A 144179-nucleotide genomic window follows, 5' to 3' on the forward strand; every position below is an offset into this window, starting at 1 on the left:
AACCCAAACCTTTCAATGATATAATATGTAAATGGGTTTAAAGTACTATATTTTATTATTCAATTTGGACATTAAATTTCATGGAGGGTTGGGGTTGTGGCTCAGCAGTAGGGCGGTTGCTTAGCATGTTTGAGGGCCTGGGTTCGATCCTCAGTACAACATAAAAATAAATAAAGGTACTATGTCCAACTACAACTAGAAAAAATAAATACTAAAATTTTTAAAAAATTTCATGGGCATTGTTTTTATTATTTTTTATTTATTTATTTATTTATTTTTTAGTGTGAAGAATGAGCTAACAGTGACTTTCCAGCTTACATAATTCTAGGAAAAGAGTTTGCCTGAACAATAACACTCATTAGATATTGTCACTGTCTTTGGAGGAATTCTAGCAATCACAATGACTTAAGTTTGAGTAGTTCTGGGAGTGCAAACGGAGATCCCTGAAAGATTTCAATTAGAACAAACAGAGCTTAAAGGGCACCTTGGTTGGCTCTACAGCTTAGCTATTGTGAATTGTGCTGCTATAAACATTGATGTGGCTGAATCACTGTAATATGCTGTTTTTAAATGCTTTGGATATATACCAAGGAGTGGGATAACTATGTCAAATGGTGGTTCCATTACTAGATTTTTATGAAATCTCCATACTGCATTACAGAATTGTTACATCAATTTGCAGTCCCACCAACAATTTTATGGGTAAACCTTTTCCCCCACATCCTCACCAACCTTTATTGTTACTTAAATTCTTGATAATTGTCATTCTGGCTGGAGTGAGATGAAATCTCAGTGCAGTTTTAATTTGCATTTATCTAGTTGCTACAGATATTGAACATTTTTTCATATATTTGTTGACTATTTCTTCTTTTGAGAAGTGTCTGTTTAGTTCCTTTGCCAAATTATTGATTGGCAAATATTTGTTTCTTTGGTGTTAAGTTTTTTTGGCTTCTTTGTATATTCTGGAAATTAACACCTATCTGAGGTGCAGGTGGCAAATATCTTCTCCCATTCTGTAGGCTCTTCTTCATGCTCTTGATTGTTTCCTGTGATGTGAAGAAGATTTTCAACAGATGAATGGGTAAAAAAAATGTGGTATATATACACAATGGAGTACTGCTCAGCCATAAAGAATGAGACTATAACATCCACCAGTAAATTGATGTATTAGAGGCTATCATGCTAAGTGAAATCAGCCAATCCCCCAAAACCAAAGATTCAATGCTTTCTCTGATAAGTGGAAGCTAACTCACAATAAGGGGCAAAGGGGAAAAATAGAAGTTCATTGGATTAGACAAAGGACAATGAAGGGAAGGGAGAGGAGACAGGAAAAGGAAAAGCACTGAAATGAATCTGACATAACTTTACTATGTACATATGTGAATACACCACAGTGAATTTCAGCATCGTGTATATCCATAAGACTAGGGTCCTTACTAGAATAAGATATATTCCATTTCTGTATAATTATATCAAAATGGACTCTACTTTCATGTATAAGTAAAGAGAGCCAATAAAAAAGAACAAACAGAGCTTACATATATAAAAACATATGAAAGATTTTGTTATTTAGAGTGTTATCTTTGTATTTGGAAGGGCAAAGTAATCTATTCAATTAAATGTTTTGTATGATAGCAAAAGTAATACATTACTACAAAGCTATGAAAATGTTAAAGAAGACAAATTTAAAAATACCACTATTTATATTGCATTCAACTACTTCTATGTATAGTCTCACATATGGATAAAACCATATTTTATATAAAATTATATTCCTGTTTATTTTTGGTTAATATTAAGTTAGAAACATTTTCCTTTGTCATTAAAATTCCTCATGATCAACATTGGTATATACCTTCAAATTGACTGTGAAGGAAGATTGTACTATAACTTGCTTAACAATTTCTACATTATAGGATATTTAAATAGCTTCTATTTTTGATTTCTATAAGTAATAAGAAAGTATTGTGGATAAATCTTTACTACATTTTATATATTCTTTTCTTGTGGGAGACTTCCCTAAATAAAGTAAAATTATCAACATAAATGTTTTTGGGATCTCTGATCACATATAAGAAAAACCCATATGTAAAAATTTACCCTCATTTTTACAATTTTTGATGTTCTTTATGTCCTTGTATACACTCAAGTTTTTATTTGTCATCATATTTATTCTATCTGTAGAATTTACTTTAATAGTTCTTATAGAGTAAGTCTAGTCAACAAATTCTCTCCACTTTTATTTAACAAAAAAGTTTTATTTAATTTTACTTTGAAGACATTGTTTGGGCATAGAATTCTGGATTGACAGTTTTTTTTAGTATTTTAAAGTCATCACATTGTCTTATTTCATGGTTTCATATGAGAAATAACCTTTAATCCTTTCCTCTGTTACTCTGTATGTAATGTATATTTTCCCCCTGGCTTTTGTCAAGATTTCCTTTTTATCTTTGTTTTTAATTTGTTTAACTAGTTGTACTTTCATTGATATTTATTATACTTGGAGTTCTCTGAGTTTCTTGGATTCTTTTATATATTTCATTATATCTTACAAATTCTCAGGCATTATTTCTTCAACTACATATTTTGTCCTTTCTCTTTTCCTATTCTTTCCTCCCTCTCCTCTCTTCTCCTTCTCTTTTCTCTAGGACTATAGGTTCCACCATTTGATATTGTTCCATAGTTCTTGGAAGCTTCTTTTGTCCCCCCCCCCCAGCACTATTTTTTCTCTACATATTTCAGTTTAGATCACTTATATTAATTTATCTTCTGGTTCACTAAGTCTTTTCTCAAAAGTGTGCAGTCTTCTGGTAAGTACATTATGGGAATACTCATTTCAAACATTTTGGTTTGACTTTTCCTTAGAGTTTCCCTTTCTTGACTGAAATTTACCATGTGATCCTTTTCATTCATATTTTCTAAATTTTTCACTAGATCTTTAACAAGATATGAGAGTTGAATTTTTTAAAATTCAAAATTCATGTCCTTTTCTAATGATTCCATCATTTGTTAATTTCTTTAATTTTTATGTTAGGTTGTTTTTTGTATGTCTGGTAATTTTTAATTGACCACTAGATACAATATTAGCAATAAACACCAAGGCAAATAGTATTTACATTTGCAAACAGACACTTCTTTAAGGTAGTTAGTATGGGAAATTGAACTGACAGCTTAGGAATTGAACTAGTTTTCAGTTTCATTTTTGTTAGCTTTACCTTCAGTAGATCACAGGCTTTAAATTTCTCTGACAAAGAGCTGCTTTTATTTTGTGCTTAGATGGAAGGCCATGGGACTGAAGGGATTTTCTGTGAAAGTATTTTAGTCTTTTCTGCATTTTTGCATCATATAATCTCCAATCTATTGACCCTATCCCAAAAGTAGATTTCTGTTATTTATCACTTGGTTCTTATCCAAGGTAGAGCAGGAGAGTTTCACTCTTGTCCTGGTTTAGCCTTAAGCCTTGCAAGGCCCTGTGAATTCGTGACTTATGGTTAGGACTTAGCATTCATGCCCCTTGTCCCTGTGGAAAGCAAACTCTGCCTTATATCTGTGGTTGATCTTGTATAGAAGTTTCCTAGCCTTTCCTCAGTAACAGCAGACCTCTGATTGGTAATGATATGGTATCTTGGGCACAAGATTGTTTTCTGTCTTCACTCCAGAGGAAGAAAATTTGCTTCTATTTTGTCTGCTGTTGTTAGCCTTTCAAGGCTGGAATTGTGCCTGCTCATTGCATCTCACATTGTGTGAGGTGATCAGTAAATGACTATTGAATGGTGATTATTTTTATTGACAACCTATTTATTGTGTTTCTAGAATGCTAAGAAGAAGAGATAAATTGAGGAAATGAGCCTCTTCTTTAGGAACTTACACTGGTGAGGTGTAGAAAAAAATTAAAAGCATATTAATAATGCACTAATTATATTAATAATAATAATTATCAGAGGGAAATCAGTAGATCATGTAGATTAGGGGAGGGAAGAGGAAAGGGAAAGAAGGTACTGGTAAAGGAACATGAGCAGATTATGTTATGGGCATGTACAAATATGACATAATGAATCCCACTATTATGTATAATTATAATGCACCAATAAAAAATTCAAAAGAATATATTAAATATTAAGATCACATGTATTGTAACTAATTCAGTAGTCAATGTGCATTGCAAAGTATGACATTCTTCAGATGTTAGCTAATTCTTAGTGTAGCATTTTGATACAATACCAGCTGATTGCTTCTACAAAGACTATAATATGCACAGATTTTTAAAATTATGTCAGAGGAAGTTAAAAAATGACAATTTATATATTGCTAAGAATTTTAACTAAAATTTAGGTTTTAATTAATTGGCTGGTTTTAACTGGCAAGAAAAATTGTATATATTTATGGTGCACAACATGATGTTTTGATACATGTAGGTATTATGAATGACTAAATCAAGCTACTTAACATATGCATTGCCCCACACACATATTTTGTGGTAAGAACACTTAAAATACACTCTTAGCTACTTTCAATTATATGTTTTTAATTAACTGTAGTCCCCATAACATAAAAAATATCTCTAAAGCTTATTTCTCCTATCTAAAATGTTAAGTTCTTTGATCAACATGTCCTCAATACCCCCAATCCCCAACTCCCATCCTCTAGTAATCAACATTTTACTGTCTATTTCTGTGAGTTTTACTTTTGAATGCTTCACATCAAAATGAAATCATGAAGTGTCTTTCTTTCTGTGCCTGGATTATTCCACTTAGCATTTTGTCTCCTAGGTTCATCCATGTTATTACAAATGACAGAATTTTCTTTGTTTTTAAGACTGAATATAGGGCTGGGGATGTGGCTCAAGCGGTAGCGCACTCGACTAGCGTGCTTGCGGCCCTGGTTGGATCCTCAGCACCACATACAAACAAAGATGTTGTCTCTGCCAAAAAATAAAAAATAAATATTAAAAATTCTCTCTTTAAAAAAAAACTGAATATAGTATTTTATTGTGTGTATATGCAACATTTTCTTTATTAATTCATTCACTAAAAGACATTTAGGTTGGTTCCAATGTCTTTGATATTGTGAATACTGCTGCAGTGAAAATGAAGGTATAGATATCATTTAACATGCTGATTTCACACCTTTTAAATATATATGTGGTAATGGGATTGCTGGATCACATTTCTTTTTCTTACTCAATTGCTGTAACTAGAATTTCTACTACTATATTGAATAAGAGAGGTGAGAATGGACACACTTGTCTTGTACCTGATCTTAATGGATATGCTTTCAGTTTTTTCCTATTCTGCATAATGTTGGCTATGTATTTGTCATATATAGCCTTTTATTACATTGAGATATGATCCTTCTATACCATATTTTCAGGGATTTTATCATGAAGGAATCTCGAGTTTTATTAGGGTCTTTTATGGCATCTTTTGACATGATCATGTATATTTTTATCCTTGTCTCTCTTTATGAGTTCTGTAACATTTATTGATTTGTACATGTTGAATTGAACTTGCATCACTGGAATGAAACCATCTTGATTTTAATAAATGATCTTGTCAATGGGCTATTGAACTTGGTTTCCAAGTAATATGTAATTGTTGAGGATTTTGCATCTATGTCCATCAGGAATATTGATTTATAGTTTTTGTTTTCTTTCTCTTCTCCTTCTCCTCATTTTCCCTTTGTTCCTCCATTTTTTTGGGGGGCATGTATCCTTGTCAAGTTTTGGTTGCAGGATAATACTGGCTTTGTAGAATGAGTTCGGAAGAGTTATTTCCCTTTCTATTTTATGGAATACTTTAGTATCATTGATGTTAGTTCTTATTTAAAACTTCAGTAAAATTCAATAGGGAATCCAACCAATCCTGAGCTTTTCTTTGTTGGAATTTTGGTAACTGAATCAGTAATAGAAATTTTGGTCAAATTAGGTTTTTTATATCCTCTTGGTTCAATTTTGGTAGGTCATATGTTTAGTAATTTGTCAATTTCTTCTAGTATTCCAATTTATTGGCCTATACTTTTTCAAAATACTCAATAATCCTTCAAATTTCAGTGTTATCTATTATAATGTCTCCTTCTTCATGTCTAACTTTACTTATTTGGATACTACCTTTCTTTTGGTTAGTTTAGCTAAAAGTTTGTCAATTGTGTTTATCTTTCCATAGAACAAACTCTTTGTTTCATTGATCATTTTAATTATTTTTTGCTCTTTTAAGTCTCTATTTCATTTATTTTTGCACTGATTTTTATTATTTCTTCTACTGATCTTTGGGTTGGTCTTGTTTTTCTTAACCTTGAAATAGATCATTAAGTTATTTATCTGAGCTCTACTTTTTTGAGGTAAACACCCATTGCTATAAACATTTCCCTTTGTACTGCTTTTGCTATATCCCATGTGTGTGGTATGCTATGTTTCTATTTTTGATTCAATTATTTTTTTTTCATTTTACTTCTGACTTCTTTAATAAGCCACTATTCATTCAATCACATGTTGTTCAATCTCCATGTGATTGTGTGATTTCTATAGTTTCTTTTGCTGTTGATTCCTGGTTTCATTCCATTGTTATCCAATAAGCTACAATTAAGTTATTTCATTTTAAAAATTGTTAATTTTTGCTTTGTGGCCTTATGTATCCTGCATTATGGAAAAAATCCAATGTGCTGAAGAAAAGAAAGTGTATTATGCAGCTTTTGGATAGAATATTCTGTAGATGTCTGTTAAATTATAACACAGATCAAATGGACTTAACTGATGCCTCCTTGTTGATTTTTGTCTGGATAATCTATCTACTGGTGAGAGTAGGTATTGAAATCACCCACTTTATTTTGTTGATTCCTCCCTCTTCCTTTATATCTGGGAGTATTTTTTATAAAATTGGGCACTCTGATGTTCAAAGCATGCATATTTATAGTGACAAATCTTCATGATGCATCGGTCCTTTAATCAATTTATAATGATTTTTGTTTATTCTACCTGATTTTGTTTTGAAGTCTATTTCGTCAGATACCCCTGCTTGCTTTCATATTCCGTTTATATAATATCATTTTCCAACCTTTCACTTTCAGTCTGTGTATATATTTTCTGGTGAGGTGAGTTTCTTGCAGAAAGAACTTTGTTTGGACTTCTTTTTTAATCTGTTAAGCCAATTTGTGCCTTTTAATTGGAGAGCTAAGTAATTTACATTCAGAGTTATTATTGAAAGGTATATGCTTGTCCCTGATACTTTGTTGATTTGTTGTGGTTGTTTTAAATATTCCACGTATGTTTATTCTTTTCTTATCCATCTTAGAAGTTTAATGGTTTGCTATATTGATAGTGTCTGATTACATTTTACTTTTCATTTACCTGTCTACTCTTCTAGTAGGATTTATTTTCTTATGTGCTCTCATGACTGTATTTATCTTTCTTCCTCTTCTGGTTATAAGATTCCTTAAGCATAATCTGTAATGTTAGTCTGGTGGGCATGAATTATCTATGTTTACACTTTTCTTGGGAAGTCTTCATTTCTACTTTGATTCTGAAAAAGAACCTTGTTGTGTATAGTGATATTGGTTGACAATTGTCTGTTTTGTACTAGAGTTTCTGCTAAGAAATATGCTATTAGTGTAATGGGCTTGCTTTTAATCTGACTTGGTGCTTCTATCTTGCAAGTCTCTTTGCTCTATTCTTTTGGAAATTTACCTAATATGTTATGCAGATGTTCTTTTCTAGTCATGTCTATTTGGGATTCTAAATGCATCCTACACTTGGATGTTATAATATAATGTCTTTCCCAAGATTTGGGATAATTTCTATTTTTATTTCCCTGAATAATTTCTCTATGCCCTCAGCATGTAGGTGTATTGTTGTGGTGTGTCAATTATGCAGATATATGATCTTTCAATTGTATCCCAGATACTATATATGTTCTTTTCACTTTATTGCTATCTGAATTTACTATTTTGTCAGAGTTGTTTTCATGCTCTGATATTATTTCTTCTGATTGATATAGTATTTTGTGAAGTCTTTCAACTCAGTTTTTATCTGACTTGAGTTTTTCATTTCCTATATTTCTCTTTGGTTCTTTTTCAATATCTCTATCTCTATTGAATTTCTGATTCATACCCACATTGTCTTCCTCAATGTATTCAATTGTTGATTTGTATTATTTGGTATTTCATTAAACTTTTAAAAAGTCATTCTTTTGAATTATTTGTCCATCATTTCATACATGTTGATATATTTAGAATTTGTTTGTATGGAGTTATTAACTTCCAGAGGTGACACATTATGTTGTTTTCTTCATATGTATTCTGTCTTTATGTACAGAATCGTGCAACTATTGGGGGGCACATCTTCCATTTTAGGTGATGTCTTTCTTGGTATGTGACTTTCTTCTGCCAGTGTGATTTGGAGTATTAGACATTTATTGTTGAATTTATTTCCAACTGAACTCCATAATGTACTCTCCCTATAGATTCTTTGGTTGTGATTCATGAGTTTGGGCACAGAGCATATTGTATCAGAGTCAGAGAAACCCCCTATTTCTTCAAGATTGGGGACACTGTCATAATTCCGTTAGATGTGGTGAAAGCAGCAGAGTATGTAGGTTGTACCCTCTGTGGTGACTTCTATTTTGGGACTGGTAGCCCCTATCGGGACTTGAGAATTCCACAGACTTTGTTAATAATAGCTTTGCTACTTGAAGCTATCTTACTTTTTCAAAAAAAAAAAAAAAATCAACTCATACTCAAGAGATTTTGAACAACTGGGCATGATAAATTGTGGGAAGACAAGTATGGGGAAAACTAATAGAAGTTGAGAGTTATTTAGTAAGGTTTGTTGTGCAGAATACTCTTCTCTTGATGTTGTTTCTGGGTTGATTAAGAGTTTTTCTCAGTCTGTATAAAAGTTTGTAAATTTTGTTCATATTTTTAAAAAACAGCTCATAGTTTCATTGATAATTTCATTGATAAATTCACTGATAAATTCATTGATAATTTCCATTGTTTTCTAGTCTATTTAATTTATTTCTGCTCTGATATTTATTTCTATCCTTCTGCTAAGTTTGGTATTAGTTTTTATTTTTGTAGTTCCTTGAGAAATATTGTTAGTTGATGGGGTAATAGAAAACTGTCTTCTCTACCATCTTCAATGCATCTTTTTTTTATTATGCTACAACCAGGTACTGTGATCTCTCACCTGCTTCCCTTAGCTCTTGTGAAGGTATGTTCATGAGTGGACAGTTGCTCAAACTCATGTTTCTGTGGTGGGACGAGCACTGAAAAAAAATCTTACTTCATCATCTTTATGACATATGCCTCCTAGAAGGTTTTTAAAATTATTGTCTACAGTATACTTTCTTGACTAAGTATCTCAACCAATATTTCATATACTCCAAATATTTTTAAGTGGCACAAATTAATTTTGCCAAAAGGAATATGTGTACTTTCTAAAAGGAGCATATTTTAGACAAATTAATTCCATAAATAGCAGGGAAATTTGTAATACTTCCTTATGTAGATAGATTTTTTCTGCTACATAAAGAGTTTTACATTTCTACTCTCCTCAGTTACCTAAGGCTATGTAACAAACCACCCTATAACTTTGTGTTTTATAATAATATTATTTATAATTATTGTATTGATTGAGTAGTTAATTTGTTCTTTTTAATGTTGGCTGAATTCAGCCATGGATTGTATGCAGTTGATGCTTAATCTGATACATAAGACCCACAAAGGTTACTTTCTCATAGTTGTCCTTGATGCTGATTGTCACATGGGGTGCCTTAGTTCTACACTCTCCACATGAGTTTATTCTCTAGGGCCTTGCTACATATCCATCTCTAACATGATAGCTGGGACTTTGTTACAGGGTACTAATGAAATAAAAATATAACTACCACTGAAGGCTTAAGCATAGAACTGGCACAATGGGAATTCTGCCTCACAGACTATCCCAGGTTCTAGATAATGGAAGTTAGACTGTACCTTCTTATGAATAGAATAGCATGCAAGTAAGGTAAAGGAAGAATTTTCATGGACATGTTTGGAGACAATCTACCACAACTTATCCTCTATCCACAACAATTTACCTTCCTTTCATATGAAAAATGCACTCAACACCATCCTCAACAATGTCATAGTTTTGTAGCATTACCTCAAAGTCCAGGATATCATCTAAAACTAGGTCAGATGTGGCTAAAAATTCTTAGGAGCATTTTATTGTTATTGTTGTTGTTGTTGTAGCAACTCAGGTGTAATTACCTCAGACAAGAAAACAGTGAATTAAAATGCATGTTAGCTGACCCCCAATATAGAAAAAGTAAGACAGGAAGTGAAAAAAAAAACAATAGATGCATCAAGACAAAGGAAGAGATGAGAGGCGTATAGCAGTCTCTTGCCTATAGCAATTCTGAAATCCACACAGCCACATATTGCCAGGGTCCCATATTCTTGGAAACATTATAGTTTTCTGCTTACCAAATTATTATTGAATCCATTAGATAAACATCTACAAATATTTTAAAATAACTCACACAACCCAATGTAGAGAAGGTCTAAAGTATTATGGAGCAGTGAACTTATGATTTTTAAAAGTCGCTTTGACTAGATGAAAGAGGATTTTCCAGGTATTGCATTAATCTTTCAGCCTCAGTTTTGATTTGATCTTGACCCTGAATCCACAGTTTATTGCTAGCACCCTGAATGTAATGTTTTACCTGATTCACTTTTAGAACTTTGAGTCTTTTACCAGTTGAGGAGATTTTCTCAGATCCTCTATATTTCCTGTAAATTTGTATTAAAAACTTTAAAACTTTCTTAAGATTATATTTCTCTTGTGACACATTAAAGTGGACTAATAGATGTCAATCAGCATCTTTAACATTATTTCTGGAAATTTAGCCCAAACAGCAAGTTCACTGGGTTCCTTCCTATCTTCTAAGTTACTATAAGCATAAATCTTGCCTAATATTATGCTAATTCATGAGTAATCCTCCTCTCCAGTTTCCAATAGCATTTTTTTCCTCTTCAACCCTATACCCCTTGTCCAGGCTTAAAGCCAATGTCAGATGTTTGAATGTTTTTGGGGGTGTCAGGACCCGGACTAGGTACATATGTTGATCCCCATTATTTATTGATAAATAACAAAAAACTCCAAAACTTAATGGATAAAAACAATAGTTACTGGGGTGGGGTTGTGGTTCAGTGGTAGAGTGAGGCATGGGGTTTGATCCTCAGCACTACATTAAAAAATAAATAAATAGAGGTATTATGTTCATCTACAACTAAAAATATTTTAAAAAGAAACAATAAATAAAGGTATTGTATCCAACTACAACTAAAAAATAAATATTTTTTTTAAAAAGAAACAATAGTTACTATAGTTATTATAATTCTATAGATTTAATGGTAATTCTTGTGTTCCATGAATGTCACTTAGACTCATTTATGTGGCTTCATGGGCCAGGCTAGAAGGTACAAGATGGCTATTCTTGAATTTCTTGAGTCTCAGTATTGATTGTCAATTGTGGATTCAACTTTACCCAATTCATTGTCTCTATATGCAGCAACTCATCTTCCTCATCCCCTAGGGCCTTTCCACATGTCCTCTTTCTCTAGTAGGATAGCTTGGACTTCCTTATAGAATGAAACTGGGTTCCAAGAATCAAATACAAAAACTCCTTCTGAAGGGCTGGACCTGGAACTGGTAAAGTCACTGACCAGTCTACATTCAAGGGAAAGGGGAATAGACCCTATTTTTTAATGAGTGAAGTAAGGCCTGCTTGTATTTATAGGTTGGGGAAGAATTGATGGTGACCATATTTCTAATCATATCGTACATATATGTAAGTCACAAAGAGGAACTTGGTATTTTCAAATTTTAAGTTCAACCTAACAAAATCTGTGAACATTAAAAAAGGGATCTGTGTATGTATATAGCTTTAGGAAATCTTATATCACTTGAAATTTTTCTTAAAGAAAAAGGGATTTAACTCAGGGGCATATCAGGGATTTAACTCAGGGGCATTTAACCACTGAGCCACATCCCCAGCCCTGTTTTGTATTTTTATTTAGAGACAGTGTCTCACTGAGTTGCTTAGCATAACACCATTGCTGAGGCTGGCTTTGAACTCACAATCCTCCTGTCTCAGCCTCCCAAGCTGCTGGGACTATAGGCGTGTGCCACACTGCCCAGCTCACATGAAGGTTTTAAAAACACAAACCAGGGAGGCAAGACATTGTGATTTTGACTTGGCAATTCATCCAAAATCTGGTTTTCAACTTGGGCTTTGACTATGGCCTTAGGAAAGCTAGAATCTAACCTACTTCAACATCATTTAAAATATTTTATAATTGCCTAGGTTGTCATTATACACACTTAGTATACTAACAATAGTTATACAAATAATAGTGCAATGACCATAAGAAAGATTATCGGTATTTTTAATTTGATATTGATAAGCATTCTAAGTACAACAGAATGACAACCTCCTTGTGTGCTTTATTTGTTGAAATTCTATCAGTTAATTGTGGTATAAATGTGTATTTGGTGTTGCAGAAGTAAAACGTTGTAATAATTAACAATGATTATGAAAGCCATTAATTTTTAAGTATAAAACAGTTATTAAGAATTTTCAAAAAGTTAAAGCAATAAGGGAAAAGACTGACAATTACTATAAATATTATGAAAGTGCATGAGGAAAATAACTTTTGAATGAACATTTTTCCTTTTTGACTAATAATTATTTATATAATTTGAATAATAAAAGATTGAATAGGAGATTAGAATACACATTAATTCTAATTGTTGTAGAATTGTTTTATGTATGAACAATTATACCATCTAATATAATAACCTTTGAAGAACTTTAAAACATGGTTATTTGCTTCCATTTTGATGCAGTATTTCAAGGAAAAAAGTCCTATTGAGAATCCATTATATCTCAGAAGTATGATATTAAGAGCTGAATGTCAATTTTGCCACTAGAAATTATCACAACCAAAAAAAAAAAAAAAAAAAACTAGGGCTTGGATTGTGGCTCAGTGGTAGAGCCCTCGCCTAGCAAGGGCGGGGCCTGGGTTCGATCCTCAGTACCACATAAAAAAAATAAAGATATTGTGTTGTGTCCATCTACACATAAAAAAATTAAAAAATAAGCTAAAATGAGATTAATATATAGCTTTTGAACCTGATAAAGGATGTAAGAGATACAAACAAGAAAATGTTAAGAAAAAAATAAGGTACTCTGAACCCATTTTTTTCCTTCCCATCAGCCTTTAAATTAAGAGATTTTAAGGAGATAGAAACATGGCAGAAGGGAGCTAGGCAGCAATTCCTGATCTCCTCACAGCATATAAAGGAGGCAGTGAAGAAAAGGAGAATTGAGTGGTGGGTGAGAAACACAAATGCTCAGACTCAATACTGCAATGTTTGAGATCTGGAGAGACCTGAAGATCATTACAAGATCATTATCAGAGTAGAAAATAAGCACAGAGTTCCCTAATCCCAAACCTGAACTAAGGTGGGGAAAAGGAGAAGGGGCAACAGAGAGAAAAAAGAGGGGGAATTGGAAAAACTTCTAAGCTCACTCACTTAAAACCATCTGGGAAATGCACCCTCTGTGACCCAGGCAAGGGCAAAAAGCTCTGTACAGTGTCCAACCCAGACAGTGACAGAGCAGCAAAGTGGCTTTGCTCCAGAGCAGAAGGAAATGGATCCCTCAGGTCCACACCAGTCCCAAACACCAGCCCCAAACACTGACATTGGGGGGAAGCGCTGTGGGAAGCCTAGGCACTGTACTCTCAGTAATCATCTGGCCACACTGGAGTGAAGCTGCCTGAATATTCAATGACATAGAGATCTGTTTCCCAAATGATGGCAGCTACATGCAAAAGGCTGGTAGGGGAACTTCCATGAATACTCCAGAAAACTTAAGCAGTAGTCATCTGCACATAGCTGGAGGGAGATAAGTTAAGGTGGAAAATTGCCTCATCTAAGGCATAAAGAAGTGGCTGCTCCCAGCCTTAACTGGCTACCAGCCAGATCCATGATCAAAACCAGCTAGTGACAGGGCATTGTTTAGACACTGGCTGGACATTACATCAGTCAGAGTCAACAGAGACAATCAAAACCCAACATTCACAACCTGAGACAGTGGAAACTAGAAACCAGGTGAATCATTTAAGTCATTTTACTATAGCCTGGAGAATGCTTCTGCACCACAGAACAACAATGGAATACCCACAATGAGATCCTGTACTCACAGGCAGCCACCAAGATTTATACCACCATAAAAAGGATCCTATAGAGGGGATCAGGTACATGGTGACTCATAACAACCACAGGGACACTCCAGAGCCAGCATCCTGAGTTCCTGCATACATAGAAACAATCAAGGGACAACACTGCACCCTCCAAGCACTCAACTGTATGCCCCTGAAGTGACAAATCAGAACCCATTGGTGGTAGGTCTACAGCAACTAGAGAAATGACTCCTGCGTTCTAGCAACTCTGGAGAGATCCACAGCCAAAAATTATGGACATCTGCTAAATGTTCAAACCACAATGAAATCCAAACCAGATTCAATATGAATTTTCTTTACCTTGGATGGTTTGCTAGGAAAGGTAGCAGAATACAACAGTCACTAATATGGCATTATGTTAAAACGTGGATGTGCAACTGATGTGATTCTGCAATCTGTATTTGGGGTAAAAATGGGAGTTAATAACCCATTTAAATCAAATGTATGAAAGATGATATGTCAAGAGCTTCGTAATGTTTTGAACAACTAATAAAAAAAAGAAAGAGAGTGAAAGAAAACTAAGAGGAAAAATGAATGGATCAAATTGTATAAAAAGTGAAAAAGTGGAATGTATTACTGCAAATGAATAACTTGAAAATTTGCATGGCAAAGGACTATAAATTAATGTGTAAAACTTAAAAAAATTAAAAAAATAAACTTTGAACATGTACATAAATCTTTAACTTGAACAATAGTGGTTACCCTGATAGCCAACATTGTACCTTCAACCCATTTGAATGTATTTCATCTGATGGTTTAAAGCATTAATTGGAATCAATCTTATCATCTTTGTTTTCCTAGCTCTAGTTTATACCTGCTTCTCTTATCCCCTACTCATCCTCTTGCATTATCCACTGCTACTTGAAATGCCAACCATCCATCTGTTTTTTTTTCCTTTCTACCTTAGTATAAATTATCCTTTAATATCTTTTTATTTCTTTCACTCTTTCCCTGTCCTTTTTGCCCAATCTTTCTTCCTCCCCAATTTTAGCCCTCACTTAAGATTATGGTAAATTTATTAAATTTAACTACTTTGTGACCTGTTCCAGAAAATTTTTATAGGTTTATATCTGAATTTGAGGAACTGTGGAGAACAATAAAAACAAGTTTACATTTTGCCTAATGTTGATTAGTATAAGGCTTATCTCTGAAGTGATTATAATAAATAGAGTTCAGCAGCATCTCTCAAAGGGGTACATATATTGGAATCAGCAAAGGTTACATATTGACTTAAAGTATTAATATCTGGATATTTTTCCAACCCTGGGCTTGTAAGAGAAAAAAAGCAGTCCCTTACTTAAAAGAAGTGATAACTATCCCAATAGATGGGTAGACATACAAACAATATGAAATAGCAAGGGAACAAACCATCCAAAACAGCCCATAATGCTTCAACAACTGACTCCATTTGACACCACAGTGGAATAACTGTCAGAGAACAAATTAGAAACTTCATAGTTAAAATGTTCTATAAGCTAAAAGAAGATGTAAGAAGTAAAATTAGAAAGAAAATACAGAAAGTGAAAGATCACTGTATTAAAAAGTGAGATTCTGAAAGAGAAACAGATGGAAATGCTTGAAATGAAAACCACAATAAGCCAAATAAAAATTCTATGGAAATCATTGCTAATAGATTAGACCACTTTTTAAAAATATTTTTTTTAGTTGTAGATGGACACCATACCTCTATTATATTTATTTATTTTTTATGTGGTGCTCAGGATCAAACCCAGTGCTTCACTTTGCTAAGCAAGCACTCTACTGCTGGGCCACAATCCCAGACCCCAGATTAGACCACTTATAGGATATATTTTTAGGCCTTGAAGACAAAGCACATAATCTTAAAAATAAAGTTTACCATAAAGAAAAGATGTTAAGAGAACATGAAGAGAATATTCAAGAGATCCGCATTAACAGTGAGGCCAAATTTAAGAATTATTGAGTTAGATGAAGGCCCTGAAACACAAACTAAAGTGTGGCACAATTTTTTCAATGAAGTAATATCACAAAAGTTTCCAAACCTTAAGAATGAGAGGAAAATTCAAATACAAGAGGCATAAAAAGCCCCAAATATACAAAACCACAATAGATCCATTCCAAGACACATTATTATGGAAATGCCCAATATATAGAATAAGGATAGAATATATCACTCTACCACTGAGCCACAACCCCAGCCCAAGGATAGAATTTTTAAAGCAGCAAAAGAAAAATGGTAAAACAAGCTGGATTTCAACTGAAAATGACAAAATCATGGCATTTGCAGGGAAATGGATGGCATTAGAGAAGATTATGCTAAGTGAAGCTAGCCAATCCCTAAAAAACAAATGCCAAATGTCATCTTTGATATAAGGAGAGCAACTAAGAACAGAGCAGGGAGGAAGAGCATGAGAAAAAGATTAACATTAAACAGGGACGAGAGTGGGGAGGGAAAGAGAGAGAAGGGAAATTGCATGGTAAAGGAAGGAGACCCTCATTGTTATACAAAATTACATATAAGAGGAAGTGAGGGGAAAAGGGAAAAAAAAAACAAGAGACAAACTCAAATAAATAGTTATCTCATACTTGACAAAGGTGCCAAAAACATATGTTGGCAAACATATGTTTAAAAATAGTGCTGGGAAAACTGAAAATTTATAAGTATGAAATTTAACCATTTCATCATGCACAAATGTCAACTCAAAGTGGATCAAAGACCTAGGAATTGGACCAGAAACCCTGCATCTGCTAGAAGAAAATGTAGGTCCAACTTTCCAACATGTTGACATAGGAACCTACTTTCTAAACAAGACTTCTAAAGCACAAGACACAAAATAAAAAGTAAATGGGATGGAATCAAATTAAAAAGTTTCTGCACAGAAAAGGAAAGAAAAGTGTGAGTGGAGAGCCTACAGAATGAGATAAGTTCTTTGCCACCTGCTCCTTAGGACATTAATATACAAAGAACTCAAAAAACTCAACACCCCCCAAAAAAATAAAAAATGGACAAAAGAACTAAATAGCACTTCTCAAAAGAAGAAATACAAATAGTCAACAAATATGAAAAAAAATGTTCATGATCTCCGCAATTAGGGAACTGGAAATCAAAATTACATTGAAATTTCATCTCACACCGTCAGAATGACAATTATCAAGAATACAAATAACAATAAATGTTGGCGAGGATGTGGGGGACATCATACACTGTAAGTGGGACTACAAATTAGTGCAACTACACTGGAAAGCAGTATGCAATTTCCTCAAAAAACTAGGAATCATAAGCTATTCCACTCATTGGCTTATAAGATTAAAATCGGCATACTACAAAAAATTTAAAATCAGTATACTATAGTGACACAGCCATATCAATTTTATAGCAGCACAATTCCTGATAGCCAAGCTTTGGATCAACCTAGGTGTCCTTCATCAGATGAGTGGATAAAGAAAATGTTGTACATATACACAATGTTGTTTTAGAAATAAGCCAGTCCTCAAAAGTCAGAAGTTGAATGTTTTCTCTGATATGGGGAAGCTAATCTGAAATAAGGGGGCATGGTATTAAAAAATTTGAGAGAAAGGGAAAAACTGGGGGGATTTCATCAAAACAGAGGAAAGGTCAATGAGTAGAAAAAAGTGATTGAGAAGGAGGCAGAAGGAAAGAGAAAAGGGAAGAACAGTGTAATGAATCTGAACTTTTGTATGTGCATGCATGCATGTGGCATGGTGGATCCTGGCATCAGGGATATCTGCGGGACATGAATTTTAAAAAAGTAAAATGTAAATGCATTGAAGAGATTGGTGGAGTGGAGGGAGGGGAGAGGGTGTTAGGGAGTTGGGAGGGATTCAATGGGAGTGGGTAGAATTGCATACCTTTGTGATAATGTCAGGGTGTATCCTGGTGTTTTATGTAAGTAAAAAGAACAAAAAATAAAGGGAGACTTTAAAAGAAAACATTTGAGAAGACAATTTCTTACTGACTTAAGTCTTCAGAGCCTAAATTTTTTAAACAAAAGAAACCTTTATTTAAATTATCTCTAGAATGTTCCAATCATTTTTAGGGGTTGAAAAAAAAAAAGGATTTTTGAGTTCTCTAAATTAAAACACTTAAAAAATCCTATATACAAAGAGTCACCTACAAAACATTACTGAAAAAAAGTTTTGAATTATACTTTGCTATCCACAAAATATCTAGTTGTGTCATTGAATATATAACCATCATATCTTGTATATTGCTCAACTGGTGATTCAGAAATTAGCAGAAATATACTTAAAGCTTAAAACTTGGTGAATCAATCACAGTATACCAATTATACTGTGCTTCTGGTTTACTTGCTTGTCAAAGGATTTCTAGGTTTTATACAACAGCTAACATAGTACACTTGACTGAAATGCTATTTACAGGAAGGAAAACCAGTGAATAAAATTATCATATAATTGTCTTTGAGAATCCACTGAACATATTGAATCTTATACATATTTGGACCCACAATCATATATACAACTTTTTCACCAATTTTGGTTGTGTGTTCCGAAGGAAATTATAGGACCATAGAAAGATAGTGAGACATTTTTATCATTCTTGAGCAAGAGACAGACTTCATGTCAATCAAGAGAATTTGGAATGGAATGTACATAATAATACAAACTATTTTTGAACTGCCTTGCCATGTGTTTTACAAGATGTCCAAACATGATGGACAAATCACTACTACACATTTAAAAAGGAAGTCTGAATATAAAATACTTGTTAATATCATACCTTTAAATGATCATATTGCAGTATTTAATAAAAACTAATGGTTGCTTGTGGAGAAAGTTGATTGACCATGTTGAAATAACATTGTGCTTTGAGAAAATGTTTCTTGTATGATAGTTGGCTGAAAGATGCTTCTATCATTCCATCCCAGTCAAGACAATGCAAGTGGTATGTAGGCAATGAAATCTGAAATGCAGATGGAAATTTAGAGAAATTTTATCTTGAAAGTCAGTTATTTGTTTAAAGCCAGTTATTTTGTTCCATTCCAGTTTCAAATTTCAGAGGCAAGACTTTTTTTCTCAAGCTACAATATCAAGTAGCACATGTATGAAGAGTATTAGAAATAAAGAATATAATGGGGACATAAATTATAACTTTGCTTCTGAAAGTATTCAGAAAACTTCTTTGAGTAGTGTACAACATTTCCATTTGTACAATTGCTAGAACACATTTTTGTTATAACCATCAGTCAATCATCAAGAACAGGAGTTAAAAAGAGATAAGTAGATAAGACTTTACCTTAGTCATTGACTATTAAAGAAGAAGGAAAGCATAATAACTGGGTGGCAACATTACCATTATTATCTTACATTGGCAAAGCTAGCCAAAACATTACTTGTTTCTCTACCAAATTTGGTTGAAAGTGAGACTATTTAATGTCATGATAACAGTGATAAGCAAATTACTGTTCTTATACCATATTATTAAAATATTGATGTCAGTATTATTTAAATTAATAATAATTATACAGCTATCCCTCAACTTAATGAAGGGGTTGCATTCTTATAAGCCCATTGTAAAGTCACAAAGTCCTAAATCAGACCATTGTAAGTCAGGGATTATCTGTACACTGTAGAGTATTGGTTGGTTACTCCCATGACCACATGGCTGACTGGGAGCTGTGGCTCAATGCTGCTGCTCAGCATCATTAAAGAATATAGTACCACATGGCTAGTCTAGGAAAAGATCAAAATTCAAAATTTGAAATACAGTTTCTATTGAATGCATATCACTTTCACACCATCATAAAGTAAAAAAATCTCAAGTTGAACTATAACTCAGGATCCATCTTTATTAAGTATAATTATAGGATCATTATCATTATAATATACTAAGAATTTAAAATATACACATTAAATTTTTAATGAGAAAATTATAAATTTATAATTATAATTTTAACACCTATCCCAAAAGTTAATGCTATGATGGTGATATTCAGCCTTATATAAATGTGGATTTTAAAAGTTAGGCATGTGAGGTTTTGCAAGATATATATTTGGAGTACATATAACAAATACATAATCATGAAAATATGATGGGGTACTGGCCAAAGAACTTAGTTACCCAAGCAGAGAGAGATGTTAAAAACGCCGTCACTGAAATGTGGACATAAGCCAGATTAAGATAGCAGCAAAGTTACTATATATATTTTTTCTGCATGACACTGAGCATCTGAACCATGCCAAGAATTTTCTTAACCATCCATGGGCCCAAGTACTCTTAGAACATGAATAGAACCAAGAAAGCACATCGGGCATAGTATCGGTAATTTATTGTTGCATAATATGACACCCCAAAACATAGTGGTTTAAAACATCATTTAATTTACTTAACTCAAAAGTCTGTGGGCCAGCAGTCTAACCTGGGTCATCTAGATATCTGTGCTTCTAAGATTTCACCAGCTAATGGTGGGGGGTATCTCAATTCTTTGGATTCCCTCTCATCTTCTAGCAGGCTTGTGCTTGTTTACATGCTATATAGTAGAGTTCCAAGAGAGGAAATATGCAAAAGCTCTTAAGGATTGAGCTGTGTTTCCATCACATTCTGTTAGCTGAAGTAAGTTTGCCAGCCCAGAGCAAAGGATAGAGAACTAGGCCATGCCACTTGATGGTTGGAGGCCTGGATACAGGGAAGAGTAAAGAACTGTGATAATTTTGGAATCGGTTAATGTACCATAAGTTCATTGCCTCTAAATTTGGGTGCAGAATGTCCAGGTAGTTCTCTGTATGAGTATTTAAATAGATCCCTTCACAAGGTAGTTGAAATGCTTTAATGGAATCTTTTCATTTTGAGTGGAAAATTACTCCAAAATCATCACTTAGCTGATGCCTTCAATTGTGAAATCATCTTATTTATGCTTTTGAAGCTCCTCTCTGGTAATTAGTTTATTTGAACATCACAAGTGCTCTACTGAGTTTATGTTGTTACACTTATTTTCCCTTTGAGGAAACAAAAACCAGAACAGTGTTCTTAAAGTTGTAGTTTGACAGGCTGTAAAGAATAGTAGTTCAGGGCCACACTTCAGAACTGTTGCATTAGTTGATTTTCAGTTGTAATCAATAGCAATTGACCCTGAATAATTTAAGCAAATATTAAATGAATGGTAAGTCAATAGTATCTCACAGAATCACCAGAAAGAGAGAAGAGTAAGGCACAGGAAATGAACACTGCTGAGGGAGACTAAAGAATTATCTGGTAAGGACACTTCTATGGCCATTGTCAAACACTGAATTCAGGAGCCTACACCACTGATATTGGAAAATGTAAGCACTGGGTATCCACGGATCTTGCAGCTGCTTTGAAGACTGGCTCCTCTTGCCACTTTCAACCAATATCACAAGATTTAGTGTTCAATTACCCCAGCTTCCTTGTGTTAATTGCTCTAGATTCAAACATCTCAAATCAGAGCATCTGATTAGTAGAGTCCTAACAGCAAGGGAGACATTGAAAGTAAGCAAGTGTCCTTTTCAGCTACATGTTAGAAAGTTGGGCGCTGCACTTTCTCAAAACTCATGTTAGCAGGATATTGCTTCAACATAGGAGGGTGGCTCAGAGCCTGAACAGTGAAAAATTACTAACATCCTGTCTATCTTTTGAATATAAACCTTTATGTGAAAATATAGTACACCTTATGGTGCCTTGCTCTTATTCCCTCAGCTCTCAACTTCACACATCATAAGAGGCAGCAGTATGGCAAGAACCATGTCTCTTTTGAATGGTCATGGAAGCACTTGATTTTAGACAGCAAGCCAAAATTGCCATAGAGTTTATGGCCCAAGAAGCAGCCTTTCACCTGAGAATGGACAAGGATCTGTAATTCAACTGAGATAACTATGAGGCATGCTTTCACACTAGTCCCCAGATCCCTCAAGGGGATTAAATTCCAGTTTCCCACAGTAGTAACTGTTGTGATAACAAACCTCATAATGGCTTTCTTCCCCTACCTGTCTGGCTTGCCTGTTCCTCTACAAATGTTTCTTGGATGGCATCCAAAATACATTATCTGCACTTGAAATTTTGTCTTAGGGTCAGCTTCTTGAGGATCCCACCACATATGGGGGATACACTTTCTAAAGTGATTTATGTGATCTATAGTTTCCATATCAAAAGTTTGAGGATGAGTTTCAAAATGAAAAAGTTGCCCAAAATCTCATTAAAGGTTAAAGTTCTTTGCTCAACTTCAAACCCAGACCTCTTCTTTTAGTTCTATGGCCAATTCTCTCCCCACTAAAATATACTCACAGCCAAAAGAGATAGACTTTTATTTCGATATTACTTCATATGAGGAGATAATTATGAAATAATAAATATCATCATCCCCACATCTTAAGCAATAGATAATGTCATTAGTAACTTATTCTTTTTAAAATGTAACAATAGTCTTTCCTCTTTTGTCTCCTGTGACTATTTCTGCCTTTGTAAATCCTTTGCTTAGATTTCAACTCCAATATTGTTGTTCTGATTGACAATTTTATTTCCTTGTAAGAAAAGTTGAAAGAGATAAATGTAAATGGAAGACTCATCAAAGCATGAAACTTTATTTTAAAAAAACAGAACACTTGTATTGTAATATTCAGAAAGAGAAACGTATTTGTTATCGTTGTAACGTAGGGTTAAAAACTTGTCTTTATGAATGGTACTATACAATGATATTAGAGAGCGGGGAAACAAGGATAAAATGAAATTCACGGTGGTGGCCTACAATGATTTACAGAGTATACATAACAGCAAAAAATAAACCATCTTTATGAAATAATATTAAAGTGGAGCAAGAGATAAATAATTAGAAATCATGTGAGAACAAATAACTAATTTAGGATGTATCTCAAGTGTATCAACAGAATACACTTAAGGATTTTTTTTCGTGTATTAATTGAAAGGGAAAGTGAATAAAGATCTTCAGTAGGAATGAATTACTCTGTTGCTTGACTTAGTTGTTTCTATTATTTTTTTCTTCAGATATTTTAATCAACTACTCAGGGATGTTTATTCATTTGAACCATGTCCTCAATTGAAATGTTCAAAAAATCCTTAGTACAAACAATCAAATATTTCTATGGCAGACATTTCCTAACTTTTGTGGGTTTGAGCTAGTACCAGGACTCCCCAGAAATTTGATCATGGACCAGAATTATATAATTTCTTGGAACTTTGTTATTTGTCTTACATATGATAATATGCATAATAACTGTCACTTTACAAAGATATTGTGAGATCCAATGAGATAATATCTCTACAAATATTTCATAAATTATTACATATATATGCATGTATTGCTTGATTATGGATTAATATTCTTTCCTGGTTGAGGTATCAAGAGGACAGTTAGAACATGAACTATGAACTCTAACAGTCCTGGGTAAAAATCTTGATTCTACTAAATATTGCTTGTGATTTGAGGGAAATTAGTTAACATTCCTTAAGCTCAGTTTCCTCATCTGAACAATGGGGATGATAATGCTATTCTACGGGCTGGGGATGTGGCTCAAGTGGTAGCGCGCTTGCCTGGCATGTGTGCGGCTCGGGTTCGATCCTCAGCACCACATATAAAAAAACAAAGATGTTGTGTCCGCCAAGAACTAAAAAATAAACATTAAAAATTCTCTCTCTTTAAAAAAATAATGCTATTCTAGGAATATAATAAGTTCTCACTCAAGTAGAGGATATCACTAATGATAATGATGATATGACATAATTTAGGGGCTTTTTCTTTTTATTATCTTAGTCCTTATTGCTTCTTGGAATATTTTTCTTGAGGAATCATATTCAAAATCATAATAGCTGGGCACAGAAATAAAAGAAATGGTAGGCACATGTGGTGGATATCAATTGTTGAATTAATGAAGAAAAGAATGTCTATTCATGCTGCTAAATTTTAAGAAAATAGTTGGTTAGAAATTGTGTATGCTAGAATGACTAGGCAAAAAGGGGAATGGTAGTAATAACTATTCATCATCTTTTCATCTTTTCTGAGTGGACCTGCAATCCCCTTCCATATGTGGAAATCCCTACACATGAGATCTACTACTGAGTATTTCTTCCATTATAGAAGCTAAAAGTATCAGTCATCTACTTTCCCAGCCTCCTTTCCTGCTATGATAGGCCTTCTTCCTTTGCAATCAGTTTTACCGTATCCAAACTTTGAAACTAATGTAATTAATTTATGTGCAAATAATAGATTCAAGCAGTAGTGTAGTATCCAGCATTGCTGTTATCGGCTATGTAGTCTGTTTTGTCTGAGTCTAGTGACAGCAATAACTATATCTTCATAGAATAAAATTTCAGAATTGACCCTAAGAATTCATCTTGTGTCCAAACTTGGTTTCTGGCTCTCCTGGAAAATTCTAATATCCTTTAACTAAATTCCCTTTCTGCCTCTTTTTTTAAAATTTTAAAATTTATATATGATAGCAGAATGTATTACAATTCTTATTACATATATAGAGCACAATTTTTCATATCTCTGGTTGTATACATAGTATATTCACACCAATTTGTGACTAAAATTTGTTTTTATTCTTGTAGCTAAGACTAACTTATCTGTGGGCTAGATGAGAAATTGAGGGAAAAGGCAAATCCAGTCATCAGGAAAAGTGAGATATAGTAAAGGAATGTGAGGTTTGAAGACCTCTTGCAAGTGATGAGTGAGTTGGAAGAACCCTGAAAACCAATGGCAGAAGTTTTTGCAAGTCCTTAGTTTCTATCATAACCCAAAATATTAGTGCTTGGAATCCTTGGCTGCACTTTGAATTACCTAGAGATATCTTTAAAATTCCAATGTCTCCACCCATTTGACTTATATTAGAATCTGGGGAGCTTTTAAAGGTTCCTCAGGTGACTAAATATGAAATAAAAGTGTAGCCAAGATTAAGATAAGTTTAGAGAAAGCTAAATCCATATAAGGAAAACAAAACAGATACACCAAGCTGGAGTAAGGAATGAAAAGGAGAAATGGAAGCTGATAATGACACAAAATGAGCACACTTATTTGGATGTATTGAATAATATAATGATGTCTAATACAAATTGCTTTCCTAGTTATGTCCCATCATCTTTAATCTGTAGTATTTAACCAAACCACTCCTTTCTCTAAATATCCTGCCTTAGCTCAGGCCCTCATGAGACCTCAAGTGGTCTGTTGCTATCACTTCCCTGTTGGCTTTCTTGTTTCCATTCATTCTTACCTTCAACATATTCAACAAAATGTTACAAGACTGGAATAATTTTTCTAAAGGCCAATATGATCATGGTACTATCAAGCTGGGCATAATCCAATGGATCCCAAAGTAGTACCACATAAAAATTTAACCTATTAAAAATGGTTTAAGAATCTAAATGATCTGTCCCTTCTTAACTTTCCAGCCTTATCTCCTGTTTCTTCCCGGGTCTCCAGCTAGTAACTGGACACTCACCCACTCCTAAAGGCATCATCATATTTCACATCTTCATGCTTCTTGGCTGATACACATTTCTTTGACAGATGTGTATATTTTTAAACTATCTTTTATGTGTTCTTTTTTTTATTACTTTGATGTTAATGTATGTAATGTTATTCACTGAAAAGATTCCGGAAGTTTCTGGAATGCAGGGATCCTGCTTTCTGAACTACAAAATTGATAATTCTGAAATGTTCAATGATAATGAATTTGATTAGAATTGAAAATTGTGCCATAGATGTTACATGTTTAAAAAAGGGTCAGGATGAAGAGGAATTGCTTGTGTACCAGGGAAAGTATGATTGAGCCTTTAAGCAATAGATAAAGAAAGTTACATTTTCAAGTTATAATGATTACACTATTCAGATATTGCCATAAAATGCCAGAATGGATAACCTTTATTTTATTATTTTTTTTGCCTGCCTAGGTGGATTCCCTGAGGCCTTCTGTAGTAGCTCAGAGGACCTCAGCAGAGCTAAAAACCACAATTTATGTATACTGGACCTTACCTTTATATAGTAGATATATTACACCAAAAGCGACTTTATTTTTTTAACCCATTTCCTTATTTTTAATTTTGCTTATTTTGGCCCTTCTATATGTAATAGATTACTAGTTTTAATTATTATATTTCCCTATATTTGCTATATAAGGAAAATATATAGGTTATATTCTAACCCTTCTAGTACATTTCTCTTTTTTTAAATTTTTATTATTAGTTGTTCAAAACATCACAAAGCTCTTGACATATCATATTTCATACATTTGATTCAAGTGGGTTATGAACTCCCATTTATACCCAGTATACAGATTGCAGAAACACATCGGTTACACATCCACTTTTTTACATACTGCCATAGTAGTGTCTGTTGTGTTCTGTTGCCTTTCATATCCTCTACTATCCCCCCCTCCCCTCCCCTCCCATCTAATCTCTCTCTAACCCATCTACTGTAATTCATTTCTCCACCTTGTTTTTTTCCCTTCCCCTCACTTCCTCTTATATGTAATTTTGTGGGTTTTTTTTCCTTTTTTTTATTGGTTGTTCAAAACATGACAAAGCTCTTGACATATCATATTTCATACATTAGATTCAAGTGGGTTATGAACTCCCATTTTACCCCAAATACAGATTGCAGAATCACATCGGTTACACATCCACATTTTTACATAATGCCCTATTAGTAACTGTTGTATGCTGCTACCTTTCCTATCCTCTACTATCCCCCTTCCCCTCCCCTCCCATCTTCTCTCTCTACCCCATCTACTGTAATTCATTTCTCTCCTTGTTTTTTTCCCATTCCCCCCACAACCTCTTATATGTAATTTTGTATAACAATGAGGGTTTCCTTCCATTTCCATGCAATTTCCCTTCTCTCTCCCTTTCCCTCCCCGCTCTCCTCCCTGTTTAATGGTGATCTTCTTCTCATGCTCTTCCTCCCTGCTCTGTTCTTAGTTGTTCTCCTTATATCAAAGAAAACATTTGCCATTTGTTTAGGGATTGCCTAGCTTCACTTAGCATAATCTGCTCTAATGCCATCCATTTCCCTGCAAATGCCATGATTTTGTCATTTTATAGTGCTGAGTAATACTCCATTGTGATAAATGCCACATTTTTTTCCATTCATCTATTGAAGGGCATCTAGGTTGGTTCCACAGTCTAGCTATTGTGAATTGTGCTGCTATAAACATCGATGTAGCAGTATCCCTATAGTACGCCCTTTTAAGAAAGGGGATAGCTGGGTCAAATGGTGGTTCCATTCCCAGCTTTCCAAGGAATCTCCATACTGCTTTCCAAATTGGCCGCACCAATTTGCAGTCCCACCAGCAATGTACAAGTGTACACTTTTCCCCACATCCTCACCAGCACTTGTTGTTGTTTGACTTCATAATGGCCGCCAATCTTACTGGAGTGAGATGGTATCTTAGGGTGGTTTTCATTTGCATTTCTCTGACAGCTAGAGATGGTGAGCATTTTTTCATGTACTTGTGGATTGATTGTATGTCCTCCTCTGAGAAGTGTTTGTTCAGGTCCTTGGCCCATTTGTTGATTGGGTTATTTGTTTTCTTATTGTTTAATTTTTTGAGTTCTTTGTATACTCTGGATATTAGGGCTCTATCTGAAGTGTGAGGAGTAAAAATTTGTTCCCAGGATGTAGGCTCCCCATTTACCTCTCTTATTGTTTCTTTTGCTGAGAAAAAACTTTTTAGTTTGAGTAAGTCCCATTTGTTGATTCTAGTTATTAACTCTTGTGCTATGGGTGTCCTATTAAGGAATTTGGAGCCCAACCCCATAATATGTAGATTGGAGCCAACTTTTTCTTCTATCAGGTGCAGAGTCTTTGATTTGATATCAAGCTCCTTGATCCATTTTGAGTTAACTTTTGTGCATGACGAGAGAAAGGGATTCAGTTTCATTTTGTTGCATATGGATTTCCAGTTTTCCCAGCACCATTTGTTGAAGATGCTATCCTTCCTCCATTGCATGCTTTTAGCCCCTTTATCAAATATAAGATAGTTGTAATTTTGTGGATTGGTCTCTGTGTCCTCTATTTTGTACCATTGGTCCACTGCCTGTTTTGGTACCAGTACCATGCTGTTTTTGTTACTATTGCTCTATAGCATAGTTTGAAGTCTGGTATCGCTATACCGCCTGATTCACACTTCCTGCTTAGAGTTGTTTTTGCTATTCTGGGTCGTTTATTTTTCCATATGAATTTCATGATTGCTTTATCTATTTCTACAATAAATGCTGTTGGGATTTTGATTGGCATTGCATTAAACCTATAGAGAACTTTTGGTAATATCGCCATTTTGATGATGTTAGTTCTGCCTATCCATGAACAGGGTATATTTTTCCATCTTCTAAGATCTTCTTCTATTTCTCTCTTTAGGGTTCTGTAGTTTTCATTGTATAAATCTTTCACCTCTTTTGTTAGGTTGGTTCCCAAGAATTTTATTTTATTTTTTTTGAGGATATTTGAATGGGGTGGTTGTCCTCATTTCCATTTCAGAAGATTTGTCGCTGATATACAGGAATGCCTTTGATTTATGCATGTTGATTTTATATCCTGCCACTTTGCTGAATTCATTTATTAGCTCTAGTAATTACTTTGTAGACCCTTTTGGGTCTTCTAGGTATAGAATCATGTCACCTGAAAATAGTGATAATTTAAGTTCTTCTTTTTCTATTTTTATGCCTTTAATTTCTTTCGTCTGTCTAATTGCTCTGGCCAGTGTTTCAAGAACTGTGTTGAACAGAAGTGGTGAGAGAGGGCATCCCTGTCTTGTTCCAGATTTTAGAGGGAATGCCTTCAATTTTTCTCTGTTCAGAATGATGCTAGCCTGAGGCTTAGCATAGATTGCTTTTACAATATTGAGGTATGTTCCTGTTATCCCTAGTTTTTCTAGAGTTTTGAACATAAAGGGATGCTGTACTTTGTCGAATGCTTTTTCTGCATCTATCAAGATGATCATATGGTTCTTATTTTTAAGTCTATTGATGTGGTGAATAACATTTATTGATTTCCGTATACTGAACCAGCCTTGCATCCCAGAGATGAATCCTACTTGATCATGATGCATGATCTTTTTGATATGTTTTTGTATCCGATTTGCCAGAATTTTATTGAGGATTTTTGCATCTGTGTTCATTAGAGATATTGGTCTGTAGTTTTCTTTCTTTGAAGTGTCTTTGTCTGGTTTAGGAGTCAGGGTGATGTTGGTCTCGTAGAATGAATTTGGAAGTTCTCCCTCTTTTTCTATTTCCTGAAATAGCTTGAAAAGTATTGGTATTAGTTCTTCTTTAAAAGTTTTGTAAAACTCTGCTGTATACCCATCTGGTCCTGGGCTTTTCTTAGTTGGTAGTCTTTTGATGGCTTCTTCTATTTCCTCAATTGATATTGGTCTGTTTAGGTTGTGTATATCCCCCTGACTCAATCTGGAATGAACTCCAAGCAATGAATTTTCCTCTTAGAACTGCTTTCATTGTGTCCCATAGATTCCAATATGTTGTATCTGTGTTTTCATTTATCTCTAAGAATTTTGTAATTTCCTCCTTGATGTCTTCTGTAACCCATTGATCAGTCAGTAACATATTGTTCATTCTACAAGTGATGCAGGATTTTTCCTTCCTTCTTTTATTATTGATTTCCAGATTCATTCCATTATGATCAGATAGGATGCATGGTATTATCTCTACTCCTTTATAATTTTTAAGAGTTGCCCTGTGACATAATATATGGTCTATTTTTGAGAAGGATCCATGTGCTGCTGTGAAAAAAGCGTAACTGCTTGATATTGGGTGGTATATTCTATATATGTCAATTAAGTCTAGGTTATTAATTGTACTATTGAGTTCTATAGTTTCTTTATTCAAGTTTTGTTTGGAAGATCTGTCCAGTGATGAGAGAGGTGTGTTGAAATCTCCCATAATTATTGTATTGAACTGGAGAAGAGTTTGTTTGATGAACATAGCTGCACCATTGTTTGGGGCATATATATTTATGATTGTTATGTCTTGTCGGTGTATGGTTCCCTTGAGAAGTATGTAGTGTCCTTCTTTATCCCTTTTGATTAACTTTGGCTTGAAATCTATTTTATTTGATATGAGTATGGACACTCCTGCTTGTTTCCGAGGTCCATATGAGTGATATGATTTTTCCCAACCTTTCACCTTCAGTCTATGTATGTCTTTTCCTATCAAATGTGTCTCCTGTAGGCAGCATATTGTTGGATCTTTTTTTTTGATCCATTCTACTAGCCTGTGTCTCTTGATTGGTGAGTTTAAGCCATTAACATTTAGGGTTACTATTGAGATATGGATTGTACTTCCAGCCATATTTGTTTATTTATATTACTTAACATGATTTGTTTTTCCTCTTTGATTATTTTTTCCTTTTACTGTACTACCTCCTGCTGTTGGTTTTCATTGTTATTTTACATTTCCACTTCCTGTAATGTTTTGCCAAGGATGTTTTGAAGAGCTGGTTTTCAAGCTGCAAATTCTTTTAACTTTTGTTTATCGTGGAAGATTTTAATTTCATCTTTCATCCTGAAGCTTAGTTTCACTGGATACATGATTCTTGGTTGGAACTCATTTTCTTTCAGCATTTGAAATATGTTGTTCCATGATATTCTAGCTTTCAGAGTCTGTGTTGAAAGATCACCTTTTATCCCAATTGGTTTACCCCTAAATGTAATCTGCTTCCTTTCCCTTGTAGCTTTTAAAATTATCTCCTTATTCTGTATGTTGGGTATCTTCATTATAATGTGTCTTGGTGTGGATCTCTTATGATTTTGCACATTCGGCGTCCTGTAGGCTTCTAGGATTTGGAATTCTGTTTCATTCTTCAAGTCTGGGAAGTTTTCTCATATTATTTCATTGAACAGATTGCTCATTCCTTTGGTTTGGACCTCTATACCTTCCTGTATCCCAATAACTCTTAAGTTTGGTCTCTTTATGTTATCCCATATTTCTTAGATGTTCTGCTCATGGTTTCTTAACAGTCTTGCTGAGCTGTCTATGTTCTTTTCAAGTTGAAATACTTAGAAGATTGTCTTCATTGTCTGATGTTCTAAGTGTTCTACTCTGCTGGTAGTACTCTCATTTGAGTTTTTAATTTGGTTTATTGCTTCCTGCATTTCTAGGATTTCTGTTTGTTTTTTATAACCTCTATCTCCCTGTATAGTTGATCTTTTGCTTCTTGGATTTGTTTATGTAATTCATTGTCATAGTGATCTTTCATTGTGTGATTTTGCTGTCTAATGTCTTCCTTGAGACTCCAGATCATCTGAAGCATGTATATCCTGAACTCTTTATCTGACATTCCACCTGCTGCAGATATTAACTCTTCTAAAGTTGAATTGACCTGCATTGCTTGTGGTCCTTTCTTTCCTTGTCTTTTCATACTGTTCACATTCCTTTCTGCTTTGTGAAACTGTTGTGTTTTTGATTTTCCCCCTATATATTTATATTGCTCTTGTATAGTTGCAAAGTCTCCCTTTTGTGGAGAAAGGCAATGTTAACAGTTCTCAATATCAATAGTACATCATCTAAGCACACGTTTTCCTTATTACTACATTTATAGCTAGACTATGTCTACAAATGTTGGTTTTGATTATTGTTTACAAATATAGTCATTAGTTTCATGAAAGGCATACCGTTTCTGGTAGCTTGAAGAAAACTGAATTTCAGGTGTAGGATGTTATGTTTAGGGGGAAAGGAGTGAGGGTATGGGGTTAATCTAACTTAGTAACTTTGGAAAGATCTAACCAAAAGATGGGTAATTTATGGAAGAATGTACAGATTCAAATTCCTATCTGTATTTATAAGATTACCCTACTTATAAATAGTAAAATTTAGGGAGTTGCAAGTGGGATAGAGTAAGAAGGAGAAAAACAAATAACAAGGAAAGAAAGAGAAAAAAGAGAGCAGGAAAAAATAATAGAAAAAAGCAATAAAAAGGGGGAGGGAGGTGGGGCATATGCAATTCCTCTATATTATATTATTCTGGTGATTCAGTTGTTAAAGACCTTTTTCATCACAATTCTTGGTTTCACATATGTTGAAGTTGCAAGGACCAGAGGGGGAAGGGTAGAGGAGACTGGATGAATGGATGAAAAGAGAGAGAAGAGAAAAAAAGAAAGAAAAAATATGTCTCTCAGAACTCTGTTATTTAATCTTAATCACATCTGCTAAGTCCTGTTTGCCATGTAAGGTAACAGTCACTGATGTAGAGATTAGAACATGAACATTTTTATGAGTCTATTATTTAGCCTAACACAATATCTAATGTCTAACATAGGTGAATTTTTTAAAAAAATTATGCATATTATTTCTAAAGATGATATAGCAAGAAAAGTATAAAGAATTTGCTCCTAATAAATGTGACTGCCTGTGTGTGCTTGTGGGTTGGGGAAGGAGATTTGAAATAAGGTTGTACCTTTATTTTTTGTTAAAAGCCACTAAATACTTACTTGACTTTTCAAAAAATGTGCAAATACTACTTTGATTTAAAAAAAGATATGCAATTAAAAGTAAAGAGAAGGCATTTCAATTACTGTATTAAAAAGCAAATGGGTTTTGAAAGAGTTTGATAGGAAATAATTCCTTGGTTGTATATAATGGACTCATTGAAATTTAGAAAAGTACATAATTCTATTTTTTTTGCTATAAAGAATACAAAAAAAAATCTGTTTCTCATATGTCAGATCTTTTAAGTTACTTAATCACATTTATAAGTAAAACTGGGTATTTATGCCTAGATGCCATAACCTAAGGTGGTAAATTACAAATGGATACTATCCTTCACTCTCTTGGTATCTTCAAACTGAGATTTTGTAGCTCTTACTATTCAAGAGATGGAATCTGTTTCCCCCCTGTCAGAATCTGAGCCAGTCTTGGAACTTTCTTTGGTCACTAGCATAAAATAGAAATGACATCCTGTCATTTCTGTGGCTGGGCCACAAATGATCATATTTCTGCTCTCCCTCTTGGTCTTGCTTCTGTCTCATGAGAACATGCATGGTCTACTGGTTTATTGCTGGGTGGGAGATGAGAGACCATATAGAGCAGAGACAAGTTATGCCAGCTCAGGCCAACCTAGTTCATCTTTTCTCCATCAATCTTATTGCTGATCATAAACATGTGAGTAAGAAGGAGACCAAAAGCATTGCTCAGATAACAATTGGCAATTTGGGCTGGGCTTAAGTAAATACATGGCTATTGTTGTGAGTCATTTTACCTTCCACACAGCAAAAGTTAACTGATTTGCCATATACAGAAATGAAAATAAAAAGCCTTCTCAGAAGCTTCCAGAACTCAAATATATAAGGCAAAAATATTATTTTCCCCACTGGAATGTCTTGGTATAATTATTTTATTTGTGATTGCATTGTATTAAGAATTTCTAGAACAATTTTATATTACATTTTTAGAGTGCTTTTTCTATCCTCTCAGTTTAATTTGATTTCGTGGTTGGAAATTCATAATCAAGAGATAGGGATTGAGAGAATCTATTCTAGTGTATACTACAATGTTACGAAAGCGATAGAAATTTGAGATGTATTTGATTATTTTAGTAGACAGATAAAACACCAACTATTAGCTGAAGGATAAATGGAGTTTTTTTATGATATGTGGAAGAGTTGGGATAGAAAACAGAAGAGTTCTTCCAGGGATTTTAGTAGTACTTTTAAATAATAAAATTATTACATACCAACAAAAATGTAAAGAATAAAGAATTAATCTTGTTCCCCAGTGGTGGTTAACATTTTAGCACATGTCTTTCCATGTTTTAATTTCCATAATTTTGCATGGTTTTTAATCATTTATGTTTTCAATGCTGTTTTTATTTGCTATAACAATGCACAATGAAACCCTTCCAAACCCATTCTCTGAAGCTAGAATCACTCTGATACTAAAACCAAACAAAGACACATAAAGGAAAGAGAACTTCATACCAATATCTTTAATGAACATAGATGCAAAAATTCTCATTAAAATTATGACAAATCATGTACAAAAGCATATTAAAAAGATAGTACACCACAATCAAGTGGGGTTCATCCCAGGGATGCAAGGTTGGTTCGACATACAGAAATCAATAAACATAATTCATCACATCAATAGACTTAAAGACAAGAACCGTACCGTATGATCATCTCAATAGATTTAGAGAAAGCATTTGACAAAATACAGCACCTCTTCATGTTCAAAACACTAGAAAAACTAGGGATAGTAGGAACATACTTCATATCGTAAGAGCTATCTATGCTAAACTCAAGGCCAACATCATTCTACATGGAGAAAAATTGAAAGCATTCCCTGTAAGAACTGGGACAAAACAAGGATGTCCTCTTTCACCAATTTTACTCAACATCATCCTTGAAACTCTAGCCAGAGCAATTAGAGAGAAATTAAAAGGATATAAGTAGGTAGAGAAGATCTCAAACTATCCCTATTTGCTGACAACATGATTCTATATTTAGAAGATCAAAAAAAAAAAAATCCCACCAGAAATTTTCTAGAACTAATAAATGAATTCAGCAAAGTAGAAGGATATAAAATTAACTCCAATAAATCAAATGCATTCCTATACATCAGTAATGAATCTACTGAAAGATAATTAGGAAAACTATCCCATTCACAATAGCCTCAAATAAAATAAAATAAAATACTTGGACATCAACTTAACAAAAGAGGTAAAATACCTCTAAAATGCAAACTACAGAAAACTGAAGAAAGAAACTAAGGAAGACCTTAGAAGATGGAAAGATCTCCCATGCTCTTGGATAAGCAGAATCAATATTGTCAAAATGGCCATATACCAAAAGCATTATACAGATTTAATGCAATTCCTATTAAAATCCCAATGCCATTTATAGAAATATGAAAAGCAATAATGGAATCCATTTGAAAAAATAAAGAGACCCAGAATAGCCAAAGCTATTCTTAGAAAAATGAAACAGGAGGCAACACAATACCAGAACCTTAAATTATACTACAGAGCTATAGTAACAAAAACAGCATGGTATTGGCAACAAAACAGATACATAGACTAATGCTACAGAATAGAAGACAAAGAGACAAGCCCACATAAATACAGTTATCCCCCACTAGTCAAAGGTGCCAAAAACATACATTGGAGAAATGATACTTCTTCAACAAATGGTGCTAATGGTGCTGGGAAAACTAGAAATCTATAGGTAGCAAAATGAAATTAAACCCTTATCTCTCACCCTGAACAAAAAACAACTCAAAGTGAATCAAAGACTTAGGCACCAGAACAGAGACCCTGTGCCTAACTTAAGAAAAAGTAGGCCCAAATCTCCACCATGTCAGCTTAGTCCTTAACAATACTCCTTAAGTGCAAGAAGTAAACTCAAGAATAAATAAATGGAATCGCAAACTAAAAAGCTTCTTCACAGCAAAGGAAACAATCAAAAACGTGAAAAGAGTGCCTACAGAATGGGAAAAAAAATCTTGACCACATGCACCTCAGAAACAGCATTAATCTCCAGGATCTATAAAAATTCAAAAAACTTCACACACACACACACACAAAACAAACAAACAAACAAAACAACAACAACAAATAATCCAGTCAATAAATGGTCAAGGGAACTGAACTACACTTCACAGAAGAAATACAAATGATCAACAAATATATGAAAAAATGTTCAACATCTCCTGCAATTAGAGAAATGCAAATCAAAACTACACTGAGATTCCATCTCACTCCACACAGAAATGGCAATCATCAAGAATACAAATAACAGGGCTGGGCCTATTGCTCAGTGGCAGACATTTGCCTAGGGTTTGATTCTCAGCACCACATAAAAATAAACAAATAAAATAAAGGCATTCTGTCCATCTACAAGTACCCCCTCAAAAAAATACAAGCAATAATAACACATTTGCAAGGATGTGGGGGAAAAGGTACACTTATACATTGCTGGTGGGACTGCAAATTAGTGCAACCACTATGGAAAGCAGTGTGGAGATCCCTAAGGAAACTTGGAATGGTGGTGGTTCAGTCATCCCACTCCTAGGTTTATACCAGAGGACTTAAAATCAGCATACTTCAGTGACACAGCCACATCAATGTTTACAGAAGCTCAGTTCACAATAGCAAAACTATGGAACCAACCTAGGTGCCCTTCAACAGAAGAATGGATAAAGAAATTGTGGTATATACACACAATGGAATATTACTCAGCCTTAAAGAAGAATGAAATTATGACATTTTCTGTTAATTGGTGGAACAGGAGAATATTATGTGAAGAGAAATAAGCCACTCCCACAGAATCAAAGGCTGAATGTTTTCTCTGACATATGGATGCTAATTCACAATAAGCTGGGGGGATAGACATATTTTGGGCTAGATGGAGGCGGAAAGAGAGGGGAGAGTGTATGGGGAATGATAGTAGAATGAATTGTACATTATCACCCTATCACATATATGATTACATGACCTGTGTAACTCTACATCTCGTACAACCAGACAATAGAGAAGTTATATTCCATTTATGTATGTGTCAAAATGCATTCTGTCATGCATAACTAATTAGAATAAACTATTTAAAAATAAGAGATGTATACTGAAATAAAATAAAATTAATGCATATTGAGCAATTTTCTATTTTTTATAAAATAATAGCTGTGTAGTATTCCATTCTGTGCACATATTATTAACTTTAGGTTATATTTCAGTAAAATATAACCTATAACTTTAGGTTACATTCCAGTATTATTTAGGTTCCATTCCCTTGTAAATTAGTATATAATATTTTGAACATTTGGGGACTTAAAACTCTATGCATACCTGCATATTTCTAGGCACTTTCCCAGAATATATAGCTAGAAGCAAAATTATCAGGTAAAAGGGCATGTATATTTTTGGGGAGGTACCGGGGATTGAACTCAGGACCACCCAACCACTGAGCCACATCCCTAGCCCTATTTTGTATTTTATTTAGAGACAAGGTCTCACTGAGTTGCTTAGCACCTCACTGTTGCTGAGGCTTTGAACTTGCAATCCTTCCACCTCAGCCTCCTGAGCCACTGGGATTACAGGAGTGTGCCACTGTGCCCTGCCTTAATATTTTTAAGGCTTTGGAATATATCAAATTGTCCTCCCCAAACGATGTCATCAGTTCTTATTTCTGGCTGCACTGAAGACAGAGATTCTCCAGGGCACTTACACCAGCATTAAGTATCTACTTAATTTTTAACATCTGGACTATTTTGAAAGACATGAAACAGATTTTATTGCTTTATTTTATATGTTTATTGACATTAAAGTTCACTAATTTTTTCAAGTGTATATTACCATTTTCATTTTTATGTCAGAATAATTTTCTTATCATGTTATCTCCTTCATTTATTTAAAGTATTTTAATTCCTGTGAGCTCTGTATAAATTAAGGATTTTAGTCTTTGTTGCTCACACTTCTTGTATGAAATATTCTCAGCTTGCTGTGTGATTTCTAATTTTGATCAACAGAAGTCTTACATTGTATGTAGGAATATATATTGAAATTTTCACTTGACTTTTTGCTTTCCAGTTTAGAATACTTTTCTTTACTCCTAGATGAAATAACTATTGTCATTTTCTGCTATGCTTTTCATATGTTCCAATTCAAAAATATTTTTCTGCTTCAGAATATTTAATCAGAGGGTCAATCATATTTCCTAGTGATTATGTGTTTGGAAAGAATAAATTACTCCAGATGAACTGTTGTAGAGAAATCTTTCTCTTCTCTTAGGGAATATATACTTATAAAATTATGATGAAGTTAAAAGATATTTAGCTTAGCTTTGACAGTCAAATTTTTTTCTGTCATACTGTTGAAATTTTTTTCTCTAATCCACAGAGAGACAGCACTATCTCCAAGAGAGCTGACCTAGATTCATTCTCTGACAAAACCAGTTGAGAGGAGTAAGATCTGTTTCCACATCAGTGATCATTCTCACCATTGTGATGAGAAATTCAGAACACTTGTACTTTAAAGAGAGTGGATAGACAGTATGGAATGTTGGAAGTTGTCCTTGAATTTTAAAAATAAAATCGCTATAAAATTTACATATTTTCTTCCTCTCAGTTGCTTCCTGATGGCTTCCTAATGTGAAAAGGACTCTTTTCTCAAAATATAAATCCATCCTTTATCATAGTACAATAAGATATAACTACATTAAAATTTGAAATGGAGCTGAGCATAGTGGCACAAGCCCATAATCTCAGAGACTTGGCAGGTTGAGGCAGGAGGATTACAAGTTTGAGATCAGCCTCAGAATCTTAGTGAGATTTTGAATTAAAATGCAAAATAAAAAGGGCTGGGGATGTAGCTCGGTGGTAGAGCACCTTGAGTCCAAACCCCATTACTACACATACAAAAATATTAAACAGAAGTAATAATTTATTAACAGCATTGGTGGTTTCAGAGAAATTATCATATATTCTCTGCCTATTTCCAAGCCTAGAGTAGTATACAAAAACTTAAATACCATAAAGCCAACAAATATGTACAAGTAATGGGAACAAGGGTTGGTATAGAGATGGAAGAGACAGAAGTGGAATAATTAGAAAACAGAAAAGAACCAAGGAAGGCTATTGTTTAATAAATCAAATAACTCAAAGTTTTCTGAATGCCAAGGCAAAAAAGAAAACCCTCTCTAAGGGTTATACAGCTGTCTAACAAAAAGAGATACACTGATTTACCAGGAGAAACAAGCCATCTCTTATCTCAGATCTTTGAGAGAAAATGAAGATGAGTTGGGAACTTCAATGTAATGAACAATACCCTCAATAACAATTCTACAACAAATGCAGAGACCTTCATTATATGCCCATTTTTATATTAGTCCTATGCTAAAAATGATAACATGTGAGCTGGGTCCATTGGTATGTGCCTATAATTCCAATAACTCAGGAGACTGAGGCAGGAGGATCAAAAGTTTGAGGCCAACCTCACCCAGGCAACTTAACAAGATACTGTCTCAAAATAAAAAGGGCTGAGTCTCAGTGGTACAGTACCCCTAGGTACCTGGGTACAAACCCCAGTATGAAAGGAGAGGAGTGGGGAGGGAAAAGAAGGGAAGGGAAAGGGAGAAGGGGAGAGGCTGTAGAGAATATAATGTTAATGGTGGCTTTGTGAGAACTTTTTTGAGGAATCAGTAGAGAAGGCAACATTGATCAAATAAATGGAGGATTTATAATGAGATTCTATAGCATAAGAGCTACATGTTATCAGGGCTATTTAGTACAATCAGGATTTATAGAATTAATAAATTCATTAGTGCATTTACATGTTACCTGAACATCATGGAAAGATAGACAAAGCTAAGTTGGGGGGTAGAGAAAAACTGTAAAAGGCTTATAAATTAACTCCAATGTCTACTAGGTTCTTTCATGTGGTTCAAGAGTCTGTATTCTTAATGTCTACCTTTTCTATCTTCACACCAAGAGTTAAATTTCCACTTTCTAGGTAGCTATCAGGATACAGAGTTGAATTCAATAGAGGTGAAGAAAAGTGACTTATAAAAATAATTATCTTTGATAGAGCTGGAATTTATTTCAGGATCCTTTCTTCTAATTTCCCTTGGTTCCTATCTGAGTTTACTTTTCTACATTTCCTTCTTATTTTATAAAAAAATCACAGTGTTACCAAAATATAAAAATGAGAGAAAATACATATTCATAGTTATATGATCCAATATAGGTAAATTATTCCCTATTTGTGTGCATGAATTAGTTTTTAACTTTTTATTATGGAAAATTTCAAATACATACAAAAGTAGACAGAAGGATATAATTAATCCATCAATCACTCCATTGATGCACCAACCATAGCCATTTTTGCCAATCTTATTTTCTTTCTCACCTCCCACTTTCCCCTAACATTTTATTATTAAAAATTTCAAATATACCAAAAGCTGAAAATTGTAAAATGAACACTCATGTATCTACCACCTACATTCTATAATTGACCTTTTCCTAAATTTGTTTTATATTCATCCCTTCATCTATCATTCATTAATTCTTACATTGTAATGTATTACTAAGTAACTTGCAGTCATCAGTATATTTTCTCCAAGTACTTCAACTAGTGAATTAATGAGTACATTTATAGTTCTTTACTTTGAGGTAAAAGTAACATACAGTGAAGTTCATAGATCTTAAGAGAACCATTTGATGAATTTTGACACATGCATATATCTGTGAAGTCCAATATGAAGAACATAACCCTCACCTAAAAACACTCGCACCACTTTCCAGCCAACGTATGCTTGAATCCCCATCCAAAGAGACAACCATTTTTCTGATTTTTTAAAACCATAGAATAATTTCACATGTTTTAGAAGAACTTCATTTAATGGGATTATACAGTAATGTAATGTGTTTTGTGTAAGACTTCTTTTGCTCAATACATGTTTTTGAAATTTATCCATGTTGCATGTGAAAGTAATGTATGTTAATCTTCCTCTTTAAATGGGAGTTCATAACCCACTTGAATCAAATGTATGAAATATGATATGTCAAGAGCTATGTAATGTTTTGAACAACTAATAAAAATAAAAAATAAAAAGTTTATTAAGTATTTTAAAGTAAACTCCAGGCATCATTCCCTTTGCCCATTAATGCTTCCATTTTATCTACATTATCATTTATATATAAATGTATTCTGCCTCTTTTCTCTCATCATAATCTTTTATTGTAGAAATCTCTGTATTTTATTGGTTCTTTTTAGTTATACATAAGATTCGTTTTGACATAATTATAAAAGCATGGAATTTAATTTGCTCTAATTCAGTCTCCAGTACTTCCCCTTCCCCTCCCCCCTTCCCTGTCTCCCTGTTCCCTTTTCTCTACTGATCTTTGTGCCATTTACTTATAATTGTTTTCTTTTTAAATTAATGTCTTGTGGATATACATGATGTTGAGTTTCACTGTGGTATATTCATATATATACAAAGAAACATTTGGTCAGATTCATTTCACCTTTCTTCCCTTATCCCATCCCTCCTCCTTTTCCCTCAATTTCCTTCATCTAGTCCACCAAACTTTCTTCTATTTTCATCTTTTTGTTTCCTTCCTTCTAGTAAGCCTCAAGTTGCACAATGACTTTGCCTGCCTGAGCTCCACATAACTGACACTTGTCATCAGTTATTTTCTGATAGTATCATGAATGAGGAAAATTTAACACCTTCCCCTTGTAGAAAAATTATTTTGCTATATGATTTTAATTTTTCTTTTTGGTACTGTGGATGGAATCCAGGACACTTTGGCACTGAGCTACACCACAAGCCTCTTTTCTATCTTGAGATAGGGCCTCACTAAATTGCTAAAGCTGGCCTTGAACTTCTGATCCTCCTGCCTTAGCCTGAGTTGCTAAGATTACAGGCATTCACCACCATGCCTGGCTTTATATTATTTTGTCAATTTTCCCCTAGATAATTGTTTCCTTTCCCTCCCTAGATCTTCTAAGAAATTTTTTCCTACTTAGTTTTACTGCTCCCATCTCTGTATGTATTACATATCAATCACAGCATCACTCCACTCATCTGTGCTCTACAACAGGAACTATCTTACATGAATGATCCTATTTTCACAGATACTTTGACTCTGTCATCTATAGATGGAGAAAATCATAGAAAATAGAGTAGAGGATTGTGGTGAATTGAGAGTGCAGTTTTTACTCTACCTGAAAATACCTCTTTTACTTTAATATTTTGGTGTAAATATCAAAGAAGTTACTTTACACTGTCAATTTGAAGTTATTTTACTCTCAAATTTCCAAAGATAAGCTTCTAACTTGAGTTATTGGCAGTTTATTTGTGGGACTGAAAATGAACAAGGTTAATCTATGTTTCCCTTCACCACAGATGTTAGGTTAATTAGTTAAAAGCACAGAAGGAGCAGTTTGGGGATTTGATTTTCATCACCCACTGGAGGGAAAAACATTAGCTATCAAGACAGTTTTCTCAGTATGTCTGCACCTTGTTATTCATCCATTTAAATTTTGGCATCCAGAATAAAATGCCCCTTTACACATGGTTGGTAAACACATTTACTTCCTCTTTTGTTAGAAGCAGAAAAATGCAAGAGACTTGCTTATTTCTAAAATATTATTGGCATCTAAAATTTAAAACAGAATATAATGTAAAAATCTAAGATTTTATTTTAAAATATCACTCATAATTGTCTAGTGCATTACATAGTACAAGTAATACATGCTTAAGGAAAAATAAGTAGCATATTCTTTTGAAAAATATAAGTTTGAGTAAACTCACAAGAAAAATATGCTAAATTGTATAATATGGAGATATTTTATAAAAATAAAATGCCTAAGACTCTTTCCTTAATAAATGGCTACAACAAGGTATGTGGGGATATAATAGCACAGAATTATGATAATGACATTCTACTTGAGCATAAAAAAGAAAGACGCTGCACATCAAGCTTCTCCCCTTTTCTCATACTTCTGACTTATTTTCCCATTATGTTTCTAGAAATTTTGTACATTAACAAATAAGTATTAAAACAATTAGTATAATATGTTTGTGGAAACTATAAATAAGCAAATATTATGTGGATTTAATAGAAAATTACAATTACTTAGGACTATCATCTAGGGGTTTATGGAATTTGTTCAGGCTTATCACTTTTGACATAGTCAATATTTATGAAGTATCCAGAGTAGATAAAGTTCATTTATGTACCATGATTTGGTCAAGATCACATGGCTGAGAAATTCAGGTCTCAAATCTTGCTTATGTGACTTTATATCTAGTTTTTTTCCTCTTATATGAGGCTACTCCATTAAGCACACGCACACACACACACACACACACACACACACACACACACACAAAGATGCCACAAACTATGTTCAGATGAAATTATCAAGATATATCCGTAGACGACCTCATATTGACCCTTTCTTACTAACAGAAAAGAGGAGGCTAAGTTTCTCTCCAATTATAAATTACTTGTGGTTTCTGCAATTTAACACAAATGTGAAAATGTTCCAGGTTTGTGTACTCTTTGTATACACAACTTCCTGTTAGATTTTAGGAAGATTCTAAAGTGACTTAAAGGACTTCCTAAATATTAAATAGCCCACAAAGAGCAAGATCTTGATGAATTATGTGTAATCCAAGACACAAATACAAGACATGAACTGTAAATTTCCCCTCAACTATACACACTTTAAAACAGGATAAGAAAAGATAAGTTTGCAGATAAAGATGCTTTGGGGTTTTCTCCCTTCATAAATGGTCACAAAGTCTATGAAAAGTCAAAGGTCTAATAAACAATAATGCCCATTTTTACATTTTGCCAAACTCACTTATGAAATCATATTCGTTATCCTCTCAAAGCTTTAAGGAAAAACATTTTCCAGAAGTTATTCCTGATATAGGGTCTCAGAAGTTTCTGTGTCAAGTTCTGGCTTCTAGCACCCAGGAGACATGATGGTTACTGTGAGATGTTGATCCCCAGGAAGTGAGGTTATATGGCATTTTCAGCTAAAGTCCTCTGTTTGTAGGTTTTTACATAAAAGGGCCAGTGAAAAAAGGGCACAACACAACTAAAGGAGAAGTGATGTGGTAAGCCTATAATTGCAGTCAGAGGAGATGTCATTTAATCACATCTGCTCTTTTATTCTCTAGACCTTCAATGAAGTCGCTGCTCAGCACCACGGACAGCTCCTTAACTACTCATACAATGGCTCAAAATCCCTTTGGTGGGTGGGGAAGATTGCTTTCCCCTGCATTCTATTGCCTCAGAGATGATTCAGCCTTCTCAGTTCTCCACATAAATTGTATCAGATATGGACCTGGCTCTTCAGCTACTTCTGTGGACTCCTGTGAAGCCTGTGAGTGCTGGCAGGCATTGTCCTCAAGTCCTTTCTTCAAAGCTGGTATATGAAACATGAAGAAGATCAGTTAGGAGAAGAAATATAGAAACAGTTAAATGATGTTGAAAATGTGATAGAATAAGGAGAAATATCAAAATGTAAGTGAGAAGAAAGGAGAGAAAACAGAGGCTTATGTGGTGAGTAGGAGTATGACATGTCTGCCTTTGGGGAAAAGCTCCTCTCAGTTTGAGTTCTCCTGAGCCATTGGGGGTTCTGAGGAAATACTTGTTGAACTATGCACCTCAGTGAGAGAATTTTAGCATATTTATTCCACTTATACTTAAAAACAGCCTTGAAAAACTGAACTTCTTATGTCAACAGACCAGATTTTGTTTCTTATAACAGACACCTTGCAATTCTATAATAATATAATAATTTATCCCCTCTGAATTAGAATATAAGACCTGGCTCTGGACTATGGATATAGCTCAGTTGGTAGAGTACTTGTTTGTGTGCACAAGGCCCTGGGTTCAATCCTCAGCACCATAAAAAGAAAAGGACCAAAGCCCCTGTGGAGAAAGTCTTGATAAATAATAGACATTTATGGATTTTAATTTCAGAGCCTGTGTGTTGACCATCCCATGTTCTGTTACAATTAACTCGTCGGTATGCTGGACCCAAAGTCAGACAGAAAGTGTTCCCTCAGTTAATAAAAACTTAAAACTAATAAATATGTACAAACAAATTGCTTCCACAAAAGTTTAGGCACCATATAGCTTGGTGGGGAAAGTTTTTGGTTTATATAGTCTTCTCTAATGAAACACAGACTTTAATTAACTTTGGGATGCTCTGGAATTCTAACCATGTTATATACAAAGTCTACAGCAATCCTACACACAATAGAACCAAATAGCTTATGGGTCATATAAAAATAGTTTGACTGATTTCTAAATAGGATTTAGAGGGAGAGTACGTTATTCATTTTGATATCCTGTGACAAAGTACCATAGTTTAGGTTGTTTATAACTAACATAAATATATCTCCCACAGATCTGGAGACTGGAATTCTAAGATCAGGGTGCCAGCATGGCCAGATGCTGGTCTGTTGACATAAAAAACTCAAATAATACATCAAAAAACTCTTAGGGAAATGAGGGTAGTTGGTTCTCAGTGTGGGATGCAAATAAGCAGAGAAGAATGGCATGCTATGAGGAAGGAGATGGGAAAATGTTGAAGGAGAGCTTTATAGTTATGATTTTTGCTTCCTCATATTGCCCAGACAATATCACTGTCATGTCTATTACTTAAAGCAATAATGCCAACCATTTCTGAGTAAAATTAGGGAATCCTAGATGCTGCTAAAAAAGAAAACCAAAAGGAATCAATCTAGCTCTGATTGGTTGTTTCTCCCTATTTAAGAAATAGGCAATTACCACAGAGGCTACCTAGCCTCAGAAGTGTGGATGGAAACAAGAAGTAGTTACACACACACACACACACACACACACACACACACACACAAATACTAGAAGTCCCTGCCCTGAGCCATGTTAGCAAGTTAACCTCTGAAGTGCAACATGGACCTGGCAACAAAGTGCTGGTTTGGATATAATTAAGTGTGTCCCCCCCAATGTTTATGTGTTGGAAGCTTTGTCTCTAGCATACTGATAGGAGATAGTGTGCAATTTTTAAGAGGTAGGGCTTACTGGGAGGTCCTTAGGTTATTAAGGACCCTGTTCTTGAAAGGGAATACTGGTCTTCTGCAACAAGTTCTCCAGAGAATAAGTTGGTGTGAAAGCCTGAGCCTGACCCCAAGTTTTTCTCTTGCTTCCTACCTTATTAGGTATTGCTTCTTTCCACATGTGCTCCCACCATGATTTGATGCAGTTAACAAGATCCTCGCCAGAGCTGAGTTGATATCAGTGGCATGCCTGGAACCTCCCAAACTATGAGCTAAATAAACCTGTTTTCTGTTTCCTTCATAAAGTTATCTTGCTTTGGGTATTTCATTATGGCAGTGAAGAATGGACTAATACCATGCAAAACATCTGATTGCCCTATGGTGATATAAACTCAGAATTATTTAATTTATAATCCATTCTTGGAGTGAAGTACTAGCACAAAGAACAACAGAGTGGCACACCTCCCACTTTGGGAAAGGAAAGAGAATCAAGTCCAGGCACCAGGACTTGAATACCAGGCACCAGGTCCACCATGGTGAAATTTAGTGCTGGGCAAAGCTGTAGACCCCCTACTTCCAGGCCAATATATATGTACTGAGTCACTGAAACTGCTTTAGATCAGGTGGCAGACTCCTTCCAGTGCCCTTCCTTCAACCTCAGGCAGCTGAGTAGGTAGTAGTACCCCAGACTTTGTCTTGGAACTTAGTGCTGAGATAGTAAAACCTAGCACCGGGTAGAACCTAATGGTACCCATTGCCATCCTGCCTATGGACAGACTCTCTAGAACAGCTCCAGTACCAGGGGAAGATAAGCAGCCCCAGTCTATTGGGCTGCTTTTCCAGTTATTATCACCTGTGGCTTTGTTGCGTCAGTTTCAGGCCACAAGTTCACCTCAGCAATAGGCAGCCCATAGAAGTATGAGGCTTTGTCCTAGTTCAGAGTAGAATGGTGTTTAACAAAGGCTGGGGACAGTAGGGTGGGAAGCAATTGGGAATGGTTGATCCATAGGTATCAAGTCTCAATTACATAGCAGCAAGAAGCTCTGGGGTACTATTTTACATTATTCTGGCTATAAATAACATATGTACTATACCTTTCAAAAACCTATAAAAAAGGATTTTTAAAGTGTTTACCACAAAAAGGATAAATGTTTAAACAGATAAATATGTTTAACCCAATTGAAACATTATACAATATATCAATGTATGGAACATTACATGATGCCTCATTAATATTTGCAACTTTCATTTTATTATGTATCAGTTGAAACTTTAAAAATAAAGTCCTCAAGCATTAACTGCTCCTCCTACTTTCTTTCATGATATTTAATGGCCCTGAATAAAACTTCAATAACTGTACTTTAATTCAGAATTCATATTAAATAGTATATTTTACATAATAAAGCATTATGATTAAAGAGTTTTGTCATTATTTTGAATTTTGTGACCTATTTTTGTTACATGGGGTCTCCTTTAAGGACAGCACATTTGTATTTCATTTATTTGGTGGAAAATAAGACAAAATTTCTAAGGGGTTGCCCAGCAGTCCGATTTTATGGAAGAAGTAATCTGCAAATAAACTAAAATACTTGTAAATAACCTTAGATATAAATTAAGTTTCTACAAAAGATTACTATAATGGGTAATTTAATAATGGTATTGTTGTACTTTCGCTAAAAGTCCAGAATATAAAATAAGAAACACAAGGATATAAGTAAAGGAATAAATCTAGATTATTTAGAGCAGCTGCCCACTTTATACCATTTTCTTCCTGAAATTGCTTTTATATACTTAACAACTCATAGACTTTTGTTCTTCTCCATGGAAACCTACTTTTCTCCAACAACAATTCTACAAAGCTAATTACTGCCACAAAGATATATGATGCAGAGAATGGTATTGATCTTGATAATCTTAAAACAATTACAAATACTTTGTAGACGACTATTGGTTTCTATCAACTTTGTGTCAAACGTTTTAAAATGATATAAATATGATACAAGTAGGTAAATGCTTCTAGACTACTTAGTGTGTTAACTACTTTGCAATAGCCAGTTGCCCACTTTTCTGAGTTAAAAGAGTGTGTGGCCTTCATGAGACAGAAGGGTTATTCTGCAAATAAGGAATGATTTCTCAAGTGTTACAGGTGGACATATCCTTGCATTAATCTGAAAATACCTAACTGACTTAGACATCCAGAAAGTGGAAAAATAATTATTCTGGTGAAAGGTTAATTTGTTGTACTGCAATATCTGGCACCTGGAGTTACATTCTAATCATTTTTTGATGCTGCAACTGTGTATCAAGTCTAGCAGTGGGTGTGCAGTTGATTATATGCCAGTGGAAAGATGCCGAGATGTTATTTTAGCTGGGGCCAGCTTGTAGTTATTATAATGATTTGACACCTCTGCCCATATTTAGTGTCAGGAAAGTTGAAATCTCATTTCTTAGGCACAGTATCTGAGGTGTGGGGTTGTGCTTTGTGAATTGTCATTTTTTAAAATTTAATTTTAAAACAAAAACCAGATAATTATTTCAGATTTATCAGTTTGATCCAAATGCTTTTGAGGTGGTCATGATGATATGTAAAATTTCTGAAAATTGTTTTTCATTGACAGTTTACTGGAATCCTAGGCCAGAGGGGGCCTGACTTCAGGGCATCCCAAAAGACCAGGTATGGCCACTTGCCCCAAAAGTCAAATGGAAAAAGTAATGGTGAAGTAGGAAAGGAATTTATTCAGTATAGCTATATACAGAAGGACCAAGGGGATCAAGCATCCTCAAATTGTCATTATGGAGCTAATAAGAGCTTTGGAGATCAATAGGGAAAGGAACAAAAGAATAGGGAGGTGGAAGGAGAAGTATGCATGGTTAAGCTGTCTTGGTCAAACTGTGGTTGGGTTGATCCTTATCCAGCTATAAGAGAGTTAGTTATTGCTGCCTGAGGACAGTTCAATTCTTGTCACAGGATGTTTATTGGTCAGGCCTATTGTTCCTGGAATCCAAGGTGACTGAAGGAGAGGATGACTCAGAGAAAAGGAATGTCAGAAATGCAAGATGAAGTTAGTTCCTTTAGGTTTAGGGGAATGACTACAGGGGTATGGAATAGTATGTTGTAAAAGCTGGGAGTTTACAATCTGTTGATTGTGATGTTCCTACAAATCTCAAAGTCCCTATATAACTTAGTTACCTTAACTTGCTACCTTAAACTTTGCTACCTTAAACTATATAACTTAGTTAGTTACCTTAACTTTTGCTACCTTAAACTTTGGGCATTCTGTTCAACTCTGCTTTAGGTAAACACTCCTTAAATGTTCAACATGTCCACATGCAGAGTTGAACAGAATGCCCAAAGTTTAAGGTAGCAAAAGAGACAGATGCAAAATGAATGTAGAGATGTCAAGCTTTTATCCTGATTTTAGTTATCTATAAGACATCTGCAGGCCCAAGAGAACAGATAGTACTTTTAGCAAAAGCAGCCTTTAAGTCCCTATTGCAATTCCCCTTCTTGTCATTGATCATTCTTCAATCTTGAGGGAGTTAGGGTGTTGGCCAATCTGGCTTTACGGGTTTCCTGCCTGGGTGGCAAACTATTAAATGAGAAAGGGACAAGTTGGGTCTTTAAATAATGACTAGAACAAATAAATAAAGGGGGGCATATGTTTAACTTTAAAGTACAAATACCATTATAACCTATAAAGCAGAATACAAGAGGGAGCCAAAGTCAGAAGATAGCCAATTAAATAAATAATGTAAGGGGTTATCTTCTCCTTTTAAATGGCTCTGCAAGTACAGACTACTAAAACACATTTTTGGAATCAGTGAAAAAATGTCATTTTTTCTATCTGAAGAGGTCCTTTTTCAAAACTATGAGCTGTCTTTGTACAAAGGTATCTGGTGGAAGGGCTTTTGTTAGTAGCATCAGGCAATCGTGCATAAGAACCCTTTTTCCACAATCACTAGGCTTTACTGTTTGGTAGTGTTGACACAAGTGATTCCATTTTGATTCTGACAGTGGTACCCCCTTTTCTCTGAATGAGTTTCTCAGAAAACCTTACTGATTAACCATCCATGGTTTAGTTTTGGTTGTCCCTCATTGCCAGGATGGACCTGTCTCCATTTTTGGTCTGATCTGATCCCACATCATAGGGGAAGTAATAGGAGACTGGATTCTGTGTCAAAAAACAAAAGCAAAACCCTTTTAGTCAAATTCAAACAACTAAGAGGTTCTTGGGTTAAGCTTACCTGAAGTTCATTGTTAAGTTTAATTCTGTCTGTCCTGTGGGTCATGCCTAGCATCTCAAAGTACTAAATTATTTTGTTAGAAGTTAGAATTCTGCAGAATATTAACTGGTAACAGCTACAAAGTTTTATAAGAAAAATGCAAATAAAAAAAAACTAACAAGAACAAAAACATATCCAGTTTGCATAGTTGATTTGAACCAAGAAACATAATCCTTTCAGAGTAGTACCAATTTTCACCAAAGATATTTAAAGAAAAGCCAATTTGCTTGTAAAATAAGTTCAATTTTGTCGAAAAGTTATATTTAAAAGTACTTGTTAGAATACTTTCTCTGAATCTGACTGCAAATGTTTTAGAGAAGAATCAAATTATGGATGACAAAAGAGAATATCCATGGGTAGAATTTTGAGGAGAGTTTAGCAATTGACAATACAATTTAGTTATTTCCATTGCAAACAGCATTTTACAATAACAGTTATGACTAACAGCATTATACCAGGACCATCAGGCTTTTATAAATTTTATAAAAATCTTTAGAATATTCATATCAATGACACATATCACATACCATTTTAAAAATAATACTTGTCCATTTAACCAGTTATAAGCCATATCATTTGAAAGACTTTAAAACAAATAGATAAACAATCCTTAACTCTTTTTGAGACCCAGTTTCTCTGAGTAATGAAAAATCTAATAAAGGAAGAAAATGCAAGAAATTATCTTGATAAAACACAAAATCTTTGTTCTTTAAGCCGTTTTTTAATAAATTTTGCTAAGGACATATCAATATTTTAAGAAAAACTTGCTTTAATCATAAAGAATTAGGTTCTGATTTTATATCAGTGCATTTAATTTTTAAACTTGAAAATGCTATAATTTTTCTTGACTATAGTTAAATTAATCACACATAAATTTAATTTTATGATATCTGGCCTTCATTATTTCTTTTTTAGAAATTTGCTTAAATCCTTCACAGCTTGTTTGAATATTTAATTTTTGTCCTGTCTTTCTTCCCATTTTGGAATAATCCAGTCATTTTACTTTAGAATAAATTCTTATTTTACCATACTAAATCCTTTCTCATCCAAAAGCACTCTCCAGAAAATATATATTCATAATTATAGTTTTCATATATTTCTTTTTCAGCTTTTTTTCTACCTTGCTTCTTTCTTAAATTTACATTTTGAAACCATCCTTACAAAATTTCTGAATGTAAACAAATTATACCTATTTAATAAAATAAAATTAGCTTTTCATTAATACCCAGCTTAAATTTTTTTATATTCTTTGCATATAGAATTACACATTAATAGAATTTTAACTCTTTGTAGACTTATATTTTAGTGAAAACCCAGGAGAAAAATCAATCTTAACTTTACACACACAAACACACACACACATATTATTTATATATATATATATATATATATATATATATATATATATATATATATATATAATTTCTGAAAACACATTTAACAGACCTAACTATATTGTCTTTTATAGACTTTAAGAAGCCAAGAGATATTGAATTTATATTTAACAATGAATATTTCAGTGTCTCAACTCACAGAAGACTCAGATGTTTTATCTCTATATATATTTAAAAATAAATATAAATTGGATAAATGTTTATAACAGATATTTTTAGGTTACCTATGAAAACTCACATATCAGACAAGCATAGTTAATATTTTATTTCTTTGCCAATGAAAAACTTTAAAAGTCACTCATGAAAAATTTGAAGGATTAAACAAAACTAGCTAGCCACCATTGAACCATTTTTTAAAAACAGTATGTAGATATTAGGCAGTTTTTATGTAACAAAGAGTTCTATAAAGTTAAATACATGTGTATTTTGTTGATCAAAAGACAGCTGCTTCTTATTAAGCCAATATTAAACAAGTCTTATCTACATAACAATTTTTTGTTATATAAACCTTATTTAGGTTTTTGTCTTTTTTTAAATTTATGAGTGTTCATTAATTTTTAAGTTAATTTGGTACCATGTAAAAATGAACATAAAAAACATGTGTAGACATAATATATAATATTGTATAGAAAATTTTCTATTTTCCAAAATAGAAAATAATAATTTTAGGGTCATCATTTGCCAGATTTTTTTTAAAAAGGTTTTTGTTTCTTTTTAGATTATGTATGTGATCACCTCCTCTGTAGACTTAAGTGATTTTTAATACAAATTTGTATTTTCAAAAGTATGAGTCTTCATTGAAACAAGGTAGAAATTACATTTCAAATGCATAAAACCTAACCACCACTGATAAGGGCATGAGGAAATGCACAAAGCAAAAAGGTCAAAAGATGAACTCTTTATGTAGGCTTAATTTAATATGTTCCCTAGTTTCACCAGAGAGGTGGATACCCTTACAAATGGAAATTTCCTTTATAAATATTAGAATGTCATACTTTGGAGAACTGTCTAGTTGGTATGTTCTTCTACCCTAATTTGTTTTCTAAATTCAGAAATGTTCAGAGGTGAAACGTTTAGAATACAATAGTTGTAACCTCATTTTATGGATTACTAATGTGAATGGACTACTGTGTTATCTGGAGGCAGGTGTAGCATGTTTAATGGAAGTAGGTCACTGTCTTTAGGTACTCTATCTTGTCCCTGGCTCCTTGTGTGTTCTCTTTCTCTCATATTCCTGGCTGCAATGCACTGAACATCTTTCCTCCACCATACCCTTCTGCTGCTGATGTTCTGCCTCACCTTGGACCCAGAGCAATGGAGTCAGCCAATCATAGACTGAATCTTCTGAAACTGAGCCCAAAAAACTTTTCCTCCTCTATGTTGTTCTTGTCAGGTATTTTGTTCACAGCAACGAAAAGCTGACTATCACAGAAATACAGTACTTTTTTTTTTTCCCCACCCAACTTGGGAAATCCTCCTTTATTTCAATTTTAGATAATCTGGGAGTTGATTCTTGGATGGCTTCATTCTAGTTAGGACTTGCTGAAATTATAAACATCCAAACCACATTGAATAACTTGTTATTTTAGTAAAGATAGCAGAAGAAATAAAATAAGTAGTTAGAGAGCCAAAGCTTCTATATGTTAACCCTGGAAAGAGTTATCTTAAAGGTGCTCACAAGAAATGTTTCAAATTAGGCATGCCAGTCAAACAAGAATATCAACTTAAGTGCACAGAACTGGAAAGAAAGAGCATAAGATGTGTTTAAAAAATGCAGGAGAATTTCCTGCCAAAAATGAAGCAGCCATGTGTACCCTAGCCAAAGTTATTTCTAGGAATTCTAGGGGCAATTTACCTTGGTGAGTTTTCAATTAAGTTCTGTGCAATGCTGCTTTCAGTACACATTTTGTTAGAAGCTTATCTGGTGCCTGGAGCAAGAGTCAATATTAAGGAAGTGTTTGGGTCAGTACAAATGAGTTGCTTATAGGTATTCCTTCCCAGAGAGTCAATAGGCTGGATATTTGCCCTTATGTGTCTCAAAAAACAAAAAAATACCCAAACCCCAAGGAGTGTGGGGCAGTTAAAGGTATAGGGTGATCAGGTCCTTTTTTTTCTTCAATTTTTTTTTTGGTGTGTGTGTTTGAAGCACTGGGGATCAAACCCAGGGGTATTCTACCACTGAGCTATATCCACAGCCCTTTCTATTTTTATTTTGAGAAAGTATCCCATTAAGTTGCTCAGGGTGGCAGGATTGTTAATGAATAATGGTTTCCTTGGCTCTTGTCTTACTGAAAGAATGATTCAGTTGAGAGAGACAGTTTAAGGATGGCTTTAAAGAAAGCCCTTAGCCAAAGTAACTCCATTTTGAAACAAAACTGCAGTGTCCACCAGACATGCCTACGGAGCCCTTCAATATGGTCATTAGGCATAGCCTGATAAAAGCAAGTCACTTTTCTCACAACCCTGATAAAACTCAAAGTGAAGTCTCTGTCATGTTGTCCTCACCCTGATAAAGGCAAGGAGTGACAAAAATCAGGGTGGAAACCACCAGACCAGATGCCTTAACCTCAGAACAAATGGCATCACTGAGAAACCCAGTAATAGCTGATAGGGATTGAAAGGGCGATCAGAAGCCCTCAAATTTAGTATAAATGTTGGGACAAATGAACAGACATTCAGCCAGTTGACATTGATGCCCACATGCCAGAGAACCTGATGAGGACCTGTACTGACATCCCAACTCTTCTCATCGTTTGCCTGATCCTCTGCATCATTCTCACCACTCTAAAACTTTACAGCCACATCTTGACCCTGGTGAGAATGGCAAGTTCTCCTTATGACTCTGGATCCTCTCCTCAGCAGGCCATCAGCTCCACACAAGGAGAAGCCTCCATTGGTTCCTGAACTTATCACTGTGGTCTGAGTGAGTGTGCATCTGCTGAACTTAAAGCCTAAGACTTGAGACTTTAGATCTGGCACTTGAGCTTAGCACGCAGAGGGAATGTCGGTCATGAGCCTGTCATGATTATGTTTGCAATGCTTAGAATTATCTTAGAATTGTTTGCTATGAATTGATTATGTCTATTGCAGTGCCTAGCATTAAGAACTGTCATTTCCTTGATTAAGAACTTACCCAGTGAAATTGTATTGAGTGATTGGAGTGACAAAAGCATTGAAAAGGGCAGAAGCATGTGGACATTCTTTATTTCTCCCCCTCGACTGCATAAGCTGCACCTTTGCTCATAGAGATACACAGGTAAGATAAACAGGTTTTTGTTATTGTTGTTGATGTCATCTTTTTTTTTTTTTTTAAGCAAAGTGAAGCATACACCAGAGAACATGGAGCAGGTTGTCCCAAAAGTAGTGGTAGCCTGGAGTATTCCACACTGTGGGGCTTTTATATTTTGTTTGGAAACCTCCCTCCTCATGTATTATGCATTTGTAATGGTTACTGCTGCTTCCTGCATTGCTTAGTCTGCCATGTTGGAAAAATCTTCCATTGATACCTAAGCAAGACCCATTGTAGAGGAGTCAAAATTGCAATATAAATGATATTACAATAAACTTGGGGTCACCCAAAAGACAGTGCCTTAATGCTCTGTGCATGCTCCAATATTGAGGAAGCCACTATGGCATGTTATACCCAGTTCTTTCCAGCTTAAAAAGGAAGTATCTGACTGAAAAGGAGGTGGGTCATGGGCACAGACCTTCATCACTTAAGGTGGAGTGAGCCAATTCTGCTTCCCCCCACTGCCTTGCTCATGTCTTCTTATCTGCCTACTCTAACAAGCTGGCCTTGAACTTGTGCTTCTCCCACATCTGCCTCCCAAATGGTTGGGATTATAATGTGCACCATCATGCCCAGCTGTGATCACAGTCTTATGTACACCTCCTGGATGAATTGTTAAATTTCCTTCTGACCCAGGAACAGAGCATGTTCTTCCAAGTCACTATAAGACTGCTTCATATGATGAGTCAGTTATCATGACACCTTTTTTAAAATAATATTCCATGGGCTGGGGATGTGGCTCAAGTTGCACAGGGTGCTGGGTTTGATCCTCAGCACCACATAAGAATAAAATAAAGATGTTGTGTCCACCAAAAACTAAAAAATAAATATTAAAATTTTCTCTAATAATAATAATATTTCATGTATTTTAAGGGGAGAATACCTTTTTTTTTTTAAATTGATACAGTTCGTGTGCATCTTTATTTAGTATTTTTTATGTGGTTCTGGGGATTGAACCCATTGCCTCATGCATGCTAAGCAAGTGCTCTACCACTGAGCTACAACTCCAGCCCCAACACATTTCTCTAAGACCCTAGTCCCTATGGTACACTATGCTGGGTTTCTGTTTGCAACTAAAAGGCTCAGGGGTCACTCCAGGTAAACTGGGCTAACTGGGCTGTGCAAAATAACCACACAAGGGACATAAATATCTTTTACTTTGGGGTCGCTGTGACAGCTCCTCTGACCTTAAGGGTCTGTAGGAAGAGAGAGAGAGCACATGCTGACCCCTTTTATTGAGGAGACGCTATTCAAATGAGGCAAGGGGCCAGGTTTCAGGGGGCTAAGTCTATCTACATGATGTCCATTGTCAGCAGGTTGACTGACATCTAGGTAGGCCACACCCAAGGGCACAGTAAGAGAAGGGGACACACTCAAGGCACTTCCATGGAACATTCTATCCTAAACAAGGCAAGGGGTAATATTACAAAGGAACAGGTGAGCATAGCTCCACCCATGGGCCTGTAGCAATACATGCCCAGGCACAAAGACACAGTCACTCGAACCCTAAAAGAGTGGGGCAGTCTAGCAGCATGGGTGCCTGATGCCACATCACCCAGCAGGGGAGTTAACTCAGTCACGTGCGAGGTTGGTCTCCCACAACACTAAGTGGGCCAGAGGGAGTATTTGTATCTTTTCTTCAAAGTCCAGGGAACTTAAATATATAAATGTCTAATAGGACTGTTGCTGCAGCCATCAGATTTTTTTCTACTTTGTATCAAGGAAATCATCATGAATATAGACTAACAAACTAATAGAACACATAAAACAATCAGGTAAAATCAGAGTGTACTTTCAGATACATAGTTCATATTGCATTACAATAATAAATCATCCTTTTCTTAGTCATAGGTTTATAATCATAAATAGACCAGTCAGCCAAAATTCTCCTTAGGGGGCTCTAAGACAGAATTAGCACTTTCCATTCTTTTCCAAATCACAACAGAGATCTTCCTAAACAATCTTCATTTCTCTGTGTATCTTATGTCCCTTCTCTCCTAACTGGTATCACAAAGTTCCAAAATCCAGATTTTTCCTATCAAACAAAGAATAGAAATCCAAATTGGAACAAAAAAGCTCCCAATGACAAGGAAAAGGAAGGCCTCATTCCAGGAATCCAACAACTGAGGTCTGGTCACTCACTCTAAAAACCAAACAAAAAGTAATGGTGAAAAGCACTGAAGGAACTTTAAGGATTATAGGTACACTGGGAAGACAAGGGGACCCATGTCCTTACCCCTATGTTTGAGGGGCAGACAATGACTCTCAGATTTTATAGAAACAGAAATGAAGGTAAGGGTTGGGGCTTTCCATAGCTGGAGGATTTTCACAGCTGCCAAAGCAGGTGATCTTGATCAGATGTGGTCTGGCCAATCATTATCTCAGAATTGGTCAGGTGGGACTTTGTTCATGAAAATGAAAGTTCCTCTTGTGTAAGAGATAGCTTCAACTCATCACAAGATGCTTATTGATCACTCTGTGTTCTGGAATCCAAGGTAACTCAGAGCAAAGAAGATAGACACAAAATGGAGGTCGAGATGCCAAGTCTTTAATCCTGCTTTTAGCCACCAACTGGACATTTGCAGGCAAAAGTGAATTGTCTAATTGTCTGTTATAGGATGAGGCTCCATGAACACTGTTGGGGAGAACTTTCAAGGCAGAGTCTTAACAATTCACTTTTCTGCTTCACCAAATGATGACAAAAAGCACCTTGTAAATCCCTATTACAAGGGAGGCCTGACTTTAAAAGGTGATAAGGAAAATATTTCATTAGTCTGTACAGATTTTGGATTCTTTTACTGGTGACTTTCTAAGGAGTACCATTTCATCTTATTTCTTGTCATCTATAAAATAGTGGTAACCCACATTTATGAAACCCTATAAATATTTTTAAGAACACTTTTTCAGTGTAATTTCCATAGTATAAAGTAGAAGGTATCTTGCTTTATGACATTTCTTTACTTGAACTCCTTTTTTTCCCTATGAGTTGTTTGTAGAATTAAGACTATGGTGTGTATGGCCTTCTTTTCCTCTTAAGTTCCCCAACATGCACTATTGTACTTCTCCCCCATCCACTTTTTACATTTAAAATTCAGGATATTCTGATAAGACTTAGTTCTGATTATACTCACTTCTTCCACTTCCCAAGCACTGAAGTCTTCCTCCCCAGACAGAGGCTGTGGAAAAGGATTGCCTTTGTCTAATAGCTAATTGGAAAATTTCAAGAGGTAATTTCAAGCTTTAACCAGGTCTGTGTGTAGCTAACAGAGTGATCATTAGGAGGAATATGGCTTAGTAATGGGCCATTTCTTATTCCTGGCAGACCCAAGGAGGTACAATTTGAGAAAAGGGGATAAAAGAAGGTAACTAACACTGCTTTGCATAATAATGTGCCAATACTAACTTCTTTGTGAGAGAGGTGACCTTGTAAATTATGAAACCTTGGGGAATTGTTGCCTTTTCCTTCTGACTGGAATTATTTGCACTGTTTCTGCCAAATAGTGTTTGTCCTCCAAAGACTATGGGTGAGTAAATGTGTGTACACATAAGTATGTGATCCAACAGTTAACCATTGGGCAATCAGGAAAATAGACTTATCTGCAATTTGTACTGGTAGAAGAAGCTCAGATTAGAACATAATAGCTCTGCTAAAGCATACCTGGCTACTTCTATGGGATATGGGATATTAGTAATTACTATATTGTTCTGTTATTAGGTAGTTTCTGGAGAGGGGGCTACTCAGCACAAGTGGCATCCTTGTCATATGTGATGGAAACAAATAATTCAGACTTTGGAAATGGTTTCAGAAGACCTTAGAAATGACTATCTCCTAAATTAACAAGTGAATTACAACTCCAAAAGAATACATGGAATGTGGCCTTTGAATCACCTCTTTAAAAGCTCCCTGCTCCCCTCGATAGGCAGAATCACAGCCTCTGGGACAGGAGTCCCCAGTGTTTCTTCTTTGCTAGCAAAACAATAAAACTTTTTCTCTTTCTCAAAACCATGTCTTTTTTTTTAAATTGGCATTGGGGATAAGGACCAAGCTTTTGGTAACAGAACTGAGTAAATGGACAGAGAAGGCAAGTATGTCCCACACTTCCACTTTCCTATGGTTGTACAGGAGTGCTGCAGCCCATTAAGAGACTTTGCTCAATGTCCAAGCCACAACTACAGTGGAGCAGCCAAGAAAGATACAGCACAGGCAGGCAGCAACCTACAATACCAACAAGACTTGTCTGTGGACAACTCAGGAGCCATATCAGACAAGCTCTCCCCTTTCTCTAAAATGCTAGATGAAGATGTAATTTGTTGGAGATAAGAATTTCCACTCGTGTTAATTATCATGTTAATATCCTGATTGGAATCCTTCAATACCTCCCTATCTTCGTTATGAAAATAAGCAAGTCAGAGCTCAGAGCACAAGAGCCTAACATATGGCACCTTGACAATTAAGGAAAACACAGAAGTAAGGTCACTCTGCCATTTTTCTATCTTTCCCTCCTGAAGGAAATTCTCTAACCTAGCTCTCCTGAAAGTAGGTCAAAGACCCTCAAGTGACAGGTGTCCTGCCCCATAATCAGGATAAAAGAATGTCATACAGAGATTCAGAAAAGAATTGAACAAATGGGCCTTGTTGAGTCCCACTCACAAGGCCCATTTGTTTATAACCATTATACTCTTTGTCCAACCATACTTCTAAACAACTGTTCATTCTTCATCAGACCTAAGCATAAATATAGTTTTATCTGAGTCTTTGGGTCTTTATTATTATTAAAGTTTCCTGTTTGATATAAAATAAATATAATATAAAATAAATCTGTTATGCTCTTCTATTGATAATCTGATTCTTATTGAGGTCAACTAATATTGGGTTCAACCATGAACCTTTGGGTGAATGAGGAAAAAATATTATCTTTTCTCCCCTATAGACAAAATACTTAGCATTATCTATAAAACCCTAATAAGATGGTGCCCCCGTCTTCATTTCTCTCACTTCATTTAGATAGAAGAGAAAATGACTTCTTAACATATCTCATATACTTCATTCCTTCTCTTTCAGCAAGCTAACTCCTACTCAGGCTTCACATCTTAAGGCAAAAGTCACTTCTTCAGATTCTTTTTGGGTATTTATATTCTGGTGAATCTCCTAAGTCTGAACTTCACAAATCTGCTTAGTTCAGATATATCACATTTAATCAATGTTTCTCTTCTTTGCAAGATCATAATTTACTTGAGGCAGGTATTATGTCTGTCTTGTTCAATGACTTACCCTTTTGTACTAGCCAAGTGCCTGAAAAACAATAGCACTTAAAATTATTTATTGATCAATTGAATTCATCAGATCAACAAAATTTATGTGTAAATTATAATGCAATGTCCACCTAATTCTTTATTCTGTTTAACCTTGGCCAAATATTAAGCCATTTCACTTTTAATTCTATTTTTTTATTGGTTTGTTTTAGTTATACATGACAGTAGAATTCATTTATTGTATAAAACTACTGGAATAACTCTGAGGTTTGAGGGAGGAGATTGACCTGAAAGGGGAGGTGGAATATTTCTAAGGTTATCAAAATGTTCTTCATCCAAACCTAGGTGATCAAGATAAGACTTTGATATTTTATTCTGGATTAACCATCAGAAAAGTCCTACCATTAAAAAACATTTTAACTATTCCCCAAGCTTGATTTATTTAATTCCTTTTTTATCTTATGACATCTATTTGTCTCTGAGAACCTTGTGCTACTTTAAATATTGAATTTAAATTTATATACAGTAAAATGCATAGATCTTAAGTGTACAATCTAATTAATTTTAACAAATACATACACCCAATTTATACCCATTCAAGATATGAAATATTTTCATCACACCAAAAATTCCCTCATTCTCTTTACTGACAATATCTACCACCTCCCATAGGCAAGCACTATTCTGACATCTATTATAAGAAATCTGGGGGTTGGGGTTGGGGTTGTGGCTCAGCCGTGGAGCGCTCGCCTGGCACATGTGAGGCACTGAGTTCAATCCTCAGCACCACATAAAAATAAAGGAATTGTGTCCACCTACAACTAAAAAATATATTAAAAAAGAATTCTGCACATTATTAGTCTTTTATTATTAATTATAATATATTTTCATATATTATAATTTAAGTCCTGTCACATACACATGTTGTCTGTCTGTGGATTGGCTTTTCATTTAATTGTGACTTTTGATATATGTTTTTAAATTTTAAATTTTGATCAATTTTTTTTTTATTTTTTAACTTGTATGGTTAGTGCCATCTTATTTATTTTTAAATGTTTGATCAAATCAACCAGCAAAGTAACTAGGGCCTTAATATTTTTGTGCTGGGGAAAGTTTTTGACAACTAATTCAATTTCTTTAACCAGTGTGGGGCAATTTAGAATTTCAGTTTTTTCTTGTATATATCTGGGTATGTTATGCTTTTAATTAATTTATCCATTTCATCTAACTTATCAAATTTATTGGCATAAAGTTACCCATGAGATCTTCTCATAATCCTTTTCATAATTACAAGATCCTTTCTATTTCCTCTCTTTTTTCCTTTGAGCATTCTTGGTAGGGATTTGCTAATTTTATTAATCTTTACAAATTACCAAATATTGGCTTTATTTTTTCTATTTTCCTATTTTAGTGCTTATTTATTGTTAAAATGCCTTTAACTTATTTTGAGTTTAATCTGCCTATATTTTTATGACTTTTAAAAAACAATACCTTTATTTTTTTGTTGTTTTATGTGGTGCTGAGAATCCATCCCAGTGCCTCATATGTGCTAGGCCAGTGCTATACCATTGAGGTACAATCCCAGCCCCTTTTACATCTTAAGGTACTAACTTTGATCAGTGATTTCAAATCTTTCTTTTTTTTTCAAATACAAACATTTAAAACTATACACTTCTCTCTTAGCACTGCTTGGGCTACATCCCATAAATTTTCATATATTGTATATTCATTACTATTCAGTAGAAAACATATTTAAAATTCTCATATGAATTCTTCTTTGATTCATAACTTATTCAGAAAATAATCCCTCAAACATTTGAAGCATTTTCACATCTTAATATTGTTGATGCCTAATTTAATTCCATTGTAATTATATAGCAAACACAACTCTAAATGAGTTCCACCTTTTGAAAAGCATTTAAACTTTCCTCTACCCCAAACAATAGTTTATCTTCTTCCTTTGCCTGATTCTAAATTGGCTTGTCTTTTGTTAATTATAAGAATTCTTTGTATAATCTTGATACTACACGTATCTGATATGTATTTGCCAATGTTATAAAGTGTGAGATAGGGAAAAAAAATGTGAAAGGGCAACCTGTGTGTGCTAGGGATTGAACCCAGAGCCACATTACAACTGAGCTACATCCCTAGCCCTTTTATTTAATTTTTGAGACAGAATCTATTAAACAAATAAGGGAATAATGAGAATGAGGTCTCATGGAATGAATTGAGAGGTTCTTTTTCAAGATTTTTTTTAATCTATTCTGGGTCCCTCTAATTTCCATAAAAATTTGTGGATCAGTTTGTCAATTCCTACAAAGAATCCAGATGGGTTTCTGATAGGGATTATATTAAATCTGTATACCACTTTGGGGAGCATTATGAAAAAATAACATTAAAAATATAAATATTCACAGGTGAAACAATTTAAGATCTTTAATTTTGTTCAGCAGGGTTTTGGTTTTTAGACTATGTATTTTGTACTTTGGTTAAATTTATTCCCAAGTATTTTATTCTTTTTTATGTTATTGTAAATGGAATTGTTTTCTTAATTTTATTTTTTACTTGTTCATTGCAAGTATACAGAAATACAATTAACTTTCACATATTGATCTGTATCCTGCCAACTTGTTCAACTCATTTACTTGTTCTAATTTTCAGTGATTCCTTAGGATTTTCTAAATATGAGATCATGTCATCTGTCAATAAAATTTTATTTATTCCTTCCCAATCTGGATGGCTTTTGTCTGATTTAAAAATGGCAAGAGCAGATATCCTTAACTTATTCCTTATCTTAGAAGGAAATCAGATATTTACCATTATATATAATGTTAGCTCTAGGGTTTTATAGATGCCCTTTATCAGATAGAGGAAGTTTCCTTCTATTCCAAGGTTTTGGATATTTTTATCTTATAGAGTATTGTATCTTATCAAATGCTCTTTCTGTATCTATTGAGATGATCACATGATTTTTGTTTTTATTCTAAGAAGTTATCATATAATAATTAATTTTCAGATAGTAAAATAAGCTGCATTGCTTGGATAAATTTCACTTGTCCTAATGTATAAATTTTTTCACATGTTGTTGGATTTGGTTTGCTAATTTTGTTGAGGAATTTTGGTGTCTAAATTTATAAGGGATATTATTCTGCAGTTTATGATGTCTTTGTCTGGTTTTGGCTTACCTTATAGAATGAGGTCTCATAAAATGAATCGAAAAGTGTTTGCTCATAATATTTTGGAAGAGTTTGAAAAGGATTATTTCCATCCTTCTCTCCCCCACCTCCTCTTCTTCCTTCTCTTTCTTAAAGTACTGGGGATTAGGCACTACCACTTAACTACATTCCCCAGACTTTTTAAATTTTTATTTTGAGGCCGAGTCTTACTAAGTTGTCAAGGTCAGCCTTGAATTTGTGATCCTCCTACCTCAGTCTCCACATCACTGGAATTGCAGATGTGTATCACTGTACCTAGCTATTCATTCTTCTTTAAATGTTTGATAGAATTCTCCTGTAAAACCATGTGGTTTGGGGCTTTTATTTGTAGGTGATATTTTGACTACTAATGTGATTTATGTACTGTTGTTATCCATGTGCAGTTTTCATATTGTATTTTTGCTGATCTTGTTGCAGTGTTCTGCAACTACCAGTTAGACCAAGTGCTATGGTCTATTTGCATCCCCTAAAAATTCATACACTAAAGCCTAACGCTGAAGTGATGGTATTAGAAGGTGGGTCCTTTCAGAGGAGATTAGATCACGAAAGATTTGCCTTCCTTGGTAAGCTTAATGCCTTCATTAAAGAAGTCCGAGGGAGCTTGTTATATTTTTTGCCCTATGTCATGTGAAGACACAGAAAGAAGGGGATATCTATGAAGCAGAGGACTCTTACCAGATACTGCTTTTGTTGGAACTTTGATTTGGGACTTGCCAGCCTCCTGAACTGTGAACAATACATATTCATTGTATATAAATTAATCAGTTTAAGGTATTTTGTTGTAGCAGCACAAATTATCTTAGACACCAAGTGCACTCACCAAGTACTGGTCAAATCTTCTGTATTCTTATTGATATTTATTTTTGGTTGGTCATGTCAATTACTGTCAGTCATTAAAATTTCCAACTGTATTTTTTCTATCTTCCCGTTAGTTCTATAATTTTTGTTTTGCTTATAGTAAGGTTCTTAGATGGATTCATATTTTAGCCTTTTTATCATCATAAAATGTCCCCTTTATCTCTGGTAAAACTTATAGTCTACTTTGTCTTAAAAACGTCTACTTTACCTATATTGGTAGAACTACATCAGCTTTTTTATGCTTCCTGTCACTTTTTCTTATTATTTCTGTTGATGGCCAAGACTCCTAGAAGAGATGTTTAGATTAGCCCATAAAATTTGTTGAGCAGTAATCTATATTGGGTCTTATTTTATATAGTACTAGTCAGGTCTTCAGAACATAGGATCTCCTACACAGGAGAATGAGTTTTCCAGTCAATCTCTCTCTTTAGGCTGTGCTGAGTCTTAAAATAGTGACTAGAGATATTTATCTGATGATACTTGAATAATGTTTCCTTAATAAGTAATGTATCTTTTATCAAGATATAAAGCAAGTCTGTATACATAACTTACAGATGAATTGTGGTGACATTCCATACCACATAATTAGGGGCAACAGCAGTTATATTCTTGCAGCTAGTTATTCTCAACAATTATTATGATTTTGGGAGATTAGTGTCCAAGAAAGTGATTCCAAATTTTAATTTTAATGATGTTTTTCTTTTGTTGCTTGTGCCTTTGATGTCATATCTTGCCTACTCTAAGATCATTTCTGCCTATGTTTTCTTTGAATAATTTTATAGTTTTAGCTCTTATAGTTAGATCTTTGATTCATTTTAAATTAACTTTTATTACAATAGGAGGTAGGGGGTCCAACTTCATTCTTTTGCATGTGAAGATCTAGTATCAGTATCACTTGTTGAAAATATTCTTCTTTCCTCTTTTAAAATGTCTTGGAGGGGTTAAGATTATGGCTCAGTGGTAGAGCACTTGCCTAGCATGTGAGAGGCACTGGGTTCAATCCTCAGCACCACATAAAAATAAAGTTATAAAAAAAAAAAGTCTTGGATCCTTGTGGAAAAATCAGTTGACTATACACGTGAGTTTATTTCTGGACTCTCAATTCTATTCTATTGCTCTATATGTCTAGCCTTATGCTGGTACCACATTCTGTTCATTATTGTTGCTTTGTAATCTATTTTGAAATCAGGAAGTATGAATTATCCAACTATGTCCTTCATTTTCATGATTGTTTTAACTATCCTAGGTCCTTTGCATTGCCATATAAATTTTAGGACAAACCTTATTAAATTCCAAAAAGAAAATATCAGCTGAGATTTTGATAGGAATTACAATGACCCTATAGATGAATTTAGGGACTATTGACATAAAAATATTAAGCCTTCTAATCTGTGAACATAAAATGTCTTTCCATTTACTTAGATCTTTTAAAATTTCTGTTTAAAATGTTTTTATTAGTGTATTATTATTATACATAGTGGTGGATTGACATATTTATACATGTGTAGAATTTCCTTAAACAATATTTTGTAGTTTTCAGAATATAAATTTTATACTTCTTTTGTTAATATTTTATTCTTTTAGAGGCTATTGTAAATGGAATTTTTTTCTTAGAGTGTTATTTTAATGGAAATTTTCACAAAAATGTTTTTTCTTTTAACTTCAGATTGGAAATTTGGAAGTAACAACTGATTACAGACACACAGAGTCTCAGTTCTAGCTCACTCATTGTGGAAGGTTGCTCAGACAGGGCAATGTTATCTCATATTTAAATGACTTGGAACACTCCAAGTTGCTAAGAATGTCAATACCAATTACTCTGCTTGCTCAGTGTTTAATCTACAGATTTGGGAAGTAGTGAAGTATGTGTTGGGTCTCTTTCCTTAAAGCCTCATTCAACATTCTCCAGAGTTGTCTTCAGGCATGCCAGCTCTCATAATATTCCTTGGTTACCAGGCTTTGCCTTTGCTGACGAGGACCCTGAAACCCTCTTTCATCTAACTAACTTTCTACTTCCCTCTTCAAGCTTTCTGAAGGATTATATTTTTATTATCACAGAAGCCAGCCTATTAGAGCTAAAGGTATTGTCTTCCCAGAGATAGTGGCAGACTGATGAGAGGATGGTAGGGACAGAAGATATGGCCACAGATGCATTGTCATAGCTTCCAGGAATATGGAAGTTCTTAGGAAGTGGTGTAGTCAACATGCACAGGGAAGATTCAGGAATAAGGTCAAGGACAAATGGTCACAAACAAGGTTCAAGGCAACAGCAGTTGATATAGCTGATTGAGATGTCATCATGGGTGGTGATTAGTGTAGTATCAATAAACACAATAGTCTCTGATTTGAATAAAGGTCAGAAACCAGAAATGGAGCCGGGTCTGAGACATTACTAAGAAAATTGGCATTAATTCAGGTGTCAGCTGCTTCCCTTACCATCAATTCAGGATCTTTCTCTTGAGGTTGCCTTCCAATTTCTTAAAGGATCCAAGCTTCTAGCATCAGTATTTGATCAGAAGAGCAGAATCATTATGAAATATTTATACCTATCTCTATCACTCTTCCCCTATTTCTGTATCTCTAGCTATATATATGTATTTGTAAAATATGTAAAATTTGAGAAATTAAATATCCCATGTTCAGCTGTTGCTTCTGAATCTGGTTTGGGAACCTAAACTCTAAAGACCTATAGTCATTAAGGAAAAAAAAAAGATGAAGTAGGGAAAACAATGATAAACTGAAACCTGCACAGTTGAGCTGGAATCCACAAAGATGAACTGGAGCCATGTTGAACTTTCACCAAAATTTTGAGTCTCCAAAATTGATGAAGATTTCCTGCAGAATCTGGCTTCCTATATCTCAGAACTTCCTATATCTCTGACTGTTGCAGAAATAGGAGAAGCTATGTTTCCTCACACCAACAAGGTGAGGCAGCAGATGAGAGTGAACCTTCATGAACTGTAACATGATTTCATGCTCTACACTGATAATTCAAGGATATGAAGAAGATGGCTCTACTTCATTTGTACTTTCCTCATCTCACACAACATACATACTGTGGTCCATCATAACCCAGAACTACCCAGGAAGGAAAGTCTGGAGAGATGTAGTTCTAGCTCAACTAAGTTGACACAGAACAGATCTACAATTTTTGTGTATTAGTCAGCTTTCCATCACTGTAATTATGTACTTGAGATAATGAACTTATAGAGAAAAGGTTGATTTTGGCTCACAGTTTTGGAGGTTTCAGTTCATGATCAATTGGCTCTAATACTTTTGGGCCTGTGGTGAGGTGGTACATCATAGTGAGAACAAGTGTAGATCAAAACAGCTTACCCCACAGCCATGAAGCAAAAAGAGGAAGAGGAAAGATCTAGGGTCCCTCAATTCCCTTTGGGGGAAGACCTTCTACAAGTCCCCTCTTCTTAAAGGTTCCACCCTTTCCCAATAGTGCCACCTGAGGTCCAAGCCTTTAACAAATGGGCATTTAGGGGACATTCAAGATCCTGACTATAGCAGCTTGCCAACACAGATCATGTTTCTCAATAAAGAATGACTATTTTTCTAGGAGCAGTTGATGTCACATTTTCAGAAAAGAATCCCCTCTATGTAGAGTTCATGTTCCCAGTAAATAGGTAGGAGTTACTTCAAGCCTTTCTGACACATCAATCTTAATAGCTGAAATCTCAGCTGGAGCTTTGAGTTATATTTTTTACTTAATAAGCTTCCTTAAAAGACTGAAGGAATAAAGCTAAAAGAATGGAATTTCTCAGTCCAATGACACAAAATAGGTCTATAACACATAAAGCTATCCCTTTATATTTTCATGGAATATGGTACAGACTTACACATTTTTTTTTTACCACAAACTTTCCTACTACAACATTTGCTCTAAGTAATGAAATGGAGTAAGTGAAGAGGAAAGGGTTGATTTTTATATATTTATATATAAAATGGTTTTCCTTAATGAATGGGACCACAGTGCCAACAATGTTTTTTCAACAAGCAAAGACACATGGAATCGTCAGACTATATATACCCTCCTTAAGGCAAATGAATCCTCTTCATTCAGGTTTTGATTTAGGATATCTTTACACTATAAAAATTAATTCACCAAGCATTAGCCATTTAATTTTCTTGCTCATTTTGTTTATGATCATTGTTAATGAATAGAGGTAGAAGTAAACAATAAAGAGGAAAACTAACAAAAAAATCACAGGCTTTGGTTAGTTATGTAAAAATAGTTTAGAGTTTGAAGAAATTCCAAGAATGAAAAGAATTATAGGTTAGCCTTGCAAATTGTCAACTGCCCTAAGCCAAACATGATTTATGTCTGCAGTAAAGAATTCAGTTTGTTTCTTCTTATGCCTTAGGATTCCATCTCTCTTCTAGTTACTGTGACATTCCCCTTCCATACACATAAACCCATCTCTGTCACCAGCATCTTTGAAAGAGGAAAACAGAGTTTTGCAATGTTTAGATCCCAGTAAGTTTTGTAGGCTTATTTTCAACAAATGGTCTGCATGGGTCTTCCCAAGAAACTACAAACAAAGCGTATTCTGGGGTATTTTTCCAGAGGGAAAAATATTTTCATAAACACAAGTAAACAAGGTCATGATTTATTTATTAAAGATGGAAAATATACTCATCAGAATCTGTAATTTATACCTTTTTCTGGAGTAAATAGGGTAACTGAATACCTGAATTTTGTTTTACTTCTTTGCTACGTAATTCTCCTTGTTAGTAACCCCTTTGGAACTGGAATGCCCTATATTCTTAATGACTTGCAGAGCTAGATTTATCCCTCTAGTTTCATTCCTGTTGAAATCCCACTGGAGAAGATGGCCTATTGTTACATTTCCACTGCAAACTGCACACCTTATATTTCAGGATATTTAATAATTAAGTGAACACCCTGACTCTTGAGTAATTGCAAAATGATTTCACAGCAATTGACAAAGTGTATTAGGCTATACTATAGATCCAACAGCTTCCAATATAAGAAAAAGGTACCAGCACCTAGTCAAAGAATTAGATGGAGGAAGACACATTGAAATTACTATGGATTGCAGAAAACTAGGCAATAACAGTACAGGACATCTCTAAAGTTCTCTTAGAATTGAGAACTGAGAAGATTCTACACAGTTATTGGGGATACTTATCCTGCCTTTCTTACATGTGTCATGTATTATTATCCTGGCCCAAATTATACATACCTATTTTGATCCAGTATTGTTGTGCTGAGGTTGTTTGTGTTATTTCATTTTATTCATGTTGTAAATGCAACATCTTGTGAGAAGTAGATGATTCTTAACTTTATAAAATGCACAATCTAAATACTGGGTTAATGGAAAGTCAAGGATGGTTAGAATTAGCAACAGGACTTTCTAAGCTGATGCTAAGTCTATACTGACTTTCCCCTAATAGTCCCTCCATGCCTATTTATTTTCACCCTCCATTGGAAAATGTACCTCTGAATTCATTTTCTTTAGGTTTCAAATAAGAGATTCTGAGTTTGTTTCTGGAATTTTGCTGAAAAGAGCAAAACTTGACCTTATCTACATTTTTTGTCATTAGAAACAGTAGCTGTAACAGTTGTAACCTTTTCTGCTATAAGTATAATACATGAGGACTGAAATTCTAACAAACAAGACTTGAACCCCTCCAAAGAACCATTTCTGTCTTAATTTCGTAGAGTTCAGAAATTATGCTTTCAAGAAATAATGTTTCAAGTTTCTCAGAATCAGGAATAAAATTAGACTGATAATCATATTGCTCTAGAATAGCATTGTGAATATTTGTCCATACAAATGCCACTTACTATTAAGATCAGCAGTTACGTGTTTTGAATTTTCTCTTGCCAGCAAATCATTGTTTTTTTTTAATTTCTAAAAATATTTTAATAGCTGTTCATAGACTTTTATTTATTAATTTTTTGTGGTAGTGAGGATCAAACCCAGTGCCTCACACATGTTAGCCACTACCACTGAGCCACAATCCCAGCTCAAACTGTTGTTTTTTTAATTGGAGTTTGAAAGAAACTTTCAGCTTATAGAGTGACGACTCTTTAAAGGAATTTGAGGAAGTAACACAACATTTATCTTCCTTTTTGATACTAAGGGGAGAAAAAATATACTAAAAGAGCTCTGGGCACAAAATTGAGTGTTGGACTCAAAGATTCTCAGATTTAGTTGCACCACATCTAGTTATAATCTTAGATAATCCAAATTATGTCTGTATTAGTTTTCTCATCAGGAAAATAGAGAATGGCCTTTATTGGGGCTACTTTTCTGTGTTTGATGGCTTAAAGAGGGATGTGAGTGTACTTTGCTAGCAATAAAACATCATTTGAAGCTAAAATTTTAAAATGTGAGGCTTTCCATTGGTGACAAAGCTATTGAAATCATGAACACCTCATGGTAAACAAATCTCTTACCATGATTTTCTCTAAATCAATGGTTCTCAATCCCAGTTGTATAATGGTGAGATCTAAATACTGACACCTAGCTCCCACCTCCAGCAACTCTCATGTCATCTGTATAAGATGGAAAGTTTGGGAAGATTTTTAAAAACTCCTTAGGTAATTCATAAGTAATACCAAGTTCAAAAAGTACTAAAAAATATTGTGGAGTATTAAGTTTGGATGCATGGTTCCAGCCTACACCTTGCACTGCTTGTCTAAGTTAAATTATGACCTGTAGAGATGTCCTCTCAAAGCTTTACTGGATCCAGCTGTAGGAGAAGAAACACTGGCAGAGGATCAGATAGCCTACATATGAATCCTGGGAGTGTCATGTTTAAGCTGCGTGACTTCAGTCAATTCATGACTATGTCAATAACAGTATGATAACTAGCAGTTTTTGCAAACTGACTATAGACTAATAATTTGACATGGTAAACATATCTAGTCCCCAATAACAACCCAAGGTAGACTATTATTTCATAGGAATGAGGAAAGTTAGTCATTTTTAAATTTTTGTTTAGTTGCAGATGGACACAATACCTTTATTTTATTTATTTATTTTTATATGGTACTGAGGATTAAACCCAGTAACTCATACGTGCGAGGCAAGTGCTCTGCCAATGAGCCACAAACCCAGCCCCAGAAACTGAGTCTTGATCATATCAAATGACTTATCCATGTATTTTCTTATTTACAATATAATTATAACAATAGCCATACATAAGGATCAGATGAGATAATATACACAAAAGCTATTTGTAAATTAAATCATTGTACATGAACACATTAAACATATAGTGGTATGAAAAAAGCATCAGATTTAGCTTCAGAAAGTCTTGGAGTTTTTAATCTCTGTTCTCATAGTAGCATGGCAGCCTTAAGCAGTTTACTTAGTACTCTTTTGACTGTTTTTAAAACCATATAATGGAAATATTAACAACACTTTTTGCAGGATTGTTGTAGATTACAATAATGTACTTAAAGTGCAAAACAAAGTACCTGGCATTATGGCTAATAAAAGTAGCTACTGTCATTTTCAAATATTCACATCTCAACTGATCAGGTGGTTCCTACCCTTAAATTTAAGATTGAGTGCTCTTGAATCTAAAACTTATTTTTGGCCCTTTTTGTTAGTATTATGGAGTATATTTCCTATATTTTCATCCTGGATTTTAAAACATTAAGTTTGGGGTTTTGACTCTGTGTATACTACACATAAAAGCCTTTTGGTTTATTTCTATACACATTTAAACAGACCTTATGTTTGGTTGATCCTTTATCAGGAAAGATTAATAAACGATATATCTCTACTTCCATTGTAGCAGAACCTGGAAAATCGGTTCATATTGGCCACCACACTCATCATCACCCTGGTCTGTTTGATTTTCTATTGCCTTCAGACAAAGTCTAAACTCCTGGGTATATTTACAATACTACTACCTCACCTTGAGCTTACCCTATCCTCCAATCATAGAAAACTTGCTCTTCTTGGAAGGCATCACATTCTTTCATACCTGTGTACATTTTCCCCACTCATCCTTTTTCCTGGAATGACTTTCTTTCCTTGTCGTGGTAAATAAACACCTAACTCCTCCCAGCCTTACCACAGACTTCACCTGCTCTGTGAGAGCAGGCTGGATTGCATGGCCTCATGCAACCTGCACCAACCTCCTTATAAGCACACTGCCCTGGAAACATAGGTTTATAATTCCAGAATGTGCGCTACAGGTTATGCCTTATTTGTCTTTAAATCCTTAATATCCTGGAACAGTGCCTCATTCAATGGAGTTTGTTGACCAACTATATGAAAAAAATTAACTTATAAAAATTGTGTGTAAAATTAAATAAACTTGGAGTGAGGGTATAAGGACTTTTTGTATATATGAAGTGAATAAACCTAGTGTAGAAACCTTTAAAGTCATTTATTTGGAGGATTTGATCCTTTTCAATTATTTTCTGATTAAGTGTGCTATGGGTAGTTGGTATCATTAAACAAGTGACTTTTCAATATGGAATATTATTATAATATGCCCAGGGTTCAGCATAATGCTTACATTATTTTTAAAAAGAATTAAAAATATAATTCTCACTTTGAAGTCTATTGATAAATATCCTGGACAGGACTCAGGTGACCCACATCCTGGTACTGGATCAGCAGCTAGCTTCGACAGATCAATTTACTTTTCTGGGTTTCAGCTGCCTACAAATGAGAGATTTGACAACGATGATGCCCAAGTTCTCTGCCAGCTCAAACATGCAATGATTGTAAAAAACCATGCTCTGAAAAGAAGGTTTGTGTGTTTTCCATTACAGAGCATTTTCTGCCTTGGGTATTTTATTCTGACTTCATAAAATAAACTGAGAATCTCTTGAATATCATGAATACAGAGGAGGAAGGTACTGATAAAGATGATGTTAAAGCAGAAGAGAAAGTCAAGGTAGAAAGTGAGGTTTGTGACTCAGCCTCTCTTTTTCTCCCTCTATCTTCACACTGTCCTATTTATTTTTTAGGGCAAGAGATGAAAGTAGGTTGGGCTAAGAGGGGGATGGGAAAAGGGGCATCCTGCAGCTGCAGTTTCCTTTCATGTCCCCCTTAAACCCAGTAACAAGGTGGAGGAAAATCTAATTGAGGTAGATGACTTCAGATAAGCCTGAGGGTCCTAAACCCTTTCATCTCTTCTTTCCCTCTGAACATTTAAAATCTGCATAATGACAAACAGCAAGTCTGCAATCATGACAGGGGTGGGCTGAGCATTTTCTGCTCAAAAACTGTGCTTTCTAGACTCTGTAACCAAGGCAGGGAGTTGAGAGGGGGAGGTTGAGGAATTCTTCCAGATGAAAAGGCCTTTGGTATTTCTGTATTGGTGGTTTGACAGATGTGAAGGTGGCAATGCCTGTAATTGAGAAAGCAAATGAGAGGTTGATTTGTCCTAAAAGAAATGGGAATTGTACTCTGAGGAATGCAGCATGACATGGGAATGTCTGAACTAGTCCCCAGAAGGTTTTAATGGGATTCTTTCCTTCAACAACTTTTTTAAAGCCCTGAGGCCCTGTCATACAGGGCTATATTCTGCTTACTGCATGTGCTGCTGAGGTGGTTAACAAGTAGCTATTAGCAGACAGGAATTTTCAGTTGTTTCAGCACTTCCTCATCTCCTAGCTTCTCTCCAGGATGTTTGGATTTGGAGTTGCCTTTTGTTTTTGGATAGTGTATGTAGTAAATGGGCGGGGTGTTCTCTGAAAAAGACTTCCCAAGTTTCCAATTTTCCCCACTATGTTGAGGAGCTCATCCAAAGATGAACCTTTAGCTCTACCAGACAAGTGACTATGGTTGTTTGTAATGATCTTTATTGCAAATGATTAACCTTGACCTCTTTACCCCAGATTGCATTGACACCTTATTGTTAGCAATGTATTTCTATTTTAAACCTTAATTTCCCTGCACTTACAAAAATGACATCTGGACAAATGCTGTAGTAACAGAGGCAGTGGACACATCTTCACTCTCCCCATCACACCAGTCCTCTCTGTGGGGTTCCCAGTACTAGTGGGTTAGCTTCCAAATGCCTTTTACCTTTTTCTTCTCTTTGAATGCTTTCCCTTTAACTTTAATGTTTTATTTCTTTATTTTCTGGATAGGTGCTAAATTCACGTGGAAAACATGGAAAAGGTACAACACTATTTGGGGAAAAAATCTCCCTCTTACTCCTATCCCCCAACCAAATATCCATCCCCCAAGAGGTTACAACTGTTATTGGTTTCTTCTAAAGCTTTCTGAAGACATTTCATACTTATACAGGCAAATACGTACATAGGTTATTTTTACTCATTTATAAACTCCAGTGGTAGCACACTGTGCACACCTGGACTCTTTACTTGATTGATTTGTTTCTTAGAACTTTTTCCATCATTACATATACACATACCTCATTTTTTTTAAATACATGCATGGTATTTCATGGAATGTGCCATAATATATTTAACCAACCAAGAGGATACCTTCAACTTTTAGAAATATGCGCAAGTAAGATATTGTTAGAGGAGCACAGTTTCTCTTACCCTGTTCAGATAAGTTATGTGGTATCTGTGTAACATCCCAAGGACATTAAGTATGGTACTGAACTTTCCCATAGGCTGAAGTCTGCACATTTCTCACCTCTGCCGCCAGATCCTTGATACTTGGGAACAATTTTGTTTTTTCCAGTAAGAAGGCTAGATTTCTAACCCCTCAACCTAGATTGTTTTATTAATAATATTGCTTAAATGTAATTCTGGCATTATGCTCTGGGCATGATAAGAATTTGTTTCACTATTTGTAGGCCACTTAACACTATGACATATTACTGAGTTGTAGCATCAAGTAATTTCCTTGCTACTTGGTCCCTAATGGGTATGTCATCAGGCATCTCCATTGTACACAGACAAACATCATAGGCTACCAAGAAATCGTTAGAGCACACTGGTTAGAGAGCATAAACTTATTTTAGGAGTTTGATAACATTTTCTGTATTGAACAGTGGTTACTGTTTCCTTTAAATAACTCAACATGTATACAGGGCCCAGACTAAGCATCCCAGGGCAGAAACTATCTGTCTTATATATCTTGGTTCCTTCAGTGTTTACCAGGGTAACTGGCATCTAGTAAGCATTCACTATAGACTACAAAATTTGAGTATTTGGAAAATTATTAAACAATATAAATCATGTCAAATTTTACCTTAGGTCCTTTTATCTATCTGCCAGGATTTCATCAGAAAAGCAAAACCACAAGCAATCATGTAAAATAAGGAATTTATTACAGGAATTTGACCTTATGCAATCAAGGAAGCTGACTAAATAATTTTTGTATGACTGTTGCTTCTACACCCAGTATAGTTGGTAGGATAGGTAGTTGGGAAGAAAACAAGGACAAGGTGTAGGGGAGGGGAAAAAAAAAAGCAACCTGGAACCCACAAGGACAAGCTAGAGCCTGTGTCAGTCCCTAGTTGCTCCCAAACCTCCAACTTCAATGATACGGTGACATGAAGGAGAACCTGATGCCCTTAATCATAAAGCTGAATATCTAAGTGGGGCATGTAGTTGAAACGAGGAATTACTATCTGAATATTGTCCAAGTAGCTACATTGGTCCAGGAGTTGGAGAAACTACGAAGAATGTAGTAGCTCCTCTAGGAGCTCTGATTCTATCTGCTGCCTCACACCAGCTGAGTGAGCCAGCAAATCGGCAACAATAGTTGAATTTAGTTGAATACTTGAATAGTTGGATTTTACTTTTATAGATATATATATAATGCACTAATTTTAAAAAGTATATAAATAAATCATGGAAATTACAATAGTCCCTGATTCCTGTACTATCCTTTCAAATATAAAGAAGAATATGAATATAATAATACATATTATAATACAATAAATAACAGTAAATGTTGTCATATATGTGGAGGAAACAGTGCAATTTTTGGTGGGACTGCAAATTGGTATAACCAGTATGGAAAGAAGTAGGGATATTCCTCAAAAAACTAGAAATGGAGCCATTATGTGATCCAGCTATCCTACTCCTTGGTATATATCCAAAAGATTTAAAATCAGCATACATACAAATGCAACCACATCAATGTTTATAGCAGAGAAATTTACAATAGCCAAGCTATGGAATCAGTCTAGGTGCCCATCAACAGACAAATGATACAATAGAGGAAAGGAGACAGCGGGAAGGAGGAGGGGAGGGAAAGGGGAACTGAATTGGAGTAAACTATAGTCTATGCTTGTATAATTATTTCAAAATGAACCCCAATATTATGTATAACTATAATGAATAAAAAAGAATATGGATGCTGCTTTACTTCCACTGTCCAATCTTACCCAAAATATCTCATGACCCAAATTAACCAAAAACAATGCAGAGATGGGAATTCTGGGGAACATGGTTCCAGGTGAGCTAAGTTGACACAGAAAAAATCTACTGTCAATGGTGTTAGCTTTCTTCAGATATCACTCAAAATTAGTTTCTCCAAAAGGAAGCATTAACAGACTTTAAATTAGGCTCTTAATTTAATCTTCAATATGTACAGAAAGGTGAAGAATTCTGTATCTTTCCACTGCTCCCCAAAGATAGTATTTTTATGTTCACAGGGAACCCAATATTTTACTAGGAGTATGATGAACACTTTCCCTGGAAGAATCTCTTTTACCAAGGCAAATGTATTACCTCCAGATTGTATCATAAAGCTCAATTTAGATAAGGAAATAAATTATACTTTCCTAATAGTTGCTTCTTCTAATAGGTTTAATACTTTTTCCTAGCTCATTCAAGGTTAAAAAGATATGTTGTACATATAAGTTCTGTTTCCCCTTCTTTTTAAATTTACTTTAATTTTATTATTCAAGTAATTTTAAAGTAGTAGAACATCCTAATAGTACATTTCATAGAATCTCTTTATACTTTAAAAAGGAGAGACTTTCAACCTATTCCAAAGTTGCTCAGTTCTATTCAGACACTGATATCTACAATTGCACAATCTATGTGCAAGTGGTCCCAATTTTTCCACTCCTTGTATCCTCACCTTTATTGTGTGACCTGTGACTTTGCATTTCCTCTGACTAGAGAGAAAAAGTATATTTTCTCACCACTTGATTTTGGGCTTGGTCCTATTACTTACTTTGGCCAATGACATGTTGTTAGAAACAATAGTAGCCAGTGCTGAGCCTTGGCCTTAAGAAGATTTATGCCTTTTGCTTTCTCTCTTCCGTTTCTGCCATTGTATGAGAAGAGCTTTTCCTGGATAGTGCACTCTCCCTTGCTCTGGGACCTAGAGTAAGTAAACATGGAACAAAACTGCCCCCAAACAACTTGAAGATCTGTGAGAAAAATGACTGCTGTTTGATACCTATGAGTTTTAGCATGGTTCATTACATAGCATTTTTTGTGGAAATAAATGTTCCCATTATCTTTTGCTGTGTAACTACTACCACCTCACTAAAACAAAACAAAACACTTAATGACCTGCAACCACGATCATTTGCCCACAGAACAGTAATATGAGTAGAGCTCAGCAGGGAAGCCTCCTTACTTCTCTACGTGGGGCAGATCAAATAGTGCTGGAAGATCCAGTTCCAAGAGAACTCACTCATGTGACTGGCAGCTGGAGCTCACTGGGGTCTTTCCACATGTAAATCTCTCCTTCAGTTTCTTCACACATGGTGGCAGGGTTCCAATAATGAGAACTTTAAAAAACAGTTAAGCAGAAGCTGCCAAATTCGGAAGCCGTGGGTCCAGAAACTAATGTAGCCTCATCTCTACTATATTCCATTAATCAAGCATTCAGAGCCCATATTCAAGGGCAGAGGATGCAGAATCTCCTTACTGAGGAATACCCAAGGATTTTGTTCTAAAACTGCTATAATGTTTAACTGCTAAAAACACCCTTCTGATAAAGACACTGATAAAGACACCCTTCGGAGTAAACCCTTCTATTAGCAATGGAAAATATGCCTCTGGGGCTAAGAAATGAAAAGGCAAAAGTGAAAATGCAGGGAAACACAGAAGCAGCATGCAAGAAATATCACCAGTTGCATCTATATCTTAGAAGTTACAGTTTCTAATATAGCAACAAGGCAAAAGAAGAGACTAATATTTGTGTGGCCCACTTGACAATTTGACACATTAAAAGAACTTTGGACCTGAGGATTTGGAGTAGGAATTTGACAAAATAAAATCTGTGTCATTGTGATGTCATGAATAGAAAAATAACTTTAGTCAGATGATCTGGCTCTGCCCCTATTTGGCACTGCCTTAGTGTGACTTCTAGCACATTACTTAACTCTTTGGGTCTTAGGCCCTTCATCTGTAAAATGAAGTGAACAGGGTGGTATTTGAGATTTCTTTCTGTTCTGACAACGCTATGAATCATTGTCATTTTCTTTATGACTCTGACATCTAGATGATGGCCTGGACTTGCTATATTTAACTCCCCAGAAACTATTTTTGCTTCATGCCCGTGATAATGAATGGGATTCCTTAGTAAAACCAAACCTTACAAGGTCTGAGCAATAATGAGTTTCAGAATAACAATGGCCAGGCTGAGTAGGACAGCCACACTAGTGGATGTGCACTCATTTCTTCCTGTAAATGGAAGAAAATGAAAACATCTTTTCTTCCACTACTTCAGCATAGAAAAAGCATACTAACACTTTCAAAGGGAAGCATTCTAAAAACTAGGGAAATAAATAATTGCTCCCAAAATAAGTAATATAAGAATGTCCACTTCCAAAATGCAGGAAATAAAAGCAATAGAGTTTTTATGTGCTGAAATATTCTTATGCTAAATAGCTACTTCCTGTCCCTGTGGTACTGTGGATTAAACTTGATAAAACCTAGGTTCAAATCCCAGCTCTACCTTTTACAATTATTAACTGGGCTAAGTCACATAAGCATACTGACTCTTAATTCCTTCATTTTAAAAATGAGACTAAAGATATCTATTGCTCACAGATGTTGTTAGGATTAGATAAAATAGGAAAAATGACAGGCTACTCAGGTCGGGGGTCCTCAAAAGCAGACTTAGAGATAAGGATTACAGTACCCCCATTTATTGATTACATTACCCTTGCCTTTTCTTCTCTCATAGCCCAGGAAATGGGGAAGTGAGAGAAAAGGCAACCAACCAATAAATGGCATGTTTATTAAGACCTCTACCAGAGAGACTAGGCTTAATTCCCTGGGGACACTCTAGGAACTAGTATAAAACACATGCTTCAGATAATTCCACTCTGGAATGAAGTCAGCAAGGATATTTAATACACCCTCTTCTGTCAGATGTTTTTGATTGAGGGCTACTTCTGGGGTTGAGAATTTCCCAGCACTTGTGGCTTGTAGTGGGAGGGTGCAGTAGTCCTCTGGAAAAAGCCCTTGGGCACAGAGACAGAAATACTGACAGGTGGAAGTTGTCCAGAGTACGTAACTATGTAAGGTTTGAAGAGCATGGGCAGGGCATGAATAACATCTGCTTCAAAAGTATTTGCCAAATATTTATTCCTCTCCTTTCTCTAGTTCCTAATACAAATTGGCAGCACCAACCTTGATCTCCAATCCTTCAGATTCTTTATTGAACTTTCAGATCAATAAAGAATTGTTTCTTTATTGATTCTTGTTTAATAACTTAAAAGATAACTGTGACTAATACAAATATATTGGACTTGGGTGGATAAGCTGCCATCATAGATCCTTTTCCTTTCTGCTCTGTTATTCCAGTCTCAGGGTCATGAGCCAGGCATAGCTGAACTTCCCTCTGAAGACTGACACCTATAACTCTGTACAGAGCCAGAACACTCCAAAGGAAGTTCCCAATGAATGCCATTAACTTGGCAGAAGAGTTCCATTTTCATTGCCAAGCACTGTGAAGTCTATCATGCCTCTCATATGACCATCTTAACACCAAAATGCAAACGTCTCTGTCTCCCATTCTCACCTCTATTCTCTTTCAATAGTGTCCTTCCCTCTGAACAGCTTAGCAGTGTCCTTTGGAGGTGATCTAAAGCCTCTGACTTGGCACCAGATGCCTTCTCCATCTCCTTGCTTTACTGGAAAAGGTTATTCTCCTTTATTCTGTAACTGGAAACTTTGCAGAATGCCATTTCTGAATCTTTTCATCAGAATCCTCTAAGTCTGAACTTTGTTACTGAATTTATCATGAAATTATGCAGATTGGTACCACCATAAATTCCTGGTGATCAATGTCAAAATATCAAATACAGCCAGGCACAGTACCACACATCTCCAATCCCAGCAGTGTGGGAGGCAAAGACAGGAAGATCACAAGTTCAAAGCCAGCCTCAGCAATTTAGCAAGGCCCTAAGCAACTTGGTAAGACCCCGTCTCAAAATTTGAAAAAGGGCTGGGGATTGTGCTCAGTGGTTAAGCACCACTGGGTTAAATGCCCAGTACCAAATACACATACACATACACATACACACATTCCTGACCTCCTGGACCCTCATTTGTAGCAAATAATTCGTTTCCTACTTCAGAAAGAAATAAGAGGCCATTGATTAAGACTTCCATAGATGCGCTGTCAGCATTTTAGTTCTCTTTTTTCCCCCTAGATTGAAAGAGGCTAATCCCTTTGTCTCATTGTGGTTTGGATCCATCCCTTTCTACTTTGTCAAAAATCTTGCTGTCTTAACTCTGGTCTCTATCTCCAACCTTTAAGTTCTCCACTACCAATCAGCCTTTAAACATGCCAAAGCCTAAATCATCCAAATAAGACTAAATAAATATAAAAGAAAAAAATTAACACTCATTCCATTGTCTAGGACAGAATCTGTCCTTTTCATAGAGAAGTCTGGCCTTTGTCCCTGACTGCTGGGCAATAACCTCTAAACCCTTGGAATTTCTGGAGTGATAGGAATGTCTGTTTTTCAAGCTGGGACCCCTAGGAGCACAGTGATATTTACCCAACCTCCAGAGAGGGGAAACTGAGTTCAACTATGTGGTTAATAAATCAAGCAATCAATCAATCATGTCTACATAATGAAGTTCCAATAAAAACTCTGAACATCACACCTGGGTAAGGTTCCCAGGTTGGCAATACTCTGTGGATATTTTCTTACATCAATACTGAGAGATTAATACATTCTGAGGGCAATGGAAACTTTACATTTAGAAAGCTGTCCCCTGTAAGTCTTCCCTATAAATCTCTTACTTTGGCTGATTCTAATTTGCTTCATTTCCATGTAATAAATCAAAACTATGAATATAATAGGTTTCAGTGAATTCTGTGTTTTTAGTGAATTCTGGAAACAGGTTGCTTTGGGGAAAACTACAATGTTTTCAGTTGATTTTGTATGGACTCTTCCTTCTAAATTCACAGTTGGACCCTGTCTTAGTATAATTGTGCTACTATAATGAAATACTACAGCCTGGGTAATTTATAAAGAATAGAAATTTGGGCTGGGGATGTGGCTCCAGCGGTAGCGCGCTCGCCTGGCATGTGTGCGGCCCGGGTTGGATCCTCAGCACCACATACAAACAAAGATGTTGTGTCCGCCGAAAACTGAAAAATAAATATTAAAAATTCTCTCTCTTTAAAAAAAAATAGAAATTTATTTCTTTTTTATATAGAAAGATATTTATTTTAACCTCACAATAGAAAAAATATACAATAGAGAAATGTTTCAATACATTTTCTACATCCATACTAGGATATATACTAAAAATGGTGTTTATAACAATATAAAAAGATAGAGGAAAATGCTTAAATGCTAAGGTTTGGATGTGATTTGAATGTGCACCTTAAAAGTTTGAGCATTGAAATTTAATCCCATTTGTGAATTATTAAGACAGTAGAAACTTAATCCAACAATGGTGTTGAGATTTGGGACCTTTGCGAGGCAATTAGGATAAGATAAGGTCATTGGGGTGGAACCGGATATGATTGAATCCTGGTGCTTTTCTGAGAAAAGGGAGAGAGAGAAGATACACACACATACACACAAGCTCCCTATCTTTTGCATGTGATGCCCTGAAGGATCTCAGGTGTCTGCCAATGAGAAGACCATCACTAGATGTGGTCCCTCAACCTTGAGACTCCAGAACTGTAAGCCAAAATAAACCCCAATAATGGTGGGGTTATGAAAAATTTCATTCTTTCATTTTTTGCATATATTTGTATTTTGTGAAGTTTATTATAATCCAAATAGCTTACTTATATAATTAGTAACAAAAATCTGAGAAAACATGAGGAGACCTAAGACCAAGTAGGAGTTGGTGAATTAAGGAATTTATTTCTTATAGTTTTAGAGGCTGAGAAGTACAAGATCAAGGCACTGGCAATTTCAGTTATCTGCTGTGGGCTGCTCTCTGACTCCAAGGTGCCTTGTTGTTTCCTCCTCTGGAGAGGACAAATCAGGTTTCTTCATGTGTGAGGTGGAAGGCAAAAGGGCAAGCAATTGGAATACTGTGTGAAGCTTCTTTCCGAAGGGCCTTAATCCCATTCACAAGGGAGGAGCCTTCATGTCCTAATCACCTCTTGAAGGTTCTACCTCTTAATCAGATTTGTAACACCTGAATTTTGGAGGGAACACATTCAGACCATAGCAGACCCTTACTACTTGCAGTTGGGATCAGAAGTCTTGGGCAGACTTGGCAATCTGAAGGACTATATCTTTAATGTCACAGTTTAATTCAGACCACCCACATACTTCTTCCAGCTACTATTGATGTTTATTTCCCTCTTTAAGGCTAAACTTTTTGGAAGACTTATCTATATAACCTACCTTCATTTCCTTTCCTATTCATTCCTAAACTCACTGCAATCACCAGAACTGTCAGAAAACTTCATCACTCCATTTCTGAAACAGTTCTCTCTTGACTTCTGTGATACCACATATCATGATTTCCTTCCTACCTGGAACCACTATTTCTCAGATTCCTTTATTAGGCATCTCTTCAACTTCCTATATGCATTGGTGTTTTCAGAGACTTCCTGGATTTCATCCTTCGATGATTCTTAGCCCAATATCAACCTTAAACTTTCTCTGTAACTTCACTCAATCATCAACATGACTACTTGAATTTAAGTTAGAATGTAAGCACCAGGTCTTATGATTTATATATTGGTATAATCCCAGGACATATAGAGCCTGGCTAATAGAAGGCAGTCTGTAAGTATATGAGTGAATTAACACAGATATAGTATATTGTGTCTCCTCAGAAAATATATCTGTAATTGAACTCACAGATAGGTAACTTCAGGGAAGGAATAAGTTGAGCCATCTATCAGTAAGTAGTACCACCGTTCTTTCAGTTGCCCAAGCTAGAAACCTTGATGGTTATCCTTGGTCTTCCTCTACTTCTCTACCTCTTATCACCAGAATTGTCAATTCTTACTTCCTAAAAATCTCTCAGATGTATCTACTTCTTTCCATTTCATACCAACACATTAGTCCAGTCATTATTATTCATCACTAGAGTATTTCGACAGTTTCCACAATGTTTTCCCCATTCTAGGGTTTGTCTTTCCTACCCATTCTTCACACTGCAAACAGAACAATACTTCCAAATGCAATGGTGATCATATCCATTTTAGGTGATGACAGTCTCCTATTTCCACTCAAAGTCAACAACATCTCCACATCAACTCTTGATCTTGCTTTCTTCTATTTACTCCAGTATTTTCTTCCATCAACTACCTCTCATCATATATCTTAAATTTCTTCTTCTCCAGTGGTCCTTTCCCTCCTGCCTATAAAAAAGCTTGAATTCCTCCAAATTTAAAAAAAGAATCTATTGATCCTAGATTCCATGACAACTATATTATTTCTGTCATTTTGTGCCACGTTTCTTGAAAGATTATTCTAGTATAGTTATTGCACTCATCTCTATTTCCTCACCTTTAGCTCACTCCTCAATCTACTGCTCCTTAACAAATCCTCAGAAATTAGTTATGAAAGAGCCATCAGTGATGCCCATGTTGCTTGAGCCAATAGAAATTCCTCTGTAGTGATACTCAGGACCTCTCTTCTATTCTTAACCTAATGAGCATAGATTCCTTGGAACTCTTATTATCTTTATTTTGATGTGGTACTCCATTAGCCGCCAAATTAAATTAATTATCTAGCATAATTTTAGGTCCTTTTCTTTCCCTTCCATACATTCATATTGCCATTGCCCTGATTTAAGCTTTTACCATTTTTTAGTTGGATATTAGAAAAGTCTCTTAATAGGTCTTCTTGGTTCTAGTCTTGCCTCACTAAAAATCTATTCATTCTTCCACCAGTCAAAAATGTTATGAAATCTGACTTCATCACTCCCTTCCTTTAAGACATCAAATCTCTCTCCACTACCTACAGAATAAAGTTCAACTTCTCAGTATGGCATATGAAGTCCTCTATGACCCAGCCCCTGCCTATCCTGCAAGCTTCCAAAATCTCTTACTTCATTCTTTATCCTTTAAAAAAACTAAATAGCTTGTGATACATGCACACAAATAATAATATATTCACTTCACTGTTTACCTTTGATAATGCTTTTTCCTCTGTCTACAATATTTCCAATTTTTTCTTTGCTTAAGGGCCTCTTCTCTAAGATACCATAATATTCTGGAAATGCCCTAAATATTATCATATGCATTGTATTGAAATTACCTATTTAGGTACCTATCTTCCCTCTAGACTATAAACTAGGACAGGAATCCTCTCCTCAGCAGTTAGAACAGGGCCTGAAGGAAGCTGGGGTCCCAACTTCTTAAGGAGTTAATTATTGAACAGTCAATTCTCTTATCAGTGACTCATTTTTTTTTTTTTTTGAATCAGTGACTCTTGTAATTGGGAGGAGGACATTTTGGGTCATTCAGTCTAGTCTTCCCTCACAGAAGGCCTCCTACAATAGGAACCAATATAATATGCACTTAAATATAGTACACCATTCCAACTTCAGACAGTTCATATTTTGACATATGGCTCCTTTCTGGTGAATGCAGAAACAGATACCACTTATTATGGTTTGGATCTAGAAATAACCCACAAAAGCTCAGATTTTGGAAACATGGTCCTATTTTGTATTTTATTTAGAGACAGGGTCTCACTGAGTTGCTTAGTGCCTTGCTTTTGCTGAGGCTAGCTTTGAACTCACGATTCTTCCACCTTAGCCTCCTGAGTTGCTGGGATTACAGGTGTGCACCACCATGCCTGGCAGTATTTGGGTTCATTTTGACATAATGATATGTATGGAAAAGCATTAGCTCCACTTCTGTCCCCAATAATTCCCCCATCCCTCCCCTCCTCTCTCCACTCTTCTTCCTCTGCTCTATTGGTCTTCCTTCTATTTATCTATAGTTTTTTTTTTTAAATTAGTGCTTTATAGCTATTCATAAAAGTGAAATTCCCTGTGGTTTATTCATATATACAGAGTAAGAATTGGTAAATTTTATTCAACCATCCCTCTACTTTCCCATCCCTCCTCCCTCTCCTCTGATCTACTGATCTCCCTTCTATTTTTATGGGATTCCCCCCATATGCCTTTTCCCCGTTATTTTGGTCTAGCTTCCACAGATCAAAGAAAACATCCAACCCTTGACTTTCTGAGTCTGGCTTATTTCACACAGCATGTTTTCTAGTTCCATACATTTACCAGCAAATTCCTTAATTTCATTCTTCTTTATGACTAGTAGAACTCCACTGTGTGTATATACACACCACATTTTCTTTATACATTCATTTGTTGACAAACACCTAGGCCAATTCTATAGATTGCTTATTGTGAATTACAGTGCCATAAAAATTGATGAGGCTGCATCTCTATAATACGTTGATTTTAGATCTTTTGGATATATACCAATGAGTAAAATAAATGAGTCATATGGTGATTCCATTCCTAGTCTTTTGAGGAATCTCCAATGCTGCTCTCTAGAGTGGTTAGAATAATTTACAGTCCTGCCAACAATGTACGAGTACCTTTTCCCCCACATCTTCACCAGCATTTATTATTGTTTTAAAGAAACTATTAACTTTTACTTAAGAAATAATAAGAAGAAATTAGTTAACTTCAGGCTAAGTGGATCATATTCAACAAATGTGTACTGAGTTTTACCAAGAGTTGATACTAAGCTCCAGATATAAAGAAACTACTGAGGCCTCTACCTGAACACCCAGATGTCACAGAAAATAATCAGAAGAGGAGGAACTCAAACTTTAGAAACCTGTTTATTAGAAAAACCTCATTGTCCCAGCATCTAACCCTTGAGCTGGTAATAGGAAAAAAAACTCACTCTAACTTTAAGGTTTTGGGATTTCTATGATAACTCTTTATTTTTATCATTAACATGCCAGTCTGACTTCTGAATTCTGATGTGTGCGGAGTTGCCCCCATTGCTACTATGTTTCCATCCTTTCTCTGAAGCACAGCCCAGCATACCCAACCTGGTTCATCTCTTTAACCCAGTGCAGTTTGTGTATGTTCCTTTCCTTATCCTTTTGTTGGTGCCTTAGTCACTATTGCTTCACAGTAATTTGTAGTGTACCAGTCCCAGGCCCTCTTTCACAAACACACTTGTGGTTTATGTTATCTGAACTTCACAAGCAGTGATGAGTAAGTTATAGTTCATGCCTTGAAGGGTCTCATAACCCTGGTAATAGAGCCATGTAAAAGAGAATTAAGAGTATTTCCAAATTGGGGATAAAAAGAATGATGCCCTCCCAAAGTATAAGAAAGGCTTTTTTTGTGTGTGTGGGGTATATAAATCAATGCAGGATGCCCTGGGATAAGATTTTATTTCTTTATTTACATCTGATATGGATCTATTGAGGATTTAAGAGAACATTCTCCAACACATCATCTTATTTTACAGATGGGAACATTCAGGTACTCTGAATTTAAGTGATATATTCAAAAGTTTCACAATGAATTAGTAACAGACCCAGGACCAGAACACAGGTCTCTGGTTCATGTAAACATACTTTCTAGTGTTTAGCAACATAGTTTTTTAAAAGGAGGACTGATGCTTCTTAAGCCTTGTGGAATAAGTACCCTTAACCTAAATCCTGCCCACCCTCCACCCCTTCCCCCAACATGGGATCTTTCAGAACTAATGAAAACAGAAACAAATTCCGTTTTGGAGAAAGATTTAGGGACTCTGAGAATTACTTTGACCCTGAGGTTATTCCCAGAGGACATGTTAGAAAAGCAAACAAGAGTCAATTACTATTTTGACTTCAATTATCTGGAGGAAAAAATTGAAACCATTGCCTCCTTTCATCTCTTAAATGCTGTTGACTAAAGGAGGAGCTGATTAGAGCTATTAGTCTGGAATGCTGAGCAGCTCTGGGCAAGGATCTAGTGTTCCAAACTGCCCCTGCCCAACCAGGAGCAACAGGGTGAAAATAGGCATTGATCATACATTCCCAGTTCTTTGCTACCCCCTGGCAAACAGTATGTTTACTAAGATTGCTGTAAAAGGTATTTATCTAATTAGAGAGTGTTTCCCCCCTTTTATCAGTGAGCAATTAGACCACAGTTTAGTACATTAAAGAGTTTTTGTAAATCCAACTGCAAGCATATAAATTCTGTAATTGTGTAATTGTATATTGGGCACAAAACCATGGATTTTCTTCTCTTTTGGCTTGACCATTTTTTAAAAGCAATTTAAGGTTTTCTAAGCTAATGCTTATTTGGTGAGGGTTTTTTAAAGCCTAGGATAATACATATAATTTAGCCATTCTTTGGTTTTAAATCCAAACCAGAAAATGACACAAATTCTACACAAATATATATCAACTACTTATTCTGTCCTTCGTCATCTCAGAGCCTGGGGATAATTCTTTTGTTTCACATTGCTTTTTAAGTACAGTGGTAGCATGGTTTCATTCTTTAGCTTAGAAACCACAAAATTATTCTAGCCAAATAATTTCACACACCCTCATTTAAATATCTGTCGCTCATATGTGTGCAATTAAATTCATCTTAATTAAATTATGTTTGCACAACAGGAGTGAGGAGGAAAAGTAAAGATCATATCAGTTTGTATATCAGCTTTGCTAGGTTAAATATAATATTGAATCAAACCATTTCACATTGCCAATATTTGACCATTTTTACTTATAAACATTAATTTTCTCTGGTTCAAATTCTGCTATATAACTACCAAACATTAAAACCATCATTGATTCATATTCTTAATAAATAATTTATCCATTTTTAAAGAGTATCACAAGACTTTAAGGTACACAAACAAGATTTACTACCAATATTACTACTAATGTCTGAGAATTTAGGCAAGATACTAAGTTTTGGGTACCCTCTCTTTCCTTTTCAGACAAATGAGTGTGTTGAACTAGAACTCATAAAATAATAATAAATCTCCAAAAGATATCAAATTTAAAAATTAAAAAATAAATAAAATCCAAGCAAATTAGCAAATGAAAAAAGCTATCACTAATCAGAATTAGGAAGAACTGGATAACAAGGCTATTATATTAAACAAGTTAAGATCTATCTCATGGAAATATGTCATAGTAATGCATGTTGTATTCTATATGAATCCTTTAAGTGTACAGAATTAGACAATAAATCCACTGATTGATCAGATGATAATTAATAATACTATTGAGATCAATTACCATTTAGTGAGTATATATTATAAGTCATGCACTTAAACATCTTTTACACACTATCTCATTTGATTCTTTTACCACATTACATGAACAGTAGTGTGCTGGTAAATGCTTCACAAACAACTATTGTAGAGGACAAAAAGCCCCAATTTGTGTGTTTTCAGATTTCTGTGGTGTAAGTATTTCACCTTGGCCAAATTCCAGCTACCAACCTGATTTCACAAACAGGGCAGGAGTAGTAAAATAAGTGCAGAAGCACATTATTATAGTGTTTCCATCATCTAGATAGTGTAGACATAAATAACTTTAAAGCACAGATAATAAAGGAAAATTATTGGAAGTGATGGTTTGAAGTATTTATTATTTTCATTTTAATATCATTTAAGTGTAATCTATACAATTTATAATAATGGCTATGTTTAAAAAGTAGCTTACAAAATTCCTGAATATATAGCAGTTTTTATGAACTGAGGACATCACTGCATATGAGGTTAGTTTTACTACTCCGCTTTATCGAAAATAGGAAATAGTAATGTACAAAAGGTTAAGTAACTTGCAAAGGTTATCCACTAGGAAATTCAAATCCTAATTTGCCAGACTATAAGCTTTAACCCCTTAATTCTGAGGAAGTTTTTGTAATGGATTTCAAGAACATAGTTTTATATAACCTAAGAAATATGTTCTTGATTGTGGATAAAGTGGCACTAAGCAAGGCTAAAATTGAAAGGAGAAAGCAAGATGAGAATTTAAAGGAATGTCTTCTAGAAGAGGGCCTGTTGAGAGAAAACACTCAGGTCATTGGGACAGGTTTACTCTTTCAGGACATTCTGTAAGGTTAGTCAGTGGGAACTAGTAATTGAACAAAAGAATTCAGAACAGTGAACAAGCCAATCTAGTCTTAGACATTCTCAAGGGATATTGAGGTGTGGAGTCAGATTGGGAGGAGATTTAATAGTCTGCAACATTCAAGGAAAACAGTTCCTTGATTTATTTGTACCATTGTCCCTGTAGATTATGATAGATACCACTATACTTTCTCCCAATGTTTGAGCCAATTTTGTCCAGATTAAAGCAGGAAAATTGTACATTCATACTGATAACGTTTTGATCCTTAATTCCCAGTACACTTTATAAAATAATTTAAATAAATTTCATTATAACATTCAGACAACTCAAAAGTTTTAAACATTTTAATCAGGCAGTGTCATTGGTACCATTGATAAGTACTCTGAGCTGAGCATAAATCAATAAATTTTTCATACCTTTCATGAAAACTCAGACTTACTTTGACACTTACTAGACACAAGAGCAATGTATGACCATAGTATGTGCTATAGAATTGTCAGCTGTTTTAGGGCTGATTAAGGCCTTCAGATTCATTTAGTATAAACTATTTTACAGAGGAATCAAAGTTCCAGTGAGATTAAGTGTCTTGCCCACAAAACTTGCCACATCAACATCTTATTAGTTTTGAAATTTGCAGTTTTTAAAAAGTTATAAATGATGTGTGGAATGTCATGTTTGTAAGATGAATAAGGTTTTAGCAATTTTAACTTCTTGGGAATATTTTTTCAACATGACAATAAAATAACATCAGTGTAATCAATTACATTATCTTGATATGTTATAAAATCTTGGGTGGTGACTACTGAGGATATAAAATGAGAGAGAGATGAGGCTGCCTAATCTAGGCTGTCCAATATAGTATCTGCTATTCATGAACCAATATTTTAAAATTTAATTAAAATAAATAAAATTTAAAAATATTTCTCATTCCTACTAATCACATTTTAGGTGTTCAAAAGTCATGTGTGACTAGTAGAAACAGCACAGAATATTTAGATATAATATTACTATCATCCCAGAAAGTTCTGTTGATTATCACTAGAAGGCTGGTTTTCTGTTTGCTTGTTTTGTGTTCTGGGAATGAAACCCAGGGGAGTGGGCAGAGCTCTACCACTGAGCATAACCCCATCCTTGGAAGACTGGTTTGGTCCTCCTTTGGGTTTCCAATTTTGTTAGAGATTTCCTGACAATTCTGACAAAAGGGCCTCAGGGGCCCAACAAAGGCTTTCTGGAGTTACAATCTAGTTAATAGGTCTACCTCACCACAAGTATTTACATTTCAAAAGCCACCTCCAACCATGGTCCTCTTCTTACCTCTCCTAATGTTTACTGCCAAGTAAAATGAGGAGTTTGAACTAATTCATTTCTAACTTCCTTCCATGCATTAAAGCTGTTTCACCTGCTGATTCTGGGGGATGATAATGCTTTAGCTCAAAAGAAAGCTAGACTGGGAGTTTACTAGAAAAAAAGATATTTCCTGGTAGTAAAAGTATCTTCTTACTCCATTCACAATTTTTCCTTGTACTGAAATTTCCTTTTCTTGTCCTCCATGTGTATAGTTTTAGTCAGCTTTTTTGCTGCTGCCACTAAAATACCTGTCAAGCACAATTGTAGAGAAGGAAAAGTTTATTTGAGGACTCACAGTTTCAAAGGTCCATTCCTCCAGGCTCCAGGTGAGGTAGAACATCATCGGAGAAGAATGTAGCAGAGGGAAGCAGCTCACGTGATCAGGAAACAAAGAAAGAGAGACTCTTGTCTCACCAGATACAAATATATACCCCATAGCCACACCCCCAATGAACCACTTCTTCCAGCCACACCCCACCTGCCTCTAGTTACCACGCACTTAATCTCATCAGGGATGAGATTAACTGATGAGGCTAAGGCTATAATCCAATCATTTCTCCTCCAAACCTTCTTGTATTGTCTTAAACATGAGCTTTTGGGCGATATCATATCTAAATCATAACATGTATGTAGAATCCAAGTCAGCAGAGGAAAAAGAAGCCATAATGCTCTCATGGTTTGTATTATTAAAACTGAAATTCTGGGGATTGGGATGGTGCTCAGTGGTAGAAAGTTTGCTTAGCATGCATGAGATCCCGGGTTAGATCCTGAGTACCACAAACAAACTGGGATTCTCAAAGCATACAACAAAAGTCATGAATTTGCAGAGTTTTTCCCTGTGGCAATCACCATACCCAAAATAAACCATGGTTTTCAACAATGTGATTATTTAGAAAGCCCCAGAACAGAGGTCTTTCAAAGCAACACTGAACACCTGTTTGCCTGAGATAATAAGAATAGTTGCCATTTACTTAACAACTATTATACACCAGGTATATCTACTTGACTTATCATAAGCGTTACCTTATTTACCTCAATTCCTGTACCATCTCTATTTTACCAATGCCAAAAGAGCTCAGAGAGTCCTGGTAATTTGTACTGAGTATACAGCTGACATTTTGGAGCCTGGATTGGAATAAGAATTCATCATGTATTCCAGTCCATCTGTTTTACTCTCTGCCATTGGTTTTTAAATTATGTTCTGAGGAATCCTAAATGTCCTCTCAATATGTCAAGACTGTTGAGGGGATTGAGGATGGATGAGAGAAAAGAAGAGAGGAAATACACACAAGTCAGCCTCTGTTCCTGTTCATATCTTGTCTGTCCTACTCACCTACTGAATTTAAGTCTGTCAGACATTCCTTTGGCTATTTTATGTACTGGGATTCCATATACTAGTTCTCAGCTTAATAAAAAGTTCAAAAACTATTGCACTATGGTCTTCTTTCTCCAATATCCTTGTGATACCATGCCAGCAATAGAGCTTTGTCTATTTCTGACTAATTGATCCAGCAATTGAAGACTGATTAATAAAAAAGAAATAATTATACATCTTTATGTTATCTTAATTACAGATTAAATAATGCTGTGGTATATGTTGATTATTAGAGGCATGTGAGGCCAATTCATCACAAAAAAGAAGGTATCTGGACCATTGCTGCTTGTTTTCTCTCAAAAACTAAATTAGTTTTAGACAAAAATGGTCATTTGATCTGTGATGGCTGAACAAAATATATTCATTTTCTTTTCCTTCCAAAAGGATAATTTTCTCAATCAGAGGTATCAGGATTGACTTTAAAAGTGGGGCTTGTTCATTCTTTTTCTCTTTTATTAACCACCTAGAGAGGATTTATAGCATCATATTTTTTTTCTTTTAGTTATAACTACTTAGAAGTCTGAACAGAGATGTTTCAATTTCTTTTTCTGGTTCCTACAGTGTTCTTTAAATAAGTGAAGATAGTCCTCAAAATATTTCTTATTTTCCTTAGTATTTTTTTAGTTTCTTTCTTCTTTTCTTTTCTCCTCTTTTTTTTTTTTTTCTTTGCATACCAGGGATTGAATCCAAGGATACCACTGAGCCATATCCCCAACCCTTTTTTTCATCTTGAGACAGGGCCTCACTAAGTTGCTGAGGCTGGCTTTGAAATTGTGATCCTCCTGTATCAGCCTCCTAAGCTGCTGGGATTACAGGGGTGCACCACTGTGCTCAACTCTTTGAGGTTCCTGTATGTGTATGTGTGCATATACTCACAGGTCAAGGGGTGCTTGTGTATAATAGGGTCTCCAAATATTTTAGATTAATATCTTGTAACAATGAACATTGTGATGGAGTTCAGAACTCATTACCCCAAAATGTTTCACTTTGGCATATTGAATAGCTTAAGCTGAAGGAATTTGAGAAAGTCACAAAAGTTCTCTTTAACTCTTCCCCGTCCTTCTCCTCTGAAGCAAGTCATAAAAATAGGAAAGATTTTCTGACTTTCCACTAAAGCAGTTCATATGATTCCTCGTGTGAGAGTTACCCTCCCTGTACTCAAAGGAAAGGCTCATTTTTATCTCTGAAGATGGAATGTCACAGAGAAGAAACTGAAAAATGTTTTACTAAGTTTCCCCTAGTTTATTAGTATAAGATCATATCATTTTTGCTCTGTCATATTTCTCCACAACTATCCATTCTTCATCAAATTTACTATAAAAAACAGTAAGGTTTAACTATTTTGGGGAATCTTCATTTCCTTATAAAGGTTTCCATATCACATAAAACTTAGAGTAAATAAATTTGTGTGTTTTCTATTATTAGTCTGCCCTTACTATAGGAACCTAAGCCATGGACCTAAGATAAGTAGAAAAAAAAAAATTTCCCCCCTATTTGCAAGTTACTTGATGCAAGAGGAAGCTGTCTTGGGACAATCTGCTTGTTCAGCCCATTTACCAAAGAGCACTCAACAATATTAATCAAATGTCTTTTATGGGTAACCAGAGAATTAAAATCATAGATGTTCAGCTATAAGATGAATGACTTCTTGGCAAAAAATTGTGAAGCAGATTCCAGCATGGGCAATGAAATCAAAGTTTTAGAAATTTAGTGATTCTTTCATCTTGACATTCTGTGCTTGTGAATGTAAAATTTGGATCCTATCCTCTAGGAATGTGTAATCCAGAGGAAAGATGAGGCATTTAGTTCATGGTAATGGGTGGATGTTTCTTCTTGGAATACTCTGATCCTTGTATGGAAGAATAGAACTATAAAGTTAACAAAGGGAGGTATGTGTAGGGATGGGTGTGCTGTGAGGTGCTTGGCCATAAAATGAAACTGAAATAATGTACTCTGGGGAAATAAGAATATAATTTTGTTTTTTGGTGATGTAGCATGTTTGTTCATAGCAAAGTGGAATTATTTTTGGCCATTTTGATGAACTTCAGGGAGATGAGGGAAGGGAAATGGTGCTACCCTGGTAAGTAAAGGAAGGTTCATAGGGGAAGGAAACCAACCACCCAATGCCTAGGAGAATTATAACAAGAATACTTCAAAGAGGTATAGACTTTTGTATATGATACATTTTCTGCAATGTGTCAAATCTATTTGCAAACATGGAGCAACAAGCCCACTGCTATGCTTTTCCACATGCAGGGGTAGGAAGACTTAATGCCACATGAAGAAAAATAACCAGGGAAAGCCCTGTTATATTTATCTTCAATAGAAAGGCTTGTTAAGTAATTACAAAAAAATGAGTATAGTCTAATATGGGATCTAGTGGGCATGACACACAAGTTCTTTCTTTTCACTGTGGTCTGCTCATGCTATCTCATTTAACCCTCAAAATAGTTTTATTAATTTAAGTGCAGAGAATAGAACAGTTACCTATAAGAACAAATAATACTAAATACTTTAAAACTTTAATTCCTTATAAAATCTGGACAACTATTACATGTAGTAGGAAAAATATTTGATGAAGGAAAGAGCTAAAAGACCCTGTATATGGTAAATGCTGGCTTATTCTCAGCTCTGGATTATTTACCTGCATATTCTCAGCTATGGATTATTTACCTGCTTGAGCCAGAGAAAACTACAGAGTTAGAAAATAAAGAAAACAGAGATTTTCTACTCTGAGAGTTTCATGTTACAGATGAGAAAATGAAATACCGTTCATGGTAAATGAAATTGCTGATCATTAAACAAAATAGCGGAGAACTAGGAATGTCTGAAAACTCACTTAACTTCTTGGTGCCTCAGTTTTTGATTATATTTTTAAAAGATAGATAAATATAAATCTGCATAATATCATGCAATGAGCACTTGAGTTGGAGAGTGATATGTCCTAGGTTTGAGTGCCCTTCTCCATTATCTAGCCATTGACCTCCAGCAAGCCCATACCTCTTACTAGTGTCAGTTTTCACAAATTTTAAATTAAAATTTCTGTCCAAGCTATATAACAAGAATGTTGAGGGAAACCAATAATATAATATACATGCAATTACTTTGAAAACTGTGAAGCACTTCAGAGTTAAGGAATTATGATAATGGTGATGATAATAGTGATGGTGATTAAGTCCCTCTTCCTCTCAAATTCTAGTTGGAAGAGGGAGCTTACATTGGAAAAAAAAAAGTAGAAGAGATTATATTGGTAGAATGAGGAAGAAATCTTTTTAAAGATAAGGGAGCAACAATTGTCAGGATTTTCAAATAAAAGACAGGATGCCCAGTTTAATTTGGGTTTCATATAAATAAAAGATAAATGGTATAAGTATATTGAAAATATTACATGAGACATACTAACAAATTATTTGAAATTTAGTTTAACTGGATATCCCCTATTTTTACTTACTAAATCTGGCAACTCTAATAATTAAGTGATGTTTTACTTTAATTTGTGCTGTTACAACAAAATACCTTAACCCAGGAAGTTTATGAGCAGCATAAAGTTGTGAGGCTGGGAAGTTTTGGAGGCTGGGAAGTTCAAGATCCAGTTGCCAACAGGTTTAGTGTCTTGTGAGGGCCCATTCTCTGACTTCAAGATGGTGCCTTTTGTTGAATCCTTACAGGACATTAAAGGAAAAGACATCTCTTGCACCTCTTTTATAAGAATGCTAATCCCATTCACAAGTCCCTCATTGTTCAATCAACTTCTGAAGCCCCACCTCTTCATACTATCACATTGCCAATTAAGTTTCAACATAAGAATTTTGGCAGGTATTAGATGCATTCAGGTAATAGCAAGGGATTTCTGTAAAGGGTAGCAAATGGTTAAAAGCAGTGGTTAAAAATAATTCATCAGTCCTTATTGAACATATATGGAGATGGGGGAAGAGCAAAAGGAAGGAGATTGTACAAGTTTGGATTCTGTAAAAGCAGAGCCAAAGAAACAAATGATTTAAAGGCAATAATTTATATAGGAGGGGAGGTCAGAAAATGATGAGAAAGGGAAGAATGTGACAGCCACAACAAGGGTGCATTATGTAGGTCATTACCCTAAGTAGTGGGGACTGGATTCCACTAGTTTTACTGAAATTTCTACACAATACCTCCTAGGAGGGAGGCTAGGGCATTTATCCTGTAGTTTCTAATCCCCCACTGATTAAAGATTGCTTCTGAGGGGGTGAAGGGGATCAGAATGTGCTACTCAAAACATGAACATGCCATTTCAGTGTAAAGATGATTTTTAGATGAAGATAATTGAAAAACAGCAGATACAGAAAAAAGTTCTGTACCCTCCTCCCTACTTGCCTAAAATCAGGGTATATATTTCTCCTTCCCTTTCATACTACAAAGGGAAAACAAATTCTTAATCACAGAACCCTTAATTACCAAAGCAATCCTAGATTCTCCTCAGCCTAGAAACAAAATACATAACAAAGCTTACTAAATGACTTTATCTTTCATTAGTTTCCCTCATATTTGTCTTCTTAGAATCTACCATGCCTAGATGCTCAAAATCCTTTCACTTTTTCTTATCACTACCCCACAAACTTATTGTTTCTTATTAAAATTGTACATAAGTCTCTGGGTCTGGTTGCCTCTTTGTGGTTTTCACTTTCCTTTCTAAGAAATCTTTGTGCCATGTAAAAATATTAACAACAAATAAAATGTGTCTTTTCTTCTGTTTATGTGACTTTTGTCTGTTTAATTTTTAGGACCCTGGGTTCAAAACCTAAGAGGGTAGAGGTAAAGTTTTACCCTCCCCTTTAGGCTTATTAATACTATCATTAATACTCTCTTATTTAATACAAATCCAGACTACACAACTCCTTAATATAAGCAGTTTCCAAAAGCTTTCGAGAAAGCCCAGTGGTAATAAATCTTGGAGAAGCTCTGGGCACTTGAAGTGGGATTCTATTGGCAGTAGTCTGATGCCACACTAGCTGTTAAAGAAAACTGTGGTTGAAATAAGAGGAGAGTCAAAGAGATGTGATGTTGAACACACAAAAAAACATCCACAGAGACTTCAAAGAAGTCACTGATACAGTGCAGAATTAACAAAGTCTTGGACTAGGAGTAAATTATTTTCAAAACCATTTACTGAGTATCTACTTTATGGTAAGTATGTTCTAAACACTGGGAACCCAAAAGAAGAATGACATAGTTCCTGATTTCAAGAACCTTTAAATATAATATAGAAAATAGTCAAATGTGTGTATATCTATATAATTAGAATAAAATGTTATAAGTATTATCAAAGAGGCATAGTTAGAATATTTATTGAAAGGAAATCTGGATGGTACATGGCAGTGTCTTATAAAAATGAGAGGATGTGGGCTGGGGTTGTGGCTCAGTGGTAGAGCACTTGTCTAGCATGTGCGAGGCACTGGGTTCAATTCTCAGCACTGCATATAAATAAGTAAATAAAATAAAGGCCCATGAGCAACTAATAAAATATTTTTTTTAAAAAAGAGAGGACATATCCAGAAAAGAGCAAAAGACAGAAATAAAAAATATTTTAAAGACTAACCTATTAAATTGTGTAATTAAAAAAATTCCCCTGTCTTTCATGGGGAAATCCAAATGAAATCCAGAATCCAAATGTGAATCCAAGATTTTGAATGAGGGTGACTGACTGCTATCATTAGCATAAACTATAGCCTAACAGAAGCCAGGCATGTCTTTGAGTCTCAAGGATATATTTTTTATGGACCTGGGACTGGCATTTGTTCTTTGAATGGCTCCAATAATCATGTGTAGTAGACACTGCCATGTACCATCCAGATTCCCTTTCAATAAAGAACTTCATGCCCTAGTTGCTAAGAGTACTATCAGTGTAGGTAACTTTCAGTTGTCACTTCAGAGATTGCCTTATCCACCCAAGGCCATGTCCTTCCATAGGGGATGCATCCCAATGATTAAAAAGATGAGGTATATATAAAGACCTGATTATCTTGATCCAAATGGGACCTCCTCATGAGGTAGCCCCTGGCTGTCATTGCTTAGTTTATAGCTTTACTTCTATCTCATATTCCTTTTTTCCTTTCTTCCACAAAACATTCCTTAAGAAACTTCCTGTGAACTAAATTCCTTCTCAGTCTCTGCTTCCCAGGAAAACCACCCTATGACATTATATAGTCTACTTCATCAATAAAGTGCCTTCAAGTTGCTGACAATTACCTGAAGTACTGAGTTGGGGTTGTTCCAGTATTAGTTAATCCACTGACTCATTAAGGCCTCAAATTCCTAAGATTTTTCTTTTTCTTCTCTGTCATCCTCAGAAATGGTGACTTTGCAATGAAGGCTAGCACTTCTCATGGTCACAAGATAGCACCATATGTCAGAGTGAAAATGTCCTGCAAAAGGAAAATGACTGATGTTTCCCATGTAAATATTTTTTAAGAACAAGACACCCTCTCTCAGAAGCCATATGGCTAACCTCCCCTTAGTTCCTGGTCAGAACCGGGCATCACTTTTGCCTCCAAAACAATCACTGGCAAGAAACGAGATGTCCAAGATTCACAGAGACCAGTTAGAATTTGCTCTTGAATCCTTTGGGGGATGGATGTATCCCTGAAAAAAATTTAGGGTAACCACATTGCCACAATCTTAGAATGTGATTATTCAGCATTTCCCTTCCAAGTAACTCATTTTATATAACCTAAAATCTAGGTTAGGTAGCTGGAGGGAACTGTTATTTTTATATAAAGCACCTGGATGGGCCTTCTGTGAATCTTCTTGCAAGGACAATGAAATGACGTTTTTTGGCCAGAGGGCAAGATATATTTGTTGCTGTTTTCTAACCATCAGTGAACTATGCACCCGAGCTTGAGTTCAGTAGAAAGTAGCAGCACCTGATACCATACACGGATTTTAGTGAGTTTGGAAGGAAGAGTTAAGAAGCACAATTTCAAATAAGCCATCACAAAAGGACAAACACTATGATTCCACTTATATGAGGTACCTAGAGTGGTCCAATTCATTTAGAAGAAAATAGAATTGTGGTTGGAAGGCACTGGTGAGGGACAGGGTAAATAGGGTGTAATTGTTTAATAGGTACAGAATTTTAGTTTTAGAAGATTTAAAATGTTCTGGAGATGGATGGTGGTGATGTCTGCATGATTATGAGTAATCCTACTGAACTGTGCACATATAAATTGTTAAAATGGTGAATCTTTTCTTATATACATTTTTACCACAATTAAGAAAAAGAAGCATATTTTCAGAGAGTACCTGTGCAAAGAAGACCCAACAACTGAGGTTCTATTTATTTATTTATTTATTTACTAGAAAAATGTTAATCACTTACTGGATTGCTTCAGCTTGTAAACAACTACCACAAGAATGTTTCATTGTATTATGTTCATAAAATGTACTTGTATGAGTATTTTAAATGTATGGATCTTAGCTCATCATGTAACAAAATTTACACTGAAGAGAATTTGAGTTACAATTATTAATTACTCCAAAAATTCTGTTGTTTTAATAATAAGGACTCTAACCTTCCTACTTCAGAAGACAAGATGAGTGGCTACTTTTCTTATTTATATCTTATTTGCATCCACATTTGTGTCATTTTTATGAATTAGGAGAATAATAAAACTGTGTTGGGGCAGAAAATGATCAAAATTGGGTGAATATGTTAATGTATTTTAATAGCTTGACTGGGAGTTTCATAAATCTCATCCCTAACCAAAGTATGTCACTATAAATAAGTTCCAGCTTATCTCCTCCTCTGGAAAAAAATGCTCCACTGAAATATTTTTAGCTACTTAAAGCCCAAACTCAATGTCCATGTATTGATAAAGAGCAAATTTTTGCACTAGGGAGAGTCTGTTAGGTAATTTCTATGGACATTTTCAATCCCATGACTCAACAATATGCTAAATCTTTGAAAATGACTCCAATGAAAACAGATCAGAAAGAGGTATGCATCTTAAGAAAATTTCCAATATTATTGTGGTTGTTCATATTAATAAATGATTATTTTTCACAGATCCTGTAAATCCAGAGGCCTCTATTGTGGGATCAAATATCCCTACTAAAGTGATCTGTCTTACTTATTTCCATTATCCCAGTTAAACTCATAAAATCTAATACTTTGACAGATGCTACTAAATCAATATTTTTAGAATTAAAGAATAAAGTAAATAAATGATTGGGGACTATCTTAGGTAATTTCTATAGCAATAAAGAGAAACACAGTCCAACTACCTGAAATGTGATTAGTGTGGCAATTTCTGTCATTGTCCATTCGTATCCTTTTGCTTCCCAGTGTTTTCATGAATGATATCTTACTTCAAACACATAGGATTTTCTTCATTAGAGTTTCCCCCAGTCATAGAAACATGCCAAGTCTATGCAAGGGGTAGGCTTGAAGTGCCTAAGAGTTCACATTCCTGGGAGAAGCCCTCCACCAATGATGATTGGGAGTGGTGAATAAATCTTACCTTTCTTTCTTCTTATGTGGATAACTCTCAGTTGTCTTTTACTCTGTCTCCCAAGGGTCCCCAACTTGATTGAACCCTCATTGCATATAGCAATAATATGTTCATTAACACAATTATATTGCTTTCCCTTCTTTCCTTGTCTCAACTCCCCATTTCCCTACTAGTGCTTTCTGGGTCATCTCCCAAATAATTTATTTTCACCCAAGTTGTCCTAAGGTCTGCTTTTGGGGGAACTTGAACTAAAATAATCAGTCGAGAAGAAATGTTCTCTTTAGAATTCAAGTAATAGCAAACTATAATAAGACTCAGTCTCATGGCAAATGGGTTTGGTGCCAGGATCTCATGAGTATTCACTATGAGGTTCCATTACACAAAACATGTTGGTTTATTCTGTGAGCATCTTCCCAAAGCTACAGTAATTCCTCATCTTCTATTATGCAGCTCTTAACTTAAGTTTGGAGCTCGTACTTATTCATAAATTTGAATTACTCATAATGTTGACTCACTTATGGCCTATCATTGCCCTCCCACATCCTTCATGAATTTTCAGTTTCAGGCATCACTGTTAGTCATAGAAATCCAACTTCATTTTTCAGTTCAAACGGTGGAGAGTAAAAATCTAATATATTCAATTTTTGAACAGTTAATGATGATAAATTAGAGGTACATAGCTAGACATCTAATCCAGGACAGATATGAAAGTGAGAGTCACTATTAATACTTAAACCAAGACAACAGACATAAACTAGGACTGTTATGAGCAAATTGGGATGATCATGACCTGACTGTATGGCATGAATCAGTTTTTACTGCCTTCTTCCCTAAGATTGACTGTTCATTGATTTCAAATTAGCCATGACCTTTATGTGTATGCATGGGTAGGGATGAGTTGTGGCTGTCACATAATTTTCCACTAAAGATACCAATGATTTTCTAAGAAAATGAAAACACGACCCTTGTTAATTTATAAGACAGTCATCCCAGAGAACCTAAGGACCCTTATAGATTACCAGTGATCTCCAGACCAAAATTTGGGAACCATAAAAATAGTGCAATCTTTGATGTATTTTCAGAACTCATTCTAAGGCTGAACATAACTTGGTTATTAATTTAACTATAGCCTATTTTGTAAAGATGAAAAACCATTTGGTAAAATATCATTCCCTAATGGAATGTTCCAAATCAGTATTGACAAAGTTGGCCAAAACCAGAAAGCCTGTTTTATTCAGTCAGTATTATAATGGTCTAACGTAAACAATTTGGGGAGCCATAGATGTATTAGATTAGTATTATTGTTTAAGGTATAATTGAAATTAAAACAGTTCACATCTGTCTCAAATACAGACAATGAGTGCAAAGGGAAGTCTTTCATTACCATGAGACCAAGTAGCTTTTTTTTTTTTGAGTATCACATATTTCTGAAAATTAAAGAGAAGCCTGCTCAACCATTGATCTGTATCAACATATTACAAAAGATTTACTTTTCTAAGTTTGTCTTGAAATATACTTTTGGCAGTTATTTCAGTTAAGAGTACAGAGAAGTTAAATTTTTTTTCTATGGCATTTCAGATAAACAAGGTAACTAAACTTTTCTTTCTATTATAGGAATAACAAAAGATAGAAACTTTCAATAATTATCTGGGTATGTTGAGCAGTGACTGAATAAGGGAGCAGTTGGGAGGCTTGAGTTGTATCTCAGTTAATAATGTCTCTAAATCTGTTTATTCATTTAAGAAATGAGCAGGTTAAGCTTGATCAGACTCAAAATGAGCTCTGTGTGATCTATGGAGTTTCACATATCCCTCAAGATTCACTTGGATTAGGAGATGAAGACAGGAGGAAAGGTTCCCTTTTATGACTTAAGCAGTCAAAAATTTCAACACATTTCTGGACTAAGGAAACCGAATGGAGGACCCAGAAATAAATTCACACAACTTTAGTGAACTGATTTTTGACAGAAGTCCAAAACCATACCCTGGAGAAGAGATAGCCTCCTCAAAAACTAGTGCTGGGAAAACTGGTTATTCACATGCAGAAGACTAAAACCAGAACTAAAACTAAAACTAAATCTAGAGCTTTGAAACTACTACAAAAAGCATAGGGGAAATACTTCAGGATATTGGCAAGGGAAACAATTTCCTGGACAGGACTCCAGTAGCTCAGAAAATAAGCTCAAGAACTGACAAATAGGACTACATCAAATTAAAAGACTTTTGCACAGCTAAGCAAACAATCAACAGAACAAAGGGACAATCTATGGAATGGAAGAAAGTATTTGTCAGCCATTCACCTGACAAAGGATTAATATCCAGAATATATAAAGAGCTCAAAAACTTAATAAATCAAGTAATCCAATAAAAAGGAACAAATGACCTGAATAGATGCTTCTCAAAAGAAGAACTCTAAATGATCAATAAACATGTGAAAAAATGCTCAATATATTTAGGTATTAGGGAAATGCACATCAAAACTACATTGAGATTCCATCTCACATAGAATGGCTATTACTGAAAAATAACAAATGTTGGAGAGGATGCGGAGAAAAAGAAACTCTTATATACTATTGGTGGGAATGTAAATTAGTATAGCCACTATGAAAAACAGTATGGAGGTTCCTTAAAAATCTAAAAATAGAACTATCATATGATCCAGCTATACAACTCTTGGGTATATATCCAAAGGAAATGAAGTCAGCATACAAAAGAGACACATGCTTACCTATGTTTATTGTGGTACTAGTCACAATAGCCAAGATACAAATCATCATAGATGCCACCAACAAATGAATGCATCAGGAAAATATGGTATAGATACACAATGTAGTATTATTCAGCTATAAAAATAAGAATGCAGTCCTGTCATTTTCGGGAAAATGAATGGAACTGGAAGATATCATGCTAAGCAAAATAAGCCAGACATAGAAAGACAAGTATCACATGTTTTCTGTCATGTACAGAAACTAAACAAACAAAAAAAGATTACCCAAAAATAGAAGAGGGACTCTCAGGGACTGGAAAGGGAGCCTGGGCATGGGCAAATGAGGAGGGGGTTGAGAGATGGTAGAAGGAAGAGTGATATGATCCTTGTATAATTTATGGAAATGTAAAAATGTCATAGTAAAATCTATTAATTTGTACAATTAATATGCATTAATAAAAAATTCAATATATTGCATCTAGAAGATGCACCTGATGTCCTCCAAACTGATGACATAAATAACCCTCTATAAACAGATAATTTCTAAATTTACATTTCCAAACAAAATGCCTTCTGTGAGCATCTGTTGGGTGGGCCCAAAATGACTGTAGTTAGGCTCTCTCACCGAGACTTCCACTGAGTTATGTTTTTAAGGTGTAGCCAGAGTCATGAATACTCTGATTTAGTATATATACTCAAGGTCATAAACATTTGCTTGTGAGCATACACCCACTGATGTAACCTGTTGACAGTATGCCTTCTATGCCTGGCCTGCATATAAAAAAAAGGCCAATGGAAATGGCTCAGGAGGCTAAAGGGGACTGGCTGTGGAATGAAACTAGAGCTAGGGGCTGACTAGAGGCTACTGCCACTTCTGAATAAAGCATGTCTACTATCCCAACTGTGTCTTGGTCCTTCTTCTACCTGCCGAGATCCTGATTCTGTTTTCCAAGGTCTGAGCCCCCCACCTGACAGCATCAACTTGCCTAATCAACATGTCCAACTGTATGTTTTGTAAGCCTCCCCAAATTAATGTATCTTGATCTTCCACAACCAAATAGCCTCCTCTGTGTTCCTTATTCCAGTGAATAGCATCAGTATCCTCCTGGTTATGAAATTCTCAAAACTAGGTATTACCCCAGACACCTTTTATTTCCTTGCTTTAATTTGTCCTCACTCTCATATCCTGTGAATTTGACTTTTTAATATTCTTTGAATGTATTCACTTCTCTTTATTTACCACACGACAACCTTGTCCCTGCTTCAGTCACTCTTAACTAGAATATGGAAACAGTTTTCTAATTGTTCTACTTCTTTTCTGAGTCCTTGCCCCCTTTAAATCAATTTTCCATGCTAAAAGAAAATTTCTCTTTTTAAAAACCAAATATGACTTCGTTACGTCCTTTATTAAAACTTTCAGAGGGTCCATTGTCTTTAGGATAAAGACCAAATTATTTTACATAGCATATAAAGCCTTACATATTTGGTCATTTCCTACCTCCCTCTCTAGACTATTTTATCTTAGATTCTCTCTTTAGTACTCTAGTTACCTGGTCTGTTCTACCACAGAACTTTTGGATGTGTTGTATAATTCATTTGAAATGCTTTTTCTGTTCTATCATTCTCCAAACACATTGCCTGGCTCATTACTACTCAGGCTGTAAACAGTCATTTGAGAATTGGTACTTTAGAGAAACTGCATAATCCTTATATTTGGTCAGATTCTTTTTGTATCTGCACTTTTAAAAAATTAATTAATTTCTTTTAATTAGGTATATACAACATCAGAATGCATTTTGATTCATTGTACATAATTGCAGCACAACTTTTTATTTCTCTGGTTGTACACAATATATCATCACACTATATGTGCAGTCATACATGTACCTAGGGTAATGATGTCCATCTCATTCCACCATCTTTCCATGCCCTCTCCCTTCCCTTTGCCCAGTCAAATTATTTGTACTTTTGTAACCATATTCCTTGTCTTCCTCACGCTCAATCCACTCATATGTGTGACTATTTTGTTAGTATATGAATTCTCCACTAGTTTTAAGCTTTGTGAAAATGAGGTTCTGGCAAATTGTATTTTCCAAAAACAGTTGCAATAATGTTCCCTATTCTACATGGTTTTCTACAATGTGACTTTGTGACTTCCCCCATCAAGAGGTGAAATTTGATTCTTCTCCTATGTTAGAAGTGACATCACATGACTACCAAGACTAAGCCATAAAATTCAATGCAAATGCCTCCTTCTCCACTAAAACACATGCATTTTAAATACTGAACTAATGAGTAAGAAACTCACTACCCTGAGGTTCCTGTGTTATAAGTAAGCCAAGCCACATGGAAGGGCCTCATATAGTTGCTCCAGTTGGCAGTTCTTTTCATACCATTCCAGCTCCATACCAGACATCTGAATAAAAAAGACTTCAATAATTCCAATCTCCAGCCATTGATTTGCCTCCATCCTTCTCACCTGAGATGCCAGACATCATGAAGCAAAGATAAACCACCCCTTTGTGCCCTTGTCAGAATTCCTGACCCTCAGAATTCATGAGAACGATAAAATGGTTGCATTAAGCTGATAAATTTTGAATGATTTGTTACTTAACAAGAGTAAATGGAACAATTCATGTTTGCCTTTATTACAGAAGTGTTCCAGTTGACTAACCCATTGTCAGTAGATGCTCAACATGTATCTATGAAAGGAATGAATAAATGTCCTTGCTTTCACCTGAGCTATTCATCCCATCACCTTACATAAAGTTCTTCTTTTTTCCTGATAGTTTCAGTTTGAAACTACATGGATTTCACACATGCTAGACAAGGACTCCATCACTGGGACACATCCCCACTCCTTTTTATTTTTATTTTGAGATAGGGTCTTGCTAAATTGCCTAGGATGGCCTCCAATTTATAATCTTCCTGCCTCAGCATCCTGAGTAGCTGGGATTACAGGTGTACCCACCACACTCAGCTCAGAATGTTCTTTTCCCTCTTGTGAAATAATTGAAGGCTTTCAATGGCCAATCATGAACTTTAAGTCAACACCTTCAGTGAAAATCATAGGAATCTATAAATAATATAAAATCTTTGTGAAAATCAGTGTGCCATCGAATTTCAACATTTCCACAAATTCTTCATTGAACTAAATTCTCTTCGAGATAATTGTAATTATTCTTATGTCTTTACTTAGTAACAAGTTTCTTTATCCACCTATCCATCATTTTATCCCCATTAAGGATGGCAGTCTTAAAGTGATGGTGATAAGGTCACCATCTGTATCTTCTAATTTAGAGAATTGAGACTAGACTTCAATAACTGACTATATTAGAGGAAATTAAGTTATGGAAACTGAGAAATTATCACTACCAATCCATCAAAGGCAAAGTTCAGTGAAGATACTGATGGAAGTATCTGAGAAAAAGCATAACAAAACTTTGCCATGTAGACAGACAATCTTTTAAGCTCCTAGAAGGTGACACATTTAAGAATTATTGGTAACAATGCTTGTATATTAAATTTTTAGAAAGTAAAATCTGTCAGTTCTGTCTATTCTGATTAAATGGTGAGTGATAGTATGTGGGAAGGAAGTAAATGCAAAGGAAACTCAGGCCAAAAGGAGAGTCATCTCATCAAAGCTCAGTTTGAAAAAAGGAGAGAAAAAAATTGACATGACAAAATACAGCACACCTTCAATTCTACTCAACATCATCCTTGAAACCTAGTCAGAACAATTAGACAAAAGAAAGAAATTAAAGGGATACAAATAGGTAAAGAAGGATTCTAACTATCACTATTTGCTGATGACATGATTCTATATGTGGAAGATCTAAAAAATTCCACCAGAAAACTCCTCAAACTAATAAGTGAATTCAGAAAAGCAACAGGATATAAAATCAACACCCATAAATCAAATGCATTCCTATATATCAGCGATGAATCCACTGAAAGAGAAATAAGGAAAAATTACTCCATTCACAATAGCCTCAAAAAAAAAAAAAACCCAAAAAACAAACAACAACAACAACAACAAAAACCTGGGAGTCAATCTAACAAAAGAGGTGAAAGACCTCTACAATGAAAACTACAGAACACTAAAGAAAGAAATTGAAAAAAACCTCAGAAGATGGGAAGATCTCCCATGCTCCAGGATAGGCAGAATTAATATTGCCAAAATGACCATACTACCAAAAGCATTATACAGATTTAATGCAATTACTGTTAAAATCCCAAATGACATTCTTCATAGAAATAGAAAAAGCAGTTATGAAATTTATTTGGAAAAATAAGAGACCCAAAATAGCTAAAGCAATACGTAGCAAGAAAAGTGAAGCAGGATGCATCACAATACCAGAACTTAAACTATACTACAGAGCTAAAGTAACAAAATGGCATGGTATTGGCATCAAAATAGACTTGAAAACCAATGGTACAGAATAGAGGACACAGAGAAAAACCCACATAAATACGGTTATCTCATACTAGACAAGGGTGCCAAAAACATTCACTGGAAAAAAGATAGCCTATTCAACAAATGGTGCTGGAAAAACTGGAAATCCATATGTAGCAAAATGAAATTAAACCTGTATCTCTCACCTTGCACAAAAATCAACTAAAAGTGGATCAAAGACTTAGGCACTAGAACAGAGACCCTGTGCCTAATAGAAAAAAAATAGGTCCAAATCTTCACCACATCGGCCTAAAATCTGAGTTTCTTAACAAGACTCCTAAAGCGCAAGAAGTAAAATCAAGAATCAACAAATGGACCAAGGATGTGAACAGACACTTCTCAGAAGAGGATATACAATCAATCAACAAATATATGAAAAAATGTTCATAATCTCTAGCAATTAAAGAAATGCAAATCAAAACTACTCTAAGATATCATCTCACTCCAGTCAGAATGGCAGCTATTATGAAGACAAACAATAATAAGTGTTGGCGAGGATGTGGGGAAAAAGGTGCACTCATACATTGCTAGTGGGACTGAAAATTGGTGCAGCCAATATGGAAAGCAGTATGGAGATTCCTTGGAAATCTGGGAATGGAACCACCATTTGACCCAGCTATCTCTCTCCTTGGTCTATACCCAAAGGACTTAAAAATAGCATACTACAGGGACACAGCCACATCAATGCTTATAGCAGCACAATTCACAATAGCTAAACTGAGGAACCAACCCAGATACCCTTCAATAGATGAATGGATAAAAAATGTGGCATATATACACAATGGAATTTTACTCAGCAATAAAAGAGAATAAAATCATGGCATTTGCAGGTAAATGGATGGCGTTAAAGAAGATAAAGCTAAGTGAAGTTAGCCAATGCCCAAAAAACAAATGCTGAATGTTTTCTCTGATATAAGGAGGCTGATTCATAGTGGGATAGGGAGAGGGAGCATGGGAAGAATAGATGAATTCCAGATAGGAAAGAGGGGTGGGAGGGAAAAGGAGGGGACAGGGGATTGCAAGGATGGTGGAATGTGATAGACATCATTATCCAAAGTACATGCATGAAGACACGGATTGGTGTCAACATACTTTATATATAACCAGAGATATGAAAAATTGTGCTGTATATGTGTAATAAGAATTATAATGCATTCTGCTGTCATTTATTTTAAAAAATCAATAAAAAGAATCAATAAATGGGATGGATTCAAATTAAAAAACTTCTTCTCAGCAAAGGAAACATAATGTGAGGAGAGAGCCTACAGATTGGGAGAAAATCTTTACCACATGCACCTCCAAAAAAGCATTAATCTCTAGAATATATGGAGAACTCAAAAACACACACAAAAACCCCACAAATAACCCAATCAATAAATGGGCTAAGAAACTGAACAGACACTTCACAGAAGAAGAAATACAATTGATCAACAAATATATGAAAAAGCGTTCAAAATTTCTAGCAAATAGAGAAATGCAAATAAAAACTACTCTAAGATTTCATGTCACTCCTGTCAGAATGGTAATCATCAAGAATACAGGCAACAATAATTTTTGTTGGCAAGGATGTGGTGGAAAAGGTACATTCATACATTGCTTGTGGAACTGCAAAATGGTGCAACCACTATGGAAAGCAGTATAGAGATTCCTCAGAAAACTTGGAATGGAACCACCATTTGACCCAGCTATCCCATTATTTAGTTTATACCCAAATGACTTAAAGTCAGCATATTACAGTAATGCAGCCATATCAATGTTTATAGCAGCTTAATTTCACAATTGCTAGACTATGGAACCAACCAGGAGTCCCTCAATAGATGAATGTATAAAGAAAATATGGCATATATACTCAATGGAATATTACTCAGCTTTAAAGAAGAGTAAAATTATGGCATTTGCCAGTAAATGGTTGGAGTTGGAGAATATCATGCTAAGCAAAATAAGCCAGTCCCACAAAACCAAAGGCTGAATGTTTTCTCTAATGTGCAGATCCCAATAAGGAGGGGGAAGGCGCTAGGGAAGAATAGCGTTACCTTAGATTAGGTAGAGGGAAATGATGGGAGGGAAGAGGAGGGGATGTGGGGATAGAAAAGACAGTAGAATGAAGCAGACATTATTACTTTATGTATATATGTGACTACATAATCAATAGGATTCTGCAACATGCACACTCAGAAAAATGAAAAATTATATCCCATCTATGTATGATATATCAAAGTGCATAAATGCATTCTAATGTCATGTATTACTAATTAAAACAAATAAAAAACCCTTAAATCCCCCCCCAAAAAAGTTGAGCTTTAATAGCTCTCTCAGAAATTTAGAGGAAACCAAAATAACACTAAACAAAGATCTTAGTGAAAATCATTAGCTGAATAGGAAGCTCAATCCTGCAAGAAAGGCACAAAAACATGTCTTTGTACTTCTAGGTACCCTCTAATATAATCATGGAGCTACCATACATGAAGACACTCTTTTAAAAATGCTAACTCGTTATCTACAAAATTAAGGGAAGTTCGAGAAATTAAGGTACAGTTTCTGCTTTTTACTTCAGTTTTTTTTTTCTTTCTAAATTGTATGTCAATCTTTTAGGTGAAACATGAAAATGGTGGACTAGTCACCCTCAGATTTTATGATTTAATTGTGTTTGTATGTGCATCCCCACCCCCCACACGAACATTTTACCCTTTTAATTTTGTTTTATTTTGATATTCTCAAATAAATCAATTCCCAGTACACAGAAAATACTAGGGGAAATTACAGTAATATTTGCAAAATATGTATAAGGAAAGTAAATATCAAGTTCATTCCCAAAATTTGTGTGAGTGTATATGTTTAGAGGCTCCCATGCCAGTTATTTGCTGATTTACCTCAGATCCATTTTCTTCCCCTTTCTGGTTTTCTCTATAAAGCAAGAAACTGCATACTCCAGAATCCCTTTTCAACTGGCATCCAAATATGATAAGCCAGTTGAGTTATTGATGGAGGCCTGGATGGTGAAAGGAGGAGAGAAACAAGAAAATATTTCCCCTTCATTTTCTGTTTTTGTCAGTGTCTCTGGTAGCAGCTCTATCTCCTCCATGACATCAGCTCCTTTCAGAAAGTCTCTCCCTCTCTGGTCTCAGCTTCCCCTGGTCAAGTATTCCCTGGTGTTATGGTTTAGATGTGAGATGTCCCCCAATAGCTCACATGTGAGACAGTGCAAGATAGTTCAGAGAAGAAATGATTGGGTTGTGAGAGCCTTAACACAATTAGTGAATTAATCCACTGATGGATTAACTAAGTGGTAATTGGAGGAGGTGGGTCATTAGGGGGTATGGCTTTAGGATATATATTTGTATCTGGTGAGTGGAGTCTCTCTTTCTGCTTCCTTATTATTATGTGAACTGCTTCCCTCTACCACACTCTTCTGCCATGATGTCCTGCTTCACCTTGAGCCTGGAGGAATGGAGCCTACTGTCTATGGATTGAGACCTCTGAAAATGTGAGCTCCTAAATAAACTTTTCCTCCTCTACAATATGCTGGTCAGGTCCCTTAGTCACAACAGCAAAAAAGCTGACTAAAACACCTGGTTATAATTTCCACTGGGTTTTGCTGATTCCTGCACTCTGGTAATACCATCTTCTCCATTATCCTCCCCACTCCACCATTGTTCAGTTACTAATTCTTAGGTTAGCTTGCTATTTCTTGTTGGATTCCTTAGATCTTTGCTCACTTCTATGAAAACCTTCCTGTAATAAATTCCCTGATCAAAATATCTAGCATGGTTTCTCTTCTGACAGGACTCTCTCTTACACAACTTTTTATATTGGAGTAGTCCCATGAAACAAGCCTCTAAAATAAGAGCCCAATATTAAACACAATTAAATCCTCCCTATGAATAAAAAAAGTGGGATACTAGGAAGCCATGATCCTAGTAGTCCATGTCATAACCATGGCTTAAACAAAGGAAAATCTGTTACCAGTTGAAGCAATATAGCTAGGCATGTATATTATGACATAAATTAATATAGATAGATAGAAGTATATATTTTGTGTTAGGTATTTTAAATGAGCCTTTAGCTTGTGCTGCATTAAAACAATGCACAATTGCTTATTTTTTTCTTTTTAAAGAATATAACCAAATGCTTCAGGTGACAGATGATAGCATTGGGAGTGACACATTGTTATTTTCTTACAAACATTTAAGGGCTTATCTCTACCCCTAATCTAAAGAAAAAACAAGTACCTATATTATACGCATGAACTACAAGAACTACATAGGTGTAGGAAAAACATGCTATAGAATCATGAATGTTCTTGTTTAAAATCCCAAATTTTGGAATCTCATAATGTTGAAGAAATCTCTTTAACTTTCACATTTTAAAAAAATAGAGGAATGTAGGGTGAAAACAAGATTTTCAGTCTGAAAGCTATGGAGCATTTACTTTTAAAAACCCTACTCATAAGGTCCTTTGGAGACAAGATAGTTACAAAATGTCCCCAAATAACAAGACAAATTGATTCAATGGATACAATTACTTGAAATTAAGGAATTAAATATATATATATATATACATACATACACACACACTCAAAGTAGGTTTTCTTGAGTCCAAGAAAATGATGTCCTTTATATCAGGAATGGGGTGTTTCTAATCATCATTGGACCTCAAAAACCACCAGTTCTGAGTCATGATAAATGACTTCACTTTTACTGCAAAATGACTCATAAACAACTTAGAGCCCAAGAGACTGTTTTGGATGCTACTTTAAATTTATTTGGCTATCTTCCTTATTTAAAAATCAATATCCATATGGACCTTTAGATAAATTCCCTTTAAGAACAGGTAATATTAGCAAGCAGCCCATGAAAATGGAATTTATGTAAAGTACATTGGAATCACACAATATTTTCTTGTTACTGTGGCCTCAATTTTTGTCAAACTGTAATTGCCTGTAGTTTCCTTAAATCTTCTCCTTGATGGTCAGACATTCATAGGTATGCTGGGTTGAAGGAATCAATGAAAATGTCCCACAGACTATTTTTAGATCATTCCCTAATTTAATTTAATAGAGGCTGGGGGTACAGTGTAGACTTTTATTTTATGTGCTATAATATTAAATATTTATATATGTGCAGGACTCTTTCATGGGATGAGAATGGTAGTAGAAATTCTCTATTAATCTACTGTCTTCAAAGACAATGAAAAAGGATATGTTAAAAAAATTTGTTTCTAGCTTTGCCAAAAGTGAAGAAACATTTAAAGTTTAAACTTTCATTATCAGATTTGTAAATACGAAAACAAGACCCAGTGTTGCCAGGGGTGAGGAAAAATGAGCAATTGCCCTTTTAGAAGGCAGTTTGATACACCACAGCAATTTTCAGAAAATAATCTCTCGATATAATAGGCCCAAGGATATTCATCAGAGCATTAAATAATGGAAGGGGAATGGAAACAAAATCAATATTAATCAATAAGTCACCAGTTAAGTGAAATATGGTAGCTTATTCTTAATTTGCAGTCTACAAATCTATGTTGTGTAAAATAATGGGCACTAGTCAAGTGTAACTAGCAAATACTTGAAATATGGGAATACACCCTATTTAACCCCTATATCACTACACACACCTGATTTCAGAAATATAATATGAAAATAAAATATTTCACTAATATTTTTGTTTTTATTCCATACTGAAATAATTTTTGTGTATTAGGGTAAATAAAGTATATTACTAAAATTAATTTTACTTGTTTCTTTTTACTTTTTATTGTAGCTACTGGAAAGTTTTAAATTGCATACATGGCTCCTATTTGTGTCTTGCTTTGTCTTTCTAGGGATAGCACTGCTCTAGAAATAAACATTGAGACAAAGATTTGTATGCAAGTAATTGATTAAAGAAGTGTTTCTGGGAAAACCTGGGAAAATCAGGATAGGGGATCAGAGGAAGCTATGTAAGGATGTGATTCAAATGAAGTCTCAGTCTAAGCCTGATCCTGCAGGGAGCTTCAAAGCATCAATTATGCCTCAGAGTTTGTCTCACCTTGAGGCAAATTGGGCTGGGTTTTTCAACCCTCTGTATCAGTCAAATGTCAGCTATGGGGCTACCCCAGGGCACGAAAACACTTAGGTATTTCTAGCCCTCCATTACATTGGCAAAGCAGAAGCTCAAGGGAAACCTGCTAAAGAAGGTCACAGGTGGAAGCCATTGGAAAGCAAAGTACATAGGACCTGGGGGATTGGTGTCCTCAACAAGTTTTAGGGACCTGAGGGAATGAAAGCAGCCCACTGATGGTGTCAGCTACACTTTATGTACTGCAATACCATGCAATGATCTTTGTACATTCAGAGTTATGGACAGAGAAAATGTCCATAACACAGAGTGGTTTATAAAAGCATGTAACCAAAAATCACATATAGTATAATTTCACTTATATAAAATTACATACATGTTTATATCTGCATAGAAAGATATAAAGAATCTTTCACTAAAACATTAAGAGAATGTAAGTCTGAATTCTGAGATTGTAATGACTTATTATTTATTCTTTTTATTATTTTACAATGTGTATGATTCATGTATTAGAAAAGCAATTAAGCAACAAAGTTATTGAATGTGGTAAGAGAGCAAAAGTGATAAAAACCTAAGATCTCAGATATGAGAACGTATGAAATTTTATTCATTTCATGCCTTAATTATCCATGACATTTGTATAATATCTGAAATGTACCTGGTGATTTGATCATGATAGGCATTCATCTGGTATGCATTGGTTGGTCAAGGTTTGTGCTGTGCCACAGCTTAGTCAGTAACTTAATGAAAAGAATCCTAAGTGTCTATGGTCAAATTGGCCATGGGTTAACTAAAGGATAAAAAGATGATGTCTGATATTCTTCACTGAAACAGAAAAAGCAATCTTATTTGGAAAAATAAGATACCCAGAATAGACAAAGCAATCCTTAGTGAGAAAAGTGAAGCAGGAAACATCACAAAACCAGACCTCAAGTTACAAAAACAGCATGGTATTGGCACCAAAACAGATTTGAAAATCAATGGAACAGAACAGAAGACACAGAAACAAACCCACATGAATGCAGTTATCTCATACTAGACAAAGGTGCCAAAAACATACAATGGAGATAAGATAGCCTCCTCAACATGTGGCGCTGGGAATAGTGGAAATCTACATGTAGTAGAATGAAATTAAGCCCCTATCACTCACCATGCACAAAACTCAACTCAGTGGATCAAAGACCTAAACAGACCAGAGAACCTGCACCTATTAGAAGAAAATGTAGCCCCAACTCTCCATCATGTTCTCATAGGAACCATCTTTCTCAACAAATTCCCAAAGCACAAGAAATAATATCAAGAATCAATAAATGGGATGGCATCAAACTAAAAAGCTTCTTCACAGCAAAGGAAACAATCAAGAATGTGAACAGAGAACCTAATAAATGGGAGAAAATTTTGCCACCTGCACCTCAGATAGGGCATTAATTGCCAGGATATATGAAGAATTTAAGAAACTTAACACCAAAAAGGCAAATAACCAATCAATAAATGGGCAAAGGAATTTTGTGCATGGTGAGAGATAGGGGCTTAATTTCATTTTGCTGAGTATGGATTTCCAGTTTTCCCAGCACCATTTGTTGAAGAGGCTATCTTTTCTCTGATATATGGTTTTGGTGCCTTTGTCTAATATGAGATAACTGTATTTATGTGGATTTATCTCTGTATACTTTATTCTGTAACCATTGGTCTACAAGTGCTAATATTATGTTATTTTTGTTAATATTGCTCTTTAGTATAGTTGTTAATATTGCTCTTTAGTATAGTTGAAAGTCTGTTTAGTATAGTATATTGTGTTGCCATCTGCTTCACTCTTCTTGCTAAGGATTGCTTTGGCTATTCTAGGTCTCTTACTTTTCCAGATGAATTTCATGATTGCCTTTTCTATTTATAGGTGGAATGTCATTGGGATTTTGATTGGAATTTCATTAAATCTGTAGAGTTCTTATGGTAGTACGGTCATTTTGACAATATTAATTCTGCCTATCCAAGAACAAAGGAGATCTTTCCATCTTCTAAGGTCTTCTTTAATTTTTTTCTTTAGCATTCTGTAGTTTTGACTTTAGAGGTCTTTCACCTTTTTCATCAAGTTGATTTCTCAAGTATTTTATTTTATTGTTTGAAGATATTGTAAATGTTTTCCTTGTTTCTATTTCAAAGCTTTGGTCACTGATGTACAGATATGTATTTGATTTATGAGTGTTGATTTTATCAAGAAACTAGGAATTAGACCAGAGACCCTGTGCCAAATGGAAGAAAAAGTAGGCCTAAATCTTTATCATGTCATATTAGGCCCTGACTTCCTTAATAAGGAATATCCTATAGCACAAGAAATAAAATCAAGAATCAATAAATGGGATGAATTCAAACTAAAAAGCTTCTTCTCAGCAAAACAATCAGTGAGATGAAGAGAGAACCTATAGAATGGGAGCAAATTTTTACCACATGCACATCAGATAAAGCACTCATCTCCAGGATATATAAAGAACTAAAAATGTTAACACCAAAAAAACCCCACAAATAACCCAATCAATAAATGCACTAAGGAACTAAACACTTTTCAGAAGATGATATACAATCAATCAACAAATATATGAAAACATATTCAATATATCTAGCAATTAGAGAAATGCAAATCAAAACTACTCTAAGATATCATCTCACCCAGGTCAGAATGGCAGTTAACAAGAACACAAGCAATAATAAGTGTTGGCAAGGATGTGGGGGAAAAGGCACACTCATATATTGCTGGTGGGACTGCAAATTGGTACAACAAATCTGAAAAGCAGTATGGAGATTCCTCAGAAAACTTGGAATGGAACCACCATTTGACCCAGCTATCATACTCCTTGGTCTAAACCCAAAGGACTTAAAAACAGCATACTACAGTGATGCAGCCACATCAATATTTATAGCAGTATAACTCACAATAGCTAAATTGTGGAACCAACCTAGATGCCCTTCAGTAGATGAATGGGTAAAGAAAATGTGGTATATATACACAATGGAATATTACTCAACAATAAAAGAGAATAAAATCATGGCATTTGCAGGTAAATGGATGGAGTTGGAGAATATCATGCTAAGTGAAGTAAGCCAATCCCAGAAAACCAAAGGCCGAATGTTTTCTCTCATACGAGGATGCTGATCCATAATAAGGATGGCAGGGAGCATAGGAGGAATGAAGGAACTTTAGATAGACCAAAGGGGAGGGAAAGGAAGAGAGGGGAGATAGGGGTAAGACAGATGGTGGAATGAGATGGACATCATTACCCTAAGTACATGTATGAGGATACTAGTGGTGTGACTTTATTTTGTGTACAACCAGAGATATGAAAAATTTTGTACCATGAATTTGTACCATGAATTGAAATGGTACAAACATTTATATTAAATATTTATATAAATTCTATATTTGTACCATGAATTGAAATGCATTCTGCTGTCATATAACAAATTAAAATAAATTTAAAAAAATCAGGAACAGTGCCTTTCTCAGACCTATTGGAGCCTGAGGCAAAATTAAATAAGAGCTGGGTGTGGTGTTATACACCTGTAATCCCAGCAACTTTGGAGGCTGAGGCTGGAGGATTTCAAGTTCAAAGTCAGCCTCAGAAATTTAGCAAAGCCCTAAGCAAGTTAGGGAGACCCTGTCTCAAAATAAGGCATAAAAAGGGCTGTAGATGTGGTTCAGTGGTTAAGCACCCCTGAGTTCAATCCCTGACAACTTTTGCTAAAATGTTTATTTGTTGTTCATGATGGATTTCTTCATTACTTTTGTTTTTTAAGTTACTACACTAAAACATTTGATTACTGAGATTTTTAGTATTCTCATAAATGTTGTGGCCCCCAAAAGTGCCTTACATGCCTCCAGCTAGTCCTACTATGAATTGGAGGTATCTCTCAGGAAGCAGCCAAGTCTAACTAGTCATTTGCTATGTACATTAAAACATCACATGCAAGTTACTTTTGAGGGTTGTCTGCCAGGGTGACATTTAAAAGCTGTGCTATAAACCTTTCCTCTCATTAATGGCAATCCAACACTGTCTTTACCTAAATAATATGAAGAAGAAAAGACAAAGATATTTTAAATCCAGTGAGAAGTCTCTACAGGCACTTGAGTAAGGCCATGTATATTCTGTTATGATGTTGAGACACAAAGTATTTTCAGATCTGTTCAGGAACTGTTGACAGAGCAGTAAATAATTTGACTGTGTTGAAGATGTGCTAAACATTACATGTATGCTAATAAAGAGAAAACAAAAGTAAAAACACCAAGGGAAAATTGTTCATAAAGGCACAAAAGAGATTATTGAAAAGAAAACTCACAGGTCAGGGATTACAAAGAAATAATCTCCAGCCAAGCGTGTTTGGTAGAAATTCCAACATTCATTCATGGCTCCATGTGATAGTGCATTAAGACTAACGAGAAGACATGTTCAGGATCACATTTCAATGCATTTTGATACTACTTACTATTTTATTTGCTACCATATATTTAGGTTCCCTAAATATGGAGTATGTTGAAAAGATAAATGCATTGCTATTTGATCACCTAACTATTTCATTCACTCCCACAAATACCTCTTTCATAAAACTCTTTCCTCAAATAGATCAATATGTGGTTAAAAGAGAATAGGATATATGTTCATATATGAATACATGACCAGTGTAACTCCACTTCATGTACAACCACAAGAATGGGAATTTTTATTCCATGTATGTATAATATGTCCAAATGCATTCTACTATCATGTATAATTAAAAAGAACAAATGAAAATTTAAAAAAGAGAATAGGCTGAAAGTGAACGTTTTTTGTGGTGGTTTCTACTAAAAGTGTTGTGTTAAATTGTGTACAATGTCAAACATTTATTATTATTACAATATATTTATGTCATTACAATGTTTTATTCTTCTTCCTAATTTCATGGGAATACATATTTTCAAGTTTCACTTCTGGTATAAATACTAGACTTAGACTAGATTTAAAAGAATCCTTATCCTAAAAAATAATAATTTATACTCCTATTTATAAATAAAATGCAAGTGTTGATTAGTCATCTATGAAACCTACTAGAATTGATACTTAAATAATTTTCTGAAATGATATTATATTATTTCTCCATGGTGGAAATAAGATATATGAAGCATTCAGTTACTTTTGTGATATTCTTTTTGTATTGTGATCTTGAAGGAAATTCTTTAGAATTAAGTAGCATTAAAAGCCAAAAAATCATTGTGTGCCTATTTAGCAAGATAAATACAACAAGTGCAGTTGTTGATACTCTAGAATATGTGTGATAGGACGTAGAGTGACTGACTCTTTTACAGTGCTCACTTTGAAATGGGTAGTCATGGAAAATAATTTATACAGCTAAAAATGAGCTCTGTAGCAGATGCTATTGTTGTTCAGACTCTATCCCCATAGTATACATGGTTCCAGAGCATTTTAAGGGAGTCAAGCCCAGGTCAGTGACAAACAGCAGCTGGAAAATAAATCCCAGTTTCTTGCTTTTAGGGAGTGGGGCAGAAAGTAGACTCTACTGAATATTATTCCAAATTGCCTCCCAGAGATCTTCAGTAGAATTGAACTCCAGTGACAACTTCTTTGATAAAGCATTCTGAATTTTCCTCCTTCCCTTCTCTCTTTCAATTCCTACTCTCCTACCAGGGCTTCCTGGTATCAACTCTCAAAATACTTGCTCTTGAAATATTGATGTAGAGTCTTTTTCTAGAAGGATAACAAACTGAGGAGACAAACATTTTCCCTGAAGTAAGTCAATGAAGAAATAAATCTAGGTAATGATTTGATCACTCCATCACTTCCTAAATCCTTGAGTTTGACACAGCTTTCCTAGGACATTCATATGGCTTAAGCTCTGTTGTGTTACCCAGTTTGACACAGCTTTCCTAGGACATTCATAAGGCTTAAGCTCTGTTGTGTTACCCAGAAAGTAAAAAAATAATGAGAAATATTTTATAGAACTCTTTCCTCTCTTCCAAAAGTGCATAATGCTTCAAAATAAGCTCTAATGTCCAAGAGTATATGATCTTGATTTATTTTTATTTTTTTAAATTTGTTTTAATTAGTTACACATGAGAGTTCAATGACCTTGACATATCATACATTTGAATCAGATGGGATATAATATCTCATTTTTCTGAGTATACAGGTTGCAGAATCACATTGGTCATGCATTCACATATATACACACAGTAATAATAATGTCTGTTTCATTCTACTATCCTTCCTATCTCCCCAACCCCTCCCCTCCCCTCCCATAACTTCTCTCTACCTAATCTAGGGTAACGCTATTCTTTTTTTTCTCTCACATCTTCATACATGTATTTTGTATAACAATGAGGGTCTCCTTCCACCATCCATGCAATTCCCTTTCTCCCTCCCTTTCCCTCCCACCCCTCTTCCCTATGTAGAGGTAATCTTCCCACGCTCTTCCTCTCTTCCCCATTTTGAGTCACTCCCCTTATATCAGAGAAGACATTTGGCATTTTTGGGGGGGGGGATTGGCTAACTTCACTTAGCATAATCTGCTCTAATGCCATCCATTTCCCTGCAAATGCCATGATCTTATTATTTTTTAGTACTGAGTAATATTCCATTGTGTATATATGCTACAGTTTTTTTAATCCATTCATCCATTGAAGGGCATCTAGGTTGGCTCCACAGTCTAACTATTGTGAATAGTGCTGCTATAAACATTGATGTGGCTGTGTTCCTGTAGTATGCTGTTTTTAGATCTTTTGGGTATAGTCTGAGAAGAGGAATAGCTGGGTCAAATGGTGGTTCCATTCCCGGCTTTCCAAGGAATCTTCATACTGCTTTCCAAATTGGCTGCACCAATTTGCAGTCCCACCAGCAGTGTATGAGTGTACCTTTTCCTCTGCATCCTTGCCAGCACTTGTTGTTGTTTGTCTTCATCATGGCTGCCATTCTTACTGGAGTGAGATGGTATCTTAGAGTAGTTTTAATTTGCATTTCTCTGATTTATAGAGAGGATGGAATTTTTTTCGCATATTTGTTGATTGATTGTAATCCTCTGAAAAGGAAATGAGGAAAACTACCCCATTCACAATATCCTCAATCTGATCAAGATGTCCAGCTAGGAAGATGGCCGCTGCGTACGGGGGTTGCTGAAGTGCTGAGTGTGGTGCTCAGAACAGCGGCTTTAATAGAGATTTCGCACAGTCTGTTAGAGCTCCTTTCACCTTTAATCTGTACTGGACCACTTTGCCAAGCAGCAGGAAGAACAAAGAGACCGAAAAAGAGACGCTTGGCTCCCGGACACTTGGCTGCTCAGAGCCACGGGCACTTTGCTCCCATCTGCTTCCTCTTTTGCTTCGCTCCGGGCAGAGAAGCTGAGTGTGTAATCAGCAGTGGATTGTAAGTACCCGAGGCAAAGAAAGCTCAGTGCGCCCCGCCTTTTTTTCTTTTTTTTTTTTTTGAATATTTTTTATACAGGGAGAGTGTGTGGATTGGGATTGTTGGCGGGCTGTGGTTTCTGTGCCAAAAATCCACTCCGCGGGAGCCGCCATTTGCTTTCTGCTCGCTGTCTTGATGGCTCTGTATACATTGTCCGGCAGCCGCACCTAGAGGTTGGAGCTGGGCTGCGTGCTGAGCCCTGTCCTCCGAAGGCTGGACTGCAGCCTCAAGCGCCTCGGTGGCCTGTTCGTCGCTGCACCTTTGGGCAGAGCCTGCTCTGGGGTCGTTCTGCACCCCCCTGCCAGGGGACCCGTGCTCCGGAGGAGGGGGATGGAGAGCCGCTGCGGCAGCCGCTTGGGCCCCAGGGGCCGGGCACCGGGCTGAAGAGTGCGGAGGCCAGGGCGGCTCTGCTACGGTCGCAGACGAGCGCAGCACCCGTCAGCGCGGCCCAGAGACGGAGGCGACGGCGGCAGGGTTTCATTTCTAGAAATCTGGACTGGAAACAGAAGCAGCAGTTTGTATAATCCCAAGAACTTGCTTATGCCAGGAAGCTGTAAGGGCAACATGAATATCATTGAGGAGATCTAACATGGTGGCAGGCGCAGAGAGATCAAGTCTCCGACATCTTCAACTACGCGGGCATAGGGAGCCGTAAACTGTCTAAATGCTGTTTGCTCAGGATCACTAGGCAATGCTGAGCTGACGTGGATCTGGGGTGTACAGGCTGGGCCCCTCAGAACACACACACAGAGCCCGAATCGGAGGCAATTAAGCTTCGGTTCACCTGCTTCGTGTGACTCAGCACTAACGATCCCACTGAAATAATTGGTCGGCCCTTAGGAACTTACAGAGGTAAAAGCCAACCGAGCCTTCATAGGCAGTGGCCACAGGACTGAAACGGGGATTGGGAGAGACAGTCAGGACCCACCCGTTGCATTGGTCACCCGGCAAAGGGAACGAACGGTCACCATTTGCATGGGAAACCACCATGGCAGAGAAATGGCGTCACGGGCGGAGGAGATAACTGCATTGAAACCAGCGCGACAGGTGTGTAATCCCCTAGCCATCTCTCTCCACACAGCGGGGAAACCTTAAGGGCCACTCCCAGCTCTCCTGTGAACGCAATAACCAGACCGAGGGAATCAGGAGTGGCGCGGGACTCGCGGCGCGGAACTCCCGGCTACTGCTCCCACCAGTGCTGACAACTGAGGTCTCTTGCACCAGCTACCGGGGGCGTGGCTACAGGAGGGCAAGCAAATTCGCTGGGGGATCTCAGCCCCAAGCTCTACAAACTTAGGGTCTGAGGGAGGCAAACAGGGAGAGTGAGCCCAGGAGTTCATGAAAACAGGGCTCCCAGGAGCAGCAGACCTGGCGTGTAGCCAGTATTGTGGTGAGCGCCACAGGTGAGCATGGCCTGGCTTGAGGAAACACAAGACAAGGCCCTAGACACTCAGGATTGGAGACCCGCCCAGTCTAGGAGAAAGAGCTGCTGCACAGTGAATGGTTCCCACCTATTGAGAGGAGAAGCTTGGCCCAGTGGGCACAGCTCCACCTACTGGAAGAGAAGTTAATAGAACTCTAGGACTGCATTTATTATTATTATTATTATCATTTTTTTTTCTTTTTCTTTTTTTTTCTTCTTTTTCTTTCATTTTCAATTTTTATTTGTTGTTGTTCTTTAACTTTTTTCAATGTTTCTAATTTTTTTTAATTTTTTTATTTTATTATTATTTTTTTAATTTTAATTTTCATTTTTTTATTATCATTATTATTTTTGTTAAAATTTTTTTTCTCGTCTTTTCCTTCTTTCTTTATTATCTAATCTTTGTTATTTTTGTTTCTTTTGTCTTTTCATTTATTTTCAATTTTCTTATTCCCCCTTCCTTGAATTCTACCTGCCTACTCTCATTCTCTTTAGTGACTTCTTCCCTTCCCTTCTAATATCTTTCCTCCCAAGCATCAAATAAATCTATAAGAGTAAACAGAAACTCAGCAGTCAAACAGAACAAGAAGAAACATGAGCAGCATAAAAAAGCAAGGAAGAAAAGGAGTACAAACAATGAAGAACAGCCTAAATATTCAGGAGGACCTAGAGTCAGCAGAAAAATGGTCATATAAAGAACTCAAGGAATACCTTAGACAAATGGAATGGAACCTTAAAGAAGATACGAGACAGCAAATCCAAACAGTGAAAGAACACTTTGAAAATGAATTACATAAACAGATAAAAGAAGAAGTTAAGCATCTTTATCAGGAGATAGAGATTATAAAAAAAAAACAAACAATAATTCTAGAAATGAAAGAAACGATAAACCAAATTAAAAACTCAATTGAGAGTATCACCAACAGAGTGGAGCAAGTAGAAGCCAGAACATCAGATAATGAAGACAAAATATATCATCTTGAAAAGAGCCTAGCCAACTCAGAAAGGCTGGTTAAAAACCACGAGAAAAACATCCAAGAGATATGGGATAACATAAAAAAACCAAACCTACGAGTCATCGGGATAGAAGAAGGCACAGAGATTCAAACCAAGGGAATGAGTAGCCTGCTGAATGAAATAATTACAGAAAACTTTCCAGAAATAAAAAAGGAAATGGATATACAAATTGTAGATGCATACAGGACACCGAGCACACAAAATCACAGTAGACCAACGCCAAGACACATTGTTATGAAGATATCCAATATACAGAACAAAGAGAAAATATTAAAAGCTACAAGAGAAAGGAGGCAGATTACATTCAGGGGTAAACCAATAAGGTTAACAACGGATTTTTCATCACAGACGCTGAAAGCGAGAAGATCCTGGAACAACGTATTTCAAACACTGAAAGACAATGGATGCCAACCAAGAATTCTGTATCCAGCAAAATTAAGCTTCAGGTACGACAACGAAATAAAAATCTTTCATGATAAACAAAAGCTAAAAGAATTTGCAGCCAGAAAACCAGCATTGCAAAGCATCTTGAGCAAAACACTACACGAGGAAGAAATGAAAAACAATAACCAAAACCATCAGTGGGAAGTGCCTCTATAAAGACAGAGGACGGGGGGAAAGCTAACCATGGAGAAACAAACTAAATTAAAAAAAAGAAGAAGATAAATAATCAAACATGGCTGGAAGTACAAACCATATAACAATAGTAACTCTAAACGTTAATGGCTTAAACTCTCCAATAAAGCGACATAGGCTGGAAACATGGATTAAAAAAACAAATCCAACAATATGCTGCCTCCAGGAGACACATCTGATTGGAAAAGACATACACAGGCTGAAGGTGAAAGGTTGGGAAAAAATATACCACGCACACGGTCCTCGTAAGCAAGCAGGGGTGGCCATCCTCATATCAAATAAAATTGACTTCAAGACTAAATTAATCAAAAGGGATAAGGAAGGACATTATATACTGTTAAAAGGAACCATTCACCAACAAGACATAACAATTATCAATATTTATGCACCAAATAATGGTGCTGCAACGTTCATAAAACAAATTCTCCTCAAGTTCAAGAATCAAATAGACCACAACACAATAATTATGGGTGACTTCAACACACCTCTCTCACAATTGGACAGATCCTCCAAACAAAAGCTGAATAAAGAAACTATAGAACTCAATATCACAATCAACAACCTAGACTTAACTGACATATATAGAATATATCAACCATCATCAAGTGGATATACTTTTTTCTCAGCAGCACATGGATCCTTCTCAAAAACAGACCATATATTATGCCATAGGGCAACCCTCAGTAAATATACAGGGGTGGAGATAATACCATGCATTTTATCTGATCATAATGGAATGAAACTGAAAATCAATGATAAAAGAAGGAAGGAAAAATCCTACATCACATGGAAAATGAACAATATGTTACTGAATGATCAATGGGTTACAGAAGACATAAAGGAGGAAATCAAAAAATTCTTAGAGATAAATGAAAATACAGACACAACATATCGGAATCTATGGGACACAATGAAAGCAGTTTTAAGAGGGAAATTCATCGCTTGGAGGTCATTCCTCAAAAAAAGGAAAAACCAACAAATAAATGAGCTCACACTTCATCTCAAAGCCCTAGAAAAGGAAGAGCAAAACAACAGCAAATGTAGCAGAAGGCAAGAAATAATTAAAATCAGAGCGGAAATCAACGAAATTGAAACAAAAGAAACCATTGAAAAAATTAACAAAACTAAAAGTTGGTTCTTTGAAAAAATAAATAAGATCGACAGACCCTTAGCCATGCTAACGAAGAGAAGAAGAGAGAGAACTCAAATTACTAACATACAGGATGAAAAAGGCAATATCACAACAGACGCTACAGAAATACAGAAGACAATTAGAAATTATTTTGAAAACCTATATTCCAATAAAATAGAAGATAGTGAAGACATCGATAAATTCCTTAAGTCATATGATTTGCCCAGACTGAGTCAGGAGGATACTCACAACTTAAACAGACCAATAACAATAGATGAAATAGAAGAAGCAATCAAAAGACTTCCAACCAAGAAAAGCCCAGGACCGGATGGGTATACAGCGGAGTTTTACAAAACCTTTAAGGAAGAATTAATACCAATACTTTTCAAGTTATTTCAGGAAATAGAAAAAGAAGGAGCTCTGCCAAATTCATTCTATGAGGCCAACATCACCCTGATTCCGAAACCAGACAAAGACACCTCAAAGAAAGAAAACTACAGACCAATATCTCTGATGAACCTAGATGCAAAAATCCTCAATAAAATTCTGGAGAATCGGATACAAAGGCACATCAAAAAAAATTGTGCACCACAATATCCTCAAAAAATAAAATAAAATACTTGGGAATCAACTTAGCAAAAGAGGTGAAAGATCTATACAATGAAAACTATAGAACCCTAAAGAGAGAATTCAAAGAAGACCTTAGAAGATGGAAAGATCTACCTTGCTCATGGATAGGCAGAATTAATATTATTAAAATGACCATATTACCAAAAGCACTATGCAATTCCAATCAAAATCCCAATGGCTTTGCTCATAGAAATAGAAAAAGCAATCATGAAATTCATCTGGAAAAATAAGAGACCCAGAATAGCTAAAGCAATTCTAAGCAGGAAGAATGAAACAGGTGGTATCGCTATACCAGACCTTAAAATATACTACAGAGCAATAGTAACAAAAACAGCATGGTACTGGCACCAAAACAGGCTGGTGGACCAATGGTACAGGATAGAGGACACAGAGACTAACCCAGAAACTACAACTACCTTATATTAGACAAAGGTGCTAAAAGCATGCACTGGAGAAAGGATAGCATCTTCAACAAATGGTGCTGGGAAAACTGGAAATCCATATGCAACAAAATGAAATTGAACCCCTATCTCTCACCATGCACAAAAGTTAACTCAAAATGGATCAAGGATCTAGGAATTAAATCAGAGACTCTGTGTCTAATAGAAGAAAAAGTAGGCCCTAATCTCCATCACGTGGGTCTAGGCCCCAATTTGCTTAATAAGACACCTATAGCACAAGAATTAAAACCAAGAATCAACACATGGGATGGATTCAAACTAAAAAGTTTTTTTCTCAGCAAGAGAAATAATATGTGAGGTGAATAGGGAGCCTACATCCTGGGAACAAATTTTTTTTTAAAGAGAGAGAGGAGAGAGAGAGAGAGAGAGAATTTTTTTAATATTTATTTTTTTTAGTTTTCAGTGGACACAACATCTTTTTTATTTTATTTTTATGTGGTGCTGAGGATCGAACCCAGTGCCCCTCACATGCCAGGCGAGCGTGCTACTGCTTGAGCCATATCCCCAGCCCCTGAGAACAAATCTTCACCCCTCACACACCAGATAGAGCTCTAATCTCTAGGGTATACAAAGAACGCAAAAAGCTAAACACACACACACACAAAACAAAACAACAACAACAAAAAAAACAAATAACCCAATCAACAAATGGGCCAAGGACCTGATCTTGATTTAAAAAAAAAAATAGGCACATAATTAAAAAATGAACATTAGTTCTCAAAGCCACTACATAATGATAGCTTTTGTGGCTGGGTGTTGATAAATGAAAAGGCAACCCTGCAGGCCAACTGCATACATTCACAAAATAAGCCAATGAACAACTCAGGGAGAGGGGAGATGATTTTTTTTAAACAAATAGATTGGCCCATTCAAACAAGATTAGTTCAAAAATTGTTAGTAACCTTTGGTGTTTGTACTTCTATATGCTTGCCACTGGGGCTACATTGTATTTCAACATCATAAGTAACAAAATGCAGATACATCAAGACAGTGAAAAGACAAGGTATAAGGAGTGTCTTCTGCTCTATCTAAATATATCAGTTGGATAATGTTTATTAACCTAGATATATATCCTTTTTAAGCATACAATTTGAGCCACAAAGAACAGTTATTTTGTGTATCCCAATGTTCAATCCTTCAATTCCCATGTTTAAATCAAAATGTCCCACCTTTTCATCATTGCTTTTTTAATAGTTACCATTGGAAAACATGGTATGTTATTCAGATGTCAGTCCAGATATATTTTAATTTATATCAGAAAAATCCCAGACATTATGAATACTATTCTCTTCATATCTATACTCAAGACAGCCCACAAAAACAGTATGTGATCCAAATGTCCATCAACAGGATAATGGATAAACAAATCAAGGTATACACATGCAAAGCAATACCACGTAACAGCAAAAAGGAACAACATGGATGAATCTCAAATGCATTATAATAAGCAAAAAAAACACAAGACACAACAATCTATATACTATATGTTCCATTTATATGAAATTCTAGAAAAGGGGGATCTAATCTATAATAGAACACAGGTCAGGGGTTACCTGGAGCCAGGGAGGACTAAATATAAAGGGGCATGAGAGAAATTCTTAATGTGGTATCTTGATTGTGAAAGTGGTTACATGGGTTAAAAAATATGTCAAAATTCATTGAACTGTATATCTAAATTGGCACATTTTATTGTATGCAAGTTAATCCTCAGTAAAGTTGATTTGAAGTAAAACTTACCTGCATCTTTTACCAAGGCTTTATTTAACTAACAAACCAATTATTTTCATTTAGTAAGCAGGTTACTGAGACAGACTTAAGACAGTTATATTTTATCAGGGGTTCAGACAGAACTGAGTATCACCTTGAACTAAAGGAAACTAGAGGAGGCCGGAAACTTGAGAGGAAACTGATAATAAAAGGAATACATCTATAAGAAGGGACAGATGAGGGAGTGGTGGAAGGAAAAAGAAGAAAGGAATAGAGGAAAACAAAAGCACTCGTGACCTATTTAAAATTTTGCCCACTGAAAAACAATATATCTCTTTGTCTATTGTTTTGGTTTAGGTGGGTGGGTGAAGAGGGTCAATGGTATAAAAACATGAGGGTGTATTTCTTGGTGGTGTTTTAAGGTTCAAACTTTAGAAATATATTTTGATGTTCCAGTAAACTAGACCAGTGTTTCCCAAATTTCAGTGAACATTAGAATCACATGCAGAGCTAGCAAACATGCAGATACCTGGACTTTACCAAGGACATCCTAATTTAGGGAGCCTGAGTATGGAGTAGAGGTGAGATTTCGCAAATTTCTGGGTGATGCTGATACTACTTGTCAAGGGACGACACTTTGAGTGGATCTGATCTAAAGCCCTAAATTGGATTCCAAATTAAGGGTAGACTAGAAGTTCATATTGCTGATATTTGTTCTGTTTTCATACTCAGGGCATATAAGTTCAGAAATTTTTTTATTACAAAGAATAGAGGACTTACTTATTTAAGAGAACTCTGAATTTGTTCCTTGATCCAAATTTGGTCAGTCTTTTATGAGCATTCTCAAGGATTTGTTGATAAGAGGAGGTGAATAAGTATAAGAAAATAGATCCAGTTGCTTATCATTTCTTTCTTAGAAAATTCCAAGAATTGTTTGTAGGTGTGGTAAGGGCTCTCTTTTCCTTAGAGCTGTTTGTCTGAACCCTTTCAGATGAAAGTTAATGTTTTTGTGGTCCCCAGAATACACAATTAATTGAGTTTCACTGTACTGACATTTTTAATGTCAACATCACCAACAGCAGATGGGAGATGTCTGCATTGGGTATCTGTTTCCAATTAAGATCTTTAATTGATGATAAATGAATACATTTCAATCATGTCTGCCTTTCATTCATTGTGTGCTTGGTTGATCAACAATAAAAGCTACTGGGAATGTTTTGGCACACAATGAGACTGAGTCAGACCATAGGAAGAAGACTCACTGGATCAATGGTTCCTTAAATACTTACATTAAACCAGAGAAAAAAATTATAAAAGTGCAATAAATGAGCTTAGTTTTTTTCTTTTCCATGTATATATATGGAAAATTGGAAGAAAAACTATTTGTAGTCAGGCATGGTGACACACACCTGTAATCTCAGTGACTGAGGAGGTTGAGGCACAATTGCAAGTTCCAGGCCAGCCTAAGCAATTTATTAAGACCTTGTCTCAAAATTTAAAAAAATAAGAATTAATTAAGTCCTGAGAAATCCCCTAAAACAAACTCTGTAAGCATTTAGACACTTTTTTCTAGTCTTGGGACTGTGCATAGAATCAATTAGTTAGGTATAATTACATATTGATTCTTGAATTTTTCACCTAATATATCCTAAGCTTTATTTTCCTCATTTAAAAAAATTGTAGTTGTAGATGGATAGCATGCTTTTATTTTATTTTATTTTAATGCAGTGCTAAGGATCAAACCCAGTGCCTCACACATTCCAGGCAAGTGCCCCACCACTGAGCTACAGCCCCAGCCCCTATTTTCCTCATTTTATACAATTTTTTTCCAGTTATCTATTGCTTCATAACAACTCACTCCAAAACTTAGTGGCTTGTAACAAGAAGATTAATTTGGTTTAACAATCCTCAGTTTTGGCAGGGCTTGCTAGGGACAGCTGGACTCTGTTTCTTTCAGTACTAACTGGGGCATTTCAAAGGCTAGGGGCTGGAATCTGATGGTTTGCTCACTCACGTGTGTCTTAGTCCATGCTGGTTGTTGGCTGAGACCTTAGTTTGTGCTGTCAGCAGAAACACCACGTGTGACCTTTCTATGTTGCTTGGAAAAGGTTGCTTGAATTTCCCCAAAATGAGGTAGCTAAATTCCAAGGGTGGACCTTCCATGAAAGTAAACCAGGTGGGAGCTTCATTGTCTTTTATAATCTATCTTCCATTACTTTTAATTGACATAATATTTTACCAAATGAATAGAGCAAGTTTAACCACTTCACCTACAGTTATATTTAGGTAATTTCTATTGTCAGACTGTGATTAACATCTTTATTTAGCAGGTCTCCTAGAAATGATTATATATTGCATTCCTCAACTAGCTAGCAGAGGAGATTCTCGTTATATACATAGACACTTAGTAAAGATGGTTTGATTTTGAAAAGTCTAAGATAACCATAACTGAAACAAAATCCTTCCAATAACTAAGAATGCCTTAATAGATGCTTATCTTAGAAAGAGATGGGGAAGCAGATAGATGTTCCTATCTTAAAATCCACAAGAAAACTGAATATATCTCAATCTGAAAAAAATTACGCTATGACACCATTTTCCAAATTAAGAAGGATTATCAAAACCAGTATTCTAAGCTTACTTGACATTGGCAGGTCTAAGGGCTAGAAAACCAAAATGTCCCATGGAAGTGGATGGGGAAGACAAATGCTAGTCACAAACACAGTTAGGGACTCCCCTAAGGTCTATAAATCCCAAGCAAATATTTTTGTAGGGATTCTCTCTAAATAAACAATTTGGATTAAAAATGTATGACAAAATTCATGGGCCCATTTAATTTAATGAGGAAAATTTAGAATTATGGGTAAAGAGGCACTTACATATTTGTTTATTGTTCAATCAGAGCATATAAAGAATTTTTTTGTGGTGTCTAGGCACCAACTCTTCCCATTAAGTTCCAAAAACCATCTGTTCATGTTCTTTCTAGTCAAATGGGCCATTTCTGGATAATTTCACATATTTCAAGGAGACAAAGGTAACAACACCATTTTTATACATAGACCTATGACTCTTCATTTTTTGTATTGAAATAATATCAGTCATATTGCCTCTGCAGTTTCCTAAGACCTTTTATTTAATAGTGGTTATAACATTACTCATGAAGCTACATCTTCATTGTGCTGTTCATAAGTAATGGCTTCTAGTTACTGTCTCAAAAGTCATTGCTACACTTCCTTAATGATAACCAAAAATGCAAATCTTAACCAGAGTATGCAGGAAAATATAAATGATAAGTCATTTCCTGATCATAAATATATGAAATAAATATATTTCAGAATTTTATGGCATAAATATAGAACAACAAATTTTAAACATATATTTTCTTGAAACCTTTATTCCACAATCATTATATTGCTTGAAGATGATCATACCCCTTCTTCCCCACACCACCACAAATGGGAAGAGCAGACAAAGGACACTTGGGCAGAGTGAGAAAAGCAGAAGGAGTATTTCATTCGCAGTTGGCTCCAGAAGTGAACCTCCTAGAAGAGATTTTTAATTCTGACCAATTCCAGCTACCAGAAGCCCTCTTAGAAATTCTAAGGGAGGCATTCTAAACCACTGGACCACCCTGTAGCCTGGAGCTGGGTATCTGGGACAGCAGCATATTTGCCCAGGTTTAAGGGTGGTATTGAGAATAGTAACAGATGATAGCAGTTAATTCTTGCAGATAAATGCCTTGAAAGAAAGTATGATAGCAGGTGATATACTGCAGGATATAAGACTGGCTAGGGTCAGGAAGATCAGCAAAGATAGCATTGCTCTGGCAGCAAAATAAAACAAATATTTCCTGATGATGAGTCACACAGAAGTCAGCTCCATGAAGACATTAAGACTAGAAAAGAGTCCTAATATTTTAGTTCAGTAGTTTAAAACAGTTTCAAGCTCTAACCTCTGTGCAGTTTTCTTGAGAGGTGATCCTCAATTCTCATTTTTCTTGAACTAGCAGTAGAATTTGACGGTGTATCAATACTACTATCTGAAACATTTGCTTTATTTGCTTTCAGAACATCATACTCACATATTTTCTCTCCTAACTTCTGGCTGGTCTTTCTCTATCTCACATGCTTATTCCTCTTCACAGATCTCTAAATATTGGAGCATTCAGAGCTCAGTCCTTGAACTTTATCTCTCCTCCCTTTTCCCTCACTATCCTGGTGTTCTTATTTAGTTTCATGGCTTTAAATACCATGTATATGCTCTTAGCTCCCACATTCATATTTCCATTCCAAATGTCTTCTCTGAACTTCAGAATCATACAGGCTACTACCTGCTTGACATCTCCATGTAGATGTCTGACATTTCAAAATGATATTAGTTGTCTGACAACGAATATGTCCTAAACCGAACCCCTGATATTCAATCACTCCAAAACTTAAATCTATTCATATTTTCTCCCATCTTATATGATGAGTATACTATCCCTCCAGTTGCTGAGGACAAAAATATCCTAGATTAAACTTCACTGCTCTTTTTCTCTTATAACTAGTGGTATTTTGGAGTCAGCTCAAACCATCACATAAAAGCTAATGATGTCCTGGATACCCTGGCACATGCCTGTAATCCCAGTGGCTTGGGAGGTTGAAGCAGGAGGATCACAAGTTCAAAGACAGCCTCAGCAACTTAACAAGTCACTAAGAAACTGAGCAACACCCTAGTGCTACATAAAATATTAAAAAGAGGCTGAGAATGTGGCTCAGCACTTAAGTGCCTCTGGGTTCAATCCCCAGTACCAAAAAACAAAAACAAAAACAAACAAAAGAAAAACAGCTAACAGAGCACATCTCTTCCCCATGTTCAATGATGTTACACTGGTAGCTTGAAATCAGTCATTGTAGGAGCATCCACATTATGAAAATGAACAAATGATACCTATCAGGACTCCCTTAACCCTCCCCCTCCCTATCCCCAATCTGGTTGTTAAACATTTACCAGAACACTTGTGCATATACATCTTATGCAATCCATCAGTAAATCTGTTTGCTGAATAGAAGCCCTATGCCTTCAACATGCACTCAGATCAAAAAATTTCATAGCATCTCCATAGATACAACATTGGTCTGAGTAATATAAACTCTCATGTGGATTTAATGTATAACATCCTAAGTGGTCTCTGCTTCTGCCCTTTCTTCTAATGGTATATTCTCTTTTATGACAACCAGAGTGATTTTGTTAAAATGAAAGTCAGCCAGGTGTGGTGGTGCACACCTATAATTCCAGTGTTTTGGGAGGCTGAGGCACGACAATCAAGATTTCAAAGCCAGCCTCAGCAAAAGCAAAGTGCTAAGCAATTCAGTGAGACCCTGTCTCTAAATAAAATACAAAACAGAGCTGAGGATGTGGCTCAGTAGTAGAGTGCCCTCTGGGTTAGGGTTAGGGTTAGTGAAAGTCAAATCATATTTGTGCTTTAGTCAAACCCCCTGTATTAGTCTATGTTTTGTTACTATAATTAAATACCTTAGGCTGGGGTGCTTTTAAAGAGGTTCATTTGATTCAATTTGGGAGGCTAAAAGTCAAAACAACATAGTGCTAGCTCTGGAGAGGGCACCCTTGTCTACATCACTTCATGGTGAAACGGACCACGATGGTAGAAGTTCATTTAAGAGGGGAAGATCAGAATGATCACATGGTAAGACAGAAAACTAGAATGAGGGGGAGGGACAAATTCTGCACCCTTCCACTAGGCCCCAACTTTTAAAGATCCCACCATCTCTCAACATTGCCACACTGGGACCAACTCCCAACACATGAACCTGTGAGAGATATACTCAAACTGTATTCAAACCATAGTGCCCTCTAATTGCTTCCAATACCCTCAAGTGTAAAAGTTAAAGATCTTATGACACCTCTAATATGTACCTCTCTGTCCTCACCCCCTCCTACTCTTCCTCGTGCTCCTGAACTCAGTCACACTAGCATCCTGATTATTTCTCAACAACACCAAGCACAATCTCAGGGTATTTACACTTGCCCCCCCACACCACATCCAAAACCATAAACCCTCTCTCTACATATCCCTTATCTCCTTCAGTCCTTGTTAAAATGTCACCTTTTTTATTGTAGCTTTTCCTGACATGTTAATGTTGATGCATACCATACACATATACCCACTTCCTTTCTCCCTTCTGTGTGTTAATGTGAGGGAATTAAACAAGCAATATTTTTGCTTAGGTGATTTCTTCCTTAGCAATTATAAACATTTAATAATTAAATATTTTATTTATTTTTCTTGTTTATTTTATGTTTGCCTCACCAGAATGGAAGCCCTATCAGGAAGGGATTTATGTCTGTTTTGTTCCCCATTGTACCTCAGCACCTAGAATAGTTCCTGGCACAGCATGTACTCAATGAAAAGTGTTCAAGTTAGTGTATAAAGAGTACATATGGGTAAAGGAGTTGGTGAAGTGGGCAGTGTTCTGTGATTTTTTCAGCCCCCATTGAACATTTAGCTTTATTACTTGCATGTTGTATTGTGTAACTTGTTTTGTATATTGTATTGTGCATATAATTCCACTTGTAAAAATTTTGTTGCATAAACAACAATAGTATTCTATGATACAGTTTGAAATACACAGTTCTACACCAATAGTCATTTTATTCATGGCAGAAACTGAGAATGGCAGAGGTCAAGTGGCTTGCCTAAAGTCTTGCAATTGAACCCCTATCTCACAAGCCTAATCTTCTATAAATCCTAAGTGAGGTGGAAGAAGAGAACACTATAAACTTGTGAGTTGGGATATCACTAGACAGTCTACACTGAGGTAAAAATCAGTTATAGAATGAACATCTTCAAGAGGAATGTTGATACAACTTACAAATTATGGTAATAGTGATTACGTGATTAAGAACAGGGAAGTACATGTATGGCTCACTGCTAATTAGTTGAAGAAATCTGACTTTTCTAGTTAAGAAAACAGAATGGCAAAGGATATGTGAGAAAAATAGAAAACCTTACAAGAAAGTTAAGGCTTAACTATGAAGTATACTAAGATGTAGTGTGGTTTAAAAACAAATGGGGACAGTAAAATACAACAAAACCACATCTTCAATGATTATATAATCCAGGAAGGAGGAGAAGGTCAACTGATTCCCTAAATTCTCACATTCTCTCTTTGGGGTTACAGTAAATTATAGCTCTAATCATTCATGCATGATTCACTTGTTTATCCCTGAAAGTTATTTGTCATTTTATGGCACACTTTGCCCATATGTCAGTTCTTCTCTGAAATCATATCCTAAAAATACAACCTTAAATGTAAATTTTGGTGAAAATTGTCCTAAAAAAGTTAATAGTTAATGACTGCTTTGGTTTGGTATCATCTTGATCCTTTACATTAATGGCTTTTTTAAAAAAAATATAAGAATGTTTATTTTTTATTTCCTATAAATTTAAACTTACATCTATGAATTTGCATGCTTTTTAATCTAATAATTAAATTTATTGGTCACAATTTTATTACTTTAAAGAAATCACCTAAGCAAAAATATTGCTTGTTTAATTCCCTCACTTTCAATTTTATTATATTCTGATGATATTCAATTAAAATTAAAGTTAATTTCTATGTAAAATATTTGCAGTGTCTGTCTCCCAATGATAGAATTGAAAGTTTTTGATTTTTTATTTCTCAAAATTTCTTTCTAATCAATACCTATTAGTTATATAATCAGAATTTATTATTTTATATATTTTAAGTCCAAAAATGCTATTCAATTAAATAAAATATAAATATGAAATTGAGCTTTAATTTTGTTTATCCCTTCCGGTTTTATCTAACAAAAATGCTCTGATTTTCCTGATATCAAGGATAGATAGTAATAGAAAGTGTGTGTGTGTGTGTGGGGGGGTGTCTTTGGTAACGAAGCTTAGAACTATCTTTTTTTGCTATTGAACCTGGTAAGAACCATAAACTCTTCTGATTGCTCTGATGAGTTCATCTACCTTAACAGTCACCAGATGGGAGGAAGTGGGACCATAAACAAGAACAGCAGTACTTCTCATCTCTCTTTGGGTTTCTTTACGGCCCCAGACTCAGTTCTACTTGAGATAAAATTCTTAGCAAATCAAAGCTAAAGGACTGAGGTATTACAAGTCTCAGAGGTATTCAGGTCTTAACATTTCTTTTAAATTTGTTTATTTATAATTTATAGCCTTCTAATTCCAGAAAATGGACTTAAGATGGAATATTTTCATAAGCAAATATTAAAGACCAGAAACTTCAGAGGCTCAAAGGAATGCGCTTCTCAGGGGGAAAAAATGTGGTATGATGGCCCAGGTATAAAGTATTTTCAGCTAGTCATGCAACATAGGTAAATGCTGGATTTTTCAATTAGCAAAGATGACACTGGGGATATTTTATAAAAATGCAATGTATTTAGAAAGTTACTGTAGGAAAATAAAGCAAATTCCACAGAACAATCATGTACAATGTTTACTCTCCACCATGCCCACATATACCACTACCCCAGTCTTGAACTTTCATCCATTTTTGCTTCCATATTTGGCTTTGATATAAAATGCTTCATAAATGGGTCTTCTCTCTGGCTTTGCTCTCCTTTATTCTGGGTTCCTTGCACGTTTTTTTAGGAATCATGCAGGTCTATATCTGATCTGACCCCTATGGTTATTAATAAAAATATATGCCCAGGTGTTGGAGACTGACAGGCAGAAGAAGCACACTGCATCAAAAGCTCAATAAAAATAAACCTTTCTCCTGGTTGAGGATTTTTGTTTATTTTGTTTTGTTGCCTATGAATACCCAATTGTACCAGCACCATTTTTTTCCTTCTATAAAATTGTACCTTTGTCAAAAATTAGTATTGGATATTTATGTGTCTGTTTCTTGGTTCTTCCTTCTGTTCCATATGCTTCTGTGTGTATCATTTTGCTAATATTACACTGTTAGATAACTGTAGCTATACGGTAAGCTTTAACATTAGGTTAAAGCACTTTATTCTTTATTCACTATATTCACAGTTTATTCTTTTTTTTTAATTTTTTATTGTTGGTTGTTCAAAACATTACAAATTTCTTGACATATCATATTCCACACTTTGATTCAAGTGGGTTATGAACTCCCACCTTCACCCCATACACAGATTGCAGAATCACCTCAGTTACACATCCATTGATTTACATATTGCCATACTAGTGTCTGTTGTGCTCCGCTGCCTTTCCCATCCTCCACCCTCCCCCCTCCCCACCTCTCCCCTCCCCTCCCCTCCTCTCTCTCTACCCCCTCCACTGTATAAACCTGAGGGTCTCCTTCCATTTCCATGCAATTTCCCTTCTCTCTCCCTTTCCCTTCCACCTCTCAACCCTGTTAAATGTTAATCTTCTTCTCCTGCTCTTCGTCCCTACTCTGATCATAGTTACTCTCCTTATATCAAAGAAGACATTTGGCATTTGTTTTTTAGGGATTGGCTAGCTTCACTTAGCATAATCTGCTCTAATGCCATCCATTTCCCTGCAAATTCTATGATTTTGTCATTTTTTAATGCAGAGTAATACTCCATTGTGTATAAATGCCACATTTTTTTTATCCATTCGTCTATTGAAGGGCATCTAGGTTGGTTCCAGTCTTGCTATTGTGAATTGTGCTGCTATGAACATCGATGTAGCAGTGTCCCTGTAGCATGCTCTTTTTAGGTCTTTAGGGAATAGACCAAGAAGGGGAATAGCTGGGTCAAATGGTGGCTCCATTCCCAGCTTTCCAAGAAATCTCCATACTGCTTTCCAAATTGGCTGCACCAATCTGCAGTCCCACCAGCAATGTACAAGTGTACCCTTTTCCCCACATCCTCGCCAGCACTTGTTGTTGTTTGACTTCATAATGGCTGCCAATCTTACTGGAGTGAGATGGTATCTTAGGGTGGTTTTGATTTGCATTTCTCTGACAGCTAGAGATGGTGAGCATTTTTTCATGTACTTGTTGATTGACTGTATGTCCTCCTCTGAGAAGTGTCTGTTCAGGTCCTTGGCCCATTTGTTGATTGGGTTGTTTGTTCTCTTATTGTCTAATTTTTTGAGTTCTTTGTATACTCTGGATATTAGGGCTCTATCTGAAGTGTGAGGAGTAAAGATTTGTTCCCAGGGTGTAGGCTCCCTATTTACCTCTCTTATTGTTTCTTTTGCTGAGAAAAAACTTTTTAGTTTGAGTAAGTCCCATTTGTTGATTCTAGTTATTAACTTTTGTGCTATGGGTGTCCTATTGAGGAATTTGGAGCCTGACCCCACCGAATGTAGATCGTAGCCAACTTTTTCTTCTATCAGACGCCGTGTCTCTGATTTGATATCAAGCTCCTTGATCCATTTTGAATTAACTTTTGTGCATGGCGAGAGAAAGGGATTCAGTTTCATTTTGTTGCATATGGATTTCCAGTTTTCCCAGCACCATTTGTTGAAGATGCTATCCTTCCTCCATTGCATGCTTTTAGCCCCTTTATCAAATATAAGATAGTTGTAGTTTTGTGGATTGGTTTCTGTGTCCTCTATTCTGTACCATTGGTCCACCCGCCTGTTTTGGTACCAGTACCATGCTGTTTTTGTTACTATTGCTCTGTAGTATAGTTTGAAGTCTGGTATCGCTATACCGCCTGATTCACACTTCCTGCTTAGAGTTGTTTTTGCTATTCTGGGTCTTTTATTTTTCCATATGAATTTCATGATTGCTTTCTCTATTTCTACAAGAAATGCCGTTGGGATTTTGATTGGCATTGCATTAAACCTATAGAGAACTTTTGGTAATATCGCCATTTTGATGATGTTAGTTCTGCCTATCCATGAACAGGGTATATTTTTCCATCTTCTAAGATCTTCTTCTATTTCTCTCTTTAGGGTTCTGTAGTTTTCATTGTATAAGTCTTTCACCTCTTTTGTTAGGTGGATTCCCAAGTATTTTATTTTTTTTTGAAGATATTGTGAATGGAGTGGTTGTCCTCATTTCCATTTCAGAGGATTTGTCGCTGATATACAGGAATGCCTTTGATTTATGCGTGTTGATTTTATATCCTGCCACTTTGCTGAATTCATTTATTAGCTCTAATAGTTTCTTTATAGAGCCTTTTGGGTCTGCTAGGTATAGAATCATATCATCTGCAAATAGTGATAATTTAAGTTCTTCTTTTCCTATTTTTATGCCTTTAATTTCTTTCGTCTGTCTAATTGCTCTGGCCAGTGTTTCGAGAACTATGTTGAACAGAAGTGGAGAGAGAGGGCATCCCTGTCTTGTTCCAGATTTTAGAGGGAATGACTTCAGTTTTTCTCCATTCAGAATGATGCTAGCCTGAGGCTTAGCATAGATTGCTTTTACAATATTGAGGTATGTTCCTGTTATCCCTAGTTTTTCTAGAGTTTTGAACATAAAGGGATGCTGTACTTTGTTGAATGCTTTTTCCGCATCTATCGAGATGATCATCTCTTCAAAACATCCTCGCCAAAACATTACAGGAAGAGGAAATGGAAAATGACAATGAAAACCAACAGTGGGAGGTAGGACAGTAAAGGGGGGGAAAATAATCAAAGAGGAAAACAAACCATGTTTAGTAACAGAAATAAACAAATATGGCTGGAAGAACAACCCATATCTCAATAATAACCCTAAATGTTAATGGCTTAAACTCACCAATTAAGAGACACAGGCTAGTAGAATGGATCACAAAACAAGACCCAACAATATGCTGCCTACAGGAGACGCATTTGATAGGAAAAGACATACATAGGCTGAAGGTGAAAGGTTGGGAAAAATCATATCACTCATATGGACTTCGGAAACAAGCAGGAGTGTCCATACTCATATCAAATAAAATAGATTTCAAGCCAAAGTTAATCAAAAGGGATAAAGAGGGACACTACATACTGCTTAAGGGAACCATACACCAACAAGACATAACAATCATAAATATTTATGCCCCAAACAATGGTGCAGCTATGTTCGTCAAACAAACTCTTCTCAAGTTCAAGAGTCTAATAGACCACCATACCATAATCATGGGAGACTTCAACACACCTCTCTCGCCACTGGACAGATCTTCCAAACAAAAGTTGAATAAGGAAACTATAGAACTCAATAACACAATTAATAACCTAGACTTAATTGACATATATAGAGTATACCACCCAACATCAAGCAATTATACTTTTTTCTCAGCAGCACATGGATCCTTCTCAAAAATAGATCATATATTATGTCACAGGGCAACTCTTAGACAATATAAAGGAGTAGAGATAATACCATGCATCTTATCTGATCATAATGGAATGAAACTGAAAATCAACGATAAAAGAAGGAAGGAAAAAGCATACATCACTTGGAGAATGAACAATAGGTTACTGAATGATCAATGGGTTATAGAAGACATCAAGGAGGAAATTAAAAAATTCTTAGAGATAAATGAAAACACAGACACAACATATCGGAATCTATGGGACACATTGAAAGCAGTTCTAAGAGGATAATTCATTGCTTGGAGTTCATTCCTTAAAAAAAGAAAAAACCAACAAATAAATGATCTCATACTTCATCTCAAAATCCTAGAAAAAGAAGAGCAAAACAACAGCAAAAGAAGTAGAAGGCAAGAAATAATGAAAATCAGAGCTGAAATTAATGAAATCGAAACAAAAGAAACAATTGAAAAAATTGACAAAACTAAAAGTTGGTTCTTTGAAAAAATAAACAAAATCGACAGACCCTTAGCGATGCTAGCGAAGAGAAGAAGAGAGAGAACTCAAATTACTAGCATATGGGATGAAAAAGGCAATATCACAACAGACACTTCAGAAATACAGAAGATAATCAAAAACTATTTTGAATCCTTATACTCCAATAAATTAGAAGATAGTGAAGGCATAGATAAATTTCTTAAGTCATATGATCTGCCCAGATTGAGTCAGGAGGATATAGACAACCTAAACAGACCAATATCAATTGAGGAACTAGAAGAAACCATAAAAAGACTACCAACTAAGAAAAGCCCAGGACCGGATGGGTATACAGCAGAATTTTACAAAACCTTTAAAGAAGAACTAATACCAATACTTTTCAAGCTACTTCAGGAAATAGAAAAAGAGAGAGAACTTCCAAATTCATTCTATGAGGCCAACATCACCCTGATACCTAAACCAGACAAAGACACTTCAAAGAAAGAAAACTACAGACCAATATCTCTAATGAACCTAGATGCAAAAATCCTCAATAAAATTCTGACGAATCGGATACAAAAACATATCAAAAAAATTGTGCACCATGATCAAGTAGGATTCATCCCTGGGATGCAAGGCTGGTTCAATATACGGAAATCAATAAATGTTATTCACCACATCAATAGACTCACAGTTTATTCTTTTCCAAAATTATTTTAGCTATTTTAAGGCCTTCCCATGTAAATTTTACAATAAGCTTTCTACATCTGTAAAAAATCTTGCTAGAATTTCAATAGGAATTTCATTAAATGTAAATATCAGTTTAAGGAGAATTGATATCTTTATTACATTGAGTCTTTCAATCCATGAACATAAGAAGTTTTTCCATTTATTTTGGTACTGTTGATTTATTTCATTAGCATTTTTAATTTTCAGGATTCAGATCCTATATTGACTTCGATAGATTTATATCTAAGTGTTTTCTTTTTATCAAGCAATTGTAAATAATCTTGAGTTTCTCAGTTTCTACCTATTTCTTATTAATGTGTAAAAATGTAAATGGTTTTTTGTGTTAATCTTTAATTCTGCAACTTGAACTCATCAATTAGTTCCTAGGAGAGTTTTTTGTTTTTACTTGTTTTGTTTTATTATAGATTCCCTGAAATTTCTTACACAGATAGTCATGTCATCTGTGAATAGGGACAGTTGTATTTCTTTCTGGTCATTTTATATGATTTTATTTTATTTTCTTGCCTAATTGCAGTGTCTAAAACTTTTTTGAAATGTACGATTATTATTTACACATGGCGAGGCCAACAGACCAGGAGAAGATTGCCACTGAAAAAATAGCTTTTTACACTCACATATCCAAGAGAAAGGGGTATGCCACAGTGGGAGAAGGTGCATGGAGAAGTTGCAAGTCAGTAGGAAGGTGGAGGGAGAAATGGGGAAAACATGGGCAGGAGCCTTCATTGTGATTTTTAATAGGAAGGAACAATAAGGGAAGGTAAACAAGTTTAGGGTTAACCAGTTTGAATAATTTTGGTGGACTCTGGGGTTTAGGGACTGTTCTAGAAGCCTGATACCTGGCCCCAAAGTGATTATAGCAGCGGAATAAGGACCTGACAGTTTTAAAGGAGATGGTTAGGGGTGTAGGCTCTGAATTGTTTGCATATGAAAGGGACACTTTTAAGCAAGTTCTTTATTAGCTCTAGGAATTGGCTAATCCCGGAAGGGGCAGTCTTTCCAGGATCAGCAAGTCCACAAATGTCACAGCATGAAATATAGAAGCTAAAAATGTGGTCATTACAAAAATTTCCAGTGTCAATTTGAAAGACTGTTGAGAGTAGACAGGACATATTGCCTTGTTCCTGATTTAAAGCAAAAGCAATTTTGTAGAAATTCTTTTTCAAGTTAAGGAAGTTCCCCTCTATTTCTAATTTGCTGAGAATTGAAAGCATGGAAATGTGTTTGATATTTTTTCTACATATGATCATATAATTTTTCTTTTTCAGTCTGCTGACATGGTGGCTTCCATTGATTAAGTTTTGAATGAAGAGAGAAATTTGCATATCTGATAAATCCCTTTTTTTACTGGATTGAATTTGTTTATGTTTCATTGAGGATTTTTGCATGAAAGTTCTTTCTTTTTTGTTTTTTCATTTTTTGTCTGATTTTGATGTCAGGGTAAGACTAGGCTTATAAAATGAATTATAAGATATTCTCTTTTTCTATTATTTAGAAGAGATTGTATAAATTAGTGTTAATTCTTCTTTAAATACTTAGTATACTTCTACAGTGAAATTATCTAGTCTGAAGATTTCTTTTTTTGAGAGGTTTTTAATTTTGAATTCAATTTATTCATGTTTATTGAACTATTCAGATTATCTGTTTTATCATTTTTTTAGTTTGGGAATTTGTAGCTTTTAAGGAATTATTCCATTTTCCCCGAGCTCTAGAATTTATTTTTAAGTATAAATTTCTTGGTAGTATTCTCTGGTGGATCTATAATGACATCCTTTGTATCATTTCTGATATCAATGATTTTTTTTCTTCCCTCTTTTAGTCATCGTCAGTCTTGCTAAAGGTTTATCAATATTATTGATTTTTCCCTACCAACAGCTTTCATTTCATTCATTTTCTCTATTGTTTTAATTTTATTGATTTCTACCCTTATAATGATTATTTACTTACAACTGCATGCTTTTGGTTTATTTTGCTCTTTTTAAAAATAGTTTCTTGAAGAACAAAGTTAGCTTATTGATTTTAAATGTTTCCTCTTTCTAATGTAAACATTCAGGTGTAAATTTCTCTCACAATGCTGTTTTAACTGTTCCTTGCATATTGTAATCTGTTATATTTTTACTGCATTCTATATACTGAAAAGTTTTTTGCATATTTCCTTTTTGGTTAGAAGTATGAGCTTAGTTCATTTACCCATTTACTTCAATGTAAATGGGTAGGGTGTAAGTTCAGAAGCCACGTGACCTTGTACCTTTCTGGTAAGTATCAGGCACCAGTTCTCATTCCCTCCTTCCCTTTGAGTGGGGTGTGGTCTCAGCTCTCTAATAGACACTCTCTGATATCCAAGAGAGGGGCAGAAAAGGGTTGGTTTACACTGTTTTGCTACT

This window comes from Marmota flaviventris, chromosome X (assembly GCF_047511675.1).
Source record: "Marmota flaviventris isolate mMarFla1 chromosome X, mMarFla1.hap1, whole genome shotgun sequence".
NCBI lineage: Eukaryota > Metazoa > Chordata > Mammalia > Rodentia > Sciuridae > Marmota > Marmota flaviventris.